Genomic DNA, 143,803 nt, shown 5'->3' with positions numbered 1-143,803 from the left:
TCTTAACCGTGAACTGATGGCCCTAAATTTTTTTTAATTTAAAAATAATATCAAACATACAGAAAAGCTGTGAGAACAATACAAAGAATGCCCTCTTAAAAAAAAGTCACTCTCCCTAGTGCTAGTTATCTGTTTTTGTGTTTAAAAACAAAACAAAAGAAAACTGCTGCCAAACTTAGTGGCTTAAAACAGCAACCATTATAGGAGGTATCATGATTTTCTGTGTCAAGAATTTGGGCAGAGCTCAGCTGGGTGATTTCTGTTCCATGCGGTGTTGACAGAGGTCATGGAATGCTATTTAGCTGGTGGACGGAATGATCTAGAGAATCCAAGAGAGCTTCACTCACAAGTCTGGCACCTTGGTGGGGAGAGCAGCAAGGCTGAGCTGAGTGGGGAGTGTCAACAGGAGCACCTATGCATGGCCTCTCTAGTGCGACGGTCTCAGGGAGCCGCTAGATATCTTATAGCAGCTCAAGGGCCCTGGAGAGAGCTTTCCAAGAGGCCCAGACTAAAAGGGCAAAGCTTCTCATAACATAGTCAAGGAAGTCCCAGAGTCGCTTCCCACCAGCCTGGTGGTCTAACAACTGACTAAGACCAGCTCAGATTTAAAGATAGGAATTTGTCTGTCTCCCCAGTGGTTCAGTAGTAAAGAATCTGCCTGCAAAGTAGGAGAGGTGGGTTTGATCCCTGGGTCACGAAGATCCCCTTGAGAAGGAAATGGCAACCCACTCCAGTGTTCTTGCCTGGAGAATTTCATGGACAGAGGAGCTCCGAGGGTGGGCTACAGTCCACAGGGTCACAATGAGCCAGATACGACTGAGTGACTAAACAACAAGCAACCCAATCAGAAGAGTAGCAATAAGGGTGTGGCCATCTCTATTGTACCACAATTCACCAGTTTTTGGTATTTTGCCATGTTTGTGTCATAATTTTTCTTTCTGAACTAGTTGAGAGTAAGTTGCATACATCACGCTCCTTTATCCTTGAATACTTTCCTATGTATTAATAATTGCTAAAAACAAAATAGTCTTTTTTTTTTTTTAGCTGCACTGAGCAGCACGCAGGATCTTAGTTCCCTGACCAGGAGCAGTTTTCCTGTGCTCCCTCTGCAGTGAAATGCAGAGTCTTCACCCCTGGACCACCAGGGAAGTCCCAAACAAAAAATTCTTTGATGGACCCACAGAACAGCAGGAATTTTAATGCTAAAAACTACTAGTATCTAATCTATAATCTGTATGATAATTGTCCAAATATTATAATTTATAACAAACCTTTTTCTGGTCCAGGATCCAATCCAAGGTTGTATGTTACATTAAGTTGTCAGGTCTCTTTAGCTTCTTCTAATCTGGGATATTTCCTTACCCTTTCTTTTTCTTTTATAACTTTGACATTTTTAAGAGTCATGCCGATTGTTTTGTAGGATACCGCTCAATCTAGGTTTGTCTGGATATTTCCTCATTATTAGTTTTAGGTTAAGTACTTTGGGCCAGAACACCACAGAAGTGCAAAATATAAGGAGGCAGCAAGGTTGATTTGTCCCATTATTGGTGGTGTTAACTTTGATTATTTTATTAAAAGGGTGCTTGCCAAGTTCCTATTTTTCCTTTTCTAATTAATAATTACTTGGTGGAGAGATTTGTTGAGACTGTAAATATCTTGCTCCTCATTAGACTTTCAACCACATGTTTCAGCATCCCTTGATAATTTTTGCCCAGCTCTTTTACTATACTAGGATGGTAGCAAAACAGTGGTTTTCTAAAACCGTCATTTCTTCTGCATTTTTCTACAGCAGGGGAGAGCTGCCCCTAGTGCATATATGTACAGACTTGGATGAACTTACAGATTCTTATTATTAATATATTCTGTTGGTTACAACCCATAACTGTCATACATTTGGATGCTTACTGCCTTTGGGTGTCTCCTTGTACTTTTGATCTATTCCTATTATTAATATTTCTTATTTTCTGTCACAGTCCATGTTGCAGACTCACCTTGTACTTTCCCTGCCCCAGTCCTTGAATCAGCCATTTCTTCAAGGACCCCTGGTGTTTTTTTTTTTTTTTAAACAAAGAATGCTCTTTATTTTTAAATTTTTATTTATTTTTAAAAAATTACCTTTAATGAGAGATGCCGCATGGCCTGTGGGAGCTTAGTTTCCAGACCAAGGATTGAACCTGCACCCCCTGCCTTGGAAGCACAGAGTCTTTAAACACTGAATCATCAGGAAATCCAAGAATACTTTTCAGAAACGAAAACTGTGTGCTGGAGTGTGCTCATTGCCAATTATGTCGACACTTCAAGGCCCTTTCACTGGGCAAAGCTAGAAATACAGTGACGTGAAAGTGTTAGTCACTCAGTCGTGTCCAACTCTCTGTGATCCCATAGACTGTAGCCCACCAGGCTCCTCTGTCCATGAAGTTCTTCAAGCAAGAGTACTGGAGTGGGTTGCCATTCCCTTCTCTGGGGATCTTCCCCACCCAGAATAGGAACCCGGGTGTCCTGCTTTATAGACAGATTCTTCACCACCTGAGCCACCAGGGAAGCCCAAAGGGTCATGCTCCAGTCTCTAATTCCCATAAAACTCTGTGGGGCTTTGCTTGCTTTACTGCATTTCAGGTTTGGTTCTTCCATAGTGAGAACTCTGATTCCCAACATTAGTATATTCATTTATTTGTTCAGATCTAAAACCATAGAAAATAGTTTCAGAATCCTTGTACTCATACACTTACAGCAAACCAAATCTACTAAGTAAAAGATTGTTGCTGCTGCTAAGTCGCTTCAGTCCTGTCTGACTCTGTGCGACCCCAGAGACGGCAGCCCACCAGGCTCCGCTGTCCCTGGGATTCTCCAGGCAAGAACACTGGAGTGGGTTGCCATTTCCTTCTCCAATGCATGAAAGTGAAAAGTGAAAGTGAAGACGCTCAGTCGCGTCAGACTCTTAGCGACCCCCGTGGACTGCAGCTTACCAGGCTCCTCCATCCATGGGGTTTTCCAGGCAAGAGTACTGGTGTGAGGTGCCATTGCCTTCTCTGAAGTAAAACACAAGACTTATTTATTTATGTGTGTAGTTGCAAGGAGAAGCTGAAACCTATCAAACTGGATATATTGTTACTGGATATATTGTTACAGTATATAACAATATACTGGATATATTGTTACAAAACTATCATTCTGGTAATGCCAAAAGGATGGGGGAGCCTTTTTGGTGGGCAACCAATAATGATTGCCACAGTCTCTCAAGGTGTTATTTGGAGAACATTGTGGGAAGGGAGTGCGGTGAGTGAGAGGAGCCTAAACTGCTAAGGGACCTTCCTGGTGATCCAGTGGCTAAGACTCTGTGCTACCAATGCAGGGCCTTGGGTTCAGGCCCTGGTTGGGGAACTAGATCTCACATGCCACAGTTAAGAGTCCACATGCCACAGCTACAGATCCTGAATGCTGCTACAAAGATCAAGGATCCCATGTGCCACAACTGAGACCTGGCACATCCAAATAAATGAATATTTAAAAATGAATAAATAAATTGCCAAAGTCCAGGGACAAGATGATAAATATAGGAACCAGGGAAGCCCACCATTTCCCATGAAATCATCTGAACCCTTCAAGAATCTTACATACTCTAGACTGTGTCAGGTCCCTGGATAATACATTTCAAATGTGTATCCTCCTATGTCAGAAGAACGCTAGCTGTGTGACCTTGGACAAGTTATTAACCTCTCTGAGCCTCGCACAGATCACTTTGGCTCCAGGAGAAAGGGTGTGAGCCTGTCCATGATGGTGCACAGAAAATTCCTCCAAATTTGCTTTTAATCAATCATTTGGACCAATAGCATGGTTTTCTTTAATCAGCAATTACATATTCTTTTAAACACTGCAGGAATCCCAGGTCCTTTTAATAGATGGCACTGTAATTGCAGTTTTCATCTTAAACCATTTTATTTTCAGAGAGAATGAGAGACTATGTCAAGAACATAATGAGATGGTTCAATGAAAAAGATGAACTGCTTGACTACCACACAGGTAATAGCTGATAAAAAGTCTCCAGTGGCAATGGATCAGGTAGTGTGAAGCGGTTAATTTTTGGTTGTGTGGGTGGAATATATTCTCAGTTATTCAATCCCCATGTGCTCAAGGCCAGCCAGCCTCAGTGATGGCTTGACCTGGCTTTCTCTCAACGGAGGGGGTGCTATCCATGTCAGTAGTGGGGTGTAGAGGCAACCATCAGAGCTTTGAGGTCAGTCAGACCTGTATTGAGATTCCAAATTATTTATTATTGTCTGATACTTAGCTGGTAAAGAATCTGCCTGCAACGTGGGAAACCTGGGTTAGATCCCTGGGTTGGGAAGATCCCCTGGAGAAGGGAAAGGCTACCCACTCCAGTATTCTGGCCTGGAGAATTCCGTGGACTGTATAGTACATAGGGTTGCAAAGAGTCAGACATGACTGAGAGACTTTCACTTTCTCTTTTCACTTGGCTGTTAAATGGGGTTAAGAAATCTGACCCCATAAGATATTATGTGCCTTTGATGAGATAATAAATGGTAAAACCCAGCACAGAGACACACAGTAAATGTGTTTTCCCTCTACCTCCACAGCTTTGTGGATTTCCTTCTGTGCCCTGACAAAGCCTTATTTATCATATCCTCTCATCCCCACAATGCCCTCAGCCAGCAATGAGGATTAGACCACCAAGGGATGAGAGCAGAAAGGAGAAATACTATCTCCTGAACCACACCTGGTATGTTTTTCAGGACTCAAGGAGCACTGAGTCATTAGCTTTGCCCTTTAAAAAAATTTGTTTTTTTAATTGATTTCTTTTTGTCTGGGCTGGGTCTTTGTTGCTGCACAGGACTTGCTGTAGCTGCGGCGAGTTGGGGCTACTCCCTAGGTGTGGTGTGTGGGCTTCTCACTATGGTGGCTCCTCTTGATTTGGAGCACAGGTTATAAGCATGGGCTTCAATAGTTGTGGCTTGTGGGCTCTAGAGCACAAGCTTAGTAGGTGGGACACACAGGCTTAGTTGCTCCAAGGCGTGTGGGATCTTCCCGGATTAGGGATCCAACCATGTCTTCAGCATTGGCAGGCAGGTTCTTTACCACTATGAACCACCAGGGGAGTCCTGCTTCTCTCTTTATAAATACATTTAGTAATGTTTTTAAGCACCTAAACAGTGTTCAGTCTCTGTATTGATCTTTATGGATGAACCAAAGAAGCACAAGATGCAGTCCTTGCTTTCCAGGAACAAAAAATCCCACTAAGGGCCCAAAATAATTATTATGAAACAAAAATAAATAATTATAACCCAAAGCACACACAGACTTGAGTTCAAACCCCAACTCTGCCACTTATTAGCTTTGTGACCTTGAACAGTCACTTAACTTCTCTGTATGTTTATTTCCTCACCTGTGAAACAGAGCAACCTGGTGAGGCCATCACAAGGTTTAGAATAGCTGCTCCATGAAAGGGACCTGGCACAAGGTAGGCCCTTAGAAAATCTGAGCTCCTTTGTCTTCAAACCATATGGTAGATAAATAGAAGTTAAACTGAAGACCTGTTGCAAAACCGCCTGTAAGTCATTGTCAAGTGGAAGGCCCTGAAATAAAGGCTCTTGGAGTTTGGGGGAGGAGAAAACTGTTCGATGGACAGAGGAGCCTGGAGGGCTACAGTCCATGGGGTCACAAACAGTCAGACATGACTGAGCGACTTCCACCACCATCACCATCAGCTCCCTCTTCTGTAAGAGAATCATACCTCTCTTCTTTGCCAGAACTCTCCGAGGATGGAGTATAGTATAGTGGTATTCCATTGACTTTAGGATAGTCAATCGAATGTGAGAGGATGCAACAGGCACCACATCAGAGCAGAAACATTAAATGCATCTCATGATTTATTTGGTCTCATGTTCTTGTCTTCTTAGATGATGCTACTGTCAGTCTGCATCCCAGAATAAGAAAGCTTGGTGCTCAAGGGGAGCTAAGCACAGCCGAGTCATGACAGATAAAGACCAGTAGACCAGAACACCCGTGAGCTAGATGTGTTTGTTATTGTAAGCCGCTGAGGTGTGGAGGTTGTTTGTTGACACAGCAAATGCTGACAAGTACATCAACATTAACTGAACACTTGTTCAGTGCTGACACTATCCTGAGCATACATGTGTGTTCTCTCATTTAATCTTCACATTAATCACGCAAGGTAGTGTTTTATCCAGTGTTTTCTATTGTAAACATCAGAAAATTACTCTCACTGTGTACAAAAGAAGTACAAGAGGAAGACTTCTGCTTCCAGCCAAGAGGGAACAACAGAGGCTGGATGTGCTCTCATACCCGAAAGAACTAAAAAGGATATGAAATATATAAAACTATGGTTTTTAAGATATTAGATGATGGGCAGTGAAGGAGAGTAATCTCTGAGATATGGAGGCTTCCAGGTCATGGTGGAAAAAAAGGGGAAGGCTGGCAGAGCTTAGTGATCTCCTTGGTTTGGGAATATGGAGCTGAGAGCAAGAAGGCCAAGGCAACTAAAATTTTCAGGGAAGCATACTGGGAAGGAGAAAGCTACACAGAGAGAGAACCAGGGAGATTTTCAAAAGGTGCCCCTCAAAGATGCAGTTGAGCACAGGTCAGAGCACGCAGAAGAGGAAACTCTCTAAGGCGTGGGAAGTAATACCAACGGAACTAGAGGGAGCAATCCCTGGAGCTCACCTAAGACTAGAAATAACACCTCGCACCACCAGCCAGAGTGGACATCAGGCAAAATACAAAAAGGGTCTTGCTCCACAGTGGGAAAAAATTACCAGGCATGCCAAGAAGCAGGTACCTACAATCCCATAACCCAAAGGAAGGAGAAAAATCGATCCACTGAAACTAACCCAGAAATGACCCAGATAACAGAAGTAGTAGATAAGGACATTTTGAAAAGTATTACTGTATTCCATATGTTCAAGATTCTAGAGGAAGGATTGAATATGTTAAATAAAGACATGGGAGATATAAAAAAGGTCCAGGTTGAATTTCTCTTTTTTATTGCAGTATAATTGCTTTACAATGTTGCGTTAGTTTCTACTATACAACAAAGTGAAGCAGCTACATGTATACCTATTCCTTCTCTCTTGAACCTCTCTCCCACCCCACCCCCATCCCACCTCACTAGGTCAACACAGAACACTGAGTTGAGCTCCCTGTGCTAGATAGCAGCTTTCCTCTAGCTAGCTATTTTACACATGGTTCAGTTCAGCTCAGTTCAGCCACTCAGTCGTGTCCGACTCTTTACGACCCTATGAATCACAGCACACCAGGCCTCCCTGTCCATCACCAACTCCCAGAGTTTACTCAAACTCATGTCCATCAAGTTGGTGATGCCCTCCAGCCATCTCATCCTCTGTCATCCCCTCCTCCTCATGCCCCCAATCCCTCCCAGAATCAGGGTCTTTTCCAATGAGTCAACTCTTCGCATGAGGTGGCCAAAGTATTGGAGTTTCAGCTTCAGCATCAGTCCTTCCAATGAACACCCAGGACTGATCTCCTTTAGGATGGACTGGTTGGATCTCTTTGCAGTCCAAGGGACTCTCAAGAGTCTTCTCCAACACCACAATTCAAAAGCATCAATTCTTTGGCACTCAGCTTTCTTTACAGTCCAACTCTCACATCCATACATGATGAATGGAAAAACCATAGCCTTGACTATATGGACCTTTTTTGGCAAAGTAATATCTCTGCTTTTCAATATACTATCTAGGTTGGTCATAACTTTCCTTCCAAGGAGTAAGTGTCTTTTAATTTCATTGCTGCAATCTCCATCTGCCGTGATTTTGGAGCCCCAAAAAAATAAAGTCTGACACTGTTTCCCCATCTATTTCCCATGAAGTGATGGGACCGGATGCCATGATCTTTGTTTTCTGAATGTTGAGCTTTAAGCCAACTTTTTCACTCTCCTCTTTCACTTTCATCAAGAGGCTCTTTAGTTCCTCTTCACTTCTGCCATAAGGGTGGTGTCATCTGCATATCTGAGGTTGTTGATATTTCTCCCGGCAATCTTGATTCCAGCTTGTGCTTCTTCCAGCCCAGCGTTTCTCATGATGTACTCTGCATATAAGTTAAATAAGCAGGGTGACAATTTACAGCCTTGACATACTCCTTTTCCTATTTGGAACCAGTCTGTTGTTCTATGTCCAGTTCTAGCTGTTGCTTCCTGATCTGCATATAGGTTTCACAAGAGGCAGATGTAGTGTATCTATTTTACACATGTAGCTATCTATTTCACATGTAGCTATCTATTTTACACATGATACCACTATAATGGCAGAGAGAAAAGAGGCCTCTTGACGAGGGTGGAAGAGGAGAGTGAAAAAGACAGATAAAACTCAATATTAAGAAAACTAAAATCATGGCATCTGGTCACATCACTTAATGGCAAAGAGAAGGGGAAAGGGTGGAAGCAGTAGATTTCCTCTTCTTGGGCTCTAAAATCAACCTGGATGATGACCACAGCCCTAAAATGAGAAGACAATTGCTTCTTAGAAGGAAAGCTATGAAAAACTTAGTGTATCCAAAAACAGAGTCATCACTTTGCTGACAAAGGTCCATATAGTCAAGGCTATGGTCTTTTCAGTAGTCATGTACAGATGTGAGAGCTGGACCATAAAGATGGCAGAGCACTGAAGAACTAATGCTTTTGAACTGTGGTACTGGAGAAGACTCTTGAGAATCCCTGGGACAGCAAGGAGATCAAGCCAGTCAATCTTAAAGGAAATCAACCCTGAATCCTCATTGGAAGGACTAATGCTGAAGCTGAAGCTCTGATACTTTGACCACCTGATGTGAAGAGCTGACTCATTGTTTTCCCAATGTGGGATCCTGGTGCTGGGAAAGATTGAAGGCAGAAGGAGAAGAGGGCAACAGAGGATGAGATGGTTGGATGGCATCACTGATTCAATGAACATGAACTTGGACAAGGTCAGGGAGATGGTGAGGGACAAGGAGGCCTGGCATGCTGCAGTCCACAGGGTCACAAAGAGTGGACATGACTTGGTGACTGAACAACAACAATAAGTGTATACGTGTCAATGTTACTCTCTCAATTCGTCCTACCATCCCTTTCCCCAACTGTGTCCACATCCAGGCTGAATTTCTAGAAAGAAATCTACAATGTACGAGATGAAAATACACTGGGTGGGATTAACTGCAGATTAAACATAGTAGAAGGAAAAGTTAGTGAAACTGAAGACATAGAGGCAGTTGAAAATGAAGCACAGAGAAAAAACAGATGAAAAATCTAAATGGAATAACAGCGAGCTGTGAGGCAATTTCAGGCAGCCTGTGCAGGTGGAGTAGGGGTCCTTGAAGGAAATGGGCAGAAAAATATTTGAAGAAATAAGAGCCCCCATGTTTCTCAATATGAAGAAAACTCTAAACACACAAATCTAAAAAGTTTAAAGAAACTCAAACATAAGACACATAAAGAAAACTACACCAAGGCACATCATAATTGAATTGATTAAAACCACTGATAAAGAAAAATAATTGAAAGTAGCCAGGGAAAAGGAGGGAACATATTACATACAGAGGAACAAAGAGGATAACAGCAGTTTTTTGGGGTTGTTTTTTTTGGGGGGTCAAAAACAATTTAATATAAAAGACTATGCAGCAGCATCTTTAAAGCAATGGAAGAAAAGCAAAAAATCCATCAACCTAAAATTCCTTACTAAGAAGAAAGCTTTCAAAAGTGAGGATAAACAAGGTTTTTTCAAATAGACAAAAGCTTTAAGAACTCACCACCATCAGACCTGTACTATAAGACCCATACAGGTTAAAAGTAAAAGGATAGAAAAGATATATTATGCTAGCACTAATTTTAAAAAGAAGTGAAAGCATATTTAACAATAGCAAACAAAAGAGATTTCAGAGCAGTGAGTATTAGCAGGCACAAAGAGAGTCGGTTCATAAAGGAACATAACACCCCAAAAGTATATGCACCTAAAACCAGGCTTCAAAATACATGAAACAAAAAGAGAGAGAAATGTAAGAAGGCGCAGACAGATTCACAAGTATACTTCTATACCCTCTCTTAATGATTGACAGAACAGATGGACAGAAAATAAGTAAGAATATAGAAGACTTGAATAACACGGCTAACCTGATATCATTGGTATTTCCAGAGCAGTTCATGCGATAGTAGCAGAATACACATTCTTTTCAAGGGCACTCAAAACATTTATAAATATTTATAAAGCTCAACTGTATTCTGAACCATAAAATAAATTTCAGTAAATTTAAAACTATTCAAGTTATAAGAAGAATGACCACATAGAAATGTTAGGAACCAACACCGGAATGATGTCTGGAAAATCTTCAAATATTTGGAAACAAAATAACTAAATTCTAAGTAAGCTATGTGTCAAAAAGAAAAAAAATTACAATGTTTTTTGAGCTGAATGTAAATAGAAATACTATGTTGCAAAATTTGTGAGATGCAGTATTTAGAAAACAATGTATGGCACTAAAGGCCTATATTAGACTAGAAAAATGGTCTAAAATAAATGATCTCAGCTTTGCACCTTAAGGGAAAGAGCAAATGGATGCCAAAAGTAAGCACAAGAAAGGAAAGAGAGCCAAAAAAAAGCATAGAGAAAATAAATGAAAACAAAAGTTGATATTTGAGACCATCAATATAATTGATAAACTGCTAGCCAAACTGAACAAGCAAAATAAGAAAGAAAAGGCCCAAAATACCAGTATCAGAAACAAGAAAGCTGACATCACTACAGAAATTCTCATGTAGTAAAAAGACAATAAGGAAAAATTATGAACTCAATGCCAATATAGTCAACAATTACCTGACATGACAAATGTCTTATAAACTACTATAGTTCATTCAAAAAGAAACACAATAGTTCTGTATCTATTTCAAAATAATTGAATTTCTGTTTAAAACTCTCCCCGTAAAGAAAACTCCAGGGCCGGATTATTTCACTGGTGAATTCCACAAAACATTGAAGAAGAAATACTATCATTTCTATATTTCTTTTTTCTTAGAAGAAAGAAGAATGTTGTTAACTCATTCTTTTCTTTCTTTTTCTCTTTCCTTTTTAGTGCAATTTGTTAACTTATTCTTGAAATCCAGTCTTCGTTTGGTGTCAAAGCAAGACAAAAATATTACAAGAAAAGAAAAGCACAGACAGTATCCTCATGAATATAGACACTAATGGAAATCCAACCATGTAGTAAAAGGACAATATATCACAGCCAGGTGGGATTTATCCCAGGAATGCAAAGCTAGTTCCACATTCAAAACCCAATCAGTGTAATTCACTCTATGACTAGATTTAAGAAGAAAGAAAATTGGGAAATCACAAAATGACTTGGAAGGCTAGAGAGCAAGATCCAGGAAAAAGAAAAATACCATTAAAAAAGGCAGGAACAACAAAATCAGCAACAAATGCAGGGCTCAGAAATACAGCTGGAATCACACTCCAAACCCAGTCTACTGAGCTGCCACTGACAGCACTGATCATTGGATGTAGGAGTGGGTACCATAGCTGATGGCGTCCTTGGGGGCTGGATGTTGCTGCTGCCAATGCTTCCATCCAAATGAATTCTCCACCATCTTTGCTTTTTTTGGAATAGCTGGTTCCAGCTTTGAAAACCCAGGAGGAAGGGTGTGATTAGCCAAGCTGTCAGGAAGACTGGAAAACGGAAGGTAACAGAAGGAGTTCTTAGATGCCAACGGTAGAATCCACTCCACCTATTTCATGCAGGTGGGGACTTAGTGAAGCAGAATAAATAGAATCATTGGGATTGTTGAAAACTAGGCTCTGGATGGAACTTTCAGGAAAATAATTCTGTCGACAGAATGGGTCTGGTAAGGGAGTGTCTGCCACAAATGAGATGAGGAAGCTGGCACTCTCACTCCGATTCCAGAAAAGAGCTCCCCAGAAGTACCTGCCAGAGGGGATTCCATAGGCCTAGAGAATGTTCTAGAGGAGCGAACTTCTGAATCTGACTGGTATGTTTGTCTGGCAGAATCCAGATCACAGCCGCATCCAGGGCGAGGGAGGCTAGGACATGAAGGGGTTTTATTTGCTTGATTTTACCAAAAATAAAATGCAACGAGCACTTGCAAGAAATTTGAGAGCTATGACTGGGAACTGGGCATTTTTTTTGCCACGCAGCCTGGCATGTGCAATCTTAGTTCCCCGACCAGGGATGGAACCTGTGTCCTCTGCAGTGGCAGTGGCAGTGCCTTGGTGGCCACTGGACCACCAAGGAAGTCTGACGGGCACTGGGCTTTTTGTTCATCTGTAGGAAGCAGAGTTGCTTGAATTCATGTGGAGGGGAACTTCTCAGGCTTGGAGAGGTGATTCAACTGCTCAGTATTTCAATGTGAGAAATGCCACTAAAGAAAGGTACTTTAAAAAAAAGTCCTTCTTGAACTTGTTACAATATTGCTTCTGCTTTATGTTTTGGTTTTTTGGCTACAGTCATGTGGGATCTTAACTCCCCAAGCAGGGATCGAACCCACACCCCCTGCATTGCAAGGCAAAATCTTTTTTTTTTTTTAATTTATTTTTTTATTATTTTATTTTATTTTTTAACTTTACAATATTGTATTGGTTCTGCCATACATCAAAATGAATCTGCCACAGGTATACATGTGTTCCCCATCCTGAACCCTCCTCCCTCCTCCCTCCCTGTACCATTCTTCTGGGTCGTCCCAGTGCACCAGCCCCAAGCATCCAGTATAGTGCATCGAACCTGGACTGGCAATTCGTTTCATATATGATATTATACATGTTGCAATGCCATTCTCCCAAATCATCCCACCCTCGCCCTCTCCCACCAAGTCCAAAAGACTGTTCTATAAAGCAGTGTCTCTTTTGCTGTCTCGTATACAGGGTTATTGTTACCATCTTTCTAAATTCCATGTATATGTGTTAGTATACTGTATTGGTGTTTTTCTTTCTGGCTTACTTCACTCTGTATCAGATCAGATCAGATCAGTCGCTCAGTCGTGTCCGACTCTTTGCGACCCCATGAATCACAGCACGCCAGGCCTCCCTGTTCATCACCAACTCCCGGAGTTCACTCAGACTCACATCCATCAAGTCAGTGATGCCATCCAGCCATCTCATCCTCTGTTGTCCTCTTCTCCTCCTGCCCCCAATCCCTCCCAGCATCAGAGTCTTTTCCAATGAGTCAACACTTCGCATGAGGTGGCCAAAGTATTGGAGTTTCAGCTTTCGCATCATTCCTTCCAAAGAAATCCCAGGGCTGATCTGCTTCAGAATGGACTGGTTGGATCTCCTTGCAGTCCAAGGGACTCTCAAGAGTCTTCTCCAACACCACAGTTCAAAAGCATCAATTCTTCGGCACTCAGCCTTCTTCACAGTCCAACTCTCACATCCATACATGACCACAGGAAAAACCATGGACTTGACTAGACGAACCTTTGTTGGCAAAGTAATGTCTCTGCTTCTGAATATGCTATCTAGGTTGGTCACTCTGTATAATAGGCTCCAGTTTCATCCACCTCATTAGAACTGATTCAAATGTATTCTTTTTAATGGCTGAGTAATACTCCATTGTATATATGTACCACAGCTTTCTTATCCATTCATCTGCTGATGGACATCTAGGTTGCTTCCATGTCCTGGCTATTATAAACAGTGCTGCGATGAACATTGGGGTACACGTGTCTCTTTCCCTTCTGGTTTCCTCAGTGTGTATGCCCAGCAGTGGGATTACTGGATCATAAGGCAGTTCTATTTCCAGTTTTTTAAGGAATCTCCACACTGTTCTCCATAGTGGCTGTACTAGTTTGCATTCTCACCAACAGTGTAAGAGGGTTCCCTTATCTCCACACCCTCTCCAGCATTTATTGCTTGTAGACTTTTGGATTGCAGCCATTCTGACTGGCGTGAAATGGTACCTCATAGTGGTTTTGATTTGCATTTCTCTGATAATAAGTGATGTTGAGCATCTTTTCATGTGTTTGTTAGCCATCTGTATGTCTTCTTTGGAGAAATGTCTATTTAGTTCTTCGGCCCATTTTCTGATTGGGTCATTTATTTTTCTGGAATTGAGCTGTAGGAGTTGCTTGTATATTTTTGAGATCAGTTGTTTGTCAGTTGCTTCATTTGCTATTATTTTCTCCCATTCTGAAGGCTGTCTTTTCACCTGCAAGGCAAAATCTTAACCACTGGACCACCTGGGAAGTCCCCTGAATAAGGGTACACTTATTAGTTCCATTTTCCAGGCATTTGGTAACTCATGCATGGTCACAATATGAAGAACAAACATTCGCCAAGCCCTTATAGACAGCACCTCCTTTAATCCTTACAACTCTATGGGGTAGACAGTATCTCTACCATTTTATATAAACATGAGGATTACAGAAACTGATTAAAAGGCTAAAACCCTGTGGTGTGACCCTGCTGTGATCTGTCCTCTGTCTGCCACCTTATCCCAGTGTACCAGGGTCCAGGACTCTGGGCGTAGGTGTGCATATGCATGCCTGTGTGTGTCCTTAATATCTTATCCTGCACCAACTTCAGCGTTTACTGGATGAATTTGGGTGTCTGTCACTGAGTCACATCTGTCTACTTTCTTGCTACAAATTAACTATGGCGTATCCCAGAGTCCTGGGGTGCTCAGTCCTCTGGACACCAGTAGCTCTGCTTATCTAGGAGGTAAACAGCAAGGAGAAGGGAAATGGGATAACCTGAGATCTGCAACAATGTCAGTATGCAAATCATTTGTATGCAAATGAGTCCAAGGGAATAGTGTTGGGGATCCCTAGGTCAATCATTGTGGTAACCTGTAAATGGTGCAAATTATTTTCGGTGCATTTGACCCTCCATGTTTTGTGGCTGGACTGAAACAGTTAAAAAAAACAGACTGTATTTTTAGAGTAGTTTCAGGGACACAGAGGAACTGAGTGGAAGGTACAGAGATTTCTCATACACTTCCTGCTGTAACACTTGCAAAGCCTCCCCCATTATCAGCATTCCCCACCAGAGTGGTACATTTGTTACAATGATGAACTTACACTGACATATCATTAGCACCCAAAGTCTGTAGTTTGTCTTATGGTCACTTTTGGTGTACATGCTGTGGGTTTTGACAAATGCCTAATGACCTTTATCTACCATGATAGCATCACACAGAGTGGTTTCACTGCTCTAAAAATCTGTGCTCCACCTATTTATCCCTCCCTCCTAACCACTGGCTAACAGCGATCTTTGTACTGTCTCCATACTCATACCTTTTTCAGACTGTCATATAGTTGAAATCATACTATACGTAGCCTTTTCAGACTGGCTTCTTTCACTTTGTAAGAAATACAGATTTGAGTTTCCTCCATGTCTTTTTATGCCTTGAGAATTTGTTTCTTCTTAGTACTAAATAATATGACTTCCCTGGTGGTTCAGACAATAAAGAATCTTCCTGCAATGCAGGAGACCCAGGTTCGATCTCTGGGTTGGAAAATTCCCTGGACAAGGAAATGGCAACCCACTCCAGTATTCTTGCCTGGAGAATTCCATGGACAGAGGAGCTTTGCGGGCTACAGTCCATGGGGTGAAAGAGTCGGACATGACTGATTAACATTCCATTGTATGAATGTACCACGGTTTGTTTATCCATTCACCTACAAAAGACATCTTGGTCGCTTCCACGTTTTGGCAATTATGAATAAAGCTGTTATAAACATCCATGTGCAAGTTTTTGTGTGAAAACTTCAGTTCCTCTGGGTAAATACCAAGGAGGGTGATTGCTGAACTATATAGTTAAAGTATGGCAGAAAGTGAAGAAGAACTAAAGAGCCTCTTGATGAAAGTTAAAGAGGAGAGTGAAAAAGTTGGCTTGAAGCTAAAAATTCAGAAAACTAAGATCATGGCATCTGGGCCCATCACTTCATGGCAAATAGATGGGGAAACAGTGGAAACAGTGACAGACTTTATTTTGGGCTCCAAAATCACAGCCATGAAATTAAAAGACGCTTGCACCTTGGAAGGAAAGTTATGACCAACCTAGACAGCATATTGAAAAGCAGAGACATTACTTTGCCAACAATGGTCCAACTAGTCAAGGCTATGGTTTTTCCAGTAGTCATGTATGGATGTGAGAGTTGAACTATAAAGAAAGCAGAGCTCCGAAGAATGGATGCTTTTGAATTGTAGTGTTGGAGAAGACTCTTGAGAGTCCCTTGGAGTGCAAGGAGATCCAACCAGTCCATCCTAAAGAAAATCAGTCCTGAATATTCATTAGAAGGACAGATGCTGAAGCTGAAACTCCAGTACTTTGGCCACCTGATGCAAAGAACTGACTCATTTGAAAAGACCCTGATGCTGGGAAAGATTGAGGGCAGGAGGAGAAGAGGACAACAGAGGATGAGATGGTTGGATGGCATCACCGACTCAATGGACATGAGTTTGAGTAAACTCTGGGAGTTGGTGATGGACAGGGAGGCCTGGCGTGCTGCAGTCCATGGGGTCTCAAAGAGTCAGACACAACTGAGCCACCGAAATGAATGAATGAATGATAGTAAGAGTGCTTTCGTTTTATAAGAAAGAACCAAAGTGTCTTCAGGTGTAGCTCTACCATTTTGCGTTCCCCCCAGCAGTGTGTGAGAGTGCCTGTTGCTCCGGATCCTGGCCAGTACTGGTGTCATCAGTGTTCTGGATTTTGCCCATTTTAATAGAGCTGTAGTGGCATCTCATTGCTTTGATTTGCATCTCCCTGATGACATTTGATGTGGAGGACTGAAACAGTTTTTAGAACTTCTTTGGATGGGCTGGCCCCTGCTTGACAGTGCATCAACAAGTCCACTCCTATGAACAGGCCCAAGAAAACATTAGCATGGATGCAGGAGGGAAACGGTTTGGGAATGTTCATAACAGCACTGTTCCTAATAGCCCCCAGACTAGACTCAACATCAACACCCCTTGAAAGGACCATGAAAAAATAAATTGCTGGCAAAGATGCTTTCTTTTGACCAAACTTGAATGTCTCCTATGGTCATCCAGACCTGGTCTTTGGCTTCCCTCTCCATCCCTGTAGAGCTTGAGTAAGAATCTTACTAAATCAGTTTAGCAAAACCCTCCCACACTTTTGTATCTGATCACCCTCAGTATCTAATCAAAGATCTCATCCCTCAGGCTGATCTGCCTTCAACAAGGACCCTGTTGAGTCAGTCTAGCAAGAATCCATCTTACCTCTGTGTTTGCTTCCAGCAATTTTCCATCCACCGACCCCACCCTCCCCCTTGCTCCTTGGCTATAAATCCCTATTTGTCCTTGCTGTACTCAAGTTGAGCCTGATGTCCCTCCTTGGCTATGAAACCCCACTGTAGTCCACACATCACCGCCCTCCCACCCCCCCCAACCCCCACCAAAGAGTCTTCCTTACCATCCTCAACAAGTGTCATGAATAATTTTTTAACATTGTGTTTATTCACACAATAAGCTACCATAGCCAAGAAAATGAATGAGCTACAGTTGCATGCATATCATTATGGATGAATCTTGTTGTGTTCAAAAAGCAAGTCCTAGAAAACTACATACAGTATAGCGTCTTTTGATAACAGTCAAAAAACAAGTAAAACTAAATAATGTTTAAGCAAGGGCTTCCATTGTAGTTCAGTTCAGTTCAGTTCAGTTGCTCAGTCGTGTCCAACTCTTTGTGACCCCATGAATCGCAGCACACTAGGCCTCCCTGTTCATCACCAACTCCCGGAGTTCACTCAGACTCACGTCCATTGAGTCAGTGATGCCATCCAGCCATCTCATCCTCTGTCGTCCCCTTCTCCTCCTGCCGCCAATCCCTCCCAGCATCAGAGTCTTTTCCAATGAGTCAATTCTTCACATGAGGTGGCCAAAGTACTGGAGTTTCAGCTTTTGCATCATTCCTTCCAAAGAAATCCCAGGGCTGATCTGCTTCAGAATGGACTGGTTGGATCTCCTTGCAGTCCGAGGGACTCTCAAGAGTCTTCTCCAACACCACAGTTCAAAAGCATCAATTCTTTGGTGCTCAGCCTTCTTCACAGTCCAACTCTCACATCCATACATGACCACAGGAAAAACCATAGCCTTCACTAGACGAACCTTTGTTGGCAAAGTAATGTTTCTGCTTTTGAATATGCTATCTAGGTTGGTCATAACTTTCCTTCCAAGGAGTAAGCGTCTTTTAATTTCATGGCTGCAATCACCATCTGCAGTGATTTTGGAGCCCCCAAAAAACAAAGTCTGACACTGTTTCCACTGTTTCCCCAACTATTTCCCATGAAGTGATGGGACCAGATGCCATGATCTTCATTTTCTGAATGTTGAGCTTTAGGCCAACTTTTTCACTCTCCTCTTTCACTTTCATCAAGAGGCTCTTTAGTTCCTCTTCACTTTCTGCCATAAGGGTGGTGTCATCTGCATATCTGAGGTTATTGCTATTTCTCCCGGCAATCTTGATTCCAGCTTGTGCTTCTTCCAGTCCAGCGTGTCTCATGATGTACTCTGCATAGAAGTTAAATAAGCAGGGTGACAATATACAGCCTTGACGTACTCCTTTTCCTATTTGGAACCAGTCTGTTGTTCCATGTCCAGTTCTAACTGTTGCTTCCTGACCTGCATGCAGATTTCTCAAGAGGCAGATCAGGTGGTCTGGTATTCTCATCTCTTTCAGAATTTTCCACAGTTTATTGTGATCCACACAGTCAAAGGCTTTGGCATAGTCAATAAAGCAGAAATAGGTGTTTTTCTGGAACTCTCTTGCTTTTTCCATGATCCAGTGGATGTTGACAATTTGATCTCTGGTTCCTCCGCCTTTTCTAAAATCAGCTTGAACATCAGGAAGTTCACATAGCTCAGTCAGTAAAAAATCTGCCTGCAATGCAAGAGACCTGGGTTCAATTCCTGGGTCAGAAAGATCTCCTGGAGAAGGAGGTGGCAACCGACTCCAGTATTCTTGCCTGGAGAATTCTATGGACAGAGGAGCCTGGTGGGCTACAGTCCATGGGGTCACAAGGGTCGGACATGACTTAGCAACTGAACCACCACCACTACGATACAAATATATGTATATACACAAACTGGGCTTTCCAGGTGGCATGTTGGTAAAGAATCCACTTGCCAGTTTAGGAGATGCTAGAGACTCACTTTCCATCCCTGGGTCGGGAAGACCTCCTGGAGTAGGCAATGGCAAGCCGCTCCAGTATTCTTGCCTGGAAAATTCCACAGACAGAGAAGTCTGGCAAGCTACAGCCCATGGGGTTGCAATGAGTCAAACACAACTGAGCAAATGAACACTCACTCACATACACACACACACACACGACACACACACAACACACACACCCAGTTGACCCCTGGGATTGATCCATACAAGTCCACTTATGTGTGAATGGTTTTCAACAAATATGTTCTATGAGATCTGTGGTTGGTTGAACCTCTGAATGTAGAACCTCAGACACAGAGGGCCAACTCTGAAGTTATATAAAGATTTTAAACTGTGAGGAGATTGGCACCCCTAACCCCTGGATTTGTTCAAGGGTTAACTGTATAGATATTTGAAAGAAATAATCTAAGAAAATGAAAAGTCTTAACAATCAGAAGAGTAGTTTTATGTGACAAGGAGGCATAAAGATGGGCTAGGATAGTAGCACATGGGAGATGCAGGTGCCTTGGGCTGGATACCATGTGCTTACATATTTAATATTATGAACACATATGTAAATACATAAGGGCCATGCATGGGTTAATGATGAAAGTGTGTCATGAACCAAGGACTATGATTAATTCAATTCTCAGCACTGATCTCAGAAAGAAAGAGAGGGAGGGAGAGGAAGGAAGGAAGTGGGTAATGGAGATAGGTTTTCTTCCTCCCAGCCTCTTTCTTTCCTTCTTTCTGTCCTGCCTTCAGTCACTTCTTCCATGAACATCTATTGGCTGTCTGCTGCATACCTGGCACTAGGTTGGGTGCCAGGAGCACCGAGGTGAAACAGACACAGTTGTGCCCTTAGCAGAGCCACTGTCTGCTGCGGGAGTCTGACAGTTCCCAAAGGGTTTGCAAGGTGCAGTGACAGAGGGAAGACAACAAGCTGCTGTGGGGCTCCAAGAAAGGGGCCCTAACCCACAGGGGGAGGGGTACTGGGGAGGACCGGGTTGCTTAGAGAAATTAGTGAGATGTAAATGGAAGAGAAATTAGTGAGATGAAAATGGAGATGGGAGGTGGGAGTGCAAAAGCTATAAAGAAGAAAAAGACAGCTCTGCCCTGGACGTGCTCACATCTTGGGGGAGGAGAGGATGGCAAGAAAAGAGGCAGCAGGAACAGTGGAATGGGGACCCCGGGGTGGGGGACCAGGCGGGAGGGCACACACAGGACAGCAGACCCTGAGCCCAGGGTGTTGGGGAGGCTTCCTGGAGCAGAGGGCATGCAGACAGGCAGAGAATCGGAGTTACCTAGGCAAAATCCGTGCCAGGGAGCAAGGTCAGCGTGTTCGAAGGCTGGTGTCAGGGAGGAAGCGTGGCTCGCTGGAGTAGCTCAGGGGATCTTGGTGTGGCTTGGCCCAGAGCAAAGGTGCAGGAAACTGAGACTCGTGCCAGATTCAGCTAAAAAGTGGGAAAACCATCCTGTGGGCCATTCTCTGAAAGGGGTGGCAGGGGTGACTTTGAGAAGACAGCTTTGGCTGCAGAGCAGAAGCGAGGAAGCAGAGCCGTTAGGGAAGGAGACAGTGGTGCATAAGCTGCAGAGGGGCTTCCCAGGTGTCGCTAGTGGTAAAGAACCTGCCTGCCAATGCAGGAGACTTGAGAGACCTGGGTTCGATCCCTGCGTTGGGAAGATCTCCTGAAGGAGGGCATGGTAACCCACTCCAGCACTCTTATCTGGAGAATCCCATGGACAGAGGAGCCTGGCGGGCTACAGTCCATGGGATCGCAGAGTCAGACAATACTGAAGTGACTTAACACACATGCAAGCACAGCACTAGAGGGGACCAATCTCAGACAGGACCACCCCAAGCCCTAGGCTAGGCTCAAACGAGGTTTCCTCTGAGGGAGGGTGGAAGACACGCCACCTGCACACCGCAGAGTCCTCCTCCCTGCCATACACCTCCTTGAAGCAAGCCTCGCTCGCCAGAATTTCTCAGGTCTGAGAGTTTTTCCTCAACTTCTATTAAACTACAGTTGATACTGCGAAGGAGACCATGTTTGCTGAGACCTAGTAAGTGGATTCCAAGTCAGCTGGGAGAAAAAGGCAGGCAAATGGTGGGGTTCACAGCTTTGTATTAAATGTATTATATTAATTAGTTTCCTTTTGGTTGCTCTGGGTCTTGGTTGCTGCACGAGGGCTTTCTCTGGTTGCAGCAAGTGGGGGGACTCTTCATTGTGGTGCACAGGCTTCTTATTGAGGTGGCTTCTCTAGTTGCAGAGCTTGGGCTCCAGGTGCATGGACTTCAGTAGTTGTGGCCCACAGGCTTAGCTGCTCTGTGGCATGTGGGATCTTCCCAGACCAGGGATCGAACCTGTGTTCCCTGCATTGGCAGGTGGATTCTTAAGTATTGGCCCACCGCAGAAGTCCACAGTTTTGCATTTTAAACAGCGATTCTGGACCCCTGACAGTAGCAGCCCCTCCACGGACCTTCTGCTCCAGGCCTAACTTTGCCTTAGCCCAAGAATTCCAAGAATGCTGCAGATCTTTGTCTACTGCTGAGAAGTGGAAGAAAAAGATTTATTGAGTACCTACTCTGTATGTAAATGCTACAACACATGACCATACTCAGGAAATCCTTCTGTCCCCATTTTATAGTGAAAAAGCTAAGACTCAAAGAGCCTGAATTGAAATTAAACCCAAAGGCTGCCTAGCCATACCCGTGAAATATGTGTTTTCTTTGGAGTGAGACTGGTTAGTTCTTCAAAGGTCTATTTTTTGAATCGCCCTTGGGTAGTTAAGAACATCTTGCATGAGTTATCTATTGGTGCACAACAGATTACCCCCGAAAAAGAACAGCTTAATACAATGAACATTTATTCTTTTACAGTTTCCGTGGTCAGGAATCTGGGCACAGTGTAGTTGAGTTTCTCTGATTCAAAGTCTCCCATGAAATTGCGGTCAAGGTGTCAGACAGGGCTGCCTTCTCATATGAAGGCTCACCTAGGACTGGAGGGTTGGATCAGCTTCTAAGTTCACTCGCACGGTTGTCGGCAGTCTCTGTCCCAACCACACGGGTCTCTCCACAAGGCTGCTTCAGCACATAGCAGGTGGCTTCTTCCAGAGAGCTAATTCAAAAGAGAGAGAGAGAGAACACGCAAGACAGAGCGTGCATGCTCAAAGCCAAAGCCACGATCTTTTATTACCTAATCTTGGCTGGGCCATCCATTACTTCCACATTATTCTCTTGGTGAGAAGCAAGTCCATGAGGCCGGCCACACCTAAATGGAGTGGTTACACAAGGGTATGAAACCAAGGGGCAGAGATTGCTGGAGACATCTTAGAGGCCGTTTACCTCAACGTGAAGTTTTATTAAATAACACCCAGGCTATTCTGACTTCTCCCAAAATGACAAGTCATTCTGCTTGGTATACAGGGGCTGGAGTATTTTAGGGACACTTGGAGGGGTGGTGTGTTTACATCTTTGGGCCTAAGGCACATCTGGAGAGGTCAGCAGGTTGAACCTATCTGGAGCCCCCAGGGAAAAATTAGTTTCTCAAACTGTGACCATTGTTCATTCCCTATCTTGTCCTTGAAGCTGTTGTGATATTTCTTAGCAAAGAGGGCAAGTGATGGGCATATCCCTCTCTCCCCTACCCTGTCAACCAGGTGAAGAAACCACTGAAAATATTCTTTCAATTTCCTTTGGCTTCTGTATCTTTTCCCCCAAATTTTCTCTTCTTGCCCCTCATCTGTGTCCATAGCCCCCTCAATAGCTTGCAGAATAGGTGCTCCAGGAGTTTTCTGATGGGGGATAGAAAGGACTGCTGTGGAGACCCCCCAAATACAGTAAATATGAGTGCAGGTCAGAATGCCACTCAGGTCAATTCAAAGTACATTTATTCAACATCTGTTCTGGGTGGGTATAGAGAATTCAGACAAGTATAAAAAGCGTTCTTGCCCTTTGAAGGGGTTCACAGCTTTAGGAGGGAGACACGTACAAACAGGCAATGACAGAACAGTAGGAAATATCAATACCCCCTTTGGCTGTCCAACCAATGGCTAAACTGGTTTGTGAAGCGTCATCTTTTGCTTGGACTGTATCAGGAGTTCCAAGCTTACTTTCCTCCATCCATTCACTCCGCTGAGAGATCTTTGGAGAATGTAAATCTGGTAAAGCATTACTTTGATTAAAGGCCTCAACTAATCTTGAGGAAAGATCAAACTATAGTTGACTTCCAAGACCCTAGCCACTGTCCATCCCTCCAGCCATATCTTACCTTGTCGTTTACACTCCCGTCCATACCAGAGGCTCCATGCTGTATGGTACCTAGAGAGATGACCACCCTTCCCCTGTCTCCAGGGCTAATTCATGTAGCCCCCTCTACTAGGAAGCATTTCCAGATTGCCCTTCCCAGCCTGAAAAAGGAGCCCCAGAGCTGCCATCTGTTTCCCTAGGTTGAGTTACCTTTTACTTGTCTGTGTGGCAACCCACTCCAGTGTTCTTGCCTGGACAATCCCAGGGACGGGGGAGCCTGGTGGGCTGCCGTCTATGGGGTCGCACAGAGTCGAACACGACTGAAGCGACTTACCGGCGGCGGTCCCATATGAACCGGCACTTTGCCCCTAGGCCGTTTGGTATCCGGCATAAGAGAGGGCTGAGGTCAGACCAGATCATTGTGGAATGAACTAAGCTCACCTCTGAGAGCACAAAAGGCACCCAGACCAGTAACTGTCAATTTTCCAGAGAGAGCACAGATGCTACAAGCACCCTCCTGGCCTCCGCTCTGGCCACGCCCTCTTCCTCCGCTCCAGGCTGGCGGGCAATCCGGCGGCCCACCTCCAGTCCTGGCAGCAGGCAGCGTAGAGACACCTCTTTGCTCCTCGAGTGGTCGGGATAAGGCTCCGAGAAGCAGGAGAGGTGTGAAATTGGACTTTAGAAGATGAGCTGGAATCTGATCTTTAAAAAATAAAGTGTAGACACGCTCCTGAGGAAGAGGTCATTAAACCAAGATCCTTCCCCGGCTGCTATTTCCCACACGAGTTGGATAAAGACAGCAAAGCTGCCGAACGACTGTGTTTGTCTCCTCCGGCTCAGGGGCACCCACCCTTGCGCTCCCGGCGCGCTTGAATGAATGGGGGTGGGGGGGTGCGCATGAATGAGTGCGTGAGTGAGGGAGTGCGCGGGCTAGCGGGCGGGTGAATGGCGACCGCGCCGACTCGGCACGCGGCCGCGGGCTCCACTTCCCTCTCCCGCCAGCTGGTGGCCTCGGAAAGGTGGCGGCGCCGGCAGCGGCCCGAGCTGGGACGGGCCGGGGCGCGGGATGGTGGGGGAAGGGGCGTTCCCGGCGGCCGCGCCTTCCGCGGCTATTGGATTAGTGGCCTTCAGGGATGAGCTCAGCCGGATCGGCTTTCAGCTGCAGCCTCTGGGCCGGCCGGGAAGGCTGGGAGCGGGCGGCGGCGGAGGAGGAGGGGGAGGCGGCGGCGGCTGCAGCATCCAGAGCTGGCCGCGGCGGCCGGCGCGCCCCGCGCACAAAGACGCCCAGCCCCTTGGTGAGGGCGATGAGCGCACGGTAGCCCGGACCCGGGCCCCAGTTTCGAACACCAATGCGTGCGCCCAGGGCGAGGGGGAAGACGCCGGGCGCGCCAGGGGCGGGCGGCAGAGGCGCGGCCCGTGCGCCTTGAGCTCGGGACTCGCCGCCCTCCAGGTCCAGCGCGGAGCTTAGGAACCGCTGGAGCGCAGGCCTTGGCGCGCCCCCGGGATCCGCGCAGAAAAGACGCTTCCCCTCTCCCACTCGACCTCCTGCGCCCTCTCGCCGCGCTGGAGCGCCAACTTCCCCAAGAACGCTCCAACTCCGGGCCACCCTGCTGGGCAGAGGGGGCGCTGCTGCGGGGCTCGAACCGTGAGGACGCGCCCCTGGCCCCGGGGAACAAGCCGGCATCTTCGGGGTCGCTCGGGCGCCCCTGAGCTGGTGGCAGCGCCCGCAGACGTCTCTCCTCGGGAGTCCAGGACCTGCCAGCGCTGGCAATTCCTCCAGGGCAGGCGCTTGCCCTCTCTTTTATGGTGAGTATTCTCCATCTTCTGATGAGAGGCGCGCGGGAGCCGAGGTCTGGCCGCGCTGACCATGTGCGGGCCGGCACTGGCCACAGTCCGCGCTCCTGGCGTGGGTCCGGTCCAGATCCCCGGGAATTCCTCTCTGCGGACTGTGGCAGTCCGACCTGGTTAGTTTGCCTTTGGGCGTTTGGGGCCGGCCCCTGGTGCCATAGGTTCGAAGCCCGCTGCTTTTCTGCGTAATGGAGACAGCACAAAAAACTAACCCCCCCCGCCCCCGCCCGAGTCACCCTGCCTGGGTTTAGGTCCATGATCTGTCATTCACTGAATGAGTGACCTTGGACAAGGCGCCAAACCTTGATTTCTTCACCCGTAGAATGGGGGTGATAATGGTACCCTTTTAATAGGGCTCTTAATAGCATCTATGGGGTGGTTCTCGTTATGTACGTAGACCTGTTCCTGACACATAAGAACCACTCGATCAAACGTTAGCCAGCATTATTATTAGCTGTGTGAGCCCAAGCGTGTCATCCAACTTTCCGGAGCTGCAGCAGTTCTTTCGTCGATGTATTGGGGACAGCAATTTCCAGGAGTCTGTTCGTCCGGGTTGGGGGGCGGGGGCAGTTCAGAGCGATGGAAGTCAAGCGCCTGGCACGCAGTGGGTACTGGTGAAATGGGGGCTGTTGTCACTGTTTACTCTTGACGCTGGATAGTGAGGCTGGTCGCCCGGTCCGAGCGCTGCTTGGGGCCAGCTGCTGGCCTTGCTTGGAGAAAAACTTGGCGATGCTTTGGAAGGGAGGGGGTCGCGTGCAGAGTGAGTCACGGGCAGGGGAGGGGGGTGGGGTCTGGGAAGAAGGGAGGAGGCCAGAGCCTGGAGCGCGGCAAATGTGTCCGCCCTGGTAGGGCAAGACGCGCCACGGGCTCGGTACCAGGAGGGGACGCCGAGCCCAGGACCTCTCCCTGGAGGGAGAAGAGGGCTTGAGGGGAGAGAGGGGTTGGGGGAAGTGGCCGCTCCCGCCTCCGGGATGGAGGAGCATGGGCTGTTGCGGACTGGCAGAGAGAGGAGGGCACTTGTGGGCCGTAGCGCTAGGAGATGGAGAGCTCTCTGGAATAAGCTTGATTGAGTTCGAATTCCGCCTCCACCATCAGCCCGCAGTGTGACCTTGGATAAGTACTCTAATCTTTCCGAGCTCAGTTTCCTCGTCTGCCCCAGCCTCCTCCTGGGGGAGTTTAGGGGTTGGAGTTCTCTCCTCTCTAGGAATCAGAGCCTCCATCCTCCATCCACCTTCCGTCCTCCTGCAATCGATGAACATAAATCAGGAAGACGTGCCTGAGCTTGGGGGAAACGCTATTAAAAGGAGAATACAGAAGCTGCCCGCCCCTCCCCCTCCAGGCGGTCATTGCACCTAAGGAAGAAGCGCCCGTGCAACACATCTCTCCCGCCTCTCCCTCTCTTTCCCCCTTGATGCCCCTCTCCTCCAACCCAGTTCTGCAGTCTCTGTCACTGAGACTGATGGGGGATCCTTCTTCATCCTCCACAACTCCATTTTTCCAAAAGTGCTGCTGATTAAAGGAGTTTGTAGAAAGACACGGTGTTGGTAGCTTGATACAAATATGTTTGACACAAGACACCATCCTCCTGAGATACATAACCCTCTGATAGATTCCATTTTACAAACTTCCTTTAAAAGTACCAATAAAAGGAATTTAAGCCACCTTGGGCAAATAACATACAAAATTCTGCTTGTTGACCATTCTACTCAAATATCTCTCCAGGCTGTATTTCTATTTTGCTTAAAAGATTGGTAAACTCAGTTATGTGAGAAGAAAATCTACAGGGACATCATCAAAAACAGTGAAAAGACATGACAAACTGGGAGAATTGTCACTCCTGTCACAAAGGGCTCATCTCTTTAATGTGTAAAAATGTCCTCAAGTCAACAAGAAAAAGACCATTCACGGTTCACATGCACAAAGTAAAACTGAAATATCAAGCATATGACAAGTTGCTCTACCTCATTTTTCTTGAATAAGAAAAATTTAAGTTCAAACTACAAGACAATTTTCACATATCACATTAGCAAATAATAATCATTTATCAGAAACATCTGTTAAAAATATAAGATAGATCAAATCCCTCCTAGTCTTATAATCTCCTTGAGGCTGCCCAGGAGTAAGATTAAGGTGCCTCCAAAGATCTTCACGACCCAGATAATCACAATGGTGTGATCACTCACCTAGAGCCAGACATCCTGGAATGTGAAGTCAAGTGGGCCTTAGAAAGCATCACTACGAACAAAGTGGAGATGATGGAATTCTAGTTGAACTATTGCAAATCCTGAAAGATGATGCTGTGAAAGTGCTGTACTCAATATGCCAGCAAATTTGGAAAACTCAGCAGGGGCCACAGGACTGGAAAAGGTCAGTTTTCATTCCAATCCCAAAGAAAGGCAATGCCAAAGAATGCTCAAACTACCGCACAATTACACTCATCTCACATGCTAGTAAAGTAATGCTCAAAATTCTCCAAGCCAGGCTTCAGCAATATGTGAACCGTGAACTTCCTGATGTTAAAGCTGGTTTTAGAAAAGGCAGAGGAACCAGAAATCAAATTGCCAATATCCTCTGGATCATGGAAAAAGCAAGAGAGTTCCAGAAAAACATCTATTTCTATTTTATTGACTATGCCAAAGCCTTTGACTGTGTGGATCACAATAAACTGTGGAAAATTCTGAAAGAGATGGGAATACTAGACCACCTCACCTGCCTCCTGAGAAATCTGTATGCAGGTCAGGAAGCAACAGTTAGAACTGGACATGGAACAACAGAATGGTTCCAAATAGGAAAAGGAGTATGTCAAGGCTGTATATTGTCACCCTGCTTATTTAACTTCTATGCAGAGTACATCATGAGAAACACTGGGCTGGAAGAAGCACAAGCTGGAATCCAGATTGCCGGGAGAAATATCAATCACCTCAGATATGCAGATGACACCAACCTTATGGCAGAAAGTGAAGAGGAACTAAAAAGCTTCTTGATGAAAGTGAAAGCGGAGAGTGAAAAAGTTGGCTTAAAGCTCAACATTCAGAAAACAAAGATCATGGCATCCGGTCCCATCACTTCATGGGAGATAGATGGGGAAACAGTGGAAACAGTGTCAGACTTTATTTTTGGGGCTCCAAAACCACTGCAGATGGTGACTGCAGCCATGAAATTAAAAGACGCTTACTCCTTGGTAGAAAAGCTATGACCAACCTAGACAGCATATTCAAAAGCAGAAACATTACTTTGCCAACAAAGGTTCGTCTAGTGAAGGCTATGGTTTTTCCTGTGGTCATGTATGGATGTGAGAGTTGGACTATGAAGAAGGCTGAGTGCCAAAGAATTGATGCTTTTGAACTGTGGTGTTGGAGAAGACTCTTGAGAGTCCCTTGGACTGCAAGGAGATCCAACCAGTCCATTCTGAAGGAGATCAGCCCTGGGATTTCTTTGGAGGGAATGATGCTAAAGCTGAAACTCCAGTACTTTGGCCACCTCATGCGAAGAGTTGACTCATTGGAAAAGACTCTGATGCTGGGAGAGATTGGGGGCAGGAGGAGAAGGGGACGACAGAGGATGAGATGGCTGGATGGCATCACTGACTCGATGGACGTGAGTCTGAGTGAACTCTGGGAGTTGGTGATGGACAGGGGGGCCTGTCCATCTGCAGCCTCTGTTCCACTGTTTCCCCGTCTATTTCCCATGAAGTGATGGGACTGGATGCCAAGACCTGGGCCAGTGCTGAGTTCCCCTCCTCTTTGGGAAAAGACCTAGTTCCCTTCACCCTACAGGGGCTACTTGATTCTCCCCGAGAGAATGATGCCTGAAGTGGTTACATAGCCAGGGTCTTCAAGGGCCCCTTCTTTGTTGGTATAGGAAAGAAGGGTCTCAGGCAACCTCGCAGCTAGAACAGGCCACAGGGTGCAGAAAATCAGGGGGTGTGGAGGTACCTGAAGCAAAGTTACCAGACGTTTCTGCCTCAGAGTCATTTTTAAAAACTAAGTATATGAGTGCATACACACAACTGATGTGAACATAGCCATACACACTTGGCAAGAAAGATCAACAATAAAAAATAAAATAGCAACACATTTGGTTTTTTTTTTTAAGTTTTTATTTATTTTTGGCTGCCCTGGGTCTTTGTTGCTTTGCACGGGCTTTCTCTAGTTGCAGTGAGTGGGGGCCACTCTTGGTATGGTATGTGGGCTTCTCATTGGAGTGGCTTCTCTTATTGCAAAGCACAAGTTCTGGATGCGCTGGCTTCAGTAGCTGTGGTGCGCAGGCTTAGTTGCTCCCTGCCATGTGGAATCTTCCCCAACCAGAGCTCGAACCTGTGTCCTCTGCATGGGCAGGCGGATTCCTATCCACTGCACCACCAGGGAAGTCCTTTATTTTTTAAATATTTATTTATTTATTTGACACCAGGTCTTAGTTGCAGCATGTGGAATCTTAGTTCCCTGACCAGGGACTGAACCCCGGTACCCTGCATTAGGAGCTCAAAATCTTAACCACTGGACCACCAGGGAAGTCCCCAGCAACACATTTTAAATAAAATATTTTGAATAAAATATGGTCCGTAAATAAGGCTCACAGGGGGTACCTGTTCTGAAGCTGTAGGAAAAAGTCATCTCTGTTGAGTCCTTTGGGAAAGAGGATCAAAGCCCAAATCAGGTGTCGTGAACCTTCCTCGGAAGAACTTTCCAGGGCAGTGTGGACTGTGTGTGATTTTTTTTGCTATACGTATTGAGTTAATTCCCATTTAAAATGTGTACTTTAATCATGAGAGAACAATGTTGTTTGTTGTTAAAAAGGCAAACTGTACAAGAGGTGTGGAGTGGAAGTGTCTTCTGCAGCCCAATGTAGCCAGTGGTAGCAGGTGCTGGTAGGAGGCAGAGGCTGGGTCAGGGGCGCTGGCCTCGCCAGCAAGAAACAGAGCCCATGGTACAGAAGACAGCTGGGGATGCAGGATGAGGCCACAGGGCAATGGAGGAATGCCACAGAGGGTGCCCAGCCCCACTTGGAAGTATGAGGAGAATGAATATCAGTCAGGCCAGGGAAGGTGAGAAGGCTCCCAGGAGAAAGGATGGGCAGGATAGGGTTTGTGAGAGGAGTCTACTGTGACTGCTCTGACGGGGGCCGTGCTGGGAGACTGACTGCTATGGGAGAAATAAGCAAGGACAGGTCTTAGGGATCCTTATGTATCAAGGAAAGGGGTACAGCTTCTTCCTGGTGAAGCCACCTGGAGAGCTGAACAAAAGATGAGTGGGTGCCTCGGTCAGATTTACCCTGTGGCAGCATGGATGTTGGCTTGGGGCACCACCGGGAGACCCTTGTAGTAATCCAGGCAAGATCTGAACTAAAGGAGAGCCAAAGGCACTGAGGGAGACCGAGAGACAGGGAGATCCACGGCAGAAAAGAGGACGAGCAGAAAGGAACCGGGTTTGCCAGAGAAGGAAGAGGCTGCTTTCAGCCCTGGGTGTGTAGATTCTGAGGTGCCTGCGGCCCCCTAAGCCGCTGTGTCTGCTATCTAGGATGGGTGGGCGTGTCCACGGGGAAAGAGGCCTCCTGGCTTTACAGCGTTGTTTAAAGGAGCAGCTAGTCTGGGGTGATCTGGGATGGCCAGAGGCTTCCGAGTAGGTGGTTCTGGTGCTGAGGAAAGAGAGCAAGGCTGGAGACCCAGTTTGAGAGAATCCGCAGAGGGCTGGGAATGCCAATCACGAGAGAGGGGGCACGCAGAGAGGGAGCAGCAGAACTGAAGAGGCAGCAGTGGGGGAGCCCCATTTATGAGGCAGGCCAGGTGCACCCTGGAGCAGAAAGCTGCAGGAAACTGCCAGAGCTCTGCACCTCCATGTGCTGGTGTGTGCAGAAGGAGGGGCCCAGAGCAGCTCCCAAGTCCTCCACCCGGCTTTCAGGGATGTGAAAAGTCACTGATGGGTGAGCCTGGAGCTCTGCCTTCTCCAGAAACCAGTCTGTGGCTTTGTCCACAGAAACGTCTCGCCCGACAGCCACATTCTGTGAGATGCCACGTCACATGGCTTCCTGGGGCCATAGTGGCTCCCTGCTGCCTAGGGCTCCCTGTCTCTCCTCTCTCTCTCTCTGGGTCTCTCTGTCTCCCCATTTCCTTCCATCCCCTCTTCCTCTCTAGTTGCGCCCCCACCCCACCCCAGTATCTCAAAAATGCTCCCAGAGACACCTGAAGCTTAACAGAAGGACCTTCAGAAATTCCAGCAGGTTCCTATTATGATCTCCTAGACCAAGCCGGAGGCATGCAGTTTCCATTTTCATTCAGGCATTGAGATTTCAGACAACCAGTTATACCAAGCGAGCAAAGTTCGGGTAGGGAGATAAATGACAGGCTAGACATGAAGGTCACTGTGTTTTCTTTCTTGAAGTTTTTCCTTGAGGGTCCTGTTACGCCTCACCTACCCCCAGCCGCTTTCTCCTAGGTAGGTCTGCTGCAGCCTCACAGAGGCCAGCTGTCCCACAGAGCCGTCCACACATGCTTGGGGCACAGGGGCAGCTGGAGCAGGAACCAGACTCTGCCAGGAATGCACCTGGATGCAGGGCCTCTGGCCTCGCTGCCTTAGAGGTGTGTCTCTTTGAAATGACCTTGCAGAGCAAGCTGGCTTGGTCACTGCCTAGCAAACCTTCTTCATCCCATCCCCTGCACTCTTTGCTGACTGACAGCCTGAGCTTCCGCCTTGGGGGCTCCTGGCTCTGTCATGCGTGGGAGGATTCCCATGGAAACCCCACAAGAAGGAGAGGCGCAGGGAAGCCTCATTGATTCATGCTCCCGGAGGACGGGCGTGAGACGGTTCCACCTGGAGCTGGACAGATGGCTCTCTTTGTGAGCTCCTGGTAAGAAAGGGCCTGCCCCAGCCAAGTGTCCCTTGAGCTCCATGCATGTCTACAGAGAGAAAAGCTAACGGACGCCCGTGAATAAAAGCTTGGGGGTTCTTTGGCTCATTCACTATTGGCAGGTTCACTCTCAAGGAGCATCTTTTAATAGAATAGTCTCTTTGCTTAATATTTATACCAAGAAAATCTTAGGAACATCCCTGTCGAACCAGGTCCAAGTAGGTACCATTGGCACCATTAGGCAGAGGTGAAAACTGAGGGCTGAAGATGAAAGTAATTGACTCGCCCAAGCTCACGGTGCTCTGCTCTCTCAATCATGCCTCGGTGGAGGCTCTTTCCGAGGCAGCAGGTTGCTTTTATCTCTTTGCTCATGCTTTCGCGCCCACCACTTTCTCTCTGAGCCAGAGCCCTGCAGAGTCCCGAGAACTCTGGTGGCAGACCCAGCCCCTGCTTTTGAGTTGTCCCCCGTCTCAGAGGGAGGGAGGCGGCTGAGGAGACATCAGTGATAAGTCTGTGATGGAGACAGGTGCAGGGGTTCTCAGACTACAGGATGACGAGCTCCCCAGAGGCACTGATACTCTAGTCGAATGAATTACCCAGTGAGTATATGTGGAAGGGGTGTGCAAGGGAGAGTGAACGGGTAAAGGCGGCAGAGGTTCAGGACACGAGTGTGTGGGCCCCTGTGGTGCCTGTCGGGAAATTCACACAGCTTAGTGGAGATGCTGTGAGGGACTTCATAGAGGGAGATGGGCCAAGAAAGCATTGTGGGGCTTTTGTGGTGGGAAGGGTTAGGAGGGGCTTCCCTGGTGGCTCAGTGGTAAAGAATCTGCCTGTCAATGCAGGAGAGAGCAAGTTTGATCCCTGGATCAGGAGGATCCCCTGGAGAAGGAAATGGTAACCCACTCCAGCATTCTTGCCTGGGAAACCCCACGGACAGAGGAGCCTGGCGGTCTACAGTCTATGAAAGAGTCGGACACGACTTAGCAACTAGACAACAACAATAAAAAGGGTTAGGAGTTTGTACTTTCTCCTGAAAGCCCTGGAGAGCCTGTGGGGGATTTTAAGCAGGGAATATGATTAGATCAGCTTTACATTTCACAAGAGCTGTCATATATGTTTGAACGCAATAGTCAGTCTATTATAGGGATTCAAGTGGTATCAAAATGCACTTCTTTTTACAGTCCTTGTCATTATTCAGACTTGTCACTGAGTCTGACCCCTCTGAGCTCTCCTGGACGGGAAGTGATCAGGTCTTACACTTTCCTGAAGCCTCACATCTCCAGGGAGGCATGGTTACTGCTGGTTAAATGAAGGAATGAAATCCACCCCCAGCCCCTTCCCTAGCAAGTCCAAAGCCAGAGGCCACATTGAGGGGAGGGCATTTCACCCAGTCATCATCAATCCTGCAGCAGTCCTGTCTCCTGGCAGACCCCATGCCTGACTAAGTCTAGCAGACAAGACTCCGAGAATGGGAGTTGGGGTCCTGGGCCTCTGAACACTTGAGTATCACATTTTGCAAGCAGCTGAGGCTCCTTACGAAGTGCGACATCCACGCTTTGTGTCTCCTCATTTCCCTCTCGGGCTGCAACACCCACCAGGGTCCTGGGAAGGGCAGCTGACAATTTGAGTTTTTGTTTTCTTGCTCAGCCATCACTGAAGCCCAGGGGCGGATCCTTCCGGATAATGTCATTAAGCATCCCCATTCAAGCATGGCCTAAGAAATTAAGTTTGGTTTGAGGAAATGTGACGGAGGCACTGTTCAGTATGCCCTCCACTTGCTGGGTTGAGAGCTGATGTTACTCCTACCAGGGAGTTAGACCTTGCTGTATCTCATCTATGCCTAGTCCAGTGCCATGTGCTGTGGTGGAGATGAGAGGAGAGATGTGACAAGCCCTCAGTCCCTCTGGCTGGAGAGAGGGGGCAGGGGCTGAGCCTGACTTGGCCACTACTGCATGCCCCTAGCTCTCAGCAGTAAAGAACCTGTCACATGACAGCCATCCACCAAGTCTTTGTTGAATGAATAGATGAGGGCTGGAAGCAGGAAGGGAGCACAGCAGTATCTAACAAGGGGCAGACTGGATGTGACCCAGGCTCAGAGACTCAGAGATGGTGACTGTGTTAGTGGGGAATGAGGCCCCGTGTTCCCATCTCCTGACTCCAGCCCTGGACCTTTTCCTGCTGAATCCTCTAGAGAGAACAGAAAGCGAGAACTAGCTGAAGGCCAGAATCTCCTCTTCACACCATACACGTACTCCGCCCTGTCTTCAAAGCACCGTGCTTGTATATGTGCTTGGGGAGGGGAGGGGGGTTATGAAGAAGCCCAGGGGAAGCTTCCTGTCCCCAGAGCAATGTCCCTTGAGGTAGAAAAAAAAACACAAAAAAAACAAGATAGTGGACCAGAAGGTCCTGGCTGACTTAGGAGGGACAGGCACCTAGAGGCCCGGAGGATCAGGGCAGGCTTCCTGGAGGAGGTGGGGCTCTCGGGCAGAATTGGGAAGGTGAGGAAGAAGGTCTGGGGCCCCAACTGTGCATGGACAAAGACATGAAGATTGATGTGTCACCCTGGCTTAGAGGTTGGGACTTTGCATTAGTAACTTTCTATCTCCCAGCTCTGGCCTTGGCCCTGTCTTTAGCTGGTCATGCTAATCCTGACCTCTGCCTCTGACAGCTTCCATGGGAATAAGCCCAAGTAACTCAGCCCCTCTTTTATTCATTTGTTAGTTCAGTCACAGTTGTAGGAGACTGCAGGAGCTGGAACTTGTATGGGGTGAGGACTGCAAAGGCAATGACCCACTTGGGTGCTGGACAGGTATGGGCAGAGTGGATCCACAGCCAGTGGAGCTGGGCACTCGAGAGAAAGTAAAAACTTCCTTTTCTGAGCATTTACACTGATTTCTGTCCTTTGTTGCTATGAACCACTCTACCCTTTGCTTCTGTAGCTAAATCCTAGCACATGCCCTTTTTCCTTTTTTTGCTTTTTATTTTTGGCTGTGCAGGGTCTTCAAGGGGGAACACCAGCTTTTTCAAGTTTGGCGCTCAAATTTAGTCATGTCCGACTCTTTTGAGACAGCATGGACTATAGTCCACCAGGCTCCTCTGTCCATGTGACTCTGCAGGCAAGAATACTGGTATGGATTATTATTTCCTTCTCCAGGGGCTCTTCCCGACCCAGGGATCAAGCCCTCATCTCCTGCACTGCAGGTGGATTCTTTACCGCTGAGCCACCAGGGAAGCCCTTGGGATGCATTCAGGAGGTTAAATGGCTAGGGCAGAGGACACGCACAATTTAAAGAAGCATGTAACATTCACCCGGTGCCTCCCAGGTACCTGTGCCATTCCAGACAGATGTCTCCCCTGATCCTTGCAAAGACAGGCAAGGTTAGCCCATAGAGTGCTTTTCAGATGCGTCTCAGAGAGGTTAAGCCCTTACACAGGGCCCAGTGGACAGGAAGGGATTGAATCCCTGCCCTTTGTTATATTGTGCAGTCACTGGCTTTCCTTAGTGAATGACCATTAGTGGACATGAGCACTCTGCTTTGATCCTGTCTTGTGGGGAGCAGCAAAGGGGTTGCTGTGTGTCCACCTCACTATTGCCAGTGGGAGCAACTTTTGAGGTCCCCACCTGCCATTAATGGGGCAGAGGCTTCACGGCCAGAAAGGAAAGCAGCCAGACCTCCATGGCCTGAAAGTGACTGCTTTCAAACCCAGTAAAGGTGTCTCTTCAGCTGTTCCAAAGCTGGCCTAGTGTACATAGGATAAAGCCATTTCCCTTAGAAATCTCCTGTGTGGGCCACGGAGCTGCTTACAGTCCTGCACCACCAGAGGCTCTGTTCTTTCAATTGGTTGTTTTAGTTGCTAAATTGTGTCCAATTCTGCAGCCCTGTGGACTGTGGTCCACCAGGGACCTCGCCCACAGGATTTCCCAGGCAAGAAGACTGGAGTGGGCTGCCATTTCCTTCTGCAAGGGATCTTTCCGACCCAGGGATTGAACGCATGTCTCCTGCATTGGCCAGCAGATTCTTTAACACTGAGCCACCAGGGAAATCCTGGGTTTTTATTAGATCTTTTGCTATTTTATTATGCTTAATTTATATATTTTCACTCTTCTTCATGCACTAATATGAGTACACCAGCCATGATTTCCTCTGAACTCTACTTTAATAGGATCCCTCAGATTCTAATACATGGAATGTTTTCTATATTTTATTTTCTAGATACTCTTCAGTTCCTATGTAGGGCTCTTTTTGATCCAAGTTGTTTAAAATAGAGTTTTTAAAAATGTCCAAAGATAGAATTTTGTCATCCATAATTTTGTGATTAATTTCTAGCTTTTCTTCTGTATTCAGTTCAGTTCAGTCGCTCAGTCGTGTCCGACTCTTTGCAACCCCATGAACCACAGCACTCCAGGCCTCCCTGTCCATCACCAACTCCCGGAGTCCACCCAAACCCATGTCCATTGAGTCGGTGATGCCATCCAACCATCTCATCCTCTGTCGTCCACTTCTCCTCCTGCCCTCAATCTTTCCCAGCATCAGAGTCTTTTCAAATGAGTCAGCTCTTCGCATCCAGTGGCCAAAGTACTGGAGTTTCAGCTTCAACATCAGTCCTTCCAATGAACACCCAGGACTGATCTCCTTTAGGATGGACTGGTTGGATCTCCTTGCAGTCCAAGGGACTCTCAAGAGTCTTCTCCAACACATGTTCAAAAGCATCAATTCTTTGGCACTCAGCTTTCTTGATAGTCCAACTCTCACATCCGTACATGACCACTGGAAAAGCCATAGCCTTGACTAGTTGGACCTTTGTTGACAAGGTGATGTCTCTGCTTTTTAATATGCTGTCTAGGTTGGTCATAACTTTCCTTCCAAGGAGTAAGCGTCTTTTAATTTCATGGCTGCAGTCACCATCTGCAGTGATTTTGGAGCCCAGAAAAATAAAGTCAGCTTCTGTATTATCAGATTCTATATGATTTCTGCTTTTGGGGAAAGGTTTTATTTGTGGCCTAATATATGGGAACTCTTTTAGAAATGTGTATACATTAATTGGCTTTCCTGGTGGCTCAGAGATAAAGAATCCACCTGCAATGCAAGAGACTGCCTGCAATGAAGGAAGCATGGGATCAGTTCATGGGTTGGGAAGATCCGCTGTAGGAGGGCATGGCAACCTACTCCAATATTCTTGCCTGGAGAATCCCATGAACAGAGGAGCCTGGTGGGCTACAGTCCAGGGGGTCACAAGGGTCACACACAACAACTAAACTTCTTCCACTAACTGCTACTATACATAAATTAAATCTGTCTTATTAAGTATGTAATTTTGGTTTTTCTACATTTTTACTTAATTTGGTCAGTTGATCTGTCATGAGCTAAAAGAGGTGAATTAAAATCATCTGCCTCTACTGGGTATCTGATCTTCCTTGTATTTTCTGTAGCTTTTGCTTTGAATTTTGGTGTTGTTATTTAATGTAGTCAGTCTTCAATTATGGATTATATTCTTTATTGTTATAAAGTGTTCTTTGTCTCATTTAAAATCATCTGCCCTTAATTAACTTTAGTTGGAGAAGGAAATGGCAACCCACTCCAGTATTGTTGCCTGGAGAATCCCAGGGACACAGGAGCCTGGTGGGCTCCCATCGATGGGGTTGCACAGAGTTGGACACGACTGAAGTGACTTAGCAGCAGCAGCCTAATATTAAGGTTACAGTACCTGCTTAGTTTGAGGCTGCTTTTATTTGGTATATATTTGCTTTTTCTATTATTTTCAACATTGTTGAATTACTTTGCTTTGGGAGTGTCTCTTAAACGCGGCATATGGTTGAGAGTTTTGTCTTGTTACCTTAAAATCCTTAAAATCGTTTCTTTTTAGGAGTTTCCTATGGCCATTCATTGACATATATATAGGGTTTTGGTCTTAGTTTTATGTCTTTGTGTTTTTGCTTCTATTGCTTTTTAAAGCAAAATCTTTTGGTATATGGTCTGTTTTATTTTGTGCTGTGTTTTTTATGACAATTTGGAAGGTTTGTGTTTTATTTTGAGTTCTTCTGGAGGTTGCCTTTGAACTGTGTAAAATGTATTTAATCTTTTTTTTGAAGCCTGTACTAGTTGCCTCCCTTATGAAATAAGTGATCACAAAATTAGTTTACAAATTTGGTCACAGTTTTCATCTGTTTTGTGACAGCTTTTTTCTGGTGAGTTTTCTTGGTTTGCCGTCTTTTTTCCTGTTCTTTTCCTCATTTCTTTCTTTTCCAGTATCTTTGACTATGTCATGTGCTGCTTCTCTTTGAAAGAGGTGAACCTTCCTGGTCAGCATTTTGCAGGCGGTGTGTGTAGACGAAGTGCCGTGAGGTGTTTTAGGAGAGCAGGATTGCTTCCTGGTTCATGGTAACTTTGTTCACAGGCCTGTGGCAACGATTTGTTCTAGCTTCTACGCAGTCAGCAGGGCTCTATAGCCATGGGCTTCCCGCAGTTCAGGCCCTTCTGCTACTCTGCCCACAGCACACTGCTTCCTGTGAAGATGGCGGACAGTAGTTTTCTCCATTGGTCCCATCCTCCTTTTTCCCCTATAGTGTCAGAGGCAGATCCCATCGCTGGACCACACACCCTGTACCCATGGGTCTTGATTAGGAATCTTCGTTTTCCTTCTTCAGGGAGTGCCAGCTACTGGCTGACTCTGCCATCTTCATCAGCAATCTGCAGCCACAGGTGTCTTCTGGAGGTGTTCACTCACACCTCGTTTGATCTTCACTGCTTTTGGCAGCCCTTGACCGGTTTTTTGGCAGCCTTTCCTTATAAGTTGTGGTTTGGATTACAAATGTGTTCTGGTTTTGCTGAAGATAGAATCTGCATTCCTGTTTCTGTTTCTCCTTTATTTTGGGTGATTTTGGATATGAAGAGGAGTAACTATTTTGCTATCTTAGAAATGTCTAGTGTTGCATATTTTTACGTATGCTGGTATCCCCTTAGATTAAACATTAGCCAGAGTTATCTGGATAAGGTTGGCATGCGCTGAAGCTGGGGTCTGACAATAGAAAGGAAAGAACACAGAGCTGAGAATAAAATTGGAAGGTTCAAAAAGCAATGCTCACTATTGCAGCCAGTGCTGTATGGCACTTTGGCTGGGACTGTACCACTATTTGGGTGCAACGGCGTGGCCAGGCAGAGCAGGGCATGGGAAATGTCTGCCTCCTGGTCTGTCTCAGGGGAAAGTGTTCTGAACCTAGCAACTCAGACCAGGGAGGGGAAGGCACATGCCTTTGCTCTAGATGGGCTGCAGGGCTCAGCTCTCCATCTCTCCCCACACCCAGGGTCCATCCAAACACCCCAAGAACCCTGAACTCTGGCTGGTCTCTTAGTGATGGTGGCCAAGTTCTCCTCCCTGAAAACCAGGGTCTTGTCTCAGAGGAGGCTGTCCAGAGTCAATGTTGTTAATGGGGTTTATATGCCCAAAGACAGAGCTTGCCCATCCAAAGGGAAGTGGTACATGCAGATGTCTAGAAGACAGAGCCCGAAAGGAAAATCTGCTGGCAGAGTCTCAGGTTTGGCTTCTAGTATTGTCTCTTAGCTTCCCATACCACTTGGAGGGAATATTTTATCCCCATTTTATAGATGGAGTCTTAGACAGGCTAAGAGAACCTTCCTGTGGACGCACAGCTAAGAGATGGAGAGAGGGATTTACATATAGTTCTCTCTGGCTCCAGAGCCTGAACACCAACTCTCTCATCACCCTGCTTCCAATTCACCTTACCATGGAGACCTCACCCTATCCTCAGATGCTTGCCTTATGTCCTTGTTCATGTCCCTGGGTGACCTTGATGAATCTTTGCTCAGTGTCTAGCTTCTCAAGACTGATTGCACTTTAAATGCTATTTAAGCTCCCCAGGGCTGCCAAGGATAGGAACCAATGGACCATATCCTAAACATCTCCAATGCCCCTGTCTTGAACACCCTGTTCCCCCTACCTAGAGCACAGGGCTTGTTTCTTGGGACCAAGTGCACTGGGGTTCTCTATGATTTTGAGCAAATCACAACTTCTCTGGGCTCAGTCCTTATTTTGAAAATAAAATAGCCTGTGATTTCTCCAAGAGCAGAACACAAACTCTGAAGCCAGATGGCCTCAGTGTGGATCTTGGCTCAGCCCCTTCTTAACTGTGAAATGTTGGTTAATTAGTTATCTCCTCTATGACCTATGCGTTTCTCATCTATAAAATGGGAATAATAATGAATGTCTTATTGGGAGGGCTTAAGGATTAAATGAGCTAATAAATGTGAATCATCTAGAGCAGTGTCTGGCAAATGGTGAGTTCTAGATAAGTGCCATATATCATTCTATTCATTAGTTATTATTATGAATGCATGCCCAGGGCCCAGCCAAGGCATCGAGGCTGCTGTTATAACCCGTGTCCTTTGCTTCCTTCCAGGAGCTTGGTTCCCTGCCCCAGCCCCGTGGAGGCTGTGGGCGTGTCCGGTCCAGACGCCTGGTTTCCAGCCCCGTGGCCCATCCCTGGCTGCGGGGAGTGGAAGCTCCCAGGAGGTAGCGGTGGCCCGCAGCGGCCCCATCCCGGCAGCAAGCCATGGGCCAAAAGCTCTCGGGGAGCCTCAAGTCGGTGGAGGTGCGGGAGCCGGCGCTGCGGCCGGCCAAGCGCGAGCTGCGGGGAGAGGAGCCGGGGCGGCCGGCGCGGCTGGACCAGCTGTTGGACATGCCGGCGGCGGGGCTGGCGGTGCAGCTGCGGCACGCGTGGAACCCCGAGGACCGCTCGCTCAACGTTTTCGTCAAGGATGACGACCGGCTCACCTTCCACCGGCACCCGGTGGCGCAGAGCACGGATGGCATCCGCGGCAAGGTGGGCCACGCTCGTGGCCTGCACGCCTGGCAGATCCACTGGCCTGCGCGGCAGCGGGGCACGCACGCAGTGGTGGGCGTGGCCACGGCGCGGGCCCCCTTGCACTCAGTGGGCTATACTGCGCTGGTGGGCAGCGACGCCGAGTCCTGGGGCTGGGACCTGGGCCGCAGCCGCCTCTACCACGATGGCAAGAACCGGCCTGGCGTAGCCTACCCTGCATTCCTGGGGCCTGAGGAGGCCTTTGCGCTGCCTGATTCACTGCTCGTGGTGCTGGACATGGACGAGGGCACACTCAGCTTCGTCGTGGACGGCCAGTACCTGGGCGTGGCCTTCCGTGGCCTCAAGGGCAAGAAGCTCTACCCGGTGGTGAGTGCCGTGTGGGGCCACTGCGAGGTCACCATGCGCTACATCAATGGCCTTGACCGTAAGTGCAGCCTGCCGTGGGGGATTGTGGGGGATTGTGTGGGTGGGGGCCGGGCAGGGATGGGTCCAGAGGCTGCCAGTCCCTAGTGGAGCTGGAGAGGGAAGGGAGTTTGTGGGGAGGGGAAGCAGGTGAGGCCCCATCCGCCGTCAGCACTTGGGATCATCCTGCGGCATGGACTGGAGGTAAGGATGTGGACCCCAAGCCAGGCTCCTGGGTTTGGATCTTGATTTTTTTCTGCTCACTTGGTGATCTTGGGCGGTGCCTCAGTTTCCCTCTCTGCAGAAGTGACTCAATGAGAGTAATCTAGTTCAGGGTTGTTATGAGAAATCAAATAAGATAGTAATACTGTAAAGTGACCCGGATGCTGGGAAAGATTGAAGGCAGGAGAAGGGGGCAACGGAGCATGAGATGGTTGGATGGCATCACCGATGACATCAATGAACATGAGTTTAAGCAAACTCCCTGAGGGGATGAAGGACAGGGAATCCTAGCACATTGCAGCCCATGGGGTCACAAAGAGTCGAACATGACTGAGTGGCTGAACAACAACATGAAGTGCTTAGGACAGTGCTTAGAACTGTCGGTGCTAGTCATAAACCTTTCAGTCTCTGTAAAGTGAGAGTGAAATTGCTCAGTTGTGTCCTACTCTTTGCGACCCCATGGACTGTAGCCTACCAGGCTCCTCTGTCCATGGGATATTCCAGGCAAGAGTACTGGAGTGGGTTGCCATTTCCTTCCCCAGGGGATCTTTCCAACCCAGGGATTGAACCCAGATCTCCCGCATTGCAGACAGACGCTTTACCGTCTGAGCCACCAGAGAAGCCAGTCTCTGTAAGGATTGTGCCAAATGATGTCTCCTGTGTACCTGGCTTCAAGTTCACAGCAGGAGAAGAGAGACAAGTAGAAGACAGAGTCTCTGCACTTGAATCTCTTGCACTCAAGTTACTGATAAATAATAAGTATTGATAGTAACTATCATTTATTGAATACCTGCTGTATGTAGGGGCTGAACACTCAAATCTAGGTCTTCCTGCTGAACTCTCTCTTAAAGGGGGCATCTCGCTGACTATTGCCTCATGGGAATGAGAGCCAAAAGTTGTGGAATCTTCTGACTTCTTTCCAGAGGACCCAGCAATCTAGATTTTGCGCAAACTATTCCCATTTTTCAAGTTGGCAGCTGCTAAAGACACCGTGTGGACAAATAGAACTCCCTTGCAGGTTGCAGATAAGCCCACAGGCTGTTGGGTTTGACTCTGACACCTCTAAGGCCTTCTCTCATTTAATATACACAGTCATCCTGTGAAGCTAGCTTAAAAAAAAACCCTGGTAACAAAAACGGTTGTTGATTTTAGGAGGGAGTCACTCAGGCAGGGTGGCCCCTGGACAGAAGTACACATGACTGTCTGCCCCCCATTGAATCTCTGCTGAGTGGAGCCTGGAGTTGGGCGCTTGTGGGCTTGCACATACCTTATCCACTTGACTTATCCCCTGATGAAGCTCCTGAGGTGGGCATTTAAAGCCAGAATTCCAGCTTATTAACTTTAAACCAGCAATATAACTGCTCCCTTTTAGAGAAGAGGAAACTGAAGAGCGGAGCTTACCAAGAACAAGAACCTGGGCCTACCTAATTCTCTCAGCTCTGAAGCCCATTCTTTTCCCATGCTCCCCACTTTAGCTGAGGGACTGAGAGCAACACTCCAAAAAAGAGGTCAAGGACAAGATTATACTCAAGTAAAATTGACATTGACTCGAGCTAGGGTGGGTTGACCATTTTCAAGGGTGACAGGCCACCAGGAAGTGGCTGCTATGCTCTATTCTGTGGTTTAATTGGCAACACTTTTGCTCACATTTCATTTCCGTGGTTGTTGGACTAAGATTGACATTGAATGGCAAAGTGTTGTTCTGTTTTTTCTCTGATTGACTGGTTAAATAAAGAAAAGATGAATATTTGTCCTGAGATGGGCTGGCTTAGTCACCACAGTGCCTAGTGGAGAATGCTGGGTGACGTGGTAACCAGGCAAACCCCAGTGCTGAGGAAACCAACAGCAACAGCAAATTTTATTTTTGTTAACAAATACTCTTGTAAAATGCAACTGGGAAATCTACTTGCCAGAATTGCTCACTGGACTAGAAGGATGGCCTTGATGTACCAAGGCTCTGGGTTCTGACATGCCTCGTTTCCCACTGCATCTCAATGCTCAGTGGTTTTGTGTCTTTGGTGAGCCACTCTAATGCCTCAGGGCTCATTTTACTCATCTGTAAAAGGGAACAGTGTCAGGTCCCTTTCATAGCTGCTGTGAAATCTCATGCAGTGGCACCAATAATATGATAGCTGGGATGCAAGGCCGGCATTGATACCCAGCAGAACTACCTGAGCCAACAACTGGGCCTCCAAGGTGGGCTTTCCCTTGGGTATTGATTCCACGGGTATTACCTGCTGCTTCATTTTTAGCTACAAGCTAAGGTGCTAACAGGGTCGCAGCTAGTGGCTCCCCAATGCAGCATAGGATCAAGAGCAGTCAGGCCTTGATGTTCTGCTGAGGGCAGAGTCTGGATGGGAAAGGATAGTCGTGTCCTGACATCTGGGGCTTTTGGATCCTTCAGGTGGCTGGAGACTCTTGGTGAGACTGAAACTTGGAATGTTCCATCCTCCCCTTTGGCAGTGATTTTTTTCCGGTTGGCAGAGGCTAGAATGCCCATCCAGGAGGCAAGGGGAGGCCAGGATGTCATGTCATATGAGCCTTGGGCATTTCGCATTGGGTAACAGGACTGACTTGAGTACTGTGATCCTGGCCTCTTCTCAGATACGAGTGATGTTTTCTATCTTGGGCAGGGTGTGATTCCCAAAGGGGGAGCTCAGCTTTTCTGGGCTTTGAAAGACCCATGGTCGATGGGACAAGACCTGACTATAGTGTAGACCACCAAAGGACAGGCCGAGGGGAGTCTGACAGGGACTGGTGGGGAGGGGATTGTGCAATGCCTATAGCTAGTAACCTGGGCTGAAGTCCAGTGGATTCCTGGGACACTGAGAGGGGTTTGGCCCTAGAGAGTCCCTGGGTGACCCAAGATGGATTTCTGAGTATGAGGAGAAGTCTGAGCAACACTGCTTGTGGACATGAAGGCAGGTCCCCAAAGTCAGCCCTGACCAGGGGAGTAGGGGACTGCAGTCACAGAGAGAGGTTATGGAGCAGAGAGGCAGATGGAGTTCCTCTCTGGGATGGATTGATTCCCCACAAGATCATGGTGGGGAGAAAAGATGGGCTTAGAGTCTGGCCCAACACTCACCAGGAGGCCGTGGACAAGGATTACCTCCTTCCGGTGGCCCTCAGTGTTCTCCTTTGTGAAACAGCTGTGGTAAAGCTCGCCAGCACAGAGCAAGCCCACAGCGACTGCTGCTCACTGCTTTGATTAACTAGGTGAGCTGGGCCAGGTCTGGGGGTTCACCTAAGGATAAAAAGCAAAGTGGCCTCAATAAGGCCTTCTCCAGTATGTAGGAAGGAAGTTAATGGACATCATTTTCTCAGTTTTTTTAATTTTTACAACTATAAAAGCAAGACTTAGAAAGAGCTAACTGCTTGTGACTCTGAAGTATGTGTTTGTGGAGGCTAAGAGCTCCTGGAAGTGCATTTTCCTATTACAAATGTGTTCTTCGGCTACACCCTGGAGCAAAACAGATCAGCATCTGGGGTGGGGGGTTTACTATAAAGAACTACAGGATGCCCAGGGACTCTGCCATTTGAGTGAGTCGAGAAGCACAGAACCCAGGCCAGGCAAACTGGCAAGCTGGCTCAAGGTACCTGTGTCCGGGGCCAAATAACAGCAGTGACACCATCACCCATAACTGACACTTCTCTGGTACTTAGTGTGGGCGGGGCTAGATTCTAAGTACTGTGCACATTTTAATTCATTTAATGCTTGTAACAACTCTTTATAGCTAACCACCTATATGATCATCTTCATTTTCCCATAAAGAAACTGAAGCCCAGAGAGCTTGAGTAAGTTGCTAAAGGTCACATAGCTAATAACGGGATCCAACTGAGGCAAGCTGGTCCAGTGGGTTCCTTGTGCAGATGTTTACAGATTGTGCAGATGTTTACAGATTTTACAGATTACAGGGAAGGAACAGGAGAGGCTGCTCCATCGGGCTGGGTGGCTACTCAGCAAAGGATGGAACCCTTTCCTTTGGCAGTGAGTTTGGAGGAGGCCCTGAGAATCTGTCCCTCCCACTGGTTTCACCTCCAGCCCTCAAAGCTCTTGGCTTAGCACAGAGCTCTGCGGGATGTTCTGAAAAGTTTGTTGCATAGAGACAGCCCCAGCAGTGTCTGTGAATCAGGCGTGCTTTGGTCGCTCACAGGAGAATGTCACTGAAAGCATCCCATCCGCTGTGAGGGTCATCCCTGGGGTGGGCCCGGCCTTTGGAATCTGCTCCAGGCTGGTTTCCGGAATTGCTCCCCGGCCCCCGGCTCCTCCTTCTGCATGCTGGCGGCCAGGAGGCCTGACAGAATGGCTTTGTCTCCTGTCTTGGAATTCTTGGGTGGTAAGTAGTATGTGAGGGCTTTCCAGATGGCTCAGTGGTAAAGGACCTGCCTGCTAGTGCATGAGACATAAGAGATGTGGGTTCGATCCCTGGGTCGGGAAGATCCCCTGGAGGGAGAGCACGTCCACCCTCTCCAGTATTCTTGCTTGGAGAATCCCATGGACAGAGGAGCCTGGCGGGTTATAGTCCATGGGGTCACAAAGAGTCGGACACCACTGAAGTGACTTAACACGCACGCACAAGTAGCACGTGAGTGACCCAGGAAGAGGAGAGGGGCCTCAGACACAGAAGCTTTGATTTGGGAGTCGTGTAATTCTATGTATGGAGGGGTACCAGCTAGGTTCTATGCCCTAGGCCAAGTGTCTTACTCACTTTTTTTTTTTTTCAGTCCACACAGTGAACCTCGAGGCAATGTAATTGTCATTATCGCCATCTTATAGATGGGGAAACTGAACCTTGGAGAGTTGAAGAGTTGGCTCAGGGCCCCACAACTAGCTACTGGCAGGGCTATACTGAAGCCTGGGGCACTCCTGCACCTTGCCTCCTGCAGCCTGGGCCAGCCCTGCTTCCACTCTGCCTACCAGTTCCAAAGAACAGGTTTCTGAGCCCAGGACTGACTTTCTGGGGGACGGGGGGCGGGAACCTCTAGCATCTCAGGCCTGATGAGCAGGGAGGGCTTGTCCACCTTCCTCAAGCCAGAGACACTGTGGTTCCAGACGTCATTCCTAGATGGTTTAATTGATCTGCCAGCAAGTATTTATTGGCGCAACAGCCCCTCAAAGAAGCCCTGGCAGCCAGCCAAGGCTTCTGGTATTGATGAAGGCCAGAGAGAGTTTTCTACCAGGATGACTGCAAGGACACTGTCCCCTTGCCAGAACTGTCTGCTCTGTACTCACGACCTTCCTGCCCAATTCCCGTGTGTCTCCTGGTGGCACGGTCCTCCTAGCCACCCTGACATCCGGATTGTGCTTCTCCTCCCTCCTGACTCAGGTCCAGGCCTGGTCTCCCCTTTGACCAGTGCCCTATCACTCTGCCCTGACTCCATCTCACCCCAGCCCTCAGCCCATGGCTGTGTCCCTGAGCCCCCAATTCAACACTGAGTCCTCCTCCCGCTTCACTCCACTCACTACTTTTCCACATGTGTATGCCTTCTTTCTCCAGGTGGGTGAGAAGTTCCCCAGGGCACAGATGGTCACACAGGAAGCATGTGTGGGGAAACGGGCAGAGTGGGGACTTTATTTACTTATCTTTAAAATAATTTTATCTAGTTTTGGTTATGCCGGGTCTCCATTGCTGCAAGGACTTTTCTCCGGTTGCGGCGAGTGGGGGCTACGCTCTAGTTGCTGTACTCGAGCTTCTCATTGTGGTGGCTTCTCTTGTTGTGGACACAGGCTCTAGGGAACACGGGCTTCAGTAGTTGTGGCACATGGCCTCAGGAGTTTTGGCTCCTGGGCTCTAGAACACAGGCTCGATAGTTGTGGGGCGTGGGCTTAGTTGCCCTTCGGCGTGTGCGATCTTCCCAGATCAGGGATCAAACTTGTGTCTCTTGCATTGGCAGGCAGATTCTTTACCACTGAGCCACCAGGGAAACCCCAGAGGGATTTAAAAATATGTGTGCATTACTTTTGAAAGGTAAACGGTGCATGTGACAACAAATTTAACAGTTACAAAAGACTGGTAAAATACCCCCATCCCAAAGCTCCCCAGCCTCTTCCTGCTGGCAACCACTATCGTCACTCTTACCCGTGTCCTTGCAGAAGTCTCACACCAGCGTGATCTTACGGTGAATGTTGCTCTGCATCTCATTTCCCCTCTTAGTAGATCTTGGTGATTTTTTTAATATGATTAACGTAGAGCTGCCTCATTCCTTATTAACAGCTGCATGGGTTTCTGTGTAATGGTTGTATCATAATTTAATTATCTAGACCCTTACTTTGGGACATCTAGGTAATTTCCAGTCTTTGAGGGTAAACTTTTGATCCTGATTTGAAGTTTTATTTTTTACCCCTGCTGGCTAATTGACATCCTCGAGCCTTAGTTTTTCCCCCTCTGTGCAGTGGGAAGAATTAAATATACCTTGCAGAGTTGCTGTGAATATTAAGATTGATGCAGAAATGCAGCGTGCACCAGCATGCAACTCACATTAGGTGTGGGGTGGAGGGGAGCCTTTGATATTACAGTATTTCCTGTGTTACCCATCGTGCTGTGCCAATGCTGAGCTCGTCTTTGGCACCTGATGAATGCTTATGAATGGTTTGGTTTCTGGTTTAAAATATAGCACAGTTGCTTTAATTTTGTATTAAGATGGCTTCAAACTCATTGTTGGACCATGATCATTTGATTCAGTCAGTTCAGTCAGTCTTTATATGGGATGCCTGTCAGTACAGTGAGGCCACTGGGCCCTTTCTTGCATACAGCCGGTCCATGTGCTCTGCTGTGCTTAGTCACTCAGTCGTGTCCGACTCTTTGCAACCCTGTGAACTATAGCCAGCCAGGCTCCTCTGTCCATGGGGATTCTCCAGGCAAGAGCAAGTCCATAAGAAGTGTGTTTTGCTGATTTGTGTGGTTTTTTTTTTAACCTTTCATTATTTTATTATTATAGTTAGACAAGGAAAACTCAGAAAAACAACAGTAGTTTCTCTCAAGTCAGTGAATAGCAGAATGAAACTCTTAAAACATGTCTTTCTGGGCTTCCCTGGTTAGGAATCCACCTGCCAGTGCAGGGCTCACAGGTTCCATCCCTGGTCCAGGAAGATCCCATGAGCCACAGAACACCTAAGCTCGAGCACAACAGCACCTAAGCCCGCACTCTGGAGCCCATGAGCCACAGCTACTAAGCCTGTGTGCTGCAATGACTGAAGTCCGTGCACCTAGAAACGGTGCTTCTTGACAAGCTAAGCCACCAAAATGTGAAACCCACACGTCACAACTAGAGAGTAACCCTGCTCACTGCAGCTAGAGAAAAAGCCTGCAGGCAGCAGTGAAGACCCAGCACAGGCAGAAATAGATAAATAAATGAAACATGCCTTTCTTACCACAACATACTTCCTGTTTTATTTATTTACTTATTTATTTTTTTAACTTGCTTGTTTTGCTGTTTCGTTATTGCTGCTGCTGCTACTGCTAAAAGTGGCAGTTCTTTGAGGCCAGAAGTGCATCCTAGTCTCCTCAGCCACCCCTGCAGCAGAGTACATGGTAGGTACTCAAGCAGTGTGTGTTACTGTGCTGAGCTCCCACCACCTGCTTAGCTTTTCTCTTCTCCACTGCAGTGCGACTGGAATCATAGTTGGTTGGATGGGAGTGGGCAAGGCTCAGAGTTGCCACCCCCTTGAAGCCTGACCCCAGAGCGACCCATTTCCACCCCTCATTGTGCGTCATGCACCGCACATCTGTCCCCGTACCCAAGCCAAGCAGAGGCTGCATGATGGCGCAGCAACTCAATTCAGGGTCTCAGCATTCAGAAACTGGCCCCTACCCTTTGTTTTCCACAAAAAGGAACAGACTTTCAGCTGAATAAAAGGGCTTCGCTCAGACAATGTGGCCCTGCTTTGAGAGTTCTTTTCACACTTCACGTAGTCATGAGTAGGGTCATGACTAGTAAGTCCTGCCTGCAGAAGGGAGCTTTTTGTTGTTGTTGTTAATGTTTATTTCTTTATTTATTTGGCTGCATCGGGTTTTAATTGTGGCATGAGTGATCTTTCGCTGAAGCACACTCACTCTCTAGTTTTGGCATGCAGGCTTAGCTCCTCAACACGTGGGATCTTAGCACCCCACCCAGGGATCAAACCGATGTCTTCTGTATTGCAGAATGGATTTTTAACCACTAGAACACCTGGGAAATCCCGGAAAGGAGCTTTGAAATGCAGGCCCATTTGGGACAAGTGTCCCCATGGGCCACTGTGGAGCTGCTGTCATTTTTCTTGGGGAGGCAAAGCCAAGGGTCGTGGGAAGAACTGCAGCTTGGGATCTCCCAGCCTTGGCCTCAATCAGGACTTGGCTGCTAGTTAGCTCTGACCCAAATCACCACCCCTGAGCCATACTGTCCTCACTGTAATAGTAACAGAAATTTACTTTCCCATAAGGCATCAAGTTCATAGGTCACATATAGAAAGTGACTGGACTGGTGCCTGGCACACAGTATGTACTGAAAAATGTGGGTTTAAAAATTACCAGTTTGGACTATTACAGCTCCCATGCTGCTGCTAAGTCACTTCAGTCGTGTCCGACTCTGTGCAACCCCATAGACAGCAGCCCACCAGGCTCCCCCATCCCTGGGATTCTCCAGGCGAGAACACTGGAGTGGGTTGCCATTTCCTTCTCCAACGCGTGAAAGTGAAGGTGCTCAGTCGTGTCTGACTCTTAGCGACCCCATGGACCGCAGCCTACCAGACTTCTCCGTCCATGGGATTTTCCGGGCAAGAGTACTGGAGTGGGATGCCATTGCCTTCTCCCATAGGTTGGTAAAATTCTTTAGTGTTATTAGATGTGGAAGTAATTATTGTTGTTAAATGTGGGTCCACGTTGTGAACACTGATGGATTCCACACAAGGGAGATTTGGGGAAGTTTATGTCTCTTTTCTCTTTGAGATATGTGATGGAAATGCCACCAGAGGTTCAGAGGCCACTGTGAGTTTGTCACAAATGAGCTGGGAGTGCTCAGCCTTCCTATGAGCAGTTTTAAAGGTTTCCAGCTAAAGTGTCTGCTTCACGCACTCTGTAGCTTTCAGTGGTGAATTTCCCGGTGAGTATGTTTTCAATACGGATGTCCAAACATGCAGTGTCCTCACCAGTTATGCCATGTGTATATTCAGCAGAGATGAGCTGTGAGGTGGTAGGCCTGAGGGGCAGCGTGTGCCTCTGAGCAGATGACTGCTAGGCCTGGCTGTGGACTGGGCACTACCGAACCTTGGAGGAAAGGGAAAGGGATGGGGCGGCCAGTCTTCCCCTCTTGGGGACTGGCAGGGGGTGAAAGCACTCTGCCCCGGGCATTAGGGCTGGAACGTGCCATTGGACAGCCCATGCAAGACCCACATTTTACAGATGGGAGCTGAATGGACCAGAGAGCCGGGAGGAGTTGCCCAAGGTCACCTGATAATTTTAGTGGCAGAACCAGAGCTAAAATGCAGGCCTCCAATGCCCGCTTGGCAATGCACCTCACCAGAAAAATGAGGCTGAGATTCAATGCAGTTTGAGCCTGCATTGAAAAGCCCAACATCGATGAAGGAGGACACAGGAGTTTAGGAGAAGCAGGATGGATGGGGGTTAAAGGCCTTTGGAGCTTGGGTAGAGTTTAGAATAGGTGCTCCCCCACCCCTACCTCCACCCATCGGAAGACCCTCCTTGGCCTCTCAGTCCCTCCTACATGTCAGATACCCTACCCCTGCTCAGACACAGAACCAGGGGTTCAGCGCCGTCAGGACGAGACGTAAGTGACCTCTCCACTGACTACCTGGATGGCCCGGGCATAGGTTTCCTGACTTCTCACACCTGTGCAGTGGATGTGATGCTGGGACTTTCCCATAGACTTGCTGTCAGTGGAGCATCTCAGACCTTCATGTGCACTCAAGTCAGCTGGGGATCTTGTTAAAACCAGCTTCTGACGTAGCAGGTCTGGGCAGGGCTCTGGGCTGTGCCTTTCTGATGAGCTCCTGGTGATGCTCATGACGAGGCATCAGGCAGTCTGTTTAACAGAAGGGTTTCCTGAAGCAGGTGTCAGCAGCTGCCACTGTGTTTGAACACCCTCAACTACAGCACAGCCAGCCTGTTTGTTCTCACCCCTGCCGATGGGCATCGGTGCGACTGGGGTGGGTGCCACTGGAAGGGGCAGTGAACTGGGGGCGTGGGCAAGGCCTCCACATGCAAGGCCCCCACTCCCCTTCCTCCCCATCCCCTCCCCCTGCCTAACCCCACTCTGATCCTGCAGCCCAGCTAATCCCCTTGGCCTATGCTGACCTCTTTTCTTTGTTGGAAATGGCCCGCTTCCCCCGCCCCAGCAAGACCCAGGGTTGCCTAGCCTGGCTCTCTGCCTGCCGCCCTCCCTCCTGGCTGATGCAAGGGCGAGTCCTGTGCACCCTTCATCTCCCCCCACCCCCCAGCTCCCAGCAGCCCAGCTGTGCCTGCTGCATAAGCCCCTTCCCCTTCCCACCCCACTTCTCTCGTGTCCTTGTCTTCCCCCACCACTGCGGGACTCAGTTTATGTGTCCTGAGACCCAAATTTTCACAGTTGCCAGCGAGATGTACCCAAGTGAATCCGCACTAACATCCATGAATTTCCCGTGAGGGCAACTTCTTTTGGGAAAGGGTTACTGCAAATAGAAACAGCTCTGTGTTAAACAGCCCTCAAGTGAGCACTTAGACCAGACGCTGCTTAGCACAGCGGGTGCATCATCCGACTTAAACCACCACAGGCCCCTGCCAACGCTAGTGAGCATCCCGCACGTTATCCCATTTCATCCACGGATGAGAAGGCGTTGCTATCCCACTTCCCATGTGAGGAGACTGAGGCAAAGGGTCATGAAGAGCCTGCTCAGGGCAGGAGCTTGGGAGACAGCCAGCCTGCAGATTTGAACCCACACCTCTCACCTCCATGACGCACGGGGTCATGTGAGTCTTCCATGTGGGTGGTCCCAGACCTCGGTGCTTTGGTGCTTATCAGAAGGGTTGCCCGAGGCTGGTGTCGTCAGCCCCCACGGCCCGAACACCCTTACACCGACAGCCAGACCATCCATCCTCACCCTGCCCGTGGGAGTGGGTGCAGCTGGGCTGGCAGTGGATGGAGTAAGCACGTTTGCAGGAGGGTATTTAAAACATGGGGAGAGCAGACAGCCTGCTGGGCTGTGCCTACGGCCGGGGAGCCGACTGACCCTCCCTGTCTCGTCACTTGGTTGGGGGCGGTTAGCTTGGTTGGGGGCGGTTAGCATGAGTTACGGCTTAGCCCAGACACTAATAAGGCTGCTTGTCTGAGGCCTTCCATAATTCAAGTTAAGGCTGTGCCGTTTAATGGCCCTTCTTCATCAGATCTTCCAGGACTCGGTGCCTCCTTAATGATTTATTTGCTTGGGATGAAATTAAGCCGAGACAGCGTGAGCTTGGAAAATACCGCTGAGCCGGTTCTCCCCAGTTCTTCATCCTTCGCAGCAGCCACTTTCTATAAATAGAGCTGCGAGCCCCGCGTCGTGACCCGCCTGCCGGGAGCCCCATCCCCCTCCTCCCCCCACCGGGTACAGGCTGCCCCATCCTGGGCCCCTGGGACCACACTTGAGGAGGCAGCCCACCCGAGGCTGTGACCCCAGCAGAGACCTGGTCCTCCCCGTGGTGGAGTCATTAGAGTAGAAGCATGAACCCATCCGAGTCAATCCATTAGAAGCCACAGCCGCCTTCCAGATCTTGTCCTATTGGTTGATGTTTCTCTCTCAAAATGCACCTACAGGGGTGTCCTAGGATTAGAGCAGTTTTGCCCTGGTGTTCAGTAAGGTGGACGATAGCTTTCTGCCTGTGTTCAGTCCCTGCTGGGAGGGCCACATGGGATCTTCTCCCTGAGGGTGGCTACCTCTGGGACAGGGGTCAGAGTCACAGCCCAGGGCCATTCAGAGTTCACCTGGGGGCCAAGCCCTGAGAATGTGGGGGGGTGAGGGGAGATTTAGTTGAGGCTCCCTTGGACCTCCAGTCCTCAGGAAGGATCCAAGTTGCCTCCAGTAAGAAGGCAAGTGTGTGGTGGCGCGAGTGGTGGGTGGGCCCAGAAATGGGATGCTCTCCGGCAGCCCACCGCTGCCTCCGCTGCACATTTGCCCCCAGACCCCTTCCCGCCCCACTGTGCCCCACCTCTCCTGTGTCTTGTCTGTTCCCTCATAATTTGGGCATCCCTTGGGGTTAGGGCCATCACCATGGCCCTGACACCGCCCCCTGGTCTCTGACCACTTCTGGCTCACTATTCGCCAACACGCTATCTTCCCAGGTCTTGGTTTAAAGTCCTGAGAGTCTCCGATGGACTCAGCGCTTCTCAGGTGCAGATAGAGGTTCCCCCCAGCCTTCTAATTGGTACTTCTGGCTCGGGTCCCACCTGCTGGTTCCCTTGGTTGTGGGAGTCCTGGAGCTGGTCACTTAGCGCATTTGCCTGACCTCAATGTCCCTCAGGGAGAGTGTGAAAACACGGATTTTGGCTGTCTTTCCTCTGCTGAATCCATGGGCCCTGGAAGGAGTATGTGTGTGTGTGTTACAAGCTTCCCAGTTGCAGTAGATCTTGCCATCAACCCAGCACTGGCTGGAAGTCAGCTGCTCAGGATTCCTGGCTGAAGGAGGCTTCTTGGGTGAGTGGGGGTGCAGTCAAGTAGTGAGGGGGTGTGGGTGGCTAAGCAGTAATGCCCCAGGTATACGGGTACTGGTTGTTGGGAGGTGCTTGGAAAAGAGGGAGGGGGGACTGGGAGCCAGAAAACCTAGCGTAGCCACTCCAGCTTGGCAGCCAGCTGTGTGACCTTGGGCAAGTCACCTCCCCTCTCTGAGCCTCTGTTTCTCCATCACAAGAAGGAAGGGATTAGACAAGATGACCTGGAAGGGTCTCCATTATTCTTTGCTATCTAATATCCAGAGAGTGCACATTTGATTTTTTTTGGATGACAGACTTTACATACCCTCTGGTCCAATACAGAAGCCACCAACCAGGTGTGACTATCTACATTTACGTTTAAATTAATTAGAAACAAATTAAAAATCCAGTTTTTCAGTTGCACTTGCCAGACTCAGTGACTCCAAAGCCACAGGTGGCTGGTGACTACCATGTCAGACAAGGTAGGCGTAGACCATTTCCATTATCATGCCAAACTCTAGTGGACAGCGCTTCTTGAGTGCCACTGGGAGGACTGGGGAGCCCCATGGAGAGGGCGTAGGCCACTGTTTCTGCATCCAGGGCTGCGAGGAGGTTCAGCTCTCCCATGAGCTGTTCCAGGACCCAACTCAAGGATGGGGGTCAGGAAGGACGCTGGACTAGGCAGCAGCAGGAGGACCAGGAAGCCTTAAAGAATGTTGTAAGTCCTGGGTGGGGAAAGCCAGGAGTGGGGCACTGACAGGAGGTATGCCAGGAATGCGAGGAGGAGGGCCAGGGCACAGCAGGGGTCAGGAGCTCTCTTGTGGGGAGGGACAGCTGCAACAGAGAGGCAAGAACCCAGGACCCCCAGGCGCGGGTTGGGGGTGCAGCAGAGCCCCTGACTAGATCTGTGTCCTTGGAGCATCCCTGAGCCAGCTGAGCCTCCTCCTCCTAGTGGGTGAAAGGGGAGGAATGAGAAAGAGGATTGTTAATGGAGATGAAATAAAACAGACTCTTGAGAGCCCTTTGTAAATGGTGGCCTGGATCAAGGTAGAGACTGCTTCACAAGACGCTGTTGATGGTTCGCTTCGACTTGTAATAATCATAGCTGCCTCAGTGGTGGTTTTAAGGTTCTGAGGTGTCTGTTCTGTCTCTCCATCTGGGCAGCAGGCTCTTTGGAGAAAGGGAGGGTTTGTTCTTCCCTCGTCCCTGCATGCAGGCAGCTTCTGTCCACACCATCCCTCTGCAGCTGGGCAGAGCAGCCCTGGTGGCTGCTGCGCAGGGGCCACGGCTCTTGCTTCTTCCTCCTGACCTGGTGGCCTTTCGCCGGCATGAAGTCATTCCCTTGGAGTCCTCCAACAATTCTCCTTGTCCCTAACACACGTGTGTGTCTGCCTGGATCTGGTTGTCGTTTTCTGAACCCATAAGCTCCTCTCGACTCTGACCCCAGCCCCAGTATATAAACAATCCAAGGGCAGAGGTCAGAGGCCAGGGCAGGGGTGCACTGAGGGTGCTCTTGGCAGGAAGTGGCCTGGTGTCTAGTTTCATGATGAAGTGGACTTTCATCTGCATTCCTCGCTGGGAGGTGACATGTCTGGCTGACTGTGGATAATGGATTGCCTGCTGCACCCCAGCCCTGGATGGGTTCATGGCTCAGGTCTGGCTCTGGTGTTTCATGAAGTCCCCACCAGCACACACAGAACATAGAGATGGGAGTTGAACCCCCCTAGAGCCACTTGTCATGACACCCGATTGATGGGTTTCCTGACGGAAGTGTTCATGAAGATAAGTCAAAGTAAACATTTGCTAAACACCTCCTTGCCCCAGAAATGCTTTACATATACATATATATATATATATATATGCAGTTCCATTAACTCCTTTTTGGCAGGTCATGTTAACATCCCCATTTCATGGATAGGAAAACTCAGAACTGGAATGTGGACCCTAATCTGTCTGATTCTCAGGTTCAAATGTCCTGAAGGTCCCCTTTCTCGCCCCTGGTATCTTCCATCTGATCACAGTGAGGTTTTTCAATGCCTGAAATGCTCCTTGCGCTCCTTGCTTAGCCTCAGTGTGAAGATCTGAACTTCTCTGGGTGAGGGCTCAGGGCCGGATTTTGCAGAGCTCTGTGACCTGGGCCAGACACAGAATCCTTCTGAGCCCACGTGCCCTCACTAGACAGTGGGGGCACCTTACATATCCAAGGAGCCGGAGGGGTGGCATGCCAGGCACACGGCTGCCCCCAGGTTGTTTGGAGGGGTCCCGGGGAACTGTGCTCCATGGTATCTGAGGAGACAGTCCCCATGCTACCCACCCCCACCACCCCCAGTAGAACCCTGGGCAGTACCTCTCTTGACCCAGGACATGTCCAGCAGAGGACAGGGGGAAAGCATCAGCACCACAGGGGCCCATGTTCTCAGCCTTCTGAGAGTACAGATGGCTCTGCCCTGGGGAGTGGGGGCTCTTTGCTGCACCCCTTTCTCAGGGCAGACTCCAGGAGATGTACCTTATATGTGCCCTCTCTCACCAGAGCTGGCTTCTTACCACTCTGTTACAAGAGTTTGCCCCGGGTCCTCAGGCCAGCATCCGCATCTCACCAGGCAGATTTGACCTCCACACTTTCGCCTATGGCTCCTTGCCCGGATGCCATCTTCATCTGCCTAGTGCGATCCTTTCTCCAGGCTCTGAGAGATGCCTGCGTTGTTTGTAAAGTGCTCCTGGTGACCTCAGTTGGTACCGACAACTCTGCTCTGTGCGGCTGGAGTGCACTTGGGGGCATGAGGGCCTGCAGGGCTTTCTAACTCAAAGTTGAAGGCACAACCACATTCTTAAAGACCAACGCTCCAGCGTCTTTCTCTGTGGCTGCCTCTCATTAGACTCTGGTCCCCACTTACCTCTCCACCTCTGGAACATTCTGGGGACCCCGCAGGACAGAGGGAAAAGCTCTGAGGTCGGGTAGAAAGCCCGGGTTTGAATCCTAGCTCTGCCTTTCCTGGCTGGAGCCTCTCTGTCCTTCCCGTTGGTGTCATCATCTGGAAAGTGTGGCTGATGATGGCCATGGAGGGTGGCAGAGAGAGGGCAGGGGACCTGCTGGCTTGGCAAGCCCAGCTCAGCGCTGTGGGTGGGGCTGCACTGGGGTTCATTCCTTTGCTCTCCCAGATAACAGCAGCCCCACATACAGCCCTGACAGTGAGCACACAATAAACACTTCTTTGCTTTTCCAGTACTTTCTTTTTTAAAAAGATTAATTTATTTATGTAATTTTGGCTGTGATGGGTCTTCCTTGTTGCACACAGGCTTTCTCTAGTTGTAGCGATCAGGGGCTACTCTCTAGTTGCGGTGCTCGGACTTCCCATTGTGGTGGCTTCGCTTATTGCAGAGCATGGGCTCCAGGCACGCAGGCTTCAGTAGGAGTGGACCACGGCTTAGTTGCTCCATGGCATGTGGGATCTTCCGGGACCAGGGATCAAACCAGTGTCCCTTGCATTTCAAGGCTGATTCTTGACCACAGGACCACCAGGGAGGCCCTCCAGTACTTTTTTATGGCGATGTTTCTCTATTAAAAGCAACCCGAGACCCTCAAGGCTGAGAGCAGAGGCCCAGTGTTCACTCAGCCTCTGAGGGGCCCCTCCTGGCCCTTCCCTTCTCCTCCCCCACTCCCATGCCTTGGCCTCCCTGTGCCCTCCCTCCATGCCGCCCGGGTGGCTGCACCGGCCTATAAATCAAACCTGTCCCTGGAGACCTCTGACCCAAACCAGATGGCTGTACAACGCCAGCACAGAGGCGGCTCAGCTTCCAACAATGCCTGTCCCCTCCCCTGCCCGACCTGGGGCCTCGGAGATTCTTCAGGCAGCTGCCCTGTCAATCACTACCAATTGGGGATCCAGGCCTGGCAGCAGCTGGGGGCTGTGACCTCTCAGAGACATTTAGAGACTATCTTGAAGACATTCCATTAAGCCATATAAAGAGCTCTTGACAGTTTGTGGTGTCTGCTTTCTATGCCACAGGTAGTGGCCTGGTGCAGTAGCCTGAGCTAGTATACTCTGTGCCATGGTCTTCCTCCTCCTCCAGGAAGCCTTCCCTAGCTACCGCCGCTGCTGGAGCTTCTGTGGCATAGAATATCTGACCCTCCAGGCACTCATTCATACCGTGTTTATTTTGTCTCTAAGCATTCACTGTGCTTCCTCTGCCTGGGCTCATGGGGAAGCTTGGACACTGCCTTGCTACCAGGACCTTGCTCCCTGAGACAGCTAAAGCTAATTACAGGACAGTGTGAGCAAGGGACGCAGAGCACCATTAGAATTCAGAAGGTGGAATAACCTTGGTGGCAGTATAACCTTGGAATCCAGGACAACTTCCCAGGCAGGAGCACTCGAGCTGTCTTGAAGGATGAGCTGGTGTTCGCCAGGTAGAGGAATGGGCAAGTATGTTTCAGACAGAGAAATGCTTGTCGCGGGTACCAGCTCAGGGTGTAAAGCAGCTTGATATATTCAGCGGCCTGCAAATTGGAGAGCAGGCAGAAAGTATACCTGGAGCTTACAGCTATATCCATATGAATTAGGTTGGATTGTGTACAACCCCAAATTTCTAATAACTGGCTTAAACATGAGTAGAGGTTCATTTCTCTCTCACTTAAGTCTGGAAATAGGGAATCCAAGGATATTGTGGGACTCCATGAGGTAATCGGTGCCTCAGGCTCCACCTGCTTGCTGCTCTACCTTCCCAGCTTGTGATTTCTTGTCTCAAAGGTATCTCCTGGTTCAGAATAACTGCCAGACCTCCAGCCTTGGCACCTGCATTCCAGGAAGTAGGATGGAAAAAGAGCTGGAGAGCACACTGACTCTCTTTAAAAGGTTGTCTCAGAAATGCCCTACTATGCTTCTACTTAAAGCTCAGTGTTTAAAACATTATCACATTCCACTCTTAGCTGCAAGGAAGCTGAGGAATGTAGTTCTGATCAATAAGTGCTGACTAGAACATTGTTCTGCAGAGGCTCTGGAGGCTCTACCTTGGCTTTGTGGGAAAGAACACTGCTCAATTAATGATGTCTCCCTTCATTGTGGGCATGGAGCCAACAGCATGCTTCCCAGTGTTCGTCTTGCTGGTCTGCTGCCAGAAGGTCCTCTCCCCAGGGATTCCCAAGGTGTTTGGTACAGTTCTTGCAAAAAGAGCCAGGCACATGGCCAGCCACCTTCCAAAGCCCCAGAGCTGAGCAGAATTCTAGGTGAAGGGTTTCTTGGTACTTTGCAGTCTGATCTTGTATCTGATCTATCGCATTCTCCAGACGTCCATTGCCCTTTAGCAAGCCTAGAGTCCGCAGGATGGGCTGTGCCATGAGAACATGGACTAGGAGGATGAGAAAGGAATACAGGGTCACCGAGGTCACTGTAGCCTCATCCCCCAGTGAGAGCTTTTCCAGAAGGTAATAATACAGAAAGAATTTGAGGAAGGTTCTGAGCTATTTTATTTTCACAGCTGGAAATGCATTGTCTCCTGGTTTAATTTTACACCCGCTGAGTGTCAGAGCCCTGGTTTCCTTAGCTGTGAACTGGGGTTAATCCTCCCTGTCTTGAGGGGTTGTTGGAAGGATCACAGGAAGTACAAGACGGCAGAGGAGGGAAGAGACAGAGGGCAGCACAGGCTCTGGCCTCAAACTGCCTGGGTTCCAGTTCTGGCTCTGCTGCTGGTTGCTGCGCGACCTTGTGTGTGTTACTTAACCTCCCAGTTCCTTTGTCCCTGTATCCGTGAAATGGGGATGATGATGATACTGGTACCTACCTTGAAGGGCTGTTGTAAGGCTCATACATATCATAATATGCAATAAAGGGCTTACACACCTGGCACATTGTCTGTGCAGGTAGGAGATAACAGGTCCAAAGGGCATAGTGTTTGGGGCCAGGCAGGCCTGAGTTCCCTGGTGGCTCAGCTGGTAAAGAATCCGCCTGCAATGCAGGAGACCCGGCTTCAATCCCTGGGTCAAGAAGATCCCCTGGAGGTGGAAATGACAACCCACTCCAGTAGTCTTGCCTGGAGAATCCCATCGGCTATAGTCCATGGCGTCTCAAAGAGTCAGACACGACTGAGTGACAAAGTGCCACCACCAGGCCTGGGTTAGGATTCTGGGTAAATGACTCCTTTGGGCTCTAGTTTCCTCATTTATAAAGCAAAAAGAACAGGACCTGCCTTGCAGGGTGAGGGTTAGTGATGGAATCGCTGTTAAGTGACACGCAGGATGCAGTCAGTACATTAGCACTGTGGTGACGGTTATAATAATGTTACCATATCCCAGGCTCCGTTACATCTCCTCCTCTTCCTAAGAACACTAGACAGCTAGGTTGCTAGTGACATTCTTCCTGGAGAAAGGGAGGCCTAGGGACTTGCCCAGGGTCACACAGCTGTGAAAATGAAGCTGAGATTTGACCTCCTGGGTTCGCTGACCCCTGGCCCAAGTGGCCCTGCATGGGGATGTTGGTTCTGAAGAGGAGGAAACCCTGGGTTTAAGGGGAGAAAGGCTGGGGGTGGAGGCTGCCCAGCTTCAGGGACAGCTGCGCCAGAGGTTCCAGGCGACACAGAGAACCAGGGCTTCCAAGCCCTTGTAGTCAGATTCACAACCAGGACCATGACCCTGACCCTCGCTCACAAGCTCTCTGGGCCCATCTTGGAGAAGGCTATCCTTGTGGGGCTCCCATAGCAGGAGTGTGACTGTGGACAGGAGACAGTGTGGGGCTTGCTTTCTCAAGCTTTAGATCTTCAGGTAGGTAGTGGGAAGCGTAGGAGGGGCTGGAGGAGCATGGTGAAAGCCAGGTTTCTGCAGGAGTCCCTGTTAGCAGAGGGTTGGGTGTGAGCATCGTGGGCAGACAAGACTAGAGCAGAAGGTGGAGGAAGGCAGGCCGCATAGGGAGGTGAACCAGAAGGAGGGACCCAGCAAGAAGTCCAGGGTGTACTGGTGGGGCCCCCAGTTTTAGGGTCCCAACAAGGTCAGGCACTGTGCCAGCTGCTTCACATCCATGATCTTGGTTGATCCTCAAATTGCCCTGGGAAGCAGGTGTGACGTACCCGTTTTCCAGATGGCAGAGCAGAGGCCCCAGAGGTGCAGGGGCTTGCCTGAGGTGATCCAGCCTGGAGCGGCAGAGCTGGTCGGGGGCCCAGAGCTGAGTACTAAGCTGGCCCCGCCAGGCTGAGTGGGCAGGTGGCATGTGGGCTGGGTGCGGGGGAGGGATGGTGAGCATCTCCAGCCACCTCCTTGAGGAATCCCCTTCCTTGTCTGTGGCGGGGATGGCGGTGGTGGGACTTTTCAGCACTTCCAACCTTAAAGGATAGACTTTCTTTAGGAAGCAAAAGTTTGGTCGTGCTCAGTGAGCAGGAAAATGGAAGTGACCCTAGGGCGGAGATTTAAGGCCCTGTTGGCTGCCTGGGCAGCCTCGTTTAATAGTTGGATGGCAGCAGTGGCGGCAGTGATGAATCTGCTTTGCACTTCAGGGTGGGGGCCCTCCCTCCCCTCTGAGCTCCACCTGGACCCCAAACTCCTTACCAAGGCTGGCTCGGAAGTGGGCTGGTGGTTGCCTCTCCCCCCTCCTGACAGCAGAGCTATTAGCACCAGCTCTCAGGGGAGGTATCACCTGTGTTCCGTGGGGACACACAAAGAGGGCACAAAGCTACAGGAACTGCATGAATCCTAAAAAATAAAGCTGTAGGAACTTGGTGAGCACTAAAATATAACACTGGGAGGCGGTGCTCCAGGCTGGTTATCTCAGCGGCTGGAGAAGAGATGAATTCCCTGCATCTCTGTGCTTCCTTTCCTTTCCAAATCCACAGTCACGAAAGGATAGAATTATGAAAAGTCCAGGCGTTCTCCAGCCATCCGCATTTCGTGTTTGATTCTTGGGGATCCCACCCCATTCCCTGCGCCCCACACTGGTGGGCTCTCCCAGCCCGGAGCTTCCTGCAGGGCAGCATCCATCTGCTCTCCCCTAGCCACAGGCGGCCACTCTGCTGGATGTGGGTTCAACCTCGAGGGCTCACCTCAGCCACTGGGGGCACAGGGATGCGTGTCCCCAGCCTCCAGTGGGACAGTTCTACACAGGCATGTTCTACATAGCTGCTCAGAGGCTCTGAGCAGGAGCCCCCAGCTGTGTCCACTTATTAACACACCCTCTCTAGTCTTGCCTCCCTTGCCTGTTTCACTCTCCCCTCTCCAGCAATTTTATTTCCTGAGATCGCCTCCCCCTCCCCAAACTACCTGCACCCAAATTTTCATCTCTGGGGACCCCCAACTAAGACAGGCCCACTCTGGCCACTTTTCTTATAAAGAATCTCAGACGTGTTCTAGGCATATGCAAGGGCATCTGTGTCCGGATCCAAATACTGGTTTCCAGATTCATATCTTGTTCCTTTATGCTTGTCTTATTTCATCTACTCAATAAATTCACTAAAACTAAAGAGAAAAAAAATCATAAATGGGACCATTCTGCAATGTGCTTCCTTTTAACTGCATGAGACACTTCTGGGAGTTTTAGGTGTCGCTCGGTGCACCTAGGAGCCCTTGCTGGTGACCTCAGGCCTGCTTATGGGGGCACCCACATCCCTTAAAAACAGGACCGGCTAGAAGTTCCTTCAAGGAAGGGGAGTGTGTGACAGATCCTTGTCCTCGTCCAGGGGTCAGTTTCACTCCATAAACACTGGCTGAGCGTTCTCCACCTCCCCCAGCAAGCCAGACCTGGGTGGGGGCCTTGCAGCTGCAAAGATGGGCCAACACAGTCCAGCCCATATGTCCAGTAGGAGTGGAACCGTCTAGTAGGAGCCCCAGGTTCCCACAGACTGCAGACAGGAACAGAGGGCACACAGGAAACAAAGGTATCCAACCGGGGAGGGCCCTGCAGAGGAAGGGACTTGTGTCAAGTGGGGCAGAGCCCGAAGGAGCAAGGCAGGCTGTGAGGACTGCTGGAGCAGAGGTGTGGAGATGTGAAAGCTCATGGGGGGGTGGGGAGGAGGCGGACAGTGAGCCGGGGTGTTTCTAACATCTGAGCCGATCATCTTCCTCGACTGCAATGAATTCTTCAGTTGCAGACTTCCACAAGCAGGCCTCTGTCTGCCAGCAGCCTCGGGGTCAGGAACCAGATGAGACGATGGACGCACTTGGACGGAAGCCCTTACTTATCCCTTAGGAAATTTGTCAGAAGCCAGTTATCTATGAAAAGACAATTTTCAGGGATTTCACAGAAATCTTTTCAGAATTTGTGGGTGTTGACAGCTGTGCCACTAATCAGCTTGGGATGACCTTGGGAAAGTCACTTTAGAGTCTGCTTGGAACTGCTCTTTTTGTTTCTTTAAAGCAGCTAGTGAGACGTAGGTACATCCACCGTGTGGGAGGGATGGGAACATGCATGAATACCAGTCTTGGGTGATGCTGACCACCCCCACTTGTTTTCTGCTCCTGCTGCCCTTCCGGACTTCTCTTTCTCTCCCACCGCCTCTGAGACTGGGAATATACACAGGGTCAGTCCAGAATTTAGACCCCAAGTCTACTACCGTATGACCCAGGCAAGTAATATTTTAAAAACTCATTCATTCTGCACATATTAATTGAGTACCTTGTATGTGCCAAGTACTATTCCATGCCCTGGGGGTACAGAACTTCAGGGACAAAACAGACAAAAATTCCTATCCTTATGAAGCTTATGTTTTAGTAGGTGGAGACAGAAGAATCAGCCAGTAAGTGGGACTTCCCTGGTGGTCCAGTGGTTAAGAATCTGCCTTGCAATGCAGGGGACACAGGTTTGATCACTGATCAGGGAACAAGGATTCCACATGCCGTGGGGCAACCGAGCTTGTGTACTGCAACACTGCAGTGAAAGGTCATGCACGATGTAACAAAGAACCTCTGTGCCCCAACTAGGGCTGGACACATCCAGATAAATAACATTGTTTAAAAAGAGACTCAGCTAATAAGTGCACTGTTTGTGGTGATGAGTATTATGGAGAAAAATAAAGCAGAGATGGGGCTGGAGTGTGTTGGAGGAAGCTGGAGTTGTCAGTGTTAAAGAAGGTGGTTGAGGAAGGCCTTGTTGAGACAGTGACATTTGAATGAAGAACTTGAAAGAGGAGCAGGAATGAGCCATGTGGATGTGTCTGGGAAGGGCTATCCAGGCAGAAGCAACAGCAGGTGCAAAGGCCCTGAGTCACATGGTCACCTGGAGAGAGGAGAAAGGAGGAGCAGAGAGAGGCCAGAGAGGAGCCAGGTAGGGGTGGGCAGACTGAGGATGACCTTTGGCTCTCTCTGAGGTGAGGAGTCACTGCAGACTTTTGAGGAGAGGAGTGACCTGATTGTCTTAGGTTTTAACAGGGGCACTTTAATTGTATTCTTGGGAATCAATTGTAGGGGTGCAGGATAGAGGCAGGGAGGCCAGCTAGGAGGCTGTTTCAATACAAATGAGAGATGCTGGTGGCTTGGATCAGGATGGGAACAGTAGAGGTAATGAGAGGGAGCTGATGTTGGATGTATTCTGAAAGCAGGGCCAACAGGATTTGCTCTAGAGGGTAAGCAAAGGAGTCAGGATGACCTCCAGGTTTGGGGCCCCAGCACCTAGAAGGATGAAGATAGTTTTATTTGAGTTGGGCAAGACTGTAGGTTAGGGGTGGCGGTCAGGAGCTCGACTTGGGACCTGTGAGGGTTGAGATGCCCACAGGGCATCCAAGAGGAGGTGCTGCATAGGCCATGGTGTTTATAATCACGACCCAGTGTGAAATCTCCTGGGGGGCGCATGTCATTACTGAAGAGAAGAGGTTCCAGGACAAGCCCTAGGGTACTGTAATGCTCAGAAACCAAGCCTCAGTCTTCCCTTCTGTAAAGCAGGGATAAAACCCACAACTACTGATACCTCCTAGAGGCTATTGTGGAGATTATGTGAGATGGTACATGTAAAGCCTCTCATCCTCTGTCGCCCCCTTCTCCTCCTGCCTTCAATCTTCCCCAGCATCAGGGTCTTTTCCAATGAGTCGGCTCTTCCCATCAGATGGCCAAAATATTGGAGCTTCAGCTTCAGCATCAGTCCTTCCAATGAATGTGAAGTGAGTGAAAGTTACTCAGTTGTAGGAGATCAAACCAGTCAATCCTAGAGGAAATCAACCCTTCCAATGAATATTCAGGGCTCGTTTCCTTTAGGATGGACTAGTTGGATCTCCTTGCAGTCCAAGGGACTCTCAAGAGTCTTCTCCAGCACCACAATTCGAAAGCATCAATTTTTTGGCACTCAGCCTTTTTTATGGTGAGATGGTTGGATGACATTGACTCAATGGACATGAGTCTGAGCAACTCCAGGAGATAGTGAAGGACAGGGAAGCCTGGCATGCTGCAGTCCACAGAGGCTCAAAGAGTCGGACATAGCTTTAGCGACTGAAGAACAACAAAGCCTCTAATAGTAAATAGTATAGAGTTGTTATTAATGATAGAAATTATTGTCTCAACAAACATAATTTATTTTATTTACAAGTGCATTTCAAATTTAAAATCCACTTTTTTAAAAATTATTTTTGACCCTCCAAAGTGTCCTGAGCAATAAGACAGTATGTATTTATCCCCATCTGGCAAGCAAGAAGCCTGGGCTTCAGGGAGTTTTAAGAGAGGTGCCCAGCTCTCTACCGCATGTTAGCGATAGAGCCAGGGCTCGAGTGCGGACCCCAGACTCCAGCTGCTCTGATCTTTTTGCCGCAGCCTGTTAATGCTGGCGAACAACTTAATTAAGCAGAGCAGGTGCTGCGTGACTGCAAGAATGTGGATGCCAGCTCTGCTCAGGACAAGCCCCAATGGCCATGCTCACTGCGAGTGGTGCCAGGGGCCCAGGCTCAGGCTGAAAGGCCAGGGACACAGGCTGAAACCTACAGTGATGGTGACATGGCAGGACACTTTGCTTCTATGGGAAGACTTCCTTTTTAAAAGCAGATGTAGAGGTAGAGCTCCTTCAAATCCCAGCTCCTTCAGCAAGCCTGGCTTTCACTGGAGCTAGCCCACCCCACTGCTGCTGCTTGTCTTGGGGGTCAATGTATCGTCCAGCCCAGCCGTAAACAAGCTTTGGAAGAAGCCATGAACCCAGAGTTAGCCATTTGGGCATGAGAAGCCTGGGTTGCCTTTGAGTCGAGCTGTTATTATTCAGTCGCTAAGTCTTGTCTGACTCTGTGACACCATGGACTACAGCATGCAATGGTCCCCGTCCTTCACTATCTCCTGGAGTTTGCTCTAATTCGTGTTCATTGAATTGGTGATGCTATCTAACCATCTCATCCTCTTCCACCCCCTTCTCCTTTTGCCTCCAGTCTTTCCCAGCATCAGGGTCTTTTCCAATGAGCCAGCTGGCTGTTCGCATCAGGTGGCCATAGTATTGGAGCTTCAGCTTCAGCTGAGTGGAGTTCAAATCTCAGCTTCCTTTGTCCCCAGCTTGGGAGGCCTTGTGTAGTTATTTCACCTCTTTGAGCTTCAGTTTCCTTTCCGCATGGTGGGGAGGGAGGCTTGATTCTTAGCATCGTTCATGGACTGGATATAAAGTATGTGGCACAAAACAGGACTTGATAAATAGTAGACGATATCATTATTAGCAAACCAAAGGAAAACTTCAGGGTGAAATCAACCTGCATTCAATCAAGCCCTGCTCCGTTAACCATATCTTCCGTTCTCGACTGTCACGAGGGGTTGATTAGGACATTCTGTGTGGAAGGCCTTCGTCACTGGTATAGTTAGCACCTCTATGCCCCTGTGCACCAGGAGTGAGCCTGGAGACAGGGACGCGGCTAGACTCTGCTGAAGCAGCTCAGGCAGATCCTGGCTTTGCCCATGGGTCGGTCCTCTGGAGGAGTGGTTGGCCCAGGGTCTCAGTCCCCTGCTGTGGGGTTTGAAGCATTTCCAAGGGCCTCCCAAGTAGACCGTCTCCTTGGAGTGAGCGTCCAGCCCTCAGCTCCCCAGGAAAGGAAGAGCAGGGAGGAAAACAGGCAGGATGAGCGGCCTGGTAGTGACCCACAGCAGGGAGAGAGGGGAGGCATGCCCCCTCCATTGGGAGGGCGCCCCCTCCCATGTGCCAATGTATGCTCAAGAGTGTATCGGCTCCTTCACCCCTGCTCCACTGTAGGGAGGGGCTGCTCTCCCCGCTTTAAGGGGATCAGAGAAGTAAAGCAACTTGTTCAAGGTCACACAGCTATTTCCAGGACAGTCTGATGCTCAGGTTTTGCTCTTTCTCCTCTGCCTCCCTCTCTCAGCCCTACTCAGAGAGGGCTGTGGGCCCCACTGTGGCTCTGAACAGAGGGAAAGTAGGGCTGAGCCTGACCTGCCTGGAGATGAAAGGTATTGGATCCCCACTCAGAAGGGGAAGAGGAGGGTAGGAGGCCAGGCAGCTCCACCGATGTGGGAACATTTGCAGAGGTCATGTAGGGTGATGAAGCTGTTCTTTTTCATAATAGAGTCTGTAGGGAGAAATCAAGGCTTCTTGGAACTTCAACCTAAAAATGCCAGCTGGCCATAATGACCACAACAACAATAATACAATATGTAGTGATGCCGTGTATTGTGGTCAGCACTTTTCCTCTTGTAAATCGTCCCAGCGATCTGCCAAGCAGACATTACTCCCTACTTTACAGATGAGGTAATCGGGTTCAGAGAGGTCACTTAACCTGCCCAAGGTCACCCAGCTAATAAGTGACAGAGCCAGGATCCAAACCAGAGTCTCTGTCATTCCCAAAGCGTGCTTATTCTGCTGGACGAACAGAGGTGTAATTTAATCATCACAAGGTTCCACCTTAGATGGCAAAGAGGAGGCCCAGAGAGGTTAAGCGGGGCTCGAGGCCACAGCAAATTAGTCACAGCTGGGGAAGCTTCCAGATCTCCAGAGCCACCTTGCCACCCTGCGGTACTGGAGAAGGGCCATGTGCCAGCTGCCGGGCCCCACTGCATACTCCGCTCCCCATCCCTCCCCCCACACACATCGATCACACACACGTACACATTTTTACCGGCAGCTCAGCCTCTTCCAGAGGCTCAGATTGGAAGCCAAGCTGAGTGTGAAGAGCCGTTTGCCCACTCCCTCAGTCACCCAGAGCCTGAGCCACCCCTTCAGAGCCCCAGCCCCCTCCCCTAATCGCATGCGAACCTCCTGTGTGACCTTGAGCAGGCTCTGGGCCATGTTCTTCCTAGGCCATGTTCTGGGAAGTGGAGGGCAGCAGCATCCTCCTTCTGGGACATCAGGAGGCTTTGGTGTGGTGGTGTCTATAAAGAAGGCACCCGGGTGCCCGGCATGCCATGGCTGTTGAACAAATGCCACTCTGGCCTGGCCGGGTTCCCTTTAGTTACTGATAGCTGGCCATGCTCACCCTGTGTCTGGAACAATCTTTGCGGCAGCCTGGCTGCCCAGGGCCAGCTGGGGTCCAGTGTCACCTTATGCTGTAGACACAATCGTGCCCATCTTCCTCTTCCTCCTGTGGTCCCTCCGGTGGCAGCCTCTGTTCTCCCGCTGGCCGGCCCCAGATGACCGGGCACCGTCCACCGCTCCCTCCACTGCAGAGTCGGAGTTTAGGAGCTCGGTGAATCACAGAGTTCATGCTCTGGCCTTGGGCAGGTCTGTGCTGCCCCCACGGGCACCCCGAGGAGCGACTCTGCCAGCCTTCACCAGGCCGGCAGGGCAAGACGGGGCAGCTCCTTGTCCCCACACTCACCTCAGAGGCAGTGGGGCAGTAAAGCTGCTCCTTCCACACACTCTGTGCTCTGAGCTCAGGAAGGGTGGGCAGAACACGGCAGGCTTCTCGGAGGAGGCGATTTTTGAGTTGGCCTGAGGAGAGCATGACTTGGATCTTGTGCTTGCTCTTGGACTTTGTTTAGCCCACCCCAAAAGTCATATAAAAAAACAAGTAGAAACTCCTCTTTCCTCACAGGGTGAGACTAGGGGAGGCCCTGTGAATCCCCAGATCCTCTGTCCTCCATTTCCTGGCCCTGTCCTCCATTCCTGCACTGGCCCTGAAGGCTCCCTTTGGCCGTTGTAGCCAGCTGGAGCTCCAATACTTTGGCCACATGATGCAAAGAACTGACCCATTAGAAAAGACCCTGTTGCTGGAAAGATTGAAGGCGGAGGAGAAGAGGACGACAGAAGACGAGGTGGTTGGATGGCATCACCGACTCAATGGCCATGAGTTTGAGCAAGCTCTGGGAGTTGGTCATGGACAGGGAAGCCTGGGGTGTTGCAGTCCATGGGGTCGCAAAGAGTCAGACATGACTGGGTGACTGAACAAACAAATTGCCTGCTCTCCACCCCCTGCCAGGGAGCAGCACAGTCACTTCTGGAAGTAGGGTGTGAGCACCCCCACCCCTCATCCTCAGGTGGGGTCTCCCAATGCAGCTTCTGGCCCCAGGGTCCCGCTGCTGGCGCTCAGCAGTGGCTGGAGTGAGAACACTTTCCTAGTGTCACCTCTGCCCTCCTGCCCCTTGCTCTCTTGTCCCCACCCTACATGGTTTCCCCGCGGCTGCACTCTCCCTCTCAGAGAGCAAGGGGGCTTACTCAGTGGCCTCAGGGGCCAGCAGGGAAGCATTTTAGGAGAAAGCATGTCAGATAAAGGCTTGACTGTCTATCTATTCTGACTAGCCTGTTCCCACTTGAAGAATGCACACCTCTTCCCTGGGGCCTGCCTGGAGGTGGCAGTGGGCACAGCAGACCCGGCCCGTTGGGGGCCGCTGTACCGAGTGTTGCAGGATGCGAGGGCAGCGCCCCAGGAGAGGCCTGCTCCGCCGCCCAGACTGCGGAGGGCATGTTCAGGAAGGGATTTCCGGGCTACTCTGAGGCGGAAAATTTGAGACTGTAAGCTCCTCAACAGCTGTGTCCTCTGTATTGTTTGGGCGGCTGCCTGGAGCGCCATGGCTACGGGATGAATACAAATGCATAATGGAAGAGGCTGTCCTGGGGCTCAGAACAGACTTATTCATCCCTCGCTCCCCCACCTGCTCCCTTCCGGCTCCCCTGAGACTTTGCTGGGACTTGATGTTGTCAAAACTCATATAAATCCTAATGTCATCTGGCTCTGTTGGCTGCAGAGCCCCAGACATCAGGAGGAAGGAGGGAATTCTCACTTTTCTCTGCGAGGGGAGTGGCTGGGCATGTCCCCTGCCTACCCAGACTTCCTAGGAAGCAGCTGGGACGTGGAATGTGGGGACGGCTTGGGACCCTTGGCGCCCTGGCGCCCTGGACCCCTGGACGATTTCAGGTAATCTGCCTACTGCCTTCTGCTTAGGAGGCTGGGCTGGCACTGTAGGCAGAGGGACTCCCAAGATAAGGAAGAACTAGGAGGCAGATGTGGCATTATTAAGATCTTGGGTTCAAACTAGAAGCAAGTCTGGACTGAGTCTGTGCCTGGATTCAGGAAGCTATAAGAAGAGCGTAGCGGAGGTAGAAATAACACCCAGGACAGAAGAACTGGAGGTGTCTTCTGCCTCAGCCGGAAGCTTCTAATACGCTTTCCTCTGAAAGAGGAAAACCTGGACTGTGATGACCACCCAGGGCCAGCGGTAGAAGCAGCTTAATAGGTTAATAAGACAGCGAGTGAGTTTAGTGACCAGAGGAGTTAGATGGTACGCCGCCTAGTCAGGACTTCTCTAACACAAGTTATAGTGGGACCTCACCTCCCTTCTTTTGATCCAGTCTCTGTTGTACTCAGTCACTTCAGTTGTATCCGACTCTTTGCGACCCCATGGACTGTAGCCCGCCAGGCTCCTCTGTCCATGGAATTCTCCAGGCAAGAATACTGAAGTGGGTTGCCATGCCCTTCTCCAAGGGATTTTCCTGACCCAGGGATTGAACCAGTGTCTCCTGCATTGCAGGTGGATTCTTTACCACTGAGCCACTGGGAAAAAGCAGGCAGCTATCTTTGTCCAGTCTCAGGGAGCTTGTGACTCTTTTGCAGAGTATTATGTCACAAAATAATATGTCCTGCCAGCTGGATTTACTTCCAAGGCCTGAAAGCAGGCCTTTATAGGCATCCTTGATGGGTTCCACCTTACTGCACTACACCAAATTTCCTAGAATATGGAGGGCATTTGGGTTTTCTGTTTCCATGCTCTGTATTATCTGTCTTTTCCAGCTTGTGCTTGCTTACATGCATGGTAAAGTCCGTAACAAACATGTTAAAATGTACAACATCCTACAGTAAATACAATGAATGTGTGACTGTCAGTTGAGTTGCTCTTGACTTCTTGCCACTGTACTTTTTATTTTGGTAAATATTTGATTAAGCATGTGTTAATTTTAATTTTACAACTTTCTTTCAGTAGCTTTTGAAGCAATAAATTCACCCCAGGTCTCAAACATTTTTTAAATCCCTTGAAAATTTTGTGGTTCGGAGCCTTATGCCTGAAGTGCCCCAGTGATTAAAACAGGTCTCCCCACTCTCCTAGTCAGCTGCATCAGCATCACGGATGACCTTCCTTAACCAGGCGTCTTTGGTACATGACTTCCAGATTCATCATCCTGGAATACCATTTCTTTTTTTTTTTAATGAATTGTTTTTTGGGGGGCTGTGCTGGATCTTCATTGCTTCTGGGGCTTTTCCCTAGTTGCAGGGAGTGGGGTCCATAGAGCACAGGCTCAGTAGTTGTGGCATACGAGCTTAGTTGCTCTTTGGCATATGGGATCTTCCCAGATCAGGGATCGAACCCGTGTCTCCTGCTTTGGCAGGCAGATTCTTTACCACTGAGCCCACCAGGGAAGCCCAGGAATACCATTTCTTTTTTGTTCCATTCTTTATTGAAAGTGTGCATAGTTAAGCAGAACCAGGCCAGACCACTAGGTCTTAGTCCCTGTGTGACCCAGTGGCCCTCTGCCCTAATGTAGGGCATCCTTGAAGTCAGGCCAGGGCCTTTGTTAGCCCCCAGGCCCACCATGCTGATTCCTACATTTCCACCACTGTCACTGCTCTTACCCACCCTGCTGCTGCTGCTGCTAATTCGCTTCAGTCGTGTCTGACTCTGTGCAACCCCATAGACGGCAGCCCACCAAGCTCCGCCATCCCGGGATACTCCAGGCAGGAACACTGGAGTGGGTTGCCATTTCCTTCTCCAATGCATGAAAGTGAAAAGTGAAAGTGAAGTCACTCAGTCATGTCCAACTCTTAGCAACCCCATAGACTGCAGCCTACCAGGCTCCTCCGTCCATGGGATTTTCCAGGCAAGAGTACTGGAGTGGGTTGCCATTGCCTTCTCCACTTACCTACCCTGAGAAGGGGAAAACTTCAGTGATCCTGTCCTGGGGCTACGACAGGCTTTTTAAACAAGACTATGTTTCCAAGGCTTCCCACGTTTCTTTCAAAAGACTCCCATTTCCCAGAGTATCTACCCTTTCTCAGGAGGTCTCCTAAGGACTCTTTGCCTGGACTCTCTGCTTTTCTCCCATGAAGGACAGAGACTGGCCTCCCTCTGTTCAATGAGGAGGGATGGGTCAAGTGTGTGCAAGCAGCTGTATTTCGGAGGGAGAATCAGATGGGGAGCTGGGGTGTGGCTTCTGCCGCAGGACGCAGGGCCCCAGGGGCTCTGATTAGGTGGCAAAGTGGTTTTAATAATATTGAAAAGTTAAAATAATTTTAAAGTAAAAAATAAGAATAAATTATTGATAGTAATTGTGACCTTTCAGTGAGTATCCAGTACGTTTGCGACCCTTTACTGAGCACTTTGCATACATTGCCTTTTTCAAGTTTTCACAATATTCACATGAAACAGAAACAGGCTCAGAGCAAATGCCACCAGCATCCAAGGCCACACAGGCTGGGAGGACAGCCCAAGTCTGTCTGGCTCTCAAACCCATGCCCTTCCTTCCCCACCAGACCACTTTCCTACAAGAAGCAGCTTTTCTGCCAATTCTTGGAGAAATGCAGCATTCCATTGACCCGTCGGTCTAGGCCTTCCCCAGGACCACATGGCTTTAATTACTGTAATGCCGTGATTAAAAATGTTTGAATAGCCAGTAGAACAGCTCCTGCCTCATTACTGTTTCCTCTAGTGTTTTTCTGTTTCTTCTTTTCTGTTTACTTTTCCAGACAAACCTTAGTTAATCATTTTGGTAAGGTCCCCGAAAATCCTATAGGTATTTTAATTGAGATCATACTGCATTCATAGATTATTTTAGCGGATAATTGGCATGTTTTGAGTTATTGAGTACGCCACTGCAAGCATAAAAATATGTCTTTCCATTTTTCCAAGCTTTCTGATACGTCCTTTCGCATGATTTCAGTTTTCACTCTTACAGGCCTTGCACATACCTCGTTGTGTTCAGCCCTAGGTATTTCATCATTCTTGTTGTTATTATGGAAGAAATCCTGTCTTCCATTATATTTCCTAGCTTGGTATGTGTCTAGCGGGAAGCTGTTGATTTTTGATTACCAGTGATTTTCTGCCTCACTGAATTCTTGTGTCTCTAGTAGGTTCTCTTTTGCTTCTCTTGGGTATTCTGGGTCTACAAGCATATTGTCTGCAGATAGTGACAATTTTTCTTTCTTTCTCTTATCTAGTTATTTGGCCAGTACTTTTAGAACTGTGTGTACAGGTAATGTTGGTGGGGTAATATAATTATTAATGACTAAATAATTTGTCGCCTTTTGGTTATGTCATAATATAATTAACCATCCTCACTGTCGTACATTTAGGTTGTTTCCAGTTTTCCCTTTTACAAGTAATGCTTTATTTGTGCTTGCTGTCCTTTTTATGTACATCAGCATGGTGGATCATTAGGAGTAAAAATAATGGCTCAAGAAATAAGAACTGCTTTTCAGATTGCTGATACTGACTGCCAGCTGATTTTCCAGAAAAGGATTCTCTAATGAATTAAACATATATATATATATTTTAAAGCTTAGAACTTTTGGTTAGTACCTTGCAGAGTCTCAGGGACTGTATCCTTAGAGGAGATTTATCTTGTGAGCTTGGTTGTTAGTCCTGTTGCATAGGTATTTTATTGTGAACTCAGGTTTAGTTAAGAACAAGAGATTGGAGCATTAGAATGGGCTGGTGCTGAGGCTGTTGGCCTCTTGGGGCCCCCGATCTGAACCCACTACAGCCTATGTCTACCTTCTGCAAATCTCCTCTGTTAGAGTCTGTCTTAAACTATGCGCTCATCAGATATGTGCCCCAACATTGTCTTGGCTGGTTTTGCCCTGGCCTGAGGAGCCGTGGGTATACAGCAGTGATGGTTGTCAGCCCCACAGCAGTCATGTGGCCCCCTGCTCTGGCTCCCAGGGCTCTGCCTGCCCACCCTGAGCTGCCTTTTGCATGCAGTCTCACTTTCTTTCGTTGCTCTCCAGTAATGTCTTTAGGACCCTTGTCAACCCAATTGTGCTGCAGTCAGATGCTGGACTGTGTCCTTTTCTTCCCTATCACTCTGGTCTTCCCTCCATCATCCTGGTCTTCCTTTGCATAAAGTAAAACAGAGCGTTATGGGTTGGCTTGTGTCCCCCTAAAATTCTTGTTGTTAAAGTCCTAACCCCTCATACCTCACTTGGAAGTAACATGCAATGAAGATGAAGTAAGATGAGGTCATGAGAGTGAGCTCTAATCTAATATGACTGGTGTCCTTATAAAAAGCAGAACACAAAGACACAGCTGCTAGGAGAATGCCACGGGAACACAAAGACAGAGATCAATGTGGTGTGTTTACCAGCCAAGGACCACAAAAGGTCGGCAGCAGACCACCAAAGGTTGGCAGCAAACCACCAGAGGCTAGGGGAGAGGCCTGGAACAGACTCTGTCTCTCTCAATCTCAGAAGGAACCCACCCTGCTGAAACCTGGGTCTTGGGCTTCCAGCCTCTGGAACTGTGAGACAGTACATTCCTGTTGCTTAAGCCACCCAGTCTGTGGCACTTTGTAACAGCAGCCTTAGCTAACTAATATGGAGGGTGAAGCCTTGTCTGCTCAACACAGGTCTCCATGTGCTCAGGAATGAGGCATCAAGAGGGCCTGAACAGGCAGAGAGGGACAAGAAGGGGGCAGAGCCTGTAGAGGGGGTAACCTGGCTCCCAGGACTTAGCTGGCCTGGGTGTGAGCCTGGAGCCTAAAGAGAGAAGGTGCGGGTGCCCTTGGTACCCACAGAGGGAACCACGCAGTATTTCTCTGGGGAGCGCCTGTTGTTCACGCTTGCTGTATGAATCATCAAGGAGTCTCTGTGAAGGGGTCAGAGGCCCTCCCCCCCTTTCCAGGGCGCAAGTCAACTAGCTGTTCCTCTGGTGTTGGAGGTACATGGTGACCAAGCAGGGATGTAACTTCAAGGAGGCAGAGGATGGGCTTCAAGAGGCTGCAGCTCTGCAAGTACAAAAGGACAGCTGGAAGGTGCATGGGGCTGCCCTTGTCCATGCCCCCCAGGCTTTCCAAGGCCGGCAGTTGGGGAGGTCTCAGTGGAAAAAGATGGGGGACCTGGGAAGTCATCCGCCACCCGCCTCAGACTGACACGTGTGCCCTAGTGGCCTGGTCCGAGTGGTCCAAGGATGGCCGTTTCCTCTCTGGCCTCTGCAGACCTTCAGGCTGGGAGACTAGGGAAGCCATGTCTAAAGACCTGGGAAGCCAACCTGGCAGGGCCGGAAGCTGGGAACTTTGTTTCCATGGCAGCAGTTCATCTTCAGCTTTGGGGACGCCTTCCCGGAGGCCCCTGCCCAGCACCTCGCTCTGCAACCTGGGAGTCCAGCTGCCTGGGGTCAAGCCCACCTCTGCCTCAGCGAGTTCTATAACCTTGGCCCAGTTACTCAGCCTCTCTAAAACTCCATCTTCTCATCTGAAAAATGGACATAGCTCCCACTTTTCAAAGTTCTCTTGAGGATTCAATAATATAAGACATACAAACTGCCCAGCACAGTGCTGGCACCCTGATGTGGTCACTGCCAGGTAGCTCTTGTTCAGTCGCTCAGTCACGTCCAACTCTTTGCAACCCCATGGACTGTAGCCTGCCAGGCTCCTCTGTCCATGGAATTCACTAGGCCAGAATACTGAAGTGGGTTGCTATTTCCTTCTGCAGGGGATCTTCCTGACCCAGGGATCAAGGGAAGATCCACGTTAGCAGCGGATTCTTTACCACTGAGTCACCAGGGAAGCCCCAGCTCTTATTACTACCTGCATAATACTCTTCAGATGACAGATACCGAGGTCCTTTCCACCTTACGGATATTTCCCCCTTCCTTAAGCTGAATAGCAAGCAGCACACTAAATACAAGGTGCATGATGATGCACACCCATCTCAAGTTCATCACTGTAGGTTATCTGCTGTTCATTTCCACTCACCAGTCTTTGCTCACAAGAGACTTTTCAGGAGTCTCCCAAAGCATTTTACAGGGATGCTTGTACGTTCATTGAGCTTTGTTGCAGGCAGTTCTCCCACTCAAGGGCCTTTTCCTCTGAGAATACTTCTTTTGCCACACATTGAGTGCTTTTTCAGTTGTGCAGTAGCAGGCCTCAGAAAATATGAAATCTCTGAAATTCTGATAGTTTATTTAGTGGTTCATTGATTTATTTACTCCTTCATCAAAGAGCGGGGCTTCCTTGGTGGTTCAGATGGTAAAGAATCTGCCTGCAACACAGAAGACCCACAGAAGATTGAACCAGAAGACCCAAGTTCATTCCCTGGGTTTGTAAGATCCCCTGGAGAAGAGAATGGCAACCCACTCCAGTATCCTTGCCTGAAGAATTCCATGGACAGAGGAGCCAGGTGAGCTACAGTCCATGGGATCACAAAGAGTCAGATACGACTGAGTGACTTTCACCAAAGAGCAGGAATGACTTACAGAAGACAGTTGTATACAGGGAGAAGAGCAAGAAATTAGTTTTGTTTTTTGGTCATTTTATTTTTTTTTTGGCCATGCTATGCAGCATGTGGGATCTTAGTTCCCCAACTAGAGATCAAACCCATGCCCCCTGCATTGGCAGCATGGAGTCTTAACCTTACTGGATCACCGGGGAAGTTCTATAATTAGAGTTTTGAGAAGGATTGGGGTCTGGGGACAGCTCAGCATGGCTCGAGCTGGAATGAAGGGTATGACTGATTAATAGCAATTATTTACTCATCATGAACCATGTACCGGGCATGATGCTAGGTGCTAAAGATAAGGCCATGAACAGGCAGCTCGAGGCCCCACCCCATGGAACTTAGAACTCAGCATGGAGACATGTTACAGCCAAGTACAGAGATGATTCTGTGATTCCTGTTGTGTTAGGTGGCACACCAGGGAAGCAGAGGGTGCTGAGAGTGTGAGGGGCCTGGTCTGTCTTAGATGTCAGAGAAGGCCAGTCTAGGGACCCTGTAAACTCAGAGTTGAAATTAACTAGCAAAGTGTCTGCTATGTGGTGAGAGTAAGACAGGGTGTTCCAGGTGGAAGGAACAGCATGTGCAAAGGTCCTGAGGCAGGAAGGAGCCTGGGACAGTTTAGGAATGGAGATCCAGGTGGCGCACATGGAGTATGACAGGAAACAGAGCTGGTTGTGGGGGCAGGCAGGGTCTCACGAAGGTTAAAGGAAGCAAGCAGGAAGTAAAGCTTGGTGTACCTAAGAATTTTGAATAACAATAATTTGGGGCTGTGGGCAAAATTGCAGGTTTACCAATAGTGCCCAAGGCCAGGTGGCCAAGTGTTACCTTTGAGATGCCTCTTGGTTAAAATGGCTGGAGGAAAGCAACATCACGCACTGCTTAGCAGAGCTCATTAACCTCAGGGCAGCCAGGCCACCCTGCCTGTGGGACAGAGGCCACACCTCTGCCTCCACCTCCCAGCTGGGCTCCAGGGGCCTCATAAGCCCTTCCTTCCTCTGTTCCCAGATCCTGACAGTGCTATATAGTCATTGCACCCAGCTTGCCCTTGGTGCAGCGCCCCTCTATTCCCAGGCCTTAAAAAGAGGATTTACTGCAGCCCAGATCAACTATAGTAACTTGCAAGAAACCAGATGTTTCCTTAGTGGTCACGCCTGTTCTGTATGCCACATAAAGTTGCTGGACATCTCTGTTTTCCCACGAACCAGAGATCAGATGCAACAATTGTTTGCAACAAGGCTTTAGAGATCCTTACCTGCCCTAAAGGTGCATCCTCTGGAGACAGCAGTCACTAGAGACCTGGAGCCACAGACACTGGGAGCCCATGTTGAGACCAAGCCTGCTCCACCTGCAGGCCCAGCCACCCCTTCAGGATACAGTTGATTCTGAAGTAAGAGCTGATGGTAGAGCTCTGGGATGAGCCACATCCAGGTCACATGTCCCAGAGCAGGTCAGCTGGGTCCTGTTTCTGAGCTGCCCTGGGTCAGGCTCTGTATGGGCACAGGGGACCCTACTCATCACCCCCAAGGACGCATCAGCACAGGAACAGTGCATTTATGTGTCACTCTCAGGTCTACATAACACCACCCCTGAGAATGAACAGAAAGACTTGCTTAAGACCTTGAAAGGAACTCTTCTCAGATACTATTTGCTGTTCATCCACACGCTGCTTTCATTTACACAGGCTCTGCTGTCTGCCTCCCACTCCCTTTGCAGAATAGAAACAGGACATGGGAGCGTGGGGGGTATGTGAGGTCAGAGGCAAGCACACTAAGGGCACCCCCTGCAGCATGGACCCCTGCCCACATGGAGGGACACTTGCTCACAGCAAGTGAGAACTTCTGAAACATAGCCATTTGGGGCCAGTCAGCAAAAGGGGTGGGACAACCCCCACCTTGGGAACAGAACAGAGCCAGGTCATGGTACCAAAAGTGGCATTTTCTTTTCTAATCCTGAATCCTCAAAAATGGATTCCATTACATTTAGGGATAAATCCATTAAGAGGAGGGCATAATACCATTTGGCAGTATCTACATGTATCAAATAATTGTGGTTCACCTTAAACTTATGCAATGGGTGCACGCGTGCTAAGTCGCTTCAGTAGTGTCTGACTCTTTGTGACCCTAATGGCCATAGGCCACCAGGCTCCTCTGTCCACGGGGATTCTCCAGGCCAGGATACTGGAATGGGTTGCTGCGCCCTTCTCCAGGGGATCTTCCCAACCCAGGGATCAAACCTGCATCTCCTACACTGCAGCCGGATTCTGTACTGCTGAGCCACCAGGGAAGCCCGAACTTATACAGTGCCATCTATCAATTATATTTCAATGAAACTGGAAAAAAAATTTTAATGAAGGCATACCAATGTATTTTAGAAAAACTGCCACCCAAAGAGATCAGACTAAAGGTAAACTGGTACTTAAATGGATAATTTATCAGAAAAATTTACTGATGTTGAAAAAGCTCTTTCCCTAAGTTTCAAATAAATGAGGTGTCAGTGAAATAAATCACTCCAGCATTAAATAATAAGAGGCACCCCAAGAAGGTATGATTCATTATCTAACAAGGGGCACGGGCAGGGAGTGCTGTCAGCTCCTGAAAGGGACTGGTTTCTGTGGGCACAGAGTGACAGAGGGGTTGGGTGAGAAGAGGACGTTGCGCGGGGCTGGGAAGGGGCGTGCATGGGTGGACGGGACAGGCAGAAGCGGTCCAAACAGGCCGGATGGGGGAGCAAAGGCAGGGAGGCTGGGAAGCACAAAGTCAGTGGGCGGATTCCCTGAGGGAAGCCTCCTGGGGACAGATTACGACCCAGACACACTGCTGACATCTCCCAGGTGGGGGCTGCTGACCAGTCCACAGAAGCTTCTTTGAGGGCCTCCCTGCCCCTGAGGATCTCCCCTGCAGGGCCGACAGCTGGCGTTGTTTTTGGCAGCTCAGAGTCTGGAAGCATGTGGGAGGAGATGGCCAGACCTCATGGCCTGCACACAGGTGGCTGGTGTCAAGCGAGCAGGGCTTGTCTGCAGACCTTGCTGCCCAGACCTGGGCAGGGCCACCCATCACAAGCAAGCCTTTGTGGCCCCGGCTTACAAAACCAGCCAAATATTTTCCCTGTTGCTTTATGAGGTGCTAGCTCTGCCCATTCAACCCGGGAAAAATAAAGCGTCACATAATTTGCTCCGTTAGAGTTGAGAAGTTTGAAGTTAAGAGAATTCTGTGCCCCTGGAAAGGCCTGTCAGCCTGAGGGGGAGGGGCGGTCCCAGGACCCCAGCTCTGGAGGGGTGGAGGGCACCAGCCAAGCCAGCTGCAGGTTCTGCAGACAGAAAGAGTGAGGCCCGGAGCTTGGGAAGTCAGTCCTCGAGCCTGTTAGAAGAGGAGAGACCCTGTTCCCCAAGAATCTTTTTTTTTTTTAATGGGACTATAATTGCTTTGGACATCCCAGGTGTCGCTAGTGGGAAAGACCACCCCCCCCCACCACCCCTAGTGGGAAAGAACACCCCCCCACCCCCCTCCTCCCGCTCTATACAGAGGCTTCCCCCCAGCTCTCTGTTTTACACATGGTAGTGTATATATGTCAGTGCTCATCCCCCAGTTCATCCCACCCTCCCCACCCCTCACCCTGAGAATCTTCTGTACAACCACACTTTGGGGACTGTTAGCCCGCTGCTCACCGGTGAGGTCAGGGAGCTCCCCGAGAAAATGAATGGGGATTGTCCTGCAGACCCTCCTCACAGAGCAGAGAGGATTCTAGAAGGGCTTCAGAACCGAGGTGCATGATGGGGGGAATGACGTGCACTGAGGTTGAAAAACATCAGCCTTGGACAGCGAGCAGGTGGGCAGCCGCGGACATCCTGGCATTCCTGCAGGGCTTCCAGGGAGTTCTCACACCCCCTACAGACTCCCTACAGTTTCACTGGTAGACGTGCCTCCCTTCCGCCTCTAATACGAAGTGTCCTTTATCGAGTGTTTGCCATCTCATGCCGGGCATTTCAGTAGGTGCCTTCATTCCTTCAGCTGAGACCTACAGAACACTGCATGCTAGCCCTGGTGATGCGGCAAGGAAATTCCTCACAGCAGCCCTGTCCAAAGTAGGAGTGAACCCATGGTTACAGAGGGGCTGTGGAGCTCAAAGAGGAGTGACTTGCAGAGACACGCATCTGAGACCTCCACTGAGACACGGCAGAGCTGGGTTTCACACAGGCCAGTCTGACTTCAAAGCCTGGCTTCACTCCCTGCTCAGCAGGGTTAGAAAGAGGCAAGCAGTTGGTGAAGAGGAGACAATGTATGTAGCCTGCCTATAATCTTTTGGTTTGTCCCGGAGGTTCTATTCAAGTTAATCATAATTTTATATGCTGATTATCGTTTGAGACGATGCTTTTATGTAAAAGCAAATCCACGAGGCCCGCTTCCTGCCACACAGAAATGTGGTGACTCCATATCGCCACCTGGTGGCAGAGCCTTCTCATAGCGGGAAGAGAGATTTTGAAGAGCAAAGACTTAACCAGACAACAGCTGCTGAGAGTGGGCGGGACTCCTTGTTGGAAGTGAGAACTCGATGGGCCCTAGTCCATCTCTGGACCCGCCCCGCTGGCACTGAGCCGCTTCAGCTCTCCGGACAGCAGATCCTTGGTTGTGCAGCTCCTGCATGGACTGGTATTCCTGGAGAGCCCCTCTAACAACAGACGTTCCGTGGCTCTTCTCTCTCTCTCTCTTTTTAAAAATGATAGCTGTATATATATTTATTTGGCTGCACTAGGTCTTAGTTTTGGCATGTGGGATCTAGTGCCCTGACCAGGGATCAAACTCAGGCCCCCTGCATTGGTAGTTCAGAATCTCAGCCACTGGACCACCAGGGAAGTCCCTGTTGTCATTCTTATGTTGCATTAAACTTGAAACAAACAAAAAAAATGCTCAGGTAGTTTTTGAGGCGCCAGAGGGGAAGCCGATTTGGGCAAGTAGGACTTTCTGGAGCCCTCAGGCCACTCTGTAAAGGTGGCACCTTTTCCTACAAGTGAGCAGCTTGGTCCTCTGACGGCTCTCACTCTGGGATCCTCTCAGACTCCAGGCCATGATGAACACTGGGGTACATGTGTCTTCTTCAATTATGGTTTCCTCAGGGTATATGCCAGTCAATCTTAAGGGAGACCAACCCTGAATATTCAATGGAAGGACTGATGCTGAAGCTGAATCTCCGGTATTTTGGTCATCTGATGTGCACAGACAACTCATTGAAAAAATCCCTGATGCTGGGAAAGACTGAGAGCAGAAGGAGAAGAGGGTGTCAGAGGATGAGATGGCTGGACAGCATCACCGATGCAATGGACATGAACTTGGGCAAACTCCAGGAGATGGTGAGGGACAGGGAGGCCTGGTGTGCTGCAGTCCATGGGCTTGCAAAGAGTCAGACTGGCCTACTGAACAACAACAGGGTATATGCCCAGTAGTGGGATTGTTGGGTCATATGGGAGTTTTATTCCTAGTTTTTTAGGGACTCTCCATACTGTCTTCCATAGTGGCTGTATCAATTTGCATTCCCACCAACAGCACAAGAGGGTTCCCTTTGCTTCACACCCTCTCCAGCATTTACTGTTTGTAGATTTTTTGATGATGGCCATTCTGCCCTGTGTGAGGTGATACCATGGTGTATTTTTGTTTTGCATTTCTCTAATAATGAACAATGTTGAGTGTCTTTTCATGTGTTTATTAGCCATCTGTTTAGATCTTCTGCCCACTTTTTAATTGGGTTGTTTGTTTTTCTGGTTTTGAGCTGCATGAGCTGCTTATATATTTTGGAGATCAATCCTTTGGCAGTTGTTTAGTTTGCTATTATTTAATAATGTGCTTTTATCACTGTGACTACTCCTGGGGTGAATCTGGCTTCAACTTCACCTGTATCCAGGGTTCAGACACTGTCACCAGGATCTAGATCGGGTTTCTATTTCTCAGCCTGATCTTGAGTGGCCTCAGCCTGCAGCAGCTTGAAACAGGATCTGAGTTTCCCAACCAGAGATTGAAGTCAGGCTGCAGCAGTGAGAGCGGTAAATCCTAACCACTAGAGTATCAGGGACAGTGGCCAGTGACAAGCCCCTGGCCCAGCGGCTTTGGAGAAATGAATTTCCACAAAGAGATGGAAAGTAGTAAAACAAGTAAAGTGTTTATTAGGAGGAAAAAAAAGAGTACTTGTGAATAGACACACATGGGCGGACTCAGAGAGTCATGTGCTGGTGGTAGTTTAAATCACTTATATGGGGCATTGCTTCTGGATTTCCTTTGGCCAGTCATCTTACTTTGGTTATGAGTCCATATTTGGTTTAACTCACTCCTCACCTGTGTGTGTGCATCTCTTAGCCAAGATGAATTCTAGTTAAGAGGCTGATGGGGAGTTTGACATCACTTACTATGGGATGATGCCCCCTCCCTTGTTGACCTCAAAGGGCTTCCCAGGTGGTGCTATGGTAAAGAACTACTAATGCAGGAAACACAAGAGACCCAGGTTCGATCCCTGGGTCAGGGAAGATCTCCTGCAGAAGGAAATGGCAACCCACTCCAGTATTCTTGCCTGAGAAATCCCATGGACAGAGGAGCCTGGCAGGCCACAGTCCATGGGGTCACAAAGACTGGAATATGACTGTAGCAACTTAGCCTTTTGGCACATGCGTAGTTGGGAAGGTCTCCTTCACCTCGAGAATGAGAAATGTGTGCTGTCTTAACTTCTAGGGCTTCCCAGGTGGCACTAGTGGTAAAGAATCTGCCTGACAGTGCAAGAGATGCCAGACACAGGTTTGATCCATGGGTAGGAAAGATTCCTGGAGAAGGAAATGGCAAGTCACTCCAGTATTCCTGCCTAAAAATTCCATGGACAGCTCCAGTCCCTGGGGTTGCAAAGAATCTGACACAGCTGAGCACTTAGCACCTTTATCTTTTATCTTGACAGGACTCAGCTCCTCCTTGTTCCTGCTGTTATCTTTATCTCGGAGTATCTATCCTCAGGGGACAAACTCCAGCTGCTCAGCCTGGGGCCCAGCTATGTCTTGTCTCAACCCCTTCTTCCTTCAAGCCTTAGGGGTGTCTTATGTGGCTTTAGGTCTTCATACTCTCAACCTACATGAAAAGACATGAAAAGTAAAGACAGCGATTCCACATCAATGCCACAGAGCATCATCCCTCAGCCCCTCCTACACACATTCTGGATGGAGGCCCATGGTTGGGCTCTTCTTTCTAGGGTCTCAAAACAACCACAGGAGCCCCTTGGAGGCACCCCTTCCCTCCTGATCCAGCATGCTTATGCCCTGGAATGCATTCTGATTGGCTCCATTTGGGTCACATGACCCTCCCTCAACCAATCACATGGCCACTGGATTGGAATGTGCTCACTGTCTCAGCCCCTGTCAAAGGCTCCACCCACGGGCCTGGGAGGGGGCCAAGTCTCAGAAACAAACACACTCCACAAGGGAATCCAAAGATGTTTTTCTTAAGGATGAAGTAAAGAATGCTGGAGGCAAAACCATCAGAAATCCATTAGTAACTAACGTAAGGGTTAGTAGAATGAAGGTTTACAAAAGATTGATCTTTCAGATAAATCAGGGTGATTATCAGGGCTGTCTTTCTGATAGCATCACTTCATTTGCCTGGGAAGTTTCATTTGGTAACAACTGTATCCTGTCCTCTCATGCTGCCATTCACAGAGGACAGTCGCTCTGAAGACAGATTTCAGTGGTGACTTCAGAGACCTCAAAGAAGAGAGGTGTTTCCTTAGGGTTTCAAGATTTACACATGGGCCTTGCAAGTGAATATCTTGGACTTTCCTGTAGCTCAATGCAGGAGACCAGGGTTCAATCCCTGGGTCAGGAAGATCCTCTGGAGAAGGGAATGGCAATCCACTCCAGTATTCTTGCCTGGAGAATCCCATGGACAGAGAAACCTGGCGGGCTACAGTCCATGTGGTCACAAAGTCGGACACGACTGAGCGACTGACACACACACTTGCATTTGACTGTCTGGCTATAACCATCGGAGCTTCCTTACACATCCTCCTCTGCTCTTGGATGTTCACTGGGAGACTTGTTTATCTAGAGTGGGCTTCTCTCACTGTTCTGCCCTGCTGGGGCTGATGTTTAAAATTCCAGACAAAAAATATAAAATAAAATTCCAGATAGAGTTCCAAATAGGCAGGGCTTTAGGGACCTGGTCCAAGCCCCCTCCACTGATATAGATGGGGACCAGAGAGGATCAGGGGGACCCTGGGCTAAGTCCCTCATGGGACTGTGGATGGGACCAGTGAGGGTCAGGGCCTTGCTGAGTTTATCCAGGCAGTTAAATTGCAAAGCCAAGACACTCCCTGGGAGTGCTTTCTCTGGGGTGCCTCATTAGCATGGGATTCCTGAGCATGCAGGCAGGAAGGCAACTGAAGTGAAGGCCTGGATGACACCTTTGTGGTGAACAGTCCACAGAATCAGTTTTCCCCAATCAGGCAGGCCCCTCCCAGTGGGGCTGCTGGTACCTCTACTGCAAGTACTTCTTCCTACAGCTTCCAGATGGCGCTAATGGTAAAGAACCCATCTGTCAATGCAGGAGACATGAGATGCAGGTTCAGTCCCTGGGTGGGGAAGGTACCGTGGAGTAGGACAATGGCAACCCACTCCAGTATTCTTGCCTGGAGAATCCCATGGGCAGAGGATCCTGGAGGACTACAGTCCATGGGGTCACAAAGAGTAGTGACTAGGCACGCGTACTAAATATATTCATTAGGCTTAATTAAAACAATAACGTTAAGTCCCCTGCCCACCCGTTTCCAGCCACCCTCCCCAGAAGCAACCAGCGCTTGTCAGATTTCTCACATTTTCTTCTGAGATATTTTTCCAAACAATACAAACAGCAGCATTGCCCTCGCTGCTGCGGTGCACCCTGCTTTCTTCACTGCCTGGATCTTAGAGGTGACTCAGCACACAATGGGCTTCTTCCTTCTTCTTGATGCTGGTGGGAGTTCCGATGCCCCGCTCGTGCATTTAGAGTTTAGAGACGTTTCGCCCCGACTCCTGTTAGTGGAGAAGGCCAGAGGCCCAGAGGGTGGAAAGCTCCCCCTCCCCCACGTCTCCCAGCTGTCTAGCGACTGATTCAGGACTGAAACTCAAATCGTCTGCCCTCCCATCTACCAAGGGCCAGCCAGGCCCACCTCTCTGCCTCTCCGGTCCTCATTTGTCAGACCAGCGATTGGAAAGGGGTGGGGGTGAGGCTGCCGTTTGGGGCGGTCATTATAGACCATTGGTGGACTTAGCTCCACGTCTTACGGCGTGGTTCCAGACTTCCTAGGAACCTTCAGCCGTGTGCCCTCCCCTCCGCCTGTCCCTTCGCCTCCTCCTTCCCACCTTTGCGGCAGCAGCCCCGCGTCCAGCCTCTGCCCCAACCCTAGCTCAGCAACGGTCACTATGACAACGCGGGCCTTCCTTCCAAAAGTGGCATTCCAGGTATTTTATTTTGAGCCCCAATTAAGCAGGGCAGGCTGCCGGCAGGGAGCGAAGCAGGGAAGTGTGTTTTATGGCCTGTGAGAGAGCCTGGGTGCTATTTATAGCTCCTTAATCGGTGTTGCTAAATGGGGTCTTAATACAAGTCCTGAGGCAACTGCGCATTCTCATCATGGAGAATCTCCTCCCCGCAGCCTCTCTCCCTCCATCTGGTGGTCCTTCTCGGAGCCACCGATGCCTCCTCTGTGCTCAGCAGCTGTCAGCAGGCTGCCTGGCCCTCTTGACCCCTTCTTGATACAGGCGGGCCTTTTACAGCCTTTGGAGATATTGGGTCCACAGCTGTCACTTCCATCAGGAACCTGGAGTCCTTATGCAGCTGTTTGTCTCAGGGCTGGAATTCTGCCCCCTCATCGCGCTCCCCGACCCCATCCTCTCCATCAATGCCGGGGTGGATCAGGGACACCTATGACTCAAAACATCAGCTGCTGCTACTGCTGCTAAGTCGCTTCAGTCGTGTTCGACTCTGTGCGACCCCGTAGACGGCCTCCTACCAGGCCCCCCTCTCCCTGGGATTCTCCAGGCAAGAACACTGGAGTGGCTTGCCATTTCCTTCTCCAATGCATGAAAGTGAAAAGTGAAAAGTGAAGTCGCTCAGTCCTGTCCGACTCTTAGCGACTCCATGGACTGCAGCCCACCAGGCTCCTCCGTCCATGGGATTCTCCAGGCAAAAGTACTGGAGTGGGGTGCCATTGCCTTTTCTGCAAAACATCAGAAACATCCAGAAAATCTTCTCCATGCATACCTCATGGGTTAACAGTCATTTCAGTTATTTAAAAGGAGCAAGGTAGCTATTACTGCCTCCACCCACTCCCTCCCTCCCCGTCACCATTCTTTACCCCAGGGGAATTCATGCCCAGCATGGGAAAAGGTCAACTGATGTCACTGCCAGGCACCACTAGGAGCTTTACTTGTGCCACCTGATTCAGTCTTCACACTGGTTGTTTACAGAGAAGGAGCCTGTACCAGTCAGGATGGGCCAGGTCTTGCTGCTGTAATAGACAAGCCCCAAGTCGCTCATGTCAAACAACCGAGATTTATTTGTCTTTGCCCTTGTTCATGCTCATCCCTGATCCCCTGGAAGCTCTATTCTGCAAAGTCTGTGTCCTCACTTCAGGTCCAGGGCAGAAGGAACAGCCCCTAATGGTCACCAACCAGTGGTTCCACACTTCCAACGCACTTCCACATTAGCCAAAGTAAGACTCATGGTTGCATCTAACTTCAGTAAGTGGGGAAGGGCATGATGACCCTGTACGCAGAGGATGAGAGCTAGAAAATTTGAGAACAGTCCTCTAACAACCTCTGGAGAAGTCGAGGGGTCAGGGTGAAGCGATTTACCAGAGTCCACAGCTCATAAGTGGCAGAGCAGGGAGTTGAGCACTCAGCTGTTTCTCCCAGAAGTCTGTGCTGTTTCTCCATGTTTAGATGGGGGCTCTCAAGTCAGACCTCTGGCTTGAATCCTATCTCCAGTACTCACCAGCTGCATCACCCTTGCTCAGCAAGCCACTCCTCCACTTAGAGCCTCATTTCTCTGTCAGATGAAGATGCTAGCACAGGGTGATGTTCTGAAAAAACAAAACTTCATTTCTAAGTTTAGGGCAAACTCCTTTGACGGCCAGATCAACCAGCACTGATGTGAGGCTATTTTTAGTAGTTTCTATTTCACTCAGTGTGAATATTCATAGGTTTTGCTGTAGAAATATCAACGTGTGTGATTGCAAGCACTGCCCCAGTCCCCTGGGATTTTAGGCAACAAATGGCATGTGCACCTAATTACTAAACTCTGAAACTCTCTGAATTCCCAAACCACCAGTCCCAGGGTTTTGGATAAGGGACCACAGATCTGTCACACCTCCCTCAAGGGGTTGTTTTGAGCATGAAGGGAGAATGTGTGAGCATGTGTTAGAAATTCGGAGCACAGGCCCAGCACACATTTAAGTGCACAGTCACCGGGGTTGTGCTGGGTCACTAGGTTGCACTGATGAGGCAGGAAAGAGCTGAAACCAAAGCAGGAGTACAGTGGGTGTTCCTGTTAGCACATGATTGAAATCACTCCATCACCCTGTTCCTAAGCATTATGTCCAAGTCAGTAGAGGTTTTTTAGGACCTCACAGATCCTTGAGTGTGCTTGTGGAAGGATTCATGCTAACAGCAAATAGGATGCTTGTGCAGGTCCCCGGAAAACACAACATACTTCGTAAATCTAAGGTATTGTTCTCACTCATTAAATTAAAAGCAAAGGGTGTGCTTTTGCCAGCCATGGGACGAGAGTCTGAGGTTTTGTCTTATCACTCACTTCTTAGTATCTCACTCAGAATCGTGGACTTTGCAAGAGGGTTCCAAAACCCTATTTCTCCAAAGTTCCCAAGGCCCCACCTTAAGGTTGGAAACTGGGACCTCACCCTCCAAGCAGCTTCCTTCCTATCTGCTAAATAGACTGGGGTTCTATGTAAAATTTCATTTGGCAAAAGGATTCTCGTGCTTTGGCAAAGAGACCTGCCCTTCCCCTTCACAGAGGCTGAAAACTGTCATCGTGGGTGCCCCTTAGACTCGGGTTAAAACTGCCTGGGTTGGAATCTCAGCTCTCTAGTTGTGTGACCTTGGCCTGTTATAATCCCCCTGTGATACACTTGCCTCATCTATAAAAGAAGACGTTGATGATTGTGGGAATTAAATAAGTTAATTTATGAAAGTTCTTAAAATAGTGCCTGTTACAGTACACACACTAGAAATGCTGTTGTTATTATTATTATATATGTTATTAACATCACAATGAGTTTGTGGCAGAGTCAGTCCTGGATAAGACTTCAAGAGTCTTATCCAACTTATTGCAAGTTTTTGAAAATAAGAAGTGGTGAGGATATGGAGAAATTGCTGATGGGAATGTACAGCAATGTGACTGCTGTAGAAAACAGTCTAGCGGCTCCTAAAGAAATTAACATGGAATCAACGTGACCCAGCAGTTCCACTTCTAGATGTATGTGTGTATGTGTGTGTGCATGCTAAGTTGCTTCAGTCGTGTCCAACTCTTTGTGACCCCATGGACTGTAGCCCGCCAGTCTCCTCTATCCATGGAGATTCTCCAGGCAAGAATACTGTAGTGAGTTGCCATGCCCTCCTCCAGGGGATCTTCCCGACCCAGGTATTGAACTTGCATCTCTTATGTCTGCTGCATTAGCAGGCGGGTTCTTTACCACTAGCGCCACCTGGGAAGCTCTAGGTGTATACCTGAAAGAAATGCAAAGATTCTTAAACAGATACTTATACACTGATATTCATAGAAGCACTGATCACAATAGCCAAAAGATGAAAATACACCCCAAAATGTCCGTCAGTGGATGAGTGAATATGGGTATATCATACAATGGAATATTATCAATATTTAGCCATTAAAAGGAGCGAAATTCTGATACATGCTGCAGCATAGTTCAGTTCAGTTCAGTTGCTCAGTCGTGTCCGACTCTTTGCGACCCCATGAATTGCAGCACGCCAGGCCTCCCTGTCCATCACCAACTCCCGGAGTTCACTCAGATTCACGTCCATTGAGTCAGTGATGCCATCCAGCCATCTCATCCTCTGTCGTCCCCTTCTCCTCCTGCCCCCAATCCCTCCCAGCATCAGGGTCTTTTCCAATGAGTCAACTCTTTGCATGAGGTGGCCAAAGTATTGGAGTTTCAGCTTCAGCATCGTTCCTTCCAAAGAACACCCAGGACTGATCTCCTTTAGGATGGACTGGAACATAGATGAACCTCAAATACATTATGCTGACTGAAGAAAGCCACATACAAAAGTCACGTATTGTATGATCCCGTTTAACAGAATAGATCAGTTCATAGAAAAAGAACACAGATTAGTGATACCCAGGAACTGGGAGAAGGAGGACTGTGGAGGAAATGCCTAACGGATACAGGGTTTCCTTTGAGGGTAATGAGAAGGGTTTGGAACGAGACAGAGGTGGTGGTGGCATAACATTGTGAATGTGCTAAATGCCACTGAGTCACTTTAAAGTGGTTCCTTTTATATTATGGAAAAGTGTTAGTCTTTCAGTCTTGTCTGACTCTTTGCAATCCCATGGACTGGATTCCTCCTGGCTCCTCTGTCCATGGGATTTTCCAGGCAAGAATATTGGAGTGGGTTGCCAATTCATACTCGAATGTTACGCAAACTTCTCCTTAATTAAAAAAATAAAATTCAGTGCAAGGAAGTTGTCCCCAGGCTTCAATCAACAGGCTAGCTGTATGCATGCAGGAAATATCCCAGGGGTGAACTTAATCACTGTGAGCATGGTATGGGGGAAGCACCTTTCACTTCCCAAGACCCCCAGGAAGCTGTGCACTTCTCAGATTGAGGGCGTCTGACTCATTTCCAACTCTCCAGCACCTGGTTTGGCACACAGCAGTTCCTCAAGAAATGCAGGATTCCTGAGGATCATCAACAAAAACAATGCACATCAGTCTGCCTTCCCCACCCTCTATGGTTTTGTGTTGGCAGCTCAGCCTCCGTGCTTGTTTTCCTCACTGAGAAATAACCCAGGACGTGGTACCATGTCTATACTCACTGTGTCGGCCCGGTGAGATGATGTATCTAAGCCGGACCAGGCTAGGCTCAGCCCAGAGGCAGGGCTCACCAGAGGGCAGCTGCTACTTGCCTTAGGTTATTATTATTGTTATTTTAATCGGGGAAGAAATCTTTTAGTTCCCCACCTTTCAGTCAGTTCAGTTCAGTCGCTCAGTCATATCCAACTCTTTGTGACCCCATGAATCAAAGCACGCCAGGCCTCCCTGTCCATCACCAACTCCTGGAGTTCACTCAAACTCATGTCCATCGAGTCAGTGATACCATCCAGCCATCTCATCCTCTGTTGTCCCCTTCTCCTCCTGCCCCCAATCCCTCCCAGCATCAGAGTCTTTCCAATGAGTCAACTCATCGCATGAGGTGGCCAAAGTACTGGAGTTTCAGCTTTAGCATCATTCCTTCCAAAGAACACCCAGGGCTGATCTCCGTTAGGATGGACTGGGCCTCTCAAGAGTCTTCTCCAGCACCACAGTTCAAAAACATCAATTCTTTGGTGCTCAGTCTTCTTTATGGTCCAACTCTCTGTCTAGGTTTATCATAGCTTTCCTTCCAGGGAGCAAGTATCTTTTAATTTCATGGCTGTAATCACCATCCTCAGTGATTTTGGAGCCCAAGAAAATCTGTCACTGCTTCTACTTTTTCCCCTTCTAATTGCCATGAAGTTTTTGCCATCACCTCATATAATTACCATTTCTTATTTGTACTTTTGAGATCTATCCCCTAGCAACTTGCAAGATTATTAATAACTTTATTAATACTGTATTAATAACACAATATTATTAGGTTGTTATTATTATTCAAGGTCAAAGGGATCTGGTTTTGCCACACTTTGAACTAAGGGATTTTTCTGCATTTTTCTCAGCTCACAATCAAAAAAGTTGATTTTGTCCATCATTTTTCTCTACAAATATGTTTTTGTTCATAACCCTCTACTATCTGCAACTCCTTGTCTGGAGTAAAATAAGAAATGTGAAGTTGTCTGATTTTACAGGAAAATGGGTATTATAGGCGGTTTATACCCAATGCAGAAGTGTTCTGGGCACTGAGGGGTGTCTTGTGAGGAACACAGACTCTGGAGCCCACGGCTCTGCCTATTCCCAGAAGGCATGAGCCCTCTCTGCATTTGAGCCTCCTTGGCTCTAATGTGGGCACACAGGGCATGTGCAGAGGTGCTGAGGACTAAGCAGACTACCCAGGGGCAGTACTCACACAGCACCTGCGGTGTGAACTCCATATCTGCTGTAGTGGTGGTGGTACCAGTACCATCCTCCAGTGGGGGTCTTTGCAGTACCCCCGACTCCTGTCGTCCTCATGCTGGCACACACCAGCCTGGTACCCACGTGGAGAACTGGAGGGGAAGAGGGAGTGGGTGTATCTGGTGAGATCTGCCCAGTCTGGACTCTCAAAATCCACGCTGAGATCGCAGAGAGAAAACGGGTTTTTGTGAAGCTCGGGTTTGCTTGTTTGTTTTTACATATAATTGTGGATATTATGGCCATGGATGGACAGTGAGCCAATTTCTGGGTCCACTGGAGTTTGTGCCTCTGTGGTTGGATCAGACGTTCTGGCAGCTCATGGGGGATGTGCCTCTGTGGTTGGGTCAGACCTTCTGGCAGCTCATGGGGGATGAGCTGCCCCCAAGTGGCAGGTCCCAACTTCCCATCACTGTGGTAGGTAAGCTTCGCTCCGCAGTAGAGGTGACATTGCCAGTCTAGGGCTGTGTCTGGGCCTAGAAATATTTTGTGTGGCCATCCTAAATTACAGTAACTCAGACATGTCACATAAACATTTTGAATTCTTGGCTTTTTTGGAAAGGGCAGGGAATCTGGTAAGGGGGGCCCACATTCCTGCTGGGAGCTGAGGTCTGAGCTGAGCAGTGGCCTCTAGTGTGTGTCTCTGGTGTCTGTGGGTGCCACCACCCTCCCCCTGCCGCCGCTCCCATCTGCTCCACACTGGTCCCTTAGGGTACCTGCCTGGCTGTGAGGCATTGGAGTTTGCAGCCTCTGGTTTAAAACACAGATGTACTTGTGATACTAGAAGTGGTTTTCATTCATGCACTGGTGGTCATTAGCTTTTTAAGAAGTTGTTTAAAAACAAGAAGTCATTTGCCTTGAAACTAGAAGTAGAAATAGAGTGGTCGTTTCTAAATTTACTAGCTATTATCCCTTATCAGAGCTCTTCACATACTGAAAATATTCATTTGCAGATCTCATCATTTACCACTTCTTAGTAGACACAATCTTCTTCTTCCAGAGCTATTCCATAAACACGGGATTCCTCTTGAGTCTAACTGGATCTTTTGACTAAGGGAGCAGGGAGCCAGGGTGAGAAACCTCGGCAGACCCCATCCAAGAAGCCAGTGTACTCATCAGTTTCTCTTAGCTTAAGAAAAACAAGCTTCCCCGATCCTTCTCTGGGCCTGTTCTGAGCTCACACTGGGAAAGGTCAAATAAACACAATAAATCCATTAGATGGCCTTCATATTAAGCCCCTGGGCCTGATGCTGTTTAGCAAGAGGCTGAAGTGATGCTGTTTCCCAAGTGGAAGGAAGTTGGCCTGACCTTGGCGATTTGCTAGAAAACAGGAGTCAACTGTGCCAGCTGGCCTGAGTCGTTGGGAGGAGCTTAGTCCCAGAGCTGCGTGGGAAGGGGTGGGTGGTTCTGTGGTTGGACCTGGAATGGGGAGGCCCCCTCGTGTGGTCTGCACCTGTTTCCTTCTCCTCTCCAAGGTCTGCAGGCCAAATCCCGGACAGAACCAGGTGGATTGGGCAACCCATTAGTAACTGACCCCATAGGCAGAGCCCCTCACCTGGGCCACCTCACAGCTTACCTGCCAGCCAGGGCTGGACTTTGTTGGGCCAGGGGCCCATCATTGGTCCATTCAGGGGCCTCTAGTGCACAGACAGCAAGCTAGCACCACCGCCTGGAGCTGGGCCAGGGTCAGGGGCTCGGGGCGGGGGAGCACTGCCACCGAGCAATGGAGTCAGTAGGGCTGCATTTCCAGTGCAGACTGCCACGCCACCTCCCAGGAGAGTTTGACTACAGAACGTGCCCCGAACCACACTGCCTGAATTCCAGTCCCATTTTCACCACTTAACTGCGGCTTTCAGCCAGTTATCTGGGGCTTGGTTTCCTCAGTCTATAAATGGGCTCTCATGATAGCAGCTGCCTCACTGGGTCATAGTGAGGAGTACGTATAGTAAGATATAAAGTCCTTGGGACATCTCATGACATAGGAAGTACTAGGTAGGTTCTTGCTCTGACTGTTCATAACTATGATTATTTCCAAAAGTCCAACCAAAGGGCCCAGTAAGAACACCAAGATGGGCTTTGAAAACCTACCAATATTCACGCTTCTGATGAAAAGCCTGGAAGGAACGTCCCCCAAAGTAGAAGAGGCAGATGGACAGGGCTGGATCAGGGTCCCCTGGGGCTGGGTCCAGACCCCTGCTCCTAATGCACTGGCTGCTCTGGCCTGCTCAGACCTCTGGTCGGAATTATCTGTGGCTGTCGACACGCAAGCATCCCACACGGGGTGTCAGGGCCTAAGCTCACCACACCAGCTGCCTCTTTTTTTTTTTTTTCCTCCACGTTTTCCTAAAGGACTAACTGCTCTGAAAACAAATATATGCCAGGTCCTCTGCTGGGTGCCTCTGCCACCCTCTCATCCTCTCCCTGCTCCCCTGTGAGGCAGGGGTTATCACCCTTCTACAAAGGAAGCATCTGCCACATGAGACCAGGATTAACTCCACATCTTCTCACCCCAGACCTGCACTTCTCCTTTCTAGTGAAGTGATGTCTTCTCCTGAGCTATACTACATTCTCAGCAGGCGAGAGTGTAATTACCCATCAACTAGAATTTAACTGTAATTCATCTTCCAGCCAAGCTCTCATTTGAGCCAGACTGAGGTCAGCTCGTGATTTCCCTCATTAGCTTTTGCCCTTTTCCCTTTTTTTTTGTTTTTAACAACTTCTGATGGGCTTCTTGGGTGGTGCTAGTGGTAAAGGACCCACCTGCCAATGCAGGAGACAAAGAAATGGGGGGTTTGATCCCCGGGTTGAAAAGATCTCCTGGAGGAAGGCATGGAACCCAGTCCATTATTCTTGCCTGGAGGATCCCATAGATGGAAGAGCCTGGCAGGTTATAGTCAATAGGGTTGCAAAGAGTTGGACACAACTGAAGCAATTTAGCATGCACACACGAACTTCTGATACACAGCGTTGGTTGTTTGTTTATTATTAACCATAACCTTTGGTTGCAATACACTATCATCATTGATCCTGTGCATAGCCCTCTTTCATTCTGCTTTGGTGATTCCTATATTTCTTTCTCTCTAATTTAATGCCACCATGAATCCATCAGCCACCTTAGGACTAGAACATTGACAACCAGGCACCTCTGTGCCTCCCTGGTCCAGCCTTGCCAACCCCCACACCCTGCCTCAAAGCCACCACTCCTGAATTTTGTATTTGCCATTCCTTGTAGATTTTTTTAGGCACATATAGTATGTGTCCAGATAATGCCTTGTTTAATTTAGCTCTCAGACTTCCTAGTTTGCCCCCTTCTGTTCCCCTACCACACTGTGTTCATTAGCACGTGAGTAGTGAAAGTGTCAGTCACTCAGTTGTGTACCGCTCTGAGACCCCATGGACTGTAGCCCACCTGGCTCCTCTATCCGTGGAATTCTCCAGGCAAGAATACTTGCCTGGAGTGGGTAGCCATTTCCTTCTCCAGGGGATCTTCCTGTCCCAGGGATTGAACCAGGGCCTCCTGCATTGCAGGCAGATTCTTTACCATCTAAGGGGAAGCCCGTTCATTACCATAATTTTAAGTAAACCTGCTCTCAGGCTGGCAACTCCTGCTCTCCGCACACTCATTCTTCTTCTTTCAAAAGAGACACTTCAGGAGGAATGGGGGTCCCATCCCTGAGGGCCCCAACCTTGCCCTGGATGGGATGAGCACCCTGCTCCCTGCTTTGGTCTTCGCATGTTGGATGTGCTTCTTTCAGTAGGGGCAGCCGGGTTGTTCCCATGGCTGCAGCAGCAGAGAAAACTTAAGGGTGTTGGGATGACCCGTGGTGTAGGGTGCGTGCCAGCCAGGCCTCCTCCCGCTCCCCCAGGGCTCCTCTCCCCACATGACCAGGGGCTGTCCTAGCCCAGGGGCAGGGTGTCCAGCCATCGTGCGGCTCCCTGGGGCAGGCTCCAAACTGAAAACAGTCAGATTTTATGGGAAATTTTTTAGCTGAGTCAGGAGCATCCCTCCAGCTCCAGACCAAGGAGCCATGCAGAGTGTTGCTAATTCTGTCTGCCTGCAGGAAACTTGCTGGAGGCTTCTTGAGCTGGGTGGTAGGAAAACTTTTAAATTCATTCCTTGCACCAGAAGAGCTGGGCCATAGTTTACTTAGTAGAGATGAAGGCTCGCTGCAGCTGCCTCCCTTGCCCCAGACACCAGCCCCCCTATTCTCGTGGGCCCAACCCCCACGATGTCCAAAGCAGAGCCATGGGGCTGGGCACAAGGCAAGAGCCAGTCCCTGCCTGTGGGATCTCACAGTCCTCAGGGGCGAAGACGACGTCACCACGACATCAGGTGATGCCCAGATGTCACGTGGGGTGGGTCCATCCCCAAATGCTCCCAGTCACCCAGATAGGCACTTGACTAAGACCCCTAGGGTACAGCCATTTCCAGTGAGAAATGGACACTGACTTATTTTAATTTAACAGACTAGATTTTCTCCAACAATTGATTGTTGTTGCCTCAAAGTATCTGCTGGAAAACTGTGAACTTTCCCCATGTTACACAAGAGAGATTCTTTGAACACATCTTAGAGGCATGCCTTCAGAGGCAACAAACATCCTTCTTACCCATCACTGGAGCTAACTCTTATTCAGCTAAGAGAGCTAAACTTCTCTTAACTGCTGCCTCCTCCAGGAAGCCGTCCTGGACACTCCGAGGCTGGCTTAGCCGGCCCCTCTTACTGGCTCCCACAGCTCCCACTGCAATTCCTTCTCTTATGCATAGACCCCACTGGGCTTATTTCAGTCTCCCTGTCCTGTCTGTCATCCTGTGAATCTCTGTGTGTCTGGCTGTGTACTCAGGACCTGCAAAGCACGTCTATACGTAGAAGTCTGATGAATACATGCATGAGTGATGAGCATCAGTTGGACAAGACTTTATCCTCAGAGTCCACAAACATGACATTAGAACTCGAGTATCCCTCCAAACCCTTCTTGAGAAGGCTTTCATTAAAACAGTGATGTTTTTTGTGCCTTGGCTTCTCCATCTGCAGGATGGACCAGTGAAGTTATCTTCCATGGTTCAAGTTTGCTGCTGAAGCAGACTGGCCTTGGCCTTGTACTAGGGTGGAGGCTGAACTTGGAATCCTCTCCAGTACAGCTTCCCACACCCGAGCCAGGCTCTCAGAAGCTGGGCAGGAGATGGGAGCATCTTCCTTCTCCCCACTGTCTCCCAACCCCAGCACATAGAGGCTTCTCCAGGCTGCCTCTGCTTGGAGGTTGAGACTCCTAAACAGGGGCCAAGGCCATGAAGCCCCCAGGAGGGAACTCCCCAGCACCCTCCTGGAGCTATTCATTCATCCTCACAGCTGAGGGAGTGCAGCAGCTAACACCTCCTGGCTTTGGCGAGGCCAGGCATGGCTGCAGAGTAAGCAGAACAGCACCTCCAGCCCTACTGAGATCTTGGCCAGCAGGGCAGAGAGTATCAGTGGAGGAAAAATCCATAGACAGAGGATTCAGGTCAGCAGATCCCTTGTTCTTTTGACAGTTCTGTGGCTAAAATGAGCCTCACCTGGTACAGCCTCTGAGCTGCCAGCCTTGTCTTCCAAATAATAGCAGGTGGTAACCAGCTAGCCTCGGGCTTCCCTGGTAGCTTAGCTGGTAAAGAATCTATCTGTAATGCAGGAGACCCCCATTCTATTCTTGGGTTGGGAAGATCCTTTGGAGGAGGGATAGGCTACCCATTCCAGTATTCTTGGGCTTCCCTGGTGGCTCAGATGGTAAAGAATCCACCTGCAATGCAGGAGACTTGGATTCGATCCCTGGATTAGGAAGATCCCCTGGAGGAAGGCATGACAACCCACTCTAGCATTCTTGCCTGGAGAATCCCCATGGACAGAGGAACCTGGTGGGCTGCATCCATTGGCTCTAAAGAGTTGAAGGTGACTACACACGCACCAGCCAGCCTCAGCAACACCTCCCCCAGGAAGCCTACCTGGCCTGTGCCAACAGCTTGGGAGCCACGACCCTGGGTTTCCAAACCTCCCCAACATGTATCTCACAGGTCTCCTTGGCCTTGCCATTCACTTTTTCTTGTGCACTGAAGCCTAATTTGATTGGGTTCAGTCAGAGTCCTTTCACTGCCAAGATGAAATGTGACTTATGTTCCGCCAAGCGTCAGCTGGTGGAAAGGACCCCCAGCCTTCTTGCCAATCCACTTGCCGCACTGGTAGAAGCTGAGGCCCTGAGGAGGACGGGAAGGCCGCTCTGCCAGATGGTGGCCGAGGCCAGCCAGAGCCCAGGGCTGCCAGCTGCTCGGTCACTTCCCAGTCAGCTGTGAGGTGGAACAGGACACACATGACCTGAATGCCAGAGTCTTCTTGTGCCCAGCTTGTTGTCCAGCTCCCAGCCCTGCACTTCCATTCCCCGGCCACCCCATCCCGCCTGCCCCCATACTCTTCGTCCCTGGGAATAATGAATTGCTCAGCTGGGTGAGGAGGGAGGCGAGGAAAAGCAGTGCTGATGGGCTGAGCCACAAAGAGCAAAGTAATGGCCACGGAGGGGAGGGGAGAGGCAGTGGCTGATCGGCAGTCACTGGGTTCCTGGAAGGGGCGTTGAGGGCGATGCTGAGGTCTGTGGTGTGGCCCAGGACGTGGGCTGGAGGAGCGTGGCCCTGAGGATGAGGCAGTCCAGAACCAGGAGGTTGAGTGATTGAGAGGAATCCATCTTCAGGGGGTGGCAGGTATCAGTGGAGAGGGGACCAGGGAGGCCAGGCCAGAGCCCCGACAGATGAGGGGCTAGAGGCCAGCAGATGACAGCTTTGAGGATCAGGAGAGGATGGAGCCAACTGGTGTGAGTCACAGAGGAGCTGGGACTTCTTACAGCAGATGGAGGCTGTAGAGCTTGGTGTGTGGCTGACGAAGCAAGGGGTCCTGCCCACCTCCTGCCCTGAGTCACCAACAGCCCCCGGGGAAGGCTGAGGGGTCAGGGGTGTCCTGGGAAAGGATGCTGGGTTCAGTTAGGGTGGGGTGCCATATCTGTGTGCAGCAGCACTTCCAGAGGGCACAGTGGAAGGTCTGAGGCTGGGGGAGCTGGGGCCTGGGGTCGGAGGTCAGGAGGCATGGAGCACTATGCGGGGCAGCACTTTAGAGACATGACAGCTGCTGGATGGAGGCTCTTCCAAGCATCACAATCTAATGGGTCTTCATATCACCTACTCTACCTTCCTTTGCTTCTGTGTTCCATTTACTCTCCCCATTTCCTGGAAGCTTGTGCCATCGTGTTTCTTGAATTCCTTTTTCATTTTGCTGGAGTATCTCCTGAAGTAACTTTCAGGCTGGGTGGGCAGAGACTCTTCTTTTAGAGCCACGGAACACATCTGAAAATGCAGCTGCTATTCACTCCACGGCAGTGTAGTTCCCCTCTGCTTGGGAGTACCGTGGAGTCTTTAGGTGAGAATCATTTGCTGCCGAGTCCTGGGTCAGGGAGCTGGTGGGTGGGCCAGCCCCTCGGGCACTTCCACCTCATAGACGTGTCTGTGCCCATGATGCTTGTTGGCATTGAACAAGCATCTGTTCATCTGAAGATGCTGCTTTTGTCCAGGCTGTAGTCACAACCTTTTTTTAATTGGAAAAACAGTGAAGCTTGCTAAGAGAAAACTCCAGATTCTATGAGCTTTCTAGATGTAAGCTGAGGTCTCTGTTGGCCGTGAGAACGCTAGTTGGTAGAGGGGTGCTGTATTTTAGAAGTGAGCTGGTAATGACACATCCCTCCATTTGTATAGTTAGCTAAGTGGGTTGACACCTGACAGATGCAGTCCTCGAGGGTGGGGGAACCACCTCATTAGGGAGGAGGTGACACTTAATTTGAGTCCTGAAAGAAGACCTACAGATGTCTGGCAGGCAGTACAGGGAAGGGTGTTCTAGCTGAAGGAACAGCATGAAGGGAGACCTAGGGGCATGCAGGCAATGCTGTGAGTCCTTAGACACCAAAACCGTAGTCTGTGGAAAGTGATTAGCACAGTGCCTGACACGCAGAGTGTGGGTGTGCTTGCCCACATGTGTGTCTTCTCTTTCTTTCCCTGAAAACAAAGTGTCTATTCAAGTTCAGATTTCAGAGCTCTCACTGAAAGCTTCCCCCATCTACTGACCATCGTCTAAACTGTTTCAAAAGAATTTCATATCTTGACCTTTAAAATGTTCATCTTTTTTTTTTTTCAAAATATGATTGCAGGAATGGGGGTAGGGTGATAATTGGTATCTTGGCATCTCCCCACCATCAGCAGAGGAGGCTTCTAGGGGCCCAAATAAGGAGCTTAAGGCACCAAGTGCCTCGATCTCCACTGTTTCCTTCACATAGACCATCAAAACCAGAGGAGCTAATGCACCCATTTTATTGACAAGAAAACAGAGCTCCTGGGAAGTTTTGTAGGTCACGCAGCAGGTAAGTGGTGGAGAATTATCGAAAATTCAGCTCACTGGAGAACTTTGGAAATGATTGCCTTGTGATATTTTTAGCACGGAACCAGACATCCAGCCCTGGCTCCAGTAAGTCTTCATAAAGAGTAGAGCATTGTCAATTAGGATGACGTACTGGGGCATTTTTATGACCATAATAAGTAAATTATTTACTATTTTTAAAGGTTCCTCTTGGGCTGATGACATAAGACATACTGTAGAGAGAACGCCTTTGCAACAAGAGGCATGTTGTGTCATACCATCGTCACAAGGCATAGATGGAGGTGTTGCTACCCCCGTTTCACAGATGAGAAAAATGTGACTGTGGGAGGATGAGCCAGCTCTCTGGACCACTGGTGGTGAGAGCAGGAGCTGGGATTCCAAGCCAGCCCCTTCCACCGATTTTGTCTGGTGAGGGCAAAAGGTGGGAAGGTGGGAAGGTGCCTCGCTTGTGTTGTGGCCACAGCCTCCCACCAGGGAGACAAGGCATTCCTAACTCAGCCAGTGATTAATTTTTTTAATATAAACTTGAAGTATAACATATAGGATGAAAGTATACTAGTTTCAGGTGATTAAGCCTGATGGTTTTTACAAACTAAACACACTAGTATTGCCAGAACTCAAAATCAAGGAGCAGAACAATATCCAGTCCTCCCTAGTCACTGCTCCCCAGCATGCCCGATTTCATGCCCAATGTCACCACTGCCCAATTTCATCATCCTGCTATTGAGCTCTATGCAGATAAGGTTTCACCATAATGTACTTTCACTTCGAATTATTAAGAGTGGTTCATCCATTTTTTTAAATGTAATTGTGGTTCCTTTGGGCTTCTCAGGTGGTGCTAGTGGTAAAGAACCACCGGCCAGTGCAGGAGACACAAGAGACCTGGGTTTGATCACTGGATTGGGAAGACCCCCTGGAGGAGGAAATGGCAACCCACTCCAGTATTCTTGCCTGCAGAATCCCATGGACACAGGAGCCTGGCAGGCTACAGTTCAAAGGGTCACAAAGAGTCAGACACAACTGAAAGCGATTTAGCATGCACACATGTGGTTCCTTCATTCTCATGGCTGATTAGTATTCTACTATAAGAAGAGACTGGGGCCTTCCCAGGTAGCTCAGCTGGTAAAGAATCCACTCGCAGTGCAGAAGACCTGGGTTCGATCCCTGGGTTGGGAAGATCCCCTGGAGGAGGAAATGGCAACCCACTCCAGTATCCTTGCCTGGAGAATCCCATGGACACAGGAGCCTGGAGTCGCAAAGAATTGAACATGACTGACCAACTAAGCACACACAGCATGAGAAGAGCCCACTAATCACCCCTGAGAATGAACAGCTTAGCGACTAAACACCGCACACACCGCACCATAGGAAGACACAGCTTGTACGTGCACTCCCCCACGGGTGGAGAGTAGAATTCTTGAAGCATCCGAGCACATGCATTTTGGTGAGCCTGTATATACCAGGGGAGGCTGTGGGCCATAGGTGCAGTCTCAGTAGACACTCCCAGTTTTCCAGAATGGTTGTGCCAGTTTACACACCCTCCTGAAGCCATATGCACGCTCCAGTTCCTGCACATCCTCACCAGCATTTACCACTACCTTATTTTCACTTCAGCCATTGTTGTCGGCATATAGCAGAGTCACATCATGGTGTTAATTTGAACTTCCCTGATACTTCTTGAAATTGAGCACTTTTTCATGTATTTATTGGTTATTTGGAAATTCAGTTTTGCAAACAATGATTCCTTTTTAAATACATTTTTGTCAGAAAATATTTCTGAGAGTAGCTCCCACGCTGAAAGATGCTGCATTTCTCTTCCCACCTGGGTGATCATTTCTTTTTTTTTTAATTATTTTTATTTTTGAATTTTATTTTATTTTTAAACTTTACAATATTGTATTAGTTTTGCCAAATATCGAAATGAATCCTCCACAGGTATACCTGTGTTCCCTATCCTGAACCCTCCTCCCTCCTCCCTCCCCATACCCTCCCTCTGGGTCATCCCAGTGCACCAGCCCCAAGCATCCAGTATCGTGCATCGAACCTGGACTGGCGACTCGTTTCATACATGAAATTATACATGTTTCAATGCCATTCTCCCAAATCTCCCCACCCTCTCCCTCTCCCACAGAGTCCATAAGACTGATCTATACATCAGTGTCTCTTTTGCTGTCTCGTACACAGGGTTATTGTTACCATCTTTCTAAATTCCATATATATGCGTTAGTATACTGTATCGGTGTTTTTCTTTCTGGCTTACTTCACTCTGTATAATAGGTTCCAGTTTCATCCATCTCATTAAAACTGGTTCAAATGTATTCTTTTTAATGGCTGAGTAATACTCCATTGTGTATATGTACCACTGCTTTCTTATCCATTCATCTGCTGATGGGCATCTAGGTTGCTTCCACGTCCTGGCTATTATAAACAGTGCTGCGATGAACATTGGGTGATCATTTCTAAGCCTTGACATCTGGCAGTTCTGAGAATGGCTCCAAAGCCAGAGGGAGCAAGAAAGAGGAGCTGGGGGATGGCCCAGGCCACACTGGACATCCTCAGAGCTCTGGAAGCTCCACAGCCATGGCAGGAATGTTCTCTGTATGCTTTGGGGTTGCTGTGAAGTCATCAGTTAAAGTTCCCTCAGAAATTAGGAGAGATGGTTTACATTTCACATTGAGGGCTAAAGGCACACTCTGAACTCCAGCCCCTCTTGCTTGCCTCGCTTCTTTTGGAGTTTGGGCTCTGGATTGATTTCAGTGACTATGGAGGAATGGGGAAAAACAGAGCTCTTTCCCTCTCTTCAGCTCCTAAGCGGGCAGGGAACACACAGAATTGAGTTTGCTGACCAGGCTTAGCATTCTGGACATTAAAGACCTAGTATGTGCCTGGAGCTTTAAAAGCTCTTACAAAAGCTCTTAAATCCTGGCAGTGATTGTCAAACCTTAACAGCTCCAAATTTTCCTGTTGCAAAATGCAAACCCATCTCCCATCACTCAAAGAAAGAATTGCTGTCCTCCCAGCAGTGCTTAGTCGCTCAGTCATGTCCAGCTCTTTGTGACCCCATGGACTGTAGCCCGCCAGGCTCTCCTGCCCATGGGGATTCTTCAGGCAAGAATACTAGAGTGGGTTGCCATGCTCTCCTCCAAGGGATCTTCCCAATCCAGGGATTGAGCCCTGGTCTCCCACATTGCAGGCAGATTCTTTACCATTTAAGCCACCGGGGAAGCCCGGCCTCCCAGCAGACCCCATCTCATTAACAGCCCTACCCAAGCTCATCCTCACAAAAGGTGACCTGGATGGGGAAGAGATAGTCAGAGGTGCCAAATGTCTGACACCTACTATGTGCTGGTTACTGTGCCAAGTGCATTATACTTTCTAACTCATTTAACTCTCATCACAAGCCTCTTGCCCTGTTCTCAGGGGGTTTACAGGAGTATGGGGAGCTAAGCCAGAAACCTTGCCAGTTGAGAGCAATTTATTTCAATAGCTTGAAACAGCTACAGAAGACACACCCCAAAGTAGCAAGTCAATTCATTCATTTAATAGACAGTTTCTGGACCATCCCCCTGTGACAGGCCCAGGCTGGGGGTTGGGGGCCCTAAGACAGATGTGTCAGGCTGATGTCTTTTAAATTCACCATCTCCTTGTAATTGTAATTTAACAATGAATAAGGAGATAAAAGGGACAGGACAACTAAATGCAACGAATGATTCTTAGCTGGGCTCTTCGGCTAGAAAGGACATTTTGAAACTGTGGGTGATCCTTGAATGGGGCCTGAGTATCATTAATCCATGGCAGTAGTGCTGCATAATCTGGTTTAATGGCTGCACTGTGGTACATACAGGAGAATGACCCCATTGCCTATTTGTTAGGAAATGCACACGAAAGTAATTAGGGATGATGGGGCATCAGGTTGGCAACTTACTCTCAAATGGGTCAGGAAAAAAGTTCTTTGTACCATACTCACAAACTTTCTGTAAGTTCATTGTTTTTAGAATAAATGTTTTTATTTTAAATTTTAAAAATAATGTTATGTATTTATTTATGGCTACGCTGAATTCTTGTTGCTCTGAGGGCTTTTCTCTAGTCGTGTTTGGCAGGGGCTGCTCTCTAGGTGCCAGCTTCTCACGGTGGTGGCTTCTCTTGTGGAACACGGGCTCTAAGTGCCTGGTCTTTGTAGTTGCAACGCACGGGCTGGGTTGTTTCAGCTCCTGGGCTCTGGAGCACAGGCTCAGTAGTTGTGGTGCATGAGCTTAGTTGCTTCATGGCATGTGGGATCTTCCTGGATTAGGGATTGAACGCATGTCTCCTGCATTGGCAGGTGGATTCTTTACCACTGAGCCACCAGGGAAGCGCTAAAAAAAATTTTAAGGTAAAAAGAAAAAAATGAAATAGAAAGTCCTTGCCACATTTGTCTGGGTGAAGGAAGAGTACACTTCCAGTCAAGGTGGTGCCCAGGCCTGTTCCACCAGTACACCAAGAGTGGGGACCAGTTTCCCTAGCTCCCGCTATGCACCATGCCCAGGGTGAGGCGCTGTGCTTTTATCATTGCCTTTAATCTTCTCTGGGAACCTGGGGATTGTTGCTCCATTTTACAAGTGAAGAAACAAGTGCTCCCAGTGCCAGACAGAGGCACAGATAGAGTTGGCAGAGTTGGAGCTTGAAATCAGGGACTTCGAATTCCTGGAGATCCCCCAGAGGGCATATACCAGAAGAGGGGGGTGTCTGATGGCCCTGAAGAACACGAGAAGGGGAATATGGCTGGCAGGGTCCACGTTGAAATGGGCAGGTGTGAGAGCAGAAAAGGCGTCTTGGTGGCAGGGCAGCCCCTTTCAGTTCAGTTCAGTTCAGTTCAGTCGCTCAGCTGTGTTGACCCTGTGACCCCATGGACTGCAGCATGCCAGGCCTCCCTGTCCATCACCAACTCCCGGAGCCTACTCAAACTCATCTCCATTGAGTCGGTGATACCATCCAACTATCTCATCCTCTGTTGTCCCCTTCTCCTCCTGTCTTCAGTCTTTCCCAGCATCAGGGTCTTTTCAAATGAGTCAGTTCTTCACATCAGGTGGCCAAAGTATTGGAGTTTCAGCTTCAGCATCAGTCCTTCCAATGAATATTCAGGATTGATTTACTTTAGGATGGACTGTTTGGATCTCCTTGCAGTCCAAGGGACTCTCAAGAGTCTTCTCCAACACCACAGTTCAAAAGCATCAATTCTTTGGTGCTCAGCTTTCTTGATAGTCCAACTCTGACATCCATACATGACCACTGGAAAAACCATAGCTTTGACTAGACAGACCATTGTTGGCAAAGTAATGTCTCTGCTTTTTAATATGCTGTCTAGGTTGGTCATAACTTTTCTTCCAAGGAGCAAGCGTGAAAATAAAAGATTTTCATGGCTGCAGGCACCATCAACAGTGATTTTTGGAGCCCCCCAAAATTAAGTTTCTCACTGTTTCCACTGTTTCCCCATCTATTTCCCATGAAGTGATAGGACCAGATGCCATGATCCTAGTTTTCTGAGTGTTGAGTTTTAAGCCAACTTTTTCACTCTCCTCTTTCACTTTCATCAAGAGGCTCTTTAGTTCTTCTTCACTTTCTGCCATAAGGGTGGTATCATCTGCACATCTGAGGTTATTGATATTTCTCCCAGCAATCTTGATTCCAGCTTGTGCTTCATCCAGCCCAGCATTTCTCATGATGTACTCTGCATAGAAGTTAAATAAGCAGGGTGACAATATACAGCCTTGATGTACTCATTTCCCTATTTCAAATCAACCTGTTGTTCCACGTCCAGTTCTAACTGTTGCTTCCTGACCTGCATACAGCTTTCTCAAGAGGCAACTCAAGTGGTCTGGTATTCCCATCTCTTGAAGAATTTTCCACAGTTTATTGTGATCCACACAGTCAAAGGCTTTGGCATAGCTGATAAAACAGAAGTAGATGTTTTTCTGGAACTCTCTTGCTTTTTCGATGATCCAGCAGATGTTGGCAATTTGATCTCTGGTTCCTCTGCCTTTTCTAAATCCAGCTTTAACATCTGGAAGATCACGGTTCATGTACTATTGAAGCCTGGCTTGGAGAATTTTGAGCATTACTTTACTAGCTTGTGAGATGAGTGCAATTGTGCAGTGTTTGAGCATTCTTTGCATTGCCTTTCTTTGGGATTGGAATGAAAACTGACCTTTTCCAGTCCTGTGGCCACTGCTGAGTTTTCCAAATTTGCTGGCATATTGAGTGCAGCACTTTCACAGCATCATCTTTTAGGATTTGAAATAGCTCAACTGGAATTCTATCACCTCCACTAGCTTTGTTCATAGTGATGCTTCCTAAGGCCCTAAGGCAGCCCTTTAGGTGAGTGCAGACCTCATGGTGGGAGAGATGGGCATCGGTGACCTGAAAAGTGGTTGGAGCCAGAGTAAGAGTCTTTGGACTGTGTGAGCCTGGGAGGCAGGAGACCCTCTCCTTCTTCATACTTTAAGTGATCTTTCCTCACTGCATGGTGTTTAAAGGAAGCAGCGTGAAGCTCCACATACAGGCTTTTGTGCTGTGCTTGTCCAGACAAGCCTCTTTCCCTCTGAGCCTTAGTCTCCTTTTTTCTGAAGTAGATGGTGTCAACTCTAAATGAAATAAACCTAACATAGCAAAAGGACAGAATAGAAGCTCAATAAATGTGGCTAAGAGATAAGACAATTTTCAGTTTCTAGCTGCCTGAGTCCAACTCCCAGCTTTGCCATTTACCAGCTGTGTGTCTTTGGACAAGTAACTTACCTGCTCTGTATTTCTATTTCTTCCTCCTTAAAATGGAGATGATAATAGCTCCTACCCAGTTCCTATGTGAGTGGGTCCAGCCATGTCTGACTATGACCCCATGGACTGTCGGCTCCTCCATCCATGGAATTCTCCACGCAAAAATACTGGAGTGGATTGCCATTCCCTTCTCCAGGGTATCTTTGCAACCCAGAGATCGAACCCAGGTCTCCTGCATTGCAGGCAGATTCTTTATTCTCTGAGCCACCAGGGAAGTCTAAAGAGCACGTGAGTTGGGACAGATAAAGAGCTTAGCACAGCACCTGGCTACGTAACACACCTTCAGTAAACAGTAGCTACAACTGTATTTCATCTTTCCTGTTGCCTGCTAAGTAAGTAGCAATTTCTCATTAAATGAGGACTTAAGGTTTTTTTCTCCCTAATGTCCAGTGGCACAGGCAGCAAGCACTGGTTCTATAGGAACTAAAAGGAGATCACAGGAAGGTCAAGAGGTCAAAGATGGGACAATTCAGGTGGAGAGGCAGGGAAAGGGGTCCACAGAGGCCTAATTTTGGGGACCGTGCAAAGCTTGGATGGAACCAGGTGGGGAAAGGGGGAAGAGAGCTGGGTGCAGGGGTGTTGCTAGGGGAGAGATAAGGACATCTTGAGATGGATGTCAGGTGTTGGCCTAAGCATGTTGACTATGTGACCACAAAACTCTGGGTGAGTGATCTGCTTTCTAGGCCTGGGAAAGAAGGGATGTCTGGGCCTCCCTGGTCAGCTTAAAGAGTTTGTATGAGGATGGAAAGAGGATACAGAGCTGAGAGCATTTAAAACCACCAACACTCCACCCAGATATGCCACCAGGCAGCCTCGCCCCACATGAAAGACGGCTAGGTATGCTCCTGTGTGTGGCTCCCAATGCAGCAGTCTGGCTTTGATTTTAAGGGTTCTTCCCATTAACTCTGCAACTCCAATAAACGAAAATTCCTATAAAATGCACTCTCAACACTCCCCCATTCTTTCCATTCCTTGTGATATTATTCCTATCACAGCTCTTGTGTTAGTGCTTACCACTTACAGTTTTATTGTATCTTAGCATGTTCTAGAATGCTTTTTAAACATCACATGTTCTATTGACCAAAAGAAAGTGCTAAGATGCAGCTGCAGGCCTCTAGCATGTTCCTGTGGGCTTGGGAAAACTAGGGCTGCACGAGCCACATGAGACAGCAAATGCAGCATCCTCTTCATTCCTGATCCAGCTGAGTAGCACCATGCCCCTCTCTCCAGACCTCCCAGCCTGTCCTATCTGACACCTCTATGCTTTTACCTGTTCTCTCTGCCTAGAACACGTCTCAACTCACATCACATAAAACTCCTATTCACCCTTCAAAACCCCATTTCAGGTATCCTCCCTTTAAAGCTTTTCAAACAATGGCCTGGCTTCTGTCCTTGTGCATGTAACATACTGCATATGTTACACTCTACTACAGTTATTCATGTATTTAAACCTCCAGACGTCAAGCCTTCCTCCTCTTTCAGGGCTGTCTTTGGCCTTGGCTTAGAGCTCTCTGTACTGGACTCTCAGTATCCCCAGAGTCCGACCAGAGGGCCTGGAAGAGAATAAGAGTTTCATAAGTGTGTCTGCAATAAACCTAGTTAAAGCTTGGTCCTAGGTCCAGAGGTTCCATGGTGGATGACTTTTAGTTCATGAATTTTTTCCAGAAATAGACATTAGAAGAAAATGCATTCTTCCACTGACTAGCAAAGGAGATTATGAGGAGAAGTTTGAAGGTTTAAAGACATTCCAAATAGCCCCCGCCCCACCTGTTTCTAAGAGGATACACCCTAGGTTAGCTGCTGTTATTTTTATCATGACCTGCAATGAGAAGTATTTTTTGCATTGAGACACGATGAACACCTACATCGGAAAGAGAGCTTTCACGGAACAGTACTCACCCCTTACTATGGGCATACCTCTCTGTTTTGTTCTTTTCTTTCCCTTTCTTTTCTTTATCGCTGGTCACCACCCAATGAATTGATTCCATGAGTCTTTAGTCTGTTGCACCCACAGTTTGAAAAGCACTGCTCTAAGCCTTCAGTTTCTCCTAATATGACCAGAGAAAGCTTCTCAGAGGAGCTCAGGGCCCCGAAGGGCAGCCCCGGGGCAGGCATCCGGGACTGTGCATGGGGAGGACGGGAGAGATGTGAGGACAGGCTCTCACAAGACTCTAACCCTCCTCCCTCTCCTTGCAGCCGAGCCCCTGCCTCTGATGGACCTGTGCCGGAGATGCATCCGCCTGGCCCTGGGCCGCCAGCGCCTGCAGGACATCAGCTCCCTGCCCCTGCCTCAGTCTCTCAAGAACTATCTGCAGTACCAGTGAGCCGGGGACAGCGGGGGCACCCACAGCCTGGGCCTGTCCCTTCTCGGTCACACAGTGCATCAGGAAGGAGTCTCCCTCCCCACCCTGGTTCACCGGGACATTCAGTTCTTTGAAAGGCCAGGACGTCTTCCCCAGTTTGGAAACACAATGTCTGTTGCCAAAAGGATTTGCTGCCTTGGAAGCCACCCTCTGAAGTCAGACACCTCTTTGGAAGCCAGGAAGAGCCTGGAGCCTGCGCCGGGTTGGAGATCCTGCCCCACTGAGCAGGACACAGCAGCCACTGATACTGATCCGCTAGCCTGTTTCCTTATTCAAGAGAATGAATAAAACATTTGGGCAGGAGACTTTGTGTTGTGGCCCCACTGCAGACAGGGCCAGGGGAAAATTGGCCCGCTCTGGGGAGAACTTTGCCTCTAAATAATGAATGGTGAAAGCAGCTTGATGCGTGCCCTTTGGGCCCCTGCCCCTCCCAGAGCAGCAGGATTGTCAGGACACTTTCAGACTCTCTGCCCCTTTGAAAGACTTGTGACCCAGGGATGCCCAGCTGTGGAGTTGGCGAGCGGACAAAGCAGTGTTGAGACTCGTCCCAGCTTACCTCTCTGAATGTTGTTTACCTCCCCTCTCATGCATTCCCCTTCCTAACCCTGACCCCCAGTCTCTGGATGCTCCAGGCACCTCTCTTCAGGGAAGCTGAGTCTGACAAATTCACCCCAGGGAATGAGTGTCTCCTTTATTATTGTTGTTATTTTAAGTAGTGATGCATTTTAAAAGAAGAGTGTGGTGAGAGCAGTACTTAGTCCACAGGTGCTATTGGGGGGCTTGGGGGCCTTGTGACACCCGAGGGGGTGATGTCCTTGGCTGGGGAGCCTTCCCGGGGGGCTGAGGGTCTCCAGGCAACTGTCCATTCAGGATGCAGTCTGGCTGCCACAAAGCTTTATTTGAGCGAATTATTTTTTCACTTGAGGAGACTCAACGCGAGTTTGCTTCTGTTTCACGTGTGTGTGTGTGTGTGTGTGTGTGTGTGTGTATGCGCGCACGCGTGCCCGCGCATGCGTGTGTGACGTGATGTGTATTTATCAGCTTGGGGCCACGGGGCAGCCTTGTAAGTGGAAGGGTGGACATGGGGCACCTTCTCCACCAGCCTGGCCTGTCCTCCCTGGGGACCCATGCTGCCGCCACCGCCGCCACTACCACAGGACATCTCTTGTGTTCCCAACACTCCCTGCCCAGACCGATTTTTAACTGGAAATTGTCGCAACAGTGGGACACCAGAGCCTCAGACGGCACTGCCTCCTGCCACCTTAATGTGAATTGACTGATGAATGAAGAGCGTTTCTAATAAAGTCTGTCGTTCAGTCCTTCAGCTGTTTATTCACTGCTTTTTGGGGAGGGGCTGGGAGAGCGTCCTCTGTCAGCCTAGCTGCCAAACCCTGAGAAGGCAGGCCTGTGCTTCCCTCTCCAGGCACGTCCCATCTCTTCTGTCTGGTTGTCCCCATGTGAGCCCAGACTCTAGGCATTTTACAAAGGCCTGCCCCAGCCAAGAGAACGGGCCTGGGACTGGGGGCCATATAAGGCTAACTACAGTGGTGGAAAAACAGGCCAAATTATGGATGCCAGCACTGTGATATCCATGGGATGGCTCTTCAAGGGGCACAGGGTGGAGCAGGATAAACCCGAAGGGCCAACAGTTTCAAAGTGACCCAAAAGTGGGGTTGGATGCAACTTTGGCGGGACATGCCATCAACAAGGAGCAGTGCAGATTGCCAAAGGGTGAGTGTGTGGGTCAGCCAGGCTCAGAGTTGGAAGGAAGTCAGGAGTCAGTTCAGGCCGGGGTCTAGGCCAGGACAGGTGCAGTATCCATTCAGCAGTACGGGCCATCAACATGCACTCTGCCAGCCTCTGAGGACTGTGAGCTCAAGCAGATCCATCCCCAGTGGAGTCATTCATGGCACAGCCTAATGAAGGAAGAGGGAGCTCTTGAAGGGATTGGGGCAGATAGAGCCTGAAGGGAGGGCTTCCTGGAAAAGGCACTTCACAGCTGTTTCTTTAGGGAAGACAGCCCTGGTGAGGATAGACCAAAAGAACCAGACGTGCTGCACCACCCCCAGGGGCCGCATCCCCCACCACCCTGACCCCAGGCCAGGACTCAGCCTCAGGCAGGTCTGGGGTGTAGAAGGCAGGTGCTGCCTCAGGCTTTGGGGTTAGAGGCCTGGGTTTGAATCCAGATTTATATATGCCATGACCTTGGATAAGTCACCCCCTTCTCCACACAATATATGGGCTGGACCAGGTTACCGGAGGGTAAGGACCCTTTACTCAACTCATAAGGTCCCAGTTTCAACACCAGCTCTCCAGCTCCACTGTATCCTGCTCATGTAATTGCTTTCCCTCAGCAGTGCACTCCAGTCCTCACTGCACATTCTCCAGGCTCACCCTCCCCAAAGAGCTCTGAGCCACTCTCTTCCACGAAGCCCTCCTAAACCCACCCACCAAAGTCCACCTGCTCTGAGAGTCAGTTCCTTGTCTCCCGGGCTGACGATGCCTCTCCTGGCACCTAGGACCCCTGCCCAAGCACGTGAACTGGAGCCCCTCTCTGCCCTGTGACCTCATTTGCTTTCGGTCCATGAGCCTTGGAATGGTAGGGCCTGGGCCTGCTCCTACCTACATAGCGCTGGGACCAAACACATGAACTCAGCAAAGGCCTGGTGGCGGGTAGAGGGGTCCCATCTACAGTTAGGGTGCCCATAGAACCTGCAAGGAGAATCCGGGGAGGGGAGGCAGGCGGGTGGCAGGGAGGAATTCCTGGATCCTCTGGAACCTCAGGCCTCTGACTCCCTGGCCATTCTGCAGGCATTGTTGGGCATTTGCATGCACCCAGCACTGCCTGGGGACAGGACGGAGGTGTGGGCTGTCTGATGGAGCTCACATTTTAAGGAAAAGATGATGATGCAGAAGCAAAACAACTGTGAGATGACGTCAGAGGGAAAAGGTGAGCTGGGCCAAGGGCACCAGAGTGGGGAGCAGAGGGATCCCATTGCTGAGGGCAACCAAGGAAGGCCTCTGGAGAGATGCTGAGTTCTGGAAAAACACAAGGGAGCCAAACAAGTGATAGGGAGTGGATGGTGGGGCCCCTCTCGATGAGGGGAACTTCCGGCTGCCCCATTCTGCTCCAAGCGAGAGGTTCTGCGTCCCTGGGAGCTGAGCTGAGGTCGAGAGCCCCTGTTCTCTTCTCTGCCCCAGGTTCCCATTCAGATCGCCTGTGTATGTGCAACACACATCCAGGTTTCCTTGTATGTTGGTACCTCCTACACACACACTTGGACTTCTCTGGTGGCTTAGTAGTAAAGAATGTGCCTGCCAAGCAGGAGATGCGCTTTCAATCCCTGGGTCAGGAAGATCTCCTGGAGAAGGAAATGGCAACCCACTCCATTATTCTTGCCTGGGAAATCCATTGACAGAGGAACCTAGAGGGCTACTGTCCATGGGGTCCCAAGAGTTGGACATGACTAGTGACTGACCAACCAACACACACACACACACACACACACGACAACCTTTCCCTCGTGGACACCCTGGGCACCTCCTTACCACCCAGGGCCAGTGTCCGTCATCCCCCAGCCCCTGGCCCTCTCACCCCTGGCATGTTCTCTGAGGTTCCTGACAGACGCACTTACTCAAACAGTCCTGCTAATCACTTTTTAACTGTCTGCAAAATAGCATACGGTGGGCCGGGTTCCCCACAGACCCGAGCCCTGCCGAATGCCCTCCCATCAGCCCCACCAGTCTCTCTTTACCCTCAATGTCACATTCCCAATTTCTGGAGCCACCCCTCCTTCCCTTACTTTCTTCCCATCATGGCAGCAATCGGCTACTTTAGCCGGGGTGGAGGGGTTTCTTTCACCAAGAAACAACGGCTTCATCACCTCACGATGTCACAGCCAAAATGGTAGCAGGCGACAGGTTGCAGAGTCACATGGCAATTGATCTGTACCAGGACAGTTTTACCCGCTCCCCGGAACCTCTATCCAACATAAGTCACACCTGTGCCTCAGCAAAGGGGCAAAAGAGCCTGCGCATTGCTCCCCAGGTCCGCAGTGAGGAGAGAAAATCTCCACTTTTAATCTAAAACACAGAGAGTTGGACTGCTGTTCTCTCTAGTTCTGGGGGCCTGGTTCCCATCCCAGTCTGTAGATGGGTTTCGTCATTCTACTTAGAGTATGTGTGTGATTTAATGAAATTGAGCCCAACTCAGAAAAAAAATCAAGTAATTGAACAGAAAATCCAGATTTCTGACCTCTTAAAAATTAGGGAGGTGTGGTAAGACCAAGCCCGCATTCCTTGCTGGTGATGCTGGCAGAGGCTGAGTTGTGACCGCCCCTTGAGAAGGGGCCCTTGTTCTGTGATCCACCCCTCCCAAGACACAAGGGACCTCTCACTGCCAACCTCCCTCCTGGGCATTAACTGTCTGAGTCGGGGTCAAGGCATCTGCATTCGCCTCTCTGGACTATCCCCAGGACATACATCAGTGGGTAAACACACACACACACACACACACGCACAATCAAACCAAGGGAGGCTTCACAAAGGGCGTCTGCTGGTTCTGGACTTGACTTTGAAATATCTCACATGCTTAGCCACTGATGTCCAAAGAGCTCACAGGCATCAAGGATCTCTCCTCAGACACCAGACATGCCCTGAGTGTCTCTGGTTAGACAGTGAATTCCTTGAGGACCAATTCCTTGGGTCCTCCTGTTAATGAGCTGTATTATATGATTATACAAGCCTGGTTGCATGTTAGAATCCCTTGAGGAATACTGTAAAAAGTCCCAGGACCCAGGTCCTTCCCCAGACCAATTAAATCAGGACCTCTGGGGGTGGCGTCCTAGCCTTGGTAGTTTTTAAAGCTCTCCAGGTGAGTCCAGGGTGCAGGCAGGGTTGAGCCCACCTGGATGAGGTGCTTGAGTCCATCATCTCAGTGAAGACGGGGTGATGTTAGTGAGCATGTACAGTCTTCCCTCAGTATCCCTGAGGGATTTGTTCCAGGATTCCCCAGAGATACCAAACTCCTCAGATGCTCAAGTTCCTTATGGTATAAGATGGTGCAGTGAGGTCAACCCTCCTATTTGCGGTTCCACATGAGCAGATTCAACCAACTGCAGATGGATCTGGTTGGTTGACTTGCAGGCTGCAGAATTCCTGAATACAAAGGGCCAACTGTGTGTTATAGAAGAGAAAAAAGCTGACCCAGCCCACCCCGCATTCTCCTAGAGGGGAATACTTTGAATGGCGCTTGTCACCAATGTGCTTAAGTCCAAAGCCAGGGAGTCCTCCTCCTTTTCCCTTCCTTTAGTGATGCTGACCCGGTTGTTTACCAGAGCCAAGGAGGAAGGACCAGCTGGCTCTGCCCTGATGCTGCACAGCTCATGACGGATGGATTCCAGCCCTACTTATCCTCCCTGTTCTGTGGGGCCCAAGGTATGTGGAGAATTTCTCAGAGAGTGTTGCATGACCCGTCAGAATAACTGAAGAATAACTAGTGTGAGACAGACTGAAGATGGTTTGGTTTTGAATGGAAGAATTTGAGATAGTGAGACCTGGCTGTAATTTTCCTAATATTTAGCCTAATATTTCCTAATATTTAGAAACCTTGCTTTCTTACACAAGATGACACATTTGGCCAATAACAGTGGTGCTCCCTCCACTTTCTTGATGGCTTTGGGAGTGAATAAGCCAACTCTGGTGTGGTGACAGTGTCTTCCCTTGTTTTTTCTACCCAGTAAATAGGGCTCTTTTGTATGAGGAACCCCGGAGTTGCTGAGTGCCCAGCCCACCAGCCCATGTGGCGGGATTCAGGTACACAAGTCCTTTTTCTTCCAACCAGCACAGAGGCCTCAGATACACTTCTTCTATGCCTGGGGGTTTTTTCCATTCAACACGGATAATGTATTGATGATTTGTTGCACAGGGATGGCATTTAAAGGAAAGAGTTGCCATTCAGTCATCACTTTGAGTCAATAAATGGCTCTGTGTCAGGCCTTGTGCCAGACCCAAGGGGTGTCTTGCTCCTGACACCCAGGGGCACCCCCCACACCCCAGCAGAGGGACTGAGATGCAAATGGGTGGATGCAAAGCCCAGTGCTGGCTGATGATGTGAGCAAGGGGCCTAGAGAAAAGAAGCCCCAGCAGAAGCAGTGCATGGAGGTGGGAAAGGGCTCAGAGTGTGATAGGGAGCACCCAGGTGATAGAGGATGAGCTGAGGGGGGAGCAGGAGGCAGGAGGCAGGAGGCAGTGATGCAGGATGAAGGCTTGTAAGCTGCACTCAGGAATACGGGCTTGGAAGGGGTCAGAATGCCAGGAGGACACAGTCAACACACTCCAAAAGGAAGCTGGGACTTCCCTGGTGGTACAGTGGTAAGAATCCGCCTGCCAATGCAGGGGACACAGTTTCGATCCTGGGTCTGGGGAGATTCCACATGCCACAGAGCAACTAAACTCACGCACTACGACTACTGAGCCCGAGTTCTAGAGTCCAGGAGCAGCAGCTACGGAAGCCTATGTCCTCTAGAGCCTGTGCTCCACAGAGAAGCCACTGCAAGGAGAAGCCTGTGCATCACAACAAAGAGTAGACCCCACTCACCGCAACTAGAGAAAGCCCCTGCAAAGCAATGAAGACCCAACATAGCCGAAAATAAATATTTTTTTTTTAAGGGAGGATGAAGAGAGTTAATAGAAAGTCATCATACAGAGATGGGGCAGGGCTTGGGAAGCTAACCATTGAGAGTGAAGCACCCTGGGCTCGCATGGGTGGCTGGGGGAGATATTGTTATGTCACTCAGTCTGGATGGCTAAGAGAGGAAACTAACTGGAAAGGCAGGGATCTGTAACTATAAGAGAGCCAGCCAATAGGAGCTATGGCCTTAGATGAAGGAACATTCAGTGCCCATCACAGTCTGGCAGGGAGAGAGCAAGGGCGTTAATACTCTGACCCATCTCTTGTCCCTCCTCCAATCTCCATTAGTGTCTGCCCACTGGCTGAAGCCCTGAGGAGCACAGCAAACAAGGGGATCTGATTGGTCTTGTCCATAGAGGTCCTTCAGAGCAGGGCAGAGAAGGAAGAATGTGGATCTATATGAATCAAGAGAACATTCCATAGACTTGATCCTATAGATCTAAAAAATTCTTTTTTCAAGCAAAATTGTAAAGATCCAAAAGCTTAGTGAAATAGATAAAAGCCAGTTTGTTCCAAATATATGTGTTGGGGGTGCTTGCAAACCCCCCTCCCCCTCCATGCCTCTCCCACCTGAACATCAAATGCTAAGCAGCTGAAGCATCTCCAAGGAGCCTTAGGCTACCATCAAAATTGTATTTTTCCTAGTATAACCCAACCGTGTAACAGGAAGCAGCAGGTGCAGGGTCTGGACTAGATTTCTTAAACGCTGTTGCAGGAGCCAAGGCAGGCATGAAGCAGAAAAGATATTTAATTTATGCTTTTGTACAGCCTTCCTGGAGTGTCTGTGGAAGAGGGCTTAGCAAGCAGGCAAAAGTAGAGGTGGGGAAATCAAGAGAAAGTCTTTTGGTCCCAAGAACCAGGAAGGCCTGAATGAAGACCTTGGGAGTAGGTGTTTGGGAAGAGAAAGCTGATGCAAAAAGCCCATGTCCATGGGCTTGATGACTGGGTGCATGCTGGAGTTAGGTGGGGGAAGGTGTGAGGACACTCGCCATCCATCCATTCATCCATTAGAAAAATATGTATTAGGGCCTACCATGTGCCGGGCCCTGCTGGTGGTGCTGAGGAAACCACAGAGAAGAAAATGAATAAAAATCTCCACTCTTGTGCAATTTATCATCTAGTAGGAAAGGAACACAAACAAGTAAGCTGGTGATGGTACCAAACAGGGAAGAGACATAGGGAGCAGATAGAGAAGTTGCTATAGCCGTGTGTTTGCAGATGTCTATGGAGAAGGAAATGGCAATCCACTCCATTAGTTTTGCCTGGAGAATTCCATGGACAGAGGAGCCTGATGGCTAAAGTCCATGGGGTCACAAAGGGTTGGACACGACTGAGTGACTAACACTTTGCAGATGTCTAACAACCAGCTCTCTGGGGAAAAATTTAAAAGCCTGATTTGAAGTGTTTGCTGTTTTCCATAGTATAAATACTCCCACCACAGCCAATTTTAAGCTCCAGTATGATGTCCCTAAATGCAGAGTTGGGAAAAGATGATCAGTGGCCAATCATTAAATATTATTTCCGGCATATAGATACCTAAATGTCAGTTACCCATCGGGCAAAGATGCATGCTTGAGCGTGCGTGCTCAGTCATGCCCAACTCTATGACCCCATGGACTGTAGCCTGCCAGGCTCCTCTGCCCATGGGATTTCCCAGGCAAGAATACTGAAGTGGCTTGCCATTTCTTTCTCCAGCAGATCTTTCCAACCTAGGGATCAAATCCATATCTCCTGCATTGGCAGACAGATTCTTTACCACTAGCGCCTCTTGGGAAGCAGGGCAAGGTTGATAGTAATATAATTAAAAGTGATAAGTTTAGAATTTTTATTATCTTTGTTTTTAATATAATTTTTCAAATTGCAAGTTTATATGATTGAATTTTTAATAATGTTGTAATCAATAACCAGCTTTCAAAATTCCTGACATTTTAACCATCAGCTATTGCAGGCTAGTATGAGCTAGCTCCAGCATGCCACTGGTCTGCTAGGATTGGAATTACCCCAAAGCTATTCTGTAGTGCTGGAGAAGACTCTTGAGAGTCCCTTGGACAGCAAGGAGATCAAACCAGTCAATCCTAAAGAAAATAAACCTTGAATATTCATGGAAGGACTGATGCTGAAGCTGAGGCTTCTGATGCCAAGAGCTGACTCATTGGAAAAAGATCCTGATGCTGGGAAAGATTGAGGGCAGGAGGAGAAGAGGATGACAGAGGATGAGATGGTTGGATGGCATCACGGACTCGATGGACATGAGTTTGAGCAAACTCACAGAGACGGTGAAGGACAGGGCAGCCTGGCGTGCTACAGTCCATGGGGTCACAATGAGCTGGACATGAGTTAGCAACTTAACAGCAACAGTGCTATTCTGATCCACCAGGTGGGAGCGTATTTTGACTGTCCTAAGACTAAAGTCGTCTCTATTGCTGAAATGCCCCTGCAGAGTGGCAAGGATAAGCTGGATTATTAGAGTAAACAAGAATGAGGAAGCCACACCTGGATGAAGCCTTCCCAGCACTGACTCAGAGTCTGACCCGGCACAACCAGAAATTTATGTATCTGGCCACTCCTGAACAACCGCCATGCACATAACATTTCCAGAAACTACACAAAATAGAAATACAAGATCTTAAACAAAAATGCAAAGCAAATCCAAGATAAAAGGTTTATCCTGACCAAAGTTGGTTTGTTTCATGAGTTGATTTAAAAATGAAAAAATGATGTAATTCATCATATTGACCAAGTAAAAGAGAAAAACCATTATCATCTCAGATGTAAATGTAAAACATTTGCTAAAATGCCACCCTTGTTCATGATTTAAAAAGACTCAGAAAACTGGGAAGATGGAAACATTCTTAATCTAGTAAAAGAAATCCACAAAACACCTACAGCTAATATCATGTTTAATGATAAATTATTGAATGCTTTCCTCTTAGCCAACAAACAGGAAAGATTGCCCACTATTTCTATGCAACATTATATTGGAAATCTAGGCAGTTCCATAAGACATGTATATGAAATTACAAAGTATTAAAAATTGGAAGAGAAGAAATACAACCAACATTTGCAGATGACATTTAGTTCAGTTCAGTCGCTCAGTCGTGTCCGACTCTTTGCGACCCCATGAATCGCAGCATGCCAGGCCTCCCTATCCATCATCAACTCCTGGAGTTCACCCATACTCTGGTCCATTGAGTCGGTGATGCCATTCAGCCATCTCACCCTCTGTTGTCCCCTTCTCCTCCTGCCCCCAATCCCTCCCAGCATCAGAGTCTTTTCCAATGAGTCAACTCTTCACATGAGGTGGCCAAAGTACTGGAGTTTCAGCTTTAGCATCATTCCTTGCAAAGAACACCCAGGACTGACCTCCTTTAGAATGGATTGGTTGGATCTCCTCACAGTCCAAGGGACTCTCAAGAGTCTTCTCCAACACCACAGTTCAAAAGCATCAATTCTTCAGCGCTCAGCTTTCTTCACAGTCCAACTCTCACATCCATACATGACCACAGGAAAAACCATAGCCTTGACTAGACGGACCTTTGTTGGCAAAGTAATGTCTCTGCTTTTTAATATGCTGTCTAGGTTGGTCATAACTTTCCTTCCAAGGAGTAAGCATCTTTTAATTTCATAGCTGCAATCACCATCTGTAGTGATTTTGGAGCCCAAAAAAATAAAGTCTGATACTGCTTCCACTGTTTCCCCATCTACTTCCCATGAAGTGATGGGACCAGATGCCATGATCTTTGTTTTCTGAATGTTGAGCATTAAGACAACTTTTTCACTCTCCTCTTTCACTTTCATCAAGAGGCTTTTTAGTTCCTCTTCACTTTCTGCCATAAGGGTGGTATCATCTGCATATCTGAGGTTATTGATATTCCTCCCAGCAATCTTGATTCCAGCTTGTGCTTCTTCCAGCCCAGCGTTTCTCATGATGTACTCTGCATATAAATTAAATAAGCAGGGTGACAATATACAGCCTTGATGTACTACTTTTCCTATTTGGAACCAGTCTGTGTTAACCATGATGGCTACTCCATTTCTTCTAAGGGATTCCTGCCCACAGTAGTAGATATAATGGTTATCTGAGTTAAATTCACCTATTCCAGTCCATTTTAGTTTGCTGATTCCTAGAATGTCGATGTTCACTCTTGCCATCTCCTGTTTGACCACTTCCAATTTGCCTTGATTCATGGACCTAACATTCCAGGTTCCTATGCAATATTGCTCTTTACAACATCAGACCTTGCTCCTATCACCAGTCACATCCACAACTGGGTATTGTTTTTTGCTTTGGCTCCATCCTTTCATTCTTTCTGGAGTTATTTCTTCGCTGATCTCCAGCAGATGACATTATTGTATACCTAAAAACAGATCTATAGAAAACTAAAATTAATAAGAGAATTTAGAAAGGTCACTGGATTCAAGAACAATGTTTTTAAAATTGTATGTCTACATATTAACAACAGTTAGAAAATGAAATGTTAGCGATGTCATTTATGTAACAAAAAATAAGAAAATCTAATGAAATAGGTGTAGGACCTCTACACTGGAAACTACAAAACAGTGTCAAGAGACATTGAAGAAGAGCCAAATAAGTGGAGCAACAGAGGATGAGACGGTTGGATGGCATCACCGACTCCTCGATGGACATGAGTTTGAGCAAGCTCCAGGAGTTGGTGATGGACAGGGAAGCCTGGTGTGTCACAAAGAGTTGGACACAACAGAGTGACTGTATGGAACTGAACTGAGCATGTTTTTATGTGTTTGTTGGCTATCTGTATATCTTCTTAAAATAGATAGCAAATGGGAATTTGCAGTGTGACACAGGGAGTTCAAATCAGTGCTCTGTGACAACCTAGAGGGCTGGGATGGAGAGGGAGATGAGAGGGGTTTCAGGAGGGAGGGGATGTAGGTATACCTGTGGCTTATTCATATTGATGTATGACAGAAACCAACACAGTGTTTTAAAGCAATTATCCTCCAATTAAAAAAAATCAAAAAAAGGAAAAGAAGAGTGGGGGGACTTATACTATCAGATATTGAACTTCACTGTAAAGATATAAAAATTAGGATCATTTGATTTGTATAAGGATAAACAAATAGACCAATGAATAGAAAAGAATAGATCCTGCTAATATGGTCAATGGATTTTGTTACTAAAATTCAGTGGGGATGGGTGGGGGGGAATGGTCTTTCCAATAAGTGTTGCTGGGTCAATTGCATATCCTTGTGGAAAAACACACATTGTCTCTCTATCTCACGTCATAGACAAAAAATTCAGTTGAAAATTATTATAGACCTAAACATGAAATGTAAAGCAACAACAACAAAAAATTCTACAAGAAAACATAAAAAAAAATCTTCATGTCCTTGGGGGTAAGCAAGACTTCTTTAGCAGAGTACACAATGCAGTAATCATAAAGAAAAAGTCACACATATAGATCATCATTAAAATTAATAACTTCTTCATCAAAAGACATATTAGAAAGTAAAAATGTAAGGACATAGCCTGAGAGAAAATAATTACCATATATATAACTGACCAAGAGAGCATTACTATTCTTACAGCCCCAAACCGGAAACAACCCAAATGTCCATCAACAGGAAAAGAGATAAATATGTGGAGGCAATATTCATACAATGGAAAAATGCATAATGATTGTTTTGAAGAGAAATGGACCACTACTATACATAGCATGGATGAATCTCATAACAATGTTGACTAAAAGACACAAAAGAATACATAATTCCACCTAGGTGAGTTCTAGAACAGGCAAAAGTGAGCTCTGATTGTAGAAGTCAGAAGAGTTTTACTTCTGAGGGGGCTTTGTTATTGATCTTGCGGATACACATGAGGGAGCTAGCTGGGGTCCTAGAAAAGTTCCACATATGTATCCAGGTGATGGTGACATGAATACATATGGCTGTAGAAATTCATCAAGCTATATGGTTAGGATTCCTGTACTTTTATGTATGCTGCTGCTGAGTCGCTTCAGTCATCTCCGACTCTTAGCGACCCCATGGACTGCAGCCTACCAGGCTCCTCCATCCATGGGATCTTCCAGGCAAGAGTACCGGAGTAGGGTGCCATTGCCTTCTCCGACTTTTATGTATAGCATACCTAAATTCAACAAAAAAAAGGGGGGGAAGAAGCAGTATCAATAATATTTCTGTTTTCAAAGTTATTTCTTTCCCACTAAAAATACTTTGGATTCAATGAAGTATTTCCCTTGGCAGCAACCAGTAGAGCTATTGCATTCGAGAAGGTGGATGGTTCCACAGTAGGGGAAAAGAAAAAGACAAGAAAAGAAAGAAAATCGGGTGGAGAGATTTTTGAAGGTTTTGAAGAACAAAGAACCCCATTGTGAAAACATCTCCAGGGATGAAGATGAAGACATCTCTGATATCTTGGAAGCACTCATGGGAACACAGCATCTGTTGGGTTACTTCCCATATCAAGTAGCCTCCCGTAAAGCAAGTGTGGATGCCCGTAAGAGTCCGATTGCCCACAGGGGACATGTTCTAGAATTTCAGTTTTCCATCTAAAAATGCACATTCCTTTCCCGGATAACAGTCATGTTACGCAACAGCTCCTGGGATTTTCACAGAGTCTAATAGAATATCACAACTCACTAGCTACAGAAAAGCAAGTTGGTTTTTTTTTTCTTTGTAAACAGAGAAGATAACCCTTTTTTTTTTTTCTTTCTTTTCTTAAGAAAAATCTCTTGGCAAGTTGATCAATGTGTGGGCAGTCCTACATTCCTTCCCAGCCCCTCCAAGATTTTCTGATGAAGTTGCCAGGACTGGTTCTGAATTACTAGAAATTTGAAACAGAGACTGCAAATAACATGATTCATGCAGAAATACAAACAAATATTTCCAGATAAAATAGCCTGATGTCGGGGCTGCAGGCACAAGGAGTGGGTGGGGATCTATAGATGAAATAAGATAGGCGATGAGTTGAAAAATTTTGAAGCTGAGTAATTGCAGCCATAAAATTAAAAGACACTTGCTCCTTGGAAGGAAAGTTATGACCAACCTAGATAGCATATTGAAAAGCAGAGACGTTACTTTGCCAACAAAGGTCCATCTAGTCAAGGCTATGGTTTTTCCTGTGGTCATGTATGGATGTGAGAGTTGGACTGTGAAGAAAGCTGAGTGCCGAAGAATTGATGCTTTTGAGCTGTGGTGTTGGAGAAGACTCTTGAGAGTCCCTTGGACTGAAAGGAGATCCAACCAGTCCATTCTAAAGGAGATCAGCCCTGGGATTTCTTTGGAAGGAATGATGCTAAAGCTGAAACTCCAGTACTTTGGCCACCTCATGTGAAGAGTTGACTCATTGGAAAAGACTCTGATGCTGGGAGGGATTGGGGGCAGGAGAAGAAGGGGATGACAGAGGATGAGATGGCTGGATGGCATCACCGACTCGATGGACATGAGCTTGAGTGAACTCCAGGAGTTGGTGATGGACAGGGAGGCCTGGCGTGCTGCGATTCATGGGGTCGCAAAGAGTTGGACACAACTGAGCGACTGAACTGAACTGAATGGAAACATGAGAGTTTATTATACTGTTCATTCTACTCATTGTTTAAAATTGTCCATAATAATAATAATAATAAATGGATTCTTTGCAGGCAGGTTGATATGGAAAGATGGACATTTACATCTGAGCATGTAAGTTAATAATTAGTGAGATCCTGATTATTGAAATCAACTTGCCATTTCTAACCAATCTTTAAAAATGAAAATAAAATTCCCTCATTTGATCTCCAGATCACTAATAATTTCCCATTATCAGTGTTGTCTTCACTAACTGGACTCTAAACTTGGAGTTTAATAGCTTGTTGTTTTCAATTTTTGGATCACTAATGAACATATTTGATTTTTATGTGCTTTTTAAAAAACCTAGTTTCTTTAATTATTTTAGGAAGTGTCCATATTTTTATGTGCTGCAGTAGTTCATTCCTTTTTACTGCTGAGTAGGGAACACAACAATTTGTTTATCCATTGGCCATTTATGGACATTTGAGTTGCTTCTAGATTGGGGTTATTACAAACAAAGCTGCTCTGATATTCATGTGTGGGCATGTGCTTCCTTTTCTTTTAGTAAATATCAAAGAGTAAAATGTTGGATCATATGGTAGGTGCATGTTTAACTTTTAAAGAAATTTCCACATTGTTTGCTGTGTCATTACCTTCCCTGTGTGTGAGAGTTCTACTTCCTTCCCATCCTTGATAGGATCAGCTTTTTTTTTTTTTTAATAAGTTTAGGTGTGAAGTGGTATTTCACTGAGTTTTTCATTTCATTTCATGTTTGTTTACCATCCATGTGTCTTCTTTTTGGAAATGTCTGTTAAATCTTTTGCTTATTTTTAATTGGCTTTGTTTGGTTTTTGTTATTAAATTTTGAGAGTTCTTTACATATTCTAGATCTGACATCCTTTATCATACATATGTGTTATTTTCTCCCAGTGTGTAGCATGTCTTTTCATTCTCTTAGTAGGGTCCTTTAAGAGCAGACATCTTTAACTTCAGTGAAATCCAGATCATTCATCTGTTCTGTTATACACTGTGATTTTGGTAGGGTTTTTTGGCTTCCCTGGGTCTTTGCTGAAGTACATGGGGCTCTTCCTTGCTCTGCATGGGCTTTCTCTAGTTGTGGCAAGCAGGGGTATTCTCTATTTGCAATGTGTGGGCTGTCAGGCATGTGCGGGCTAAGTAGCTGTGGCTTGCAGGCTTTAGAGCATGGGCTCTGTAGTTGTGGCATACCGGCTTAGTTGCTCCATTGTTCGTGGGATCTTAGTTCCCTGCCCAGAGATCGAACTTGTGTCCCCCACACCAGCAGGCGGACCTGTAACCACTGGATCATCAGGGAAGTCCCTTTTTGGTGTCTTATTAAAGAAATTTTTGCTTTACCCCAGCTCACAAGACTTTCTCCTTTGTTTTCTTCTAGAAGTTTTATAGTTTTAGGTTTTGTGTTTAGATTTTAGTTCCCTTTGAGTTAATTTTTGTGTATTCTGTAAAATGTTGATCAGAGTTTTCCCATTGTATAGTGCTTAGTGCTTAGTTGCTCAGGCATGTCTGACCCTTTGCAACCCCGTGGACTGTAGCCCGCCAGGCTCCTCTGTCCACAGGATTTTTCAGGCAAAAATACTGGGGTGGGTTACCATTTCCTGCTCCGGGGGATCTTCCTGACCCAGGGATTGAACCCACATCTCCTGTGTCTCCTGCCCGCTGAGTCACTGGGGATACCTAAAGGTCCCAGCACCATTTGATAAAAAGACTACTCTTCACCTAATTGCCTTTGCATGTTTGTGAAAATTCAGTTGTCTCTATATGTGTGGACTTTTTCTGGACTTCATTCTATTTTACTGATCTACTTGTCTATTTTGATGCTAATACTACACAGTCTTGACTACTGCAGGCTTATAATGTCATGAAACCAGTTAGTATTAGTCCTCCAGCTTTGTCCTTTATGAAATTTATTTTGACTATCCTAGGTCTTCTGTATTTACACACAAATTTTAGAATCAGCTTGTCAATTTCTCCCAAAAAGAAAATTTGCTTGGATTTCAATAGGGATTGATTGAATGTATAGATCACTGTGGGAAGAATGGCTTTCTTAACAATACTGAGCTTTCCAATTCATGAAAAACATATATATCTCTTTTTAGGTTTTCTTTCAGTTCAGTTCAGTTGCTCAGTCATGTCCGACTCTTTGTGACCCCATGAATCGCAGCACGCCAGGCCTCCCTGTCCATCACCAACTCCCAGAGTTTACTCAAACTCATGTCCATCAAGTCAGTGAAGCCATCCAGCGATCTCATCCTCTGTTGTCCCCTTCTCCTCCTGCCCCCAATCCCTCCCAGCATCAGAGTCTTTTCCAATGAGTCAACTCTTCACATGAGGTGGCCAAAGTACTGGAGTTTCAGCTTTAGCATCATTCCTTCCAAAGAAATCCCAGGGCTGATCTCCTTTAGAATGGACTGGTTGGATCTCCTTGCAGACCAAGGGACTCTCAAGACTCTTCTCCAACACCACAATTCAAAAGCATCAATTCTTCAGCACTCAGCTTTCTTCACAGTCCAACTCTCACATCCATACATGACCACAGGAAAAACCATAGTCTTGACTAGATAGACCTTTGTTGGCAAAGTAATGTCTCTGCTTTTTAATATGCTGTCTAGGTTGGTCATAACTTTCCTTCCAAGGAGCTAGTGTCTTTTAATTTCATGGCTGCAGTCACAATCTGCAGTGATTTTGGAGCCCCAAAAAATAAAGTCTGATACTGCTTCCACTGTTTCCCCATCTACTTCCCATGAAGTGATGGGACCAGATGCCATGATCTTCGTTTTCTGAATGTTGAGCTTTAAGCCAAGCTTTTCACTCTCCTCTTTCACTTTCATTAAGAGGCTCTTTAGCTCCTCTTCACTTTCTGCTATAAGGGTGATGTCATCTGCATATCTGAGGTTATTGATATTTCTCCTGGCAATCTTGATTCAGCTTGTGCCTCTTCCAGCCCAGCATTTCTCATGATGTACTCTGCACATAAGTTAAATAAGCAGGGTGACAATATACAGCCTTGACGTACTCCTTTTCCTATTTGGAACCAGTCTGTTGTTCCATGTCCAGTTCTCACTGTTGCTTCCTGACCTGCATACAAATTTCTCAAGAGGCAGATCAGGTGGTCTGGTATCCCTATCTCCTTCAGAATTTTCCACAGTTTATTGTGATCCACACAGTCAAAGGCTTTGGCATAGTCAATAAAGCAGAAATAGATGTTTTTCTGGAACTCTCTTGCTTTTTTCATGATCCAGTGGATGTTGGCAATTTGATCTCTGGTTCCTCTGCCTTTTCTAAAACCAGCTTGAACATCAGGAAGTTCACGGTTCATGTATTGCTGAAGCCTGGCTTGGAGAACTTTGAGCACCACTTTACTAGCATGTGAGATGAGTACAATTGTGCAGTAGTTTGAGCATTCTTTGGCACTGCCTTTCTTTGGGATTGGAATGAAAACTGACCTTTTCCAGTCCTGTGGCCACTGCTGAGTTTTCCACATTTGCTGACATATTGAGTACAGCACTTTCACAGCATCATCTTTCAGGATTTGAAATAGCTCCACTGGAATTCCATCACCTCCACTAGCTTTGTTTGTAGTGATGCTTTCTGAGGCCCACTTGACTTCACATTCCAGGATGTCTGGCTCTAGGTAAGTGATCACACCATCATGATTATCTGGGTCGTAAAGATCTTTTATGTATAGTTCTGTGTATTCTTGCCATCTCTTCTTAATATCTTCTGCTTCTGTTAGGTCCATACCATTTCTGTCCTTTATCGAGCTCATCTTTGCATGAAATGTTCCCTTGGTATCTCTAATTCTCTTGAAGAGATCTCTAGTCTTTCCCATTCTGTTGTTTTCCTCTATTTCTTTGCACTGATCGCTGAGGAAGACTTTCTTATGTCTCCTTGCTATTCTTTGGAACTCTGAATTCAGATGCTTATCTCTTTCCTTTTCTCCTTGGCTTTTGGCTTCTCTTCTTTTCACAGCTATTTGTAAGGCCTCCTCGGACAGCCATTTTGCTTTTTTGCATTTCTTTTCCATGGGGATGGTCTTGATGCCTGTCTCCTGTACAATGTCACGAACCTCCGTCCATAATTCATCAGGCACTCTATCTATCAGATCTAGTCCCTTAAATCTATTTCTCACTTCCACTGTCTAATCATAAGGGATTTGATTTAAGTCATACCTGAATGACCTAAATCATTCAGGTTTTCTTTAATTTCTCTCAAAAGTGATTAATAGTTTTATATAGTTTTAGCAGATAAGTCTTGCACAGATTCTGTTAGATTCACCTCTTTTGTCATTATTCATTTGCTAAGTCATGTCCAACTTAGAGATTCACGTCTGAGTATTTAATATGTATTTAATATTTTTTGATGCTGTTAATGCAGTTTTTAGAAGAGTGGATGTATGTATAACGGGTTCACTTTGCTGTAACCTGAAACTAACACACACTGTAAATCAACTATACTCCAATAAAATTTTTTTAAAATATTTCCTACTTTGGTCATTGGTTGTTAGTATATAGAAATACAGCTAGTTTGTGTTTGTCTGTGTTCTTGTATCCTGCAACACTGCTGCACTCACTTATTAGTTCCAATGTCTTTTTTGTAAATTTCATCAGATTTTCTACGTGCAGCCAGATATGTGACCTGCAAATAAGGACAGCTCTATTTCATTATCAGGCTGAATGCCTTTATTTCTTTTCTGTGCCTGTTTCATTGGCTAACCCCACCAGCCCAATGTTGAATAGAAGTAGTGAGAGCAGACATTCCAGTTTTGTTCCTGATTTTATGTATTCAGTCTTCCTCTTTAGCTAAGATGTTATCTCTAGTCTTTTCATAAATGTCCTTTAACAATTTGAAGAAGTTTTCTTTAGAAGAAACTGCTATTTGCTGTGAGTTTTCTTTAGAAGAAACAGCTATTTGCTGTGAGTTTTTAATCTGGAGTGGATGTTGGATTTTATCAAGTGTTTTTCTCCATATTTGAGATGATTATATGGTTTTTCTTTTTTAGGTCATTAATTTCAGTGATCGGTTGACACACATTAAACTGACCTTGCTCCTGGGATAAACTCACAAGTGATGTTTAACCCCTTTTTACATATTATTGGATTTGGTTTGCTAACATTTTGTTTTGAATTTTTGCATCAGTTTAGTGACATATATTCTGTAGCTTTCTTTCCTTGTAATGTCTTTTGTCTGTTTTGGGTGTCAGGGTAATACTGACTTCTTAGAATAAGTTAGAAAGGATTCTCTCATTTTCTAGAAAAATTTGCATAAAATTGATATAACTTCTTACTTAAATGTTACATAGAATTCATCAGTGAAGTCATCTATCCCAGGATTTTTCTACTTGGCTAAAAAAAGTTGAGCAAGACTCAACTTTATACTGCCTAAAAGAAATACTTTTTTTTAAATAGTAGCTCTTGTCCCATCTGTTCTGTCCTCCTTTTATTCATTTTCTGTCTTCTTTTGGATGAGCCGAGTATTGTTTAGGGCTTCCCAGGTAGTTCAGTGGGTAAAGAATCCGGCTACAAGGCAGGAGACACAGGAGACATGAGTTTGATCCTTGGGTCAAGAAGATCCCCTGGAATAGTGCATTGCAACCCATTCCATTATTCTTGCCTGGAGAATCCCATGGATAGAGGAGCCTGGTGGGCTACAGCCCATGGGATCACAAAGAGTTGGACATGACTGAAGCAACTGAGCACACGCAAGTATTATTTATGCTTCATTTTATCTCCTTTGTTGACTTATAAACTATAGCTCTTTGTTTTGTTAATGGTTGCTTTAAGGTTTATGCCTCTTTATCTTCTCATGTTATACTTCAAGTGATGTTTTACCACTATTCATGTTGTGTAAGAACCTTACAACCTATGCTCTCATTTCACCCATCATAGCCTTTTGCTTTTGCTGTCATAGATTTTACTTGTGTGTATAACCCCTACAAGCCATTGTGGGTTGTTGCTGTTGTTATTGTTATTTAGACAGTCAATAATCCTTTCAATGAAATTTAAAGAAGTAGAAAAAAATCTTATATACTTACCCTTTTAGTTACCATTTCCAGTTTTCTTCATAAAGATACATATCTGCATGTCTGAATTAGGATTGCAGATTTTCATACTGACCATCAGTAGCAAATACCTCTTCTATCTTCCTTCTTTCCATTGTTTATTACATTGGAAGCTTTGACCCTCTTGAGGCTTCTTTCATCTGTGGTGTGTCATATCTCTCTCTGATTGTTATAAGATCACCATCTTCCAACTATGCTTTGGAGTGTTCCAGAAAGACAGCCCATTCTCCCCTCTGTATGAAGAAAACTGTCCCACAAGCCTGCTGGTGAAATAAATAAGTGGAGTTTAATAATTTGGTGCAAATGAATTGAAATCCAAACAGAAGTTCAAGGGAATCATGAATGCCAAGGAAACTTCTCTTTCTTGAAGATAGACTGTTCTGTGATTTCCACAGGTCAGAGAGAAGTCAGAAGCCTAAAGAAACTTGCAGGGATATTTGCAACCTAGTTCCTGACAAGATGGAAAGATGAACACAGGATCCTTCCCTGTCATGGCTTCGCTCATAGTAGACACTCAATAAATACTCACTCACTTCTTTAATTAGATAGAAGAATAAAAAATTATTATTGACCCTCATACACTTGAGTTTATGTGTTTTTCCTTCCAGATTTTAGTACTTTAAATCTCATTAGGGGACTTCCCTGGTGGTCCAGTGGTTAAGAATCCCCCTGCCAATACAGGGGACAGGTTTGATCTCTGGTCCGGGAAGATCCCACATGCCTCAGAGCAACTAAGCCTGCAGGCCACAACCACTGAGCCAGTGTGCTCTAGAGCCCATGCTCCACAGCAAGAGAAGCCACTGAAATGAGAAGCTCACAAACCGCAACAACAGAGGAGCCCCTGCTTGCCGCAAGTAGAGAAAGCCAGCATGCGGCAACAAAGACAACAGCAGCCAAAAATAAAAATAAATAATTTTTTTAAATAATAAATTTTAAAAAATCTCATTGGTTGTTAAGAGATTGTAGACTTTGATCGTAAATCAGAGATGTAATGGACAACTGTCATTCTTTCTGTCTGTTTAGCTTCCCACATGGTGCTAGCGGTAAAAAATCTACTTGCAATGCAGGAGACACAGGACATGAGGGTCAGGAAGCCCTGGAGGAGGGCATGGCAACCCACTCCAGTATTCTTGCCTGGAGAATCCTATGGACTGAGGAGCCTGGTGGGTTACAGTCCATGGGCTTACAAAGAGTCAGACACGACTGAAGTGACTTAACACACATGCAACCCTTTGGAACTGAGTTTGGGGACCCGCTACTAGGTGGGTTAGGCAGGCTGGACTAGGAGATCTTCCTTTCCCAGCTTCTTTTGCAGCCAGAGACCATCCCAAACCCCACTCTGTTGGTCATACACTCCATGCCATCCTGTGGTTCTGAAGTTCATGTTGTGAAAAAGCAGGTCCCCAGGGGATCAACTCAGCAAGGGTGGCAGTAGTGGGTGGGGGAGTGGGGCGGCTCAGGCAGCCACATGTAGGGCCCCACAGTTCTGCTTCTCAGAGTGATCCAGGCATTATTCTTGACCTGAAGCTGCCTTAACTTGTTTTCTGACTCACCTGGAAATCCTGTGAGTTATATAAATATATGTTTATTTATTTGGCTGTGCTGGGTCTTAGTTACGGCACGTGGGATTAACTTTAATTGCAGGATGCGAAGTCTTAGTTGCAATATGTGGGATCTATTTCCTTGACCAGGAATTAAACCCCAGGTGCCCTGTCTCGGGAGCTCGGAGTCTCACCACTGGCCCACCCGCGAAGTCCCTTCTGTGAGCTCTTTAATGTTCGCTCAACTTTGCTGCAAGGATAGCAGCACAGGTATCACCTGAGAGATTATCAGAAATGCAGACTCCCAGGCCCCACCGCAGGCCTCCTGAATCTAGGTGTGCGTTTTAACAAGATCCCCAGTGGCCTGAATTTGCATTAAAGTTATGAAACTAACAAATTTCTCAACTCCTCCGTTAAAGGTTTCCATGATTTGTGATTAAGAATCTGCTGATGGGGGTGCACAGTATTGGTGCCCCCTGTGTCTTTATCTGTATATTGAGAAGATTAGATAGATGATTTCTAAGGCTCTTTCCATCATGACCTTCTGGAGTCTTTGAATTTTAAAAGCCTCTCCCCAAGGGGCTCACTCACTTTCAGCCCTGCCAATCCCTTTTCTACCTAAATCTCAATCTTGTTGCTTCCCCAAAAGTGCAGCTATTTATCTTGACTTGTGTACAGTGCAAGCAGGCATCCTTGCAGCAGGCACCACAGTCGTGGTTCAGTCTTGTTTCTCCTGTTTGCTCACTTGGATCTAAGTGCTTCATTTGGATCTAAGGTGACAAGTGCTTAGAATTGACAGAAAAAGCATGATCCATAAAAGGAAAAAATGATAACTTGAATTTACATAAAATTTAAAACCTTTGATCCTTGGAAGACTCTGAAGGGAAGATAAAAAGACAAGCTACAGGTATTTGCAAACCACATATTCAACAAGACTAGTAGTATTTATAATAGAATATATAAAGAACCCTCAAAGCTCAACAGTTAAAAGAAAAAAAAATACAATTCAGTTAAAAAATGGGCAAAAGTCATGAACAAACATTTCATTCATATACAAAGGGCAAATAAACACATGAAAAGGTGTTCAACATCACTAGCCACTAGGGAAGTACAAATGAAAACCAAAATAAAACATCACTGCACACCTATCAGAATGGGTAAAATAAAAATCAGGGACAACACCACTGGTGAGGGTGTGGAGAAAAGGGGACCCTTGTGCACTGCTGCTTGCAGGCTAAGTCGCTTCCGTAGGGTCCGACTCTGCAACGCTATGGACTGTAGCCCTCCAGGCTCCTGTGTCCATGGGATTCTCCAGGCCAGAATCCCAGAGTGGGTTGCCATTTCCTTCCCCAGGGAGTCTTCCCAACCCAGAGATCAAACCTGTGTTTCCTAAATCTCCTGCATCGGCAAGCACTAGCGGCACCAGGTGCAGTTAGCAGAATGTGAATTGCTGTAGCCATCGTGGAATGCAGTGAGCTGCTGCTGCTGCTGCTGCTAAGTCACTGCAGTCGTGTCCGACTCTGTGCTACCCCGCAGACAGCAGCCCACCAGCCTACCCCGTCCCTGGGATTCTCCAGGCAAGAACACTGGAGTGGGCTGCCATTTCCTTCTCCAATGCATGAAAGTGAAAAGTGAAAGTGAAGTCACTCAGTCGTGTCTGACCCTCAGCGACCCCATGGACTGCAGCCTTCCAAGCTCTTCTGTCCATGGGATTTGCCAGGCAAGAGTACTGGAGTGGGGTGCCATTGCCTTCTCCGATTATTTCTTACAACTGCATGTAAACCTATAATTATCTTAAAATGTTTCTTGAAAGTATCCAATTTAAAAAATAATATATGATCATAACACTTACAGGGAACCACAGTGACCCGACCTTTGTTTATGTCTCCAACTCGTATCCTGAACCTTCCGACTTGCCCTTCCTGCTGCACAGAAATGCTTGTGTTCCCTGCCCTCCCCTGCTGACTCTACTGCTTCACACTTCACCCCTGCAGCTGAGGCCCCACCTGCTTCTGGAACTTTCCTCCATACCTCCCATGCTTCTGGTGGAATCACAGATGTGTTTCAGATCCTGATTTCTTAAAGACACCTCCTCCATCACCCAAGGCTTAGAATTATTATCTTAGGGCTGGCCTGAGGCATGTGTGTGTAAATAAATCTGGGGGTTCCTTCAATAGTTTAACAATATCTGTTTCCTGTGTTTTAGGTGGATGCACTCTGGGTGTTTGGGGTTTGTTTAAGACTTTTTAAAAGCTATTTTATTTGGTTATCTCTTTATTGGGCTGTGCCAGGCCTTCGTTGTGGCCTGCAGGGTGTTTTCGTTGCAGTATGTGGGATCTAGTTCCCTGACCAGGGATGGAGCCCAGGTCCCCTGCACTGGGAGCATGGAGCCTTGGTCACTGGACCAGCAGGGAGGTCCCCACTCTGGGTGTTTTTAATTTTCCTTCTAGTGCGCCATGTGCTTCCACCTAAGTGAGACCGCAGTGCATTCCGTCAGCTGTGGACATCTGAGTTTCTGGTACCAAGTTTTCAACGTATTCACTGAGATCTTCATGGTAGATATAGATAGATAGCTCAGAGGCCTGCCACCCCCCACACACACTGGCCTGTCCTTTCCTATGGCTTTGCCAGCTCTGGTGTTTTGGGGAAGGTCAGGAGACAACTTCCAGCAGGCACAGTTGCCCCAAACGTTGAATTCCCCGAGTGATACACCTGCCTGTGTCAGGCGTGACTTCCTCCTGGCCTTTCTTGACGCTGTCTCCACCTGTGCTATCTCTCGAAGCACAGGGTGTCCTACTCGGTTTTAAAGTTCTCATGAGTGTCTAGACTTTGTCATAAGATTCAAGTCCAGGGACTTCCCTGGTAGTCCTGTGGTTAAGAATCCGCCATCCAACATGCGGGATGCAGGTTCAATCCCTGGTCAGAGAAATAAGATCCCACGTGCTGAGGAGGCAGCAAAGCCCATGCGTCACAGCAAAAGAGCCCATATGCCCAATGAAGACCCAATGCAGCCAAAAATAAATATTGAAAAAAATCCAAGTCCTATTCTTCATCTTCTCCATGACTTGACACACTCTATGCTATGCTAAGTCACTTCAGTCGTGTCCGACTCTGTGCGACCCCATAGACAGCAGCCCACCAGGCTCCTCCGTCCCTGGGATTCTCCAGGCAAGAACACTGGAGTGGGTTGCCATTTCCTTCTCCAGTGCATGAAAGTGAAAAGTGAAAAGTGAAAGTGAAGTCGCTCAGTCATATCTGACTCTTAGCGACCCCATGGACTGCAGCCTACCAGGCTCCTCCGTCCATGGGATTTTCCAAGCAAGAGTACTGGAGTGGGGTGCCATTTAGTCTTTAAAGATGAAGAGGCAGTTTTGGGGAGTCTCTGTCATTTAAAAATCACTCTCTGCTCTGTGTTCCAGCCTCTTGATGCTATTCACTTGCTGCAGAAAAGACTTTCCATTGCGTCCCTGCTGGACACACAGGATTTTAGTACAAGGGCTCACCCTTCACTCTTCCCCTTCTTACTGATTTCAAAACTTTATTCACTCCAACCACTGAAATTTACATCTCTTCCACAACATTCAAGGGCAACAAAGCCTCTGTGACAGTCAGCCCTTGATATCACGGATCTGAAGATTCAACTAACTGAGAATAACAAACATTCAGAAAAAATATATTCCAGAAAGTTTCTAAAGCAACACTTGGACTTGCCACATGCTAGCAACTATTTACATTCTATTTATAAGTATTTTCATAGCTTTTACATTGAACTTGAAACTATTTACATAGCATTTATGTTGTAAATGCTCCCTGCTGGCTCAGACCATAAAGCATCTGTCTACAATGTGGGAGACCTGTGTTCGATCCCTGGGTTGGGAAAATTCCCTGGAGAAGGAAATGGCAACCCACTGCAGTACTCTTCCCTATAAAATCCCATGGACAGAGGAGCCTGGTGCAGGCTACTGTCCATGGGGTTGCAAAGAGTCGGACACGACTGAGCAACTTCACTATGTTGTATTAGATAGTATAAGTAATCTAGAGATGATTTAAGTACATGGGAGAATGAGCAGTAGGTTATATGTAAATATTATGCCATTTTATCAATATATAAAGGACTTGAGCATCCCCAGATACTGGTATCTCTAGAGGGCCCTGGAAACAATCCCCCCACCCCTACCGCCTCAACTCAGACACTGAGAGACAACTGCACTTTCTTTTCTTTTGAAAGTGAAGTCGCTCAGTCGTGTCAGACTCTTTGCAACCCCATGGACTGTAGCCTACCAGGCTCCTCTGTCCATGGGATTTTCCAGGCAAGAGTACTGGAGTGGGTTGCCATTTCCTTCTCCAGCGGATCTTTCTGACCCAGGGATTGAACCTGGGTCTCCCGCACTGTAGGCAGATGCTTTACCATCTGAGTCACCAGGGAAGTCTCTTTTCTTTTAACTCAAGTTTAATCTGGCTTTCAGCCCCCACTTAGTAGGACAGTGAGATGCCCAACATAACTCATGTTTGGGGATACCCTCTCTTTTCCAGGGTTATGCAAGAAGCCAGAGGGATTTACACAGTCCTAAAAACTTGAGGAAACATCTCTGGACTTGAGGTCATCACAGCCACCACTGAGATTTTCATGGTCCATGTTATCCATCTAAAATGGGGGAGGTCACCTCCTCCTGCCTGGCTTGGGCACAGCATTTGCTCCCTGCTGCTCCCCAGAGTCACATATACTAAGGCCGCCTCTGATATCTGTGTGCCTTTCCTCGGGACTGCTGGCCTGAAAGTGAGGTGTCATCCTCACCTTGCGTGCACTCACCACCACTGGCTTCCCCTCCATCCCCTGAAGTCACCCACACCCAGACTCCAGCGTCTACTTGTCCCCCTCCTGGAGAGCCAAGCTTAACCTCTTCCATGTGGCTCTGTCCGTCTGGTTCTGGGTCACTGGAGGTGTTCTGCTCCTCACCCTAGTACTCACCTTTGTGGGGAGGCCAAGAGCATCTCCTACAAAGCCCCTGAGACTCTGCCCAAGGGCTTCTCAAGGTACAGGAGAGTGGGGTGCAGGAGAGTGGGGTGCAGGAGAGTGGGGAGTCCAGGATGCAGGCCAGAAGTGCCCAGATGCTAATGCCCTGGGAGCAACTTCAACCAATGACGAATAGCCCTTGGCGGATAAAAGTCCACAAGCCCCTGACGAAACAGTGCTGTATCTCCCACGATCTCCCAGGTGTCTGGGGGTAGGAGTGATTTCCCTCCAGCTCCTGCTTCACTCCCCAACCTGTGACTCTGGGGATTGCCTTCCAGACTCCCAAATCCTTGTTCTTGGGACCTGCTTCTGGGGACCCTGACTGAAGACTCCTGGAAGTTTCTGTTCTGGGCTCTGAAACCCCAAAACACTGACATCTCCAGAGGTAAGAAGCCCAGGCCCTGTCTGCCCTTATCTGTTCAGAGAGGTCAGATAAGGGAGAAAAATGACCTTCTCCTTCTTCAGAGGGTCTCCTGCTGCAGAAAGGATATAAGAAATGAACAACCAATCCATTTTCCTGCCGTAGAACACTCACTCACTAAACGTCCAGCCTGACCCCCCGCCACCACGGGGGGATAAAGAAGAAAAGTGAGGCAATGCAGATGACCCAGGCCTCAGAAGAGCATTGGCATGTGTGGGGTGGGAATGGATACTAGGGGAGCACTTCGTCTGCTATGTGTCTTCACTCACCGCCCCTGGTATTTATTGGGACTCACAGGAATGCCATGATGTGCTCAAGCTGAAGGTCCCCCGTCCCACCTTGGGAGGATCAGGCCTTGGCCAGCAGAGCCTACTGTGCCAATACAGGGTCTCTGGGCCGCTAGGAGGGGACACTGACCACAGCGGGACTTAATTTGACAGGACCAAAGCTGGCTTCTCTGCCTTGGCTGAGTTTGTTTGTTTTATTGTTCATTGTTTCATTTGGCTGCACTGGATCTTAGTTGCTGCAGGCCGGATCTTTGGTCTTCCTTGTGGCATGCAGAATCTTCAGCTGCGGCATGTGAACTCTTAGTTGCAGCTTGTGGGATCTAGTTCCCTGATTGGGGATCAAACTTGGGCCCCCTGCACTGGAAGCGCAGAGTCTTAGCCACTAGACCACCACTGAAGTCCATTGACTTAGCTTTATAAAGCCACATACTCTAGCCCCACTTAGCCCTTCTAAGGAAGGTGTGGTTCAGAGAAGATGAAAATGACCACTCACAGGACAAGTCAATAACAGTGCAGGGAACACCTGATTCACTGCTGTGACCCAGGAGTTACATGGGTCACACACAGCAGAACTGGTAGACACCATTCTGTAATCCCTGGTGGCTCAGACGATAAAGAATCTGCCTGCAATGTGGGAGACCCGGGTTCGATCCCTGGGTTGGGAAGATCCCCTGGAGGAAGAAATGGCAACCCATTCCAGTATTCTTGCCTGGAGAATTCCACGAACAGAGGAGCCTGGTGGGCTACAGTCCATGATGGGTTGCAAAGAGTCAGACATGATTGAATGACTTTCACTTTCACTTTCATTCTATAATCAGGTCAGCAAGGGTCAAAGTCACTGAGTTTGGGGACTCAGAGTCTTCTCGGTGCCACTGTTGGTGGCTGTCCCCTTATCCCGGCCTCCCTGCCTGTTTCTTGTATAAGGGAGCCTGGCGGGGCTGGAAGTCTCTGCTGAGATAAAGTATAGGCTGTGTTTGGTTGAGCAACTTCTCAAAGACACAGTCTGTGTGGACTGTGCCTTCCCTGGCTTTCCCCTTCTAAGGACCAAGAGCTTGCAAATACTGCAATGTGAACCATGCATTAAAATTTTATACACTAATATATATTTTACTGAACTTTTTAATAACCCAGGGAGAAATGCTTTTAAATAATTCAATATGGTGTTGGCCCCCAGCTGAACTATGCTACAAGTAACCGTGTATAAAATATGACACTCATATTGCATACCTTAATAGAATAAATGTTTATCTTGATAATAAGCCATTTGAATTTGAGTAATGTGGGAGTTACGGTTGCCATGGCAGGGTCTTGTTAAGGTTTTACACGAGACGTCAACGGCAACGGCAACATAAATGCATGTGTTCACCTTTTGCTGTTTATAAATGAACCAAGTGGACAGTGAATGGCTTATTCATCAATAAAAGTTTTAAATGCCATTTATGAAGCAATTGAATGACTGAAGAAGTGTGTCGCCAATGATGTATGTTCTTTCTCGGAGCCAGCTTCAGGATTTTACAGAAAGTGCAGTGTGAGGATGGAGAGTCCCCTCCCCACCCAACAGGAAGGCCATTGTCAGAAGAAGGTGACTTGGCACACAGTAGGTGCTCAGGAAATTCTCATCGGACGACTCTTTAAACAACTGCCTTAAGAAGAAGCATTTAAGAATCTGAGTGGTTTCCAAACCTGGCGACATATCAGAACCACCTGGACTTTGCATTAGAAATTCAGATTTCTAAGCCCCACCCAGACACCGAGTCAGACTCTCCAGTTCTGTAGCCCAGAAATCCCATCCCAAGACCATGGTAAATTTGCCTTTCATTACATTTCTGTAAGATTTTCAGGCAGAAGATCTTAGAGTTGGAAGAAGCCCTGGAGATGACCTAATCCAACCCTTAAAATCACAGAGCAAGTTTGTGGGAAAGCTGGGACCCAAATCCAGTCTTCTGGCTCCTATGCCAAAGTTCTGAAATTCTTTCCAGTAAGACTGGGCCTCCTAACTGGGGCATGTGTCCACGGGTTGAATTAGAGCTCTGCGGGTTACAAGTGAAAGAAACCTAATGCAAGCCAGTATAACCCCCAGATTATACAGCTTCAGGTATAGCTAGATCCAGGGACTTACACGGCCCACTGGGACTTTTCCTCTTTCTATGTTTGAATTCTGCTATGCTTTGAATTGATTCATTCCCTAGTTTTTCTCTACTAGGCCCCGAAGTTTCCAGGCTGTTTCCCAGCAGTTTAGCCATTCTAGCAAGAATAAGCCTTCTCATCCTGAGACAGGAGATAGATGGGTCCCATGCTAAACAATTTCAGAATTATTATGGACAGAAACTCCATAATTGCAGAAACTCCATAAAAGCAGGATGATGGAGATTGGGTCCTGCTCAGATGAGACAAAAGACCACATATTCCTTATTCTCAAAGTCAAGGAGACTTCCTCAACTACATATGCAGAGAAAGACTTCTTAGGGGCCAAAAAGGGAGGGGGCATCACCTCACAGTAAGTCAACTACCCCTAAGCCTCTTTGCTAGAATTCATCTTGGCTAAGAAATACACACACACACACACACGCACACACACACACACACGGTGGGAGGATCTTGAGATAAACCGAACATGGACTCAGAACCAGGCAAATCAAAATGACTGGCCAAAGGGGATCCAGAAGAAATGCCCCATTAAAGTGATTCAAGCTACCATGAGGGTGCGATTCTCTGAATCTGCCAGTGTCTAATCACATGTACTCTACTTTTTCCTCCTAATAAACACATTACTTGTTTCTCTACTTTCTGTCTTTGTCAGAATTCTTTTCTGCAAACCCAAGAAGCCAGGGCCTTATCACTGACCGCTGGTCTAGTGGCTAGGATTCGGGGCTCTCACTGCAACAACCCAACCTCAGTCTCTGGCCAGGTAGTGACATCACGCTTTAAGCCGCTGCAGGCCAAGGCCACTGGACATCCATCCCAGTAGTGGGAGCAGAAGTCCTAAGACTGATGCAGACTGGTTCAGCATGGGTCACGTGTTCACTCCTGAGTAACCACTGGGCTCAGAGGAAGGAAATTTGATTCAGGAGGTCTTGTCCCCAGGACAGAAGGCAGCGTCTGACTGTGGACAGAGAATGGGGAAGGATGGTTCTCTCAGAGAGAAACTGAGTCATCAGTACCAGAAAGGGAGGAAGACAGAAAAATAGCAGAATGACTGTCTCCACATGGAGACTGTGCTGGCAGCATGTGGAGTCATAGGGAAACTCGGACCTCTTTCTGCAGCTTCTGTTTTACTCACAGAAGGAAGTTTAACGCACAATGTTACGTTACAACAAGCCCAGAAGCAGACTGCAAAATTCTCATGAATTTTTAAGATGTAACAGGTAGCGTAAAATAGCCCTGGAGCTGGTAGCAGGCGGCACAGGCTCACCCCAGACTCCCAGGAGCCCCAGGCAGGGCTCAGTGGATCCGCTCACTGGTGGAGTCTGGGTGGGGCAGGGGAGGCTGAACTACAGGGTCTGGTCCTGATATGTGACTTTGAATTATTCATTATTTGTTTTCATGATAAATCTAGTATCTCCCTATCCTGGTTATAACCACTCCATGGCAGTGCCTGTTCCTTCTCTCTCCTTGGCTGTGGGGAATAGATCTCCCTTTGGGTAAAAGAATTTCAGAGGGACTTCCCTGGTTGTCCAGTGGTTAACAATCTACCTTCCAGTGCAGGGGGACACAGGTTCGACCCCTGATTAGGGAACTAAGATCCTACATGCCGCGGTGCAACTAAGACCCAACACAGCCAAATAAATAAATAATTTTTTTAAAAATTCCAGAAACCACTCCCACCTCTAGCCTCAGATACTTTGCCTTTGAGTCCCACAAAGGCAGAATGGGGTGCCCCAAGCCTGAGCTGAGGAGAGCTAGAGGTTGAAGGTGTAACCCTGGCCCCACCGGGCACGATGTGCAGTGCAGCTGTGCAATGAGGCTCCTGGTTTCCCTTGCTCTTACTTTGGAATCTGAGCTGGAGAACTTGGATGTGATGCCATCTACTCAAGCCACGAGGTGCCAGACCCTGTTCTTGGACACTGAGCTATTAAAGATGAATACAACAGCATCTTTGTTCTCAAGCTGACCTGCTTCAAACTCCCACTAGTTTGAGAGCTGTCTTTTTTTTTTTTTTTTTTTGCCAGAAAGCTGGGCAGGTTCTTCAGGGTCAGGATCTCCATGAACAGTTGTGCAGGTTGAGCACCGCACCAAAGGCCCCAACTGAAAGGCAGTGGGACTGACGTCTAGTCAATACTCCTCTTGCTTATTTATGAATCCTGATCCAGGCTGTGGCTGCCTGGAGGAAAAGGCACAAAACCACCCCACAGGCTAGCAACAGCCCTCAGGGATCCATGTTCCCAAGACCTGAGTCAGAGCTGAGGAGGAAGCTGGACAGCAGAACCATGGGGAGCCTTGAAATGCTAGCCAAAAAACCAGGATCTCCAAACCCAGCAGCAGGGAGAGGAGAGAGCAATTTTGTGTCAGTGAAAAAGCCTGAAGCCTTAGTCAGAAGCCAGAAAGAGCCTGGAAACCAAGACACATGAAGTCAAAGGAGGTGGGTGAGGGGGCAGGGCGTGGGGCAATCTACCCAGGATGGGCAGGGAAACTGCCCATTGGCTCTCTGCCCAATCCTGGGCCCTCTCCTGCCCTGCTCAGTGCTTCAAGGACTGCCTTCCCAGCCCCTCCTACCCTCTGGTTGCTGGGCAGTGCTCTGCACAAACTCCAGCCCTGGCCGCATGCCCTTCCCTTCATCTCCACCAGCCCCACTGTTTCAGAACTCAATCCAGGGGGCACCTGGCCGAGGGCAGCGTTTCTAGCTCACAGAAGGTAGGACATCTCTCCCCTGGTCCCCATGGTCCCCCGTGCTTCCCTATAGCAACAGACAGGCAGTGTTGTTGTAAATTGTAAACGGACGGATCTGTCAGCCCCCTCCCCACCACCCAGCAGGGGAGAGAGGCCCAGTTTCTTTGAGGAGAGTCTGAATGGCAAGATTTCTCAGCAAAGCTGTCTGTCAATAAATTTTAGATTTCAGAAACTGCCATGGAACGCAGAATTGTCACAGTCCCCACCTCAAACATTTTAATCAAACAAAAACTCCATTTACTGCTTTGGAGTTTTTACCACATGCACCATCAAGAAGCACAGAGGAACGGGTAAGGAAAGATGCCAGCCACCCTCCCGGGCTCCTAATGGGGCCACTCTGAATTCTTCCAGCTGCTCTGCTGGTGGTTCACTCTGTATCTCAAGACAGTATGACTTTAACATGCTTTCTAGAATGATCAATTTTAGGTATGGTCTATTAATCAGCTTCCTGATTAATCTGAGTTCAGATACTCATATGCCTTCCTTGTTTGGATGACTATAAAAGTATAAATACTACCTTTATATTTCTACTTCTAAACCCATCATCCTTCCCCACTGCCTTTTGACTTTCCCTTGGTGAGATGAAAAATATTAATTTCCCTCTCTATTCCTTCCTCCCAGCCCTGCTAAGCTTTACTTTATTTTTTCAAGATTGATGTTCTGTTCCATAACTATAAATAAGGTTTCTGTTCTTTGTTTACAGGCCGAGTCTAAAAATTGAAAATAGAGGGGCAGTTTTTGCATGACTAGGATTAGGCCAATACTGATGGCGGTTCAGCCAGTCACTGTACCAACATCCACGAACACGTTGTCTTTCCTGTAAGCCTTCTGTTTGTCCTGGCATTTCTGCTTGCCTTTCTTTTCTTTGTACTATCTGTCTATTTCATAGCCTCACTTTTATTTCCAAACTTTCATTCATAACAGATACCCTAATGAGCAGAGAATTATGCTGAAAAGATTTAATCACTAACCAACCCAATTTAATTCAATATATTGGGATGATTCATAGCAGATAGTGACCAGAATGGACAAAGCACTAGTCCCCAAAGCCAGGGGCAGATGGTAGAAGCCCCTCTGTTGTGCCAGGTATTAACTCCTGGCATCTGGATCTGCATCATGGTAAGGTCCAGCTGCCAGGAAGAGGCTGGGCAGGGAAGAAGGGTGGCTCACGTTAGCTGCTATTTAACAACCAATTCAGAAGTACTTAAACTGGCACATCCTGGCTAACATCAGGCCTGCCAACGAGACATTTTCCCCTAAGTCCTCCAGCCATCAGCTCCATCTGCACTGGCTACTTCTGACATCCCCTGCCCAGCTGTGCTACAAGGGATCCCCTGTGACCCAAATCCCACGTCTCCTTTCTTGGTTGACCCCCATGTTTTGCTAAATATAAAGCCCAGTGTTGTCAT

The 143,803-nt window shown here is 47.9% G+C and overlaps 1 protein-coding gene and 1 long non-coding RNA gene across 2 annotated transcripts; both read left to right on the top strand.

Moving 5' to 3' along the window:
- Positions 1-24,503: 24,503 nt before the first annotated feature.
- SPSB4 (splA/ryanodine receptor domain and SOCS box containing 4) lies at positions 24,504-111,244 on the top strand. Its single transcript, XM_027544805.1, has 3 exons — positions 24,504-25,192; positions 40,494-41,340; positions 109,754-111,244. Exons 2-3 carry the CDS (start codon positions 40,647-40,649, stop codon positions 109,879-109,881), a joined length of 822 nt encoding a protein of 273 aa, XP_027400606.1. The 5' UTR covers positions 24,504-25,192; positions 40,494-40,646; the 3' UTR covers positions 109,882-111,244.
- A 2,120-nt stretch (positions 111,245-113,364) lies between these two features.
- Positions 113,365-130,811, top strand: LOC113894412. Its single transcript, XR_003511570.1, has 4 exons — positions 113,365-115,356; positions 115,659-115,734; positions 124,243-124,282; positions 130,640-130,811. It is a non-coding gene; the product is annotated as an uncharacterized LOC113894412 (long non-coding RNA).
- The last annotated feature ends 12,992 nt before the right edge of the window (positions 130,812-143,803 follow it).

This window comes from Bos indicus x Bos taurus, chromosome 1 (assembly GCF_003369695.1).
Source record: "Bos indicus x Bos taurus breed Angus x Brahman F1 hybrid chromosome 1, Bos_hybrid_MaternalHap_v2.0, whole genome shotgun sequence".
Taxonomy (NCBI): Eukaryota; Metazoa; Chordata; class Mammalia; order Artiodactyla; family Bovidae; genus Bos; species Bos indicus x Bos taurus.
The sequence above is the reverse complement of the archived record's forward strand: the minus strand, read 5'-3'. Positions and strand labels throughout refer to the sequence as shown.

Coding starts and splice junctions, on each gene's coding strand:
- SPSB4 (XM_027544805.1), top strand. CDS start 40,647: ATGGGCCAAAAGCTCTCGGGGAGCCTCAAGTCGGTGGAGGTGCGGGAG. Junction 41,341..109,753: donor CTACATCAATGGCCTTGACC/GTAAGTGCAGCC, acceptor CTCTCCTTGCAG/CCGAGCCCCTGCCTCTGATG.